Here is a 144,179-nt window from a genome sequence, read left to right as displayed (position 1 = left end):
TTCTATTTAAATTATTTATCCATATGAAGACAATGGTCTTTGAAAAACATTTTTGCTGTATATAGAACTTCATTAATTGGTCTGCTTCTTCGGTCTGCCTCTGCTATTAAAAGATGTTTTGTTTTAGAAATACCCTATGATTTTATTTGACCTTAAATTTTCATCTGTAAAACAACAGAGATCAGTTAATTGATCTTAAAAGCTCCTTCTAGCTCTACCATTTTATAATTTTATCACTGTGTAACAAAGATGTTGACATATGTATAAGTAAGATGATTCAGGCAATAATTTGCATAGGCTTTGGATACAGAGCAGTAGCTACAGTGGCAAAAAGACTTTCAAATTACAACAGAGCTGACTTTAAATAACTTGCCTATTAACTACATGTGTCCCCTTGTGCAAGTTACTTTAATTTTCTGAGATTCATTTTCTTCATCTTTAAATTGGCTAACACATGAGATGAAAGTTCTAAGAAGAAAATAAGTTAAATGTATATAAAACAACCCAGTTGGGCCACAGTAACTGTTAAGTCCTTTTCAAGCTCTAAATGATTGTGCCTTTTCAGTTACCAAATTGGTCTAGAATTTGAGTGCTGCAATTAAATATTGTAGTGACACTTGTGACAAGATTTGTGTTTAAGCTCTCAGGTGTGATTTTCCTATCGGACTGTGGTATATTCACCTTTAGAAAAATGCATGTAGATGTAACAGGTTATATGAGACATTTGGTAAAATATAAATATTAAGTATACATATGTTTACATACAAATATTTGTCTTTTGTCATCAGTACTTGTGCACAGATTTTGGGCTATTGTTTTATTTCATGTGTTAAACTTCATGGGTTATATAAGTTTACTATAGAAATGGTCCCCCCTTTTACATGACAGTAATTAACATGCTCCGAAGGTTACCATGTTCAATCTTTTGGTTTCACCTTCCCGAAATTGGAAACAGAATATTGTTTATAGAGGTCCTTCACTCCTAAAATTGCATTCTTGCATTTATCTTGGCCTTCAGGGAAAATGCAGGCACATGGATTGAATTTGGTAGAAGAGGACACACATTTTTAAATGTAATTTTTGTGTTAATGTAAATGCACCCTGAGGACCAAAGGCTGATCCACACTTTAAATCAATTAGAATGGGCAAATTTCAAATTCTAAATACCTCTTTGATTACGCATGGGGAAAAAGCCTTATTTAGTATAGGTTTTAAAATGTGCATCTTAAAACATTTTAAACAATAACTGTGTTAAAAAAAAACATACTCAAAAATTGTTAGTATTTTAATGATCTACATGGTATATCAAACTCCCCTAATTTTAAATAAATTTGACATTGGCTTATTTGAAATATATATATATATATATATATATATATACATATATATATATAAATTATTAAGCAAGACTAACATGATTAACCCTGCAATAGCTGCTCTAAAATATTTATATCAGCAGAGCATTAAGAGCAACTCAATAGTAATGAGGATGAATGAAAAACTTGAGTTTAGGGCTTCCCTGGTGGTGCAGTGGTTAAGAATCCGCCTGCCAATGTAGTGGACATGGGTTCGAGCCCTGGTCTAGGAAGATCCCACATGCCGCGGAGCGGCTAAGCCCAAGCGCCACAACTGCTGAAAGTGCACTCTAGAGCCCACGTGCCACAATTACTGAAGCCTGCGAGCCACAACTACTGAAGCCTGCGTGCCTAGAGCCCGTGCTCCACAACAAGAGAAGCCACCACAATGAGAAGCCCACGCAACACAACAAAGAGTAGCCCCGGTCGCTGCAACTAGAGAAAGCCCACGCGCATCAACAAAGACCCAATGCAGCCAAATACAAATAAATTAATTAAAAAAAAAACAAAACTTGAGTTTAGGAAATTATCTTTAATTCTTGAATTGATTTCATGAAAATCCTCTATCTCTAAAATAAATAGAGCAAGCAGTAAGTTAGTAAAATATTGTTTAACGTAGAAAGACAGGTGAAAATACTTACTTGTATCTGTTTCTTTGTACTATGTTCTATCCAGCCAACTTTGGCCCAGACATTTGAGTTTTTATAGCCATTCATCAAGAAGAATTTTATATATTTTGGTGTGTAGTTTGGATATCAGGAGATTTTCCTGGACTGAATAATTTTAAACTATAAATGTATTCTTAGTTTTGATCTTCTCTTTCTTCATCTCCATCATCAAAACTCATTTTAACATGTCTTGATATATATTGTTATATACAGAATAATACTATGTTGACAGAAAAAAACCTTTAGGCGTTTATAATCCTATGCAGCACTGATGCGTGCACAGCTATGCTGGATATAGAAAACTATCAGGGGATTTCACAATATACATAATATGTAATGGACAAGGGTCTCCACAGAGTTAAACAGAATGTTTGAGCTTGATCTGCCAGTGCTATCTAAAGAGAAACTGTCAATATGTGATATTCAGCTACAGAGGGATTTGTGATGACTTGCATTTATCGTTATTTGTGTTCTCTTTGGATTCATTGGCATTGCATTCTTTTTTCGGTGATTCTCAATGAAGCTGGTAGTATGCATGTGAGCAGTCCCAAAATTAAAAAAAAAAAAAAAGTCATGTTTGAGAATTCCTCTGTAATCAGTAATAGACTTTTTATAATATGAAATAAAACTGGTGTATAAATCTTGAAAATGACATCTGAAAAGAACCCAGATAGGCTGATGAAAAACAAATGGCATCTAATGTATTTTTCACATTGACTGTGGCAGTGATTTATTATGTTGTCTAAGATACTAAATATACATCATAAATCCCTGCAACAGAAGTCTTATTGTATTCATTCATCTCTTTTCATGAGCCAACATTTCCTCTTTTCATAAACTTCATTATATGAAAAGAATCATTATTTTTTAAATGCCATTTAAATCCAGTGATTTACATTGGATGTAAAACCCCAATGAGAGTTTTTTTAAAAAACTTTAGTAGAGAAGGTACCCAACTGCAAGTAAATGTTCCATTGAAATGATTTCCTCTCAGTGAGGAAGAAAAAACAAAGTAAAATGTATGGCAGGTCATTGTCCTAGTGTCAGATTCACTCTTGATGACACATGCACCTAACAGAAAGTCGAAAGAGAAAGAAAAATGAGTGTAAAATAACATGGAATATCTGTATATTATACTGTTTAAGTCCAGCAGTATGTTATTTTTGTATACATTCTAATGATAAATTTTATTAACACTTTTATTAGTGACCATACTGCTAATATTTCATTCATTTTTCAATGTTTCAAATATACTATTAAATAACATGAAAAACAAAAGCATTAATAAGCACAGAACACAGAGCTTAGGGCCATGAATTTATTACTGTATATCCACTTGTCTACTAATGAAAGAAAATAACTATTTATATCAGAGAAAATGTAAAACGTGTTTTTTGAGCTTAACTTGAGAATTATACATCCCAGGGAACTTGTTATGTAATGTATTTTTTCATGGGGATAACATTTTACAAGACAAGAACTAATTATCACTGAATTACTGGATTCAAGGTTGTCCAAAGTAGTGTCTGAACTTGTGTTTGAATCTTTTATCAAAGAGCATTGCCATCAGAAGTTTGCATCGTTTGTGCATTGTTGAATTAAGCTTTCTGCCAAAGAAGTGTGCTCAGCTTGTTGTGTGACTTTTAATATAATTTATGTTATTCTGCACAGTGAAAATGTTTATGGAACTTAAAAGCACTGCTTCTCTTAGATCTTATTTCAGATTTTATAATGACATTTTCAAATTTGAGAGTGGTCTTGATAACATGAGATATAGGAAAGAAAATGGGTTTGGAGTAGAAAGAAATATAAATTAAAATAAGGCAGCGTTAAAATAAGATGGATGGTTAGAACAAGAGTAGTGTGAAAAGAAATAGCTTACTAAAGAGTTTGGAAGGGTAATAAATTTGAGTTTGAATCCTGAATTCTAAATTTTGTATTAAAATATGTTATATTCAGATTTAATACCAGATTTTAGTATTCTTGCGATAACAGATATGAAAATCTAATTCTGAAATTAAACAAAATCAAAAATAGACTGCTGTTTATGGATTGATTTTTTATACAATTTTTAAAGGTTACTTTCCATTTACAGTTATTACAAAATGTTGTCTGGATTCCCCATATTGTACAATACATCTTTGAGCCTATCTTATACCCAATAGTTTGTGCCTTCCACCATCTCCTCACTCCTGTGTTGTCCCTTCTCCCCCTCCCCACTGGTAACCATTAGTTTATTCTTTATATCTGTGAGTCTGCTTCCTTTTTGTCATATTCACTTATTTTGTTGTATTTTTACAACAAAATAAGTTTGTTGTATTTTTTAGACTCCACATATGAGTGATATCATACAGTATTTGTCTTTCTCTGTCTGACTTATTTCACTTAGCATAATGCCCTCCAAGTCCATCCATGTTGCTGCAAATGATGGAATTTTGTTCTTTTTTATGGCTGAGTGGTATTCCATTGTGTATATATGTATATACCATGTCTTCTTTATCCATTCATCTGTTGATGGACACTTAGGTTGCTTCTCTATCTTGGCAATTGTAAATAATGCTGCTCTGAACATTGGGCTGCATGTATCTTTTCAAATTACTGTCTTTGTTTTTTTCAGATATATACCCAGGAATGGAATTGCTGGGTCATATGGTAGTTCTATTTTTAGTTTTTTGAGAAACCTCCATACTGTTTTCCACAGTGGTGCACCAATTTACATTGCCATCAACAGTGTATAAGGGTTCCCTTTTCTCCACTTCCTCACAAACATTTGTTATTTTTTAAGGATACCCATTCTGACAGGTGTGAGGCGATATCTCACTGTGGTTTTGATTTGCATTTCCCTGAGGATTAGTGATGTTGAGCATCTTTTCATGTTCCAGTTGTTCATCTGCATTTCCTTTTTGGGACAGTGTCTGTTCAGTTCTTCTGCCCATTTTTTAATCAGGTTGTCTGTTTTTTTGATGTTGAGTTGTATGAGCTGTTTATATATGTTGGATATTAGTATGGATTGATTCTTGAATGGAATATAAGTTTAAGAAGATTCCAGAACTGAAATAGAGTGCTAAGCTTCTACATGAAACTTGGCAGCAAGAGGCTAAACAAAGCAAATGGATTGTGAGTGAAAGTATACTTTATAGAAATATTTAAAATATTTTAAAAATATTTGTATCACTTCAATCTTGAGCATTTGTCTTGGAATATGTTTTCAAAAGTTTCCTCTCCAAGAACATTTGTGAGTCATATTTAACATATTTATGCTACTTATCTACGTTGTGTTGGCAATCATTTTGTTCCTTGGATTAGGAAATAGAGAATAATTTATATGTCATAGATGCTGATGTCAAGATGCTCACAATTGAAAAGGGAGAACAAATTGCATACATAATACAGTATAACAATATAACTACATTACTTAATGTCTATTTTATAAGTGAAAGATATCATGTAATTACAAGCTAGATTTCTAACTAGCTCTAATATCAATTGCATAAATCTATAGAGAATGCGCAGGTCAATTTGATAGAATATATTAACATGCAATGGATATTTGGTGAAAAAAATGTCTCAAAAGTTGGTGACGAGGAACTTTCATTGATTCCTGAAAGAAGTGTTGAAACAAAGATGTATTTTTAAAATAGAGTGAGAAAATCTTATGCGAAAAGATTTAGTACTATTACTGCAGTGACAAAGATTATGTGGCTTTAGACTGTGGAAATCAGTAGAAAGCAGAGTAATTAATAAATATATCTTTCAAACTTTAGACAAATAAGTACACTAAAAAGACACACAAAGCCTTCTTATCTAAAAAAAACTTCTTATACTTTCTTTACTCAGACCTGTATGAGCTGGTAAGAGTGACATTCAAACCTGACACTGAAACATGGAGTCTTGGACATACTACCTGGGTAAATTAGAGTCAAATACAGAAAGAAAGCTTATGCCAAAATACTGCTAGCTGAAAAGCACATAGTGTTTATTGTCATTGAAAGTACAAGTTCATCATTGGAGGTTGTTAGAAAATTTCTCTGTGTCAGGCTTAATTTCTCTTTTCTCTAGATACTCAAGTTTTTAAAATAATTTTTAGTGCTCTCAACCAATGAGTCAGGCAAAACAATTGTGAATATAACAATGGTTATAATATTGGGTATGTGTTCATACTCATATTTTTGTGTTTTGTGGGCTCTCTGGGCGTTACAAATTACTGTCTTAAAATTACATCCTTTAACAAATGTTGCAAAGCATTCTGTGAATCTGAATCTCAACCTAAAGTGGTTAGCTAATCTGCCTACAATTATGGTCGCCTGAGTTAAAGGACATATTGTCTCCCCAAGTAATATATAATTGCATCATACTAAAATTGGAACTCTGAAACTTCTTATTTCAAATTTGCAAACTTCTTAATCCATTCCTGTTATTTTCAAAAAACTGAAGCTCTTCATTTAATCTGAGAATTTAAGGTAAACTATCAAAAATAAATCATTTCCAGTTCTGTGAGATGGAAGACCTAGACGGCAAAATCTCGTTTTAGAAAACTACTCCTTACTCAGGAATGAGTTCCTATGCAACTATGCATCAGGCATTTTGCATCTTACTGCTCAGTAAAGGGTTAGGTTTCATTTTTCCCTTAACCAGGTCCTGGGCCATTCTTCCCTTCCCCAGCGATTCCCCCTTCCATTCCATACCTAAAATGCCATTTCTCTGAAATGGGCCCAAACGTTGTTTTTTTGGTTCAATGCGTCAGACACTTTACTTATGACATTTTATTTACTTTGGTAAATAAACACATTGTGCTCCCTAAGATTTAAATTGCAATGCTAATTTTGTTTATAACCTGGTTAAATAGTTCACGAGGCAATGCTAGTAATTAATTTTTTTTTCCTCTGGTAGTTTTTAAATATTTATGGTTCTTGTGCTCTGGCCCACCTTTTTATAAAAAAGCAGTATTTTACACAAAATGAAAATTAAACGTCGTTGAAAGTAAACTCCGTATTAGGCTGTGTACTTTTATTTGAGCCACTTACTGGCTTTTCATTGAGGGTTGACCTACCCTGATGCTGCACTGTTTAAATTATGTATTCATGGCAGCAATGTCCTCCAAAAGATCAATATAGACAGCTAACTTCTCATTTCTTTCTAGCCCATGCATACTACAGAACACAAATGTTATGATAAAAGCCATCCTAAGTAGAATGCTGGTGGGGGAAGAGAGAGGCAGTCAGACTGCCTCAGTAATCGTCTAAAAAGAAAATAATGTGATTTCAGTTAGGAGAATAATAGAATACTGCTCCACAATTCTTCTCCCGAAGAGCTAGAACATTCTACTGCAGAAGTATGTTTGGATGAAGCTGAAGAAACATATGTATATATTTCTTATTTTGTGTGTATACACACATATGTATAAATGGATGAATGCATGTTAAGGTTTCCAAGATACTGTGAACTCCTGATTAAGTGCTATAAACAGTTTGATGTTCTAAGTAATGGTGTAACCAGGATTAGAATACCATTCAAATGTTTTATGCTAGCCTATTGCATAATTTAGAATACAAGAAAAATAATAAATTTTAACCAGGGCTAATTCTTTAAATATAGAAATATGGCTGAATAGAGAATAAGCAAGGAAAAATATTTTCAATAAGAAGTTCAGGAGAGATGTCTAGATGCAGAACTCTTGTACATATACTGCTACTTATGTATGAATGACAGAGTAGATGATAGGTGATAGATAGATAGATAGATAGATACGTAAATGATGGATAGACAGACCTCAGTATTTTCCTTCAATATGAAAGAAAAAGGAAAGGAATTAGGCCATCTGCCCTGGCTTTTCCCACAAGACTAGACTGAAGGATGCCGGCAGTTTGGATCTCGTGAACTTTGAGCTTAGCCAACAGAAATGAAATGTCTCTTTCTCTCAGCTACTGTTCAAGACAATTATAGTCAGCCAGGTTTGGATCATGGTTTCTACCTTCAACCAGTTACTATGATTAGGAGGCAATCAACAGCACAGCTTCATTTCGGAATAAAATATTGGATTCAGAAGGAAGCAATTTGACACCCCCCCCCAAAAAAAAAAAAAATTGGGGGTGGTGGTGCTACTACTTTCCAGAAGAATAAAATGGTGCTGGGTATAAAAATAATTTATTCCTATTAGAATAAATTTTATTTATTTCCTATTAGGTATTTATTTATTTCCTATTAGGTATGTTAACCTAATAGGAAATCCACACTTCAGAAAACCAAAACCCTTAATTAATATTTAACTATCAACGGGGGCTTCCCTGGCGGTGCAGTAGTTGAGAGTCCGCCTGCCAATACAGGGGACACGGGTTCGTGCCCCGGTCTGGGAAGATCCCACATGCCACGGAGCGGCTGGGCCCGTGAGCCACGGCCGCTGAGCCTGCGCATCCGGAGCCTGTGCTCCGCAACGGGAGAGGCCACAACAGTGAGAGGCCCGCATACCGCAAAAAAAAAAAAAAAAAAAATTTAACTATCAAAACCTACTCACTTAAAGTAATATTCTCTTCATTAATACTGACTTCGATTTTCCAACTTTGTCTCTATTTATGTGCCTTTCTTTTTCTAGTCTTTCTTTCCCTTCTTTCTGATAGTCAACAATTATTTCTCATATGGCTTTGGTGATAAATATCATGACAGGTATAGAGCCCTGTGGTAGGCTGAGTAATGGCCTTCCAAAGATATCCACATCCTAATCCCTGAGACCTATGAATATGTTTATTACCGTATATGGCAAAAGGAATGTTACAGAGGTGATTGAGTTAAGGATCTTGAGATGAGGAGATTATCCAGATGAGCCCAGTGTAATCATCTGGGTTTTTGTCAGAGGGAGACAGAAGGGGTCAGTCAACAGTAAGAGTTGTGAGCATAAAAGAAAGAGTTGGAAGATGCCAGAAATGGGCCATGAGCCAGGGAATGCAGACAGTCTCTAGAAGCTGGGAAAGACAGGGAAACATCTTCTGAAGCCTCGAGAAGGAAGTGCCAGGCTAGCCCTTTGATTTTAGACTTTTGACCATCAGTACAGTGAGAGAAAAAAAATGTGTATAGGTTTAAGCCTCAGAACTGGTGGTTATTTGTTACAACAGGGACAGAAAATGAATACAAGTGTTGCCAAAGGAGAGTCAGGGAGACAGGATTTCTTTCTTGGCTCAATGGTTGGAGAGTGAACTGGAAAGAAAATTAGAATAGTACTTTGAATGGTTTAAAGGATTTTATTTGAAGTATATTGATGGGGTTGTATTCTTCTGTTCCTAAGACCTTAATAATCAAAGACTGATAATGTGCGATACTAGTTTTGAATGATGAGTGATATAACTTGGCTATCGGTAGGAATTCAGTACGTCACTTGAATGAATCAGTGCAGTAATGAATGCACACGTAAGAGTCTTGTCATAAACTAATAGAAGTACCTTGAAAATGGGAATCAGTACCATATATAGTGGAGGTCTTTGAATATTAGACTACAGAGCGCACTGTAAAGCACAAACAACTTCGAAGACAATGAAAGTAGGAGACTAGATAGCAAGACCCATTTACTTATCAAAATCACATATCTGAGTCTTAGTTTTCTGATTTGTGAACTGAGAAGATGGAACTAGTTGTTCTGTATGGCATTATTTCATATAAAGTAGAAAGATAATGAAGGCCCTTTGGGCATGGAACTAATTAAAAGGTTTCACTTATCTAATATTAGTGAAAGAATATGATTGAGAGTATTTCTCAGTCTTTAATGGGTATGTGATTTATCCTGATAGCTTAATAAATAGATTTTGAGTTAGTAAGTGTAGAGTGTGGCTCTGAGAGTCTGCATTTCTATCAAACTCCTAGGTTATGCTGAGAATTCTGTTTAAAATACAGATTATCAGGGTTTGCCTCTTTAGTGTCTATTTCATTGTCTGTCGTGAAAGCACTGAGCCTGCATTTTTTATAAGTGTTTCAGGACATTCTTACAGTCCCAAGAAGTTTGGAAATCATAGTACTAGGGTATGTAATCCATATATTTGACCTACTAATTACTAATCAGGCAAAATCGCTTTAAGAACACTGAAACATCTATTACCAGCATAGACATTAGGCAGTAACTGATCAGATTGTGTACGCTCTGAGAAAATATACTGAGCCTGCATTTTTTTTGTTTTCTTTGGGGTCTAAGGAGAAAAGTTAATTAAAGCTAGCAAAAAATGTGAGAGGAAAACTGTCAGGAGAAACAAAAGAATAACACAACTGAAGCAAATATAAGTTGCCACAGACTTTTAAATGATATTTTTGATTGAGATACTAAACTTTTGATTAAACATTTAGATTTGTGTTTTTGTGTATGTGCACGTGTGTGTACACACACACATGTACACACAAACCCTCAGTCCCAATGAATATTCTCAAACTTTTAAAATAAGGGACAAAAGCAAAAATATGCAACTAACTGTGTTTTATTTTTCTCGTATTTAGTCCTTACAAAATATATACTCATACTTACTGATTAATATAATGTAAGAAAAAAATAACTTTCAACAGAAAATAATTGGAATTCCACAGTGTTCTTTTATTTATTCTCTTAACAGCAATATCTGTTTTTCCTCTTCTTGGTTGTGGAAAGAATGTAAAATAGCCTGTGCTTAACACAAATCTTCAGGAAAAATGGATATTGTTTTATACCTCCAGGCTCATAACAGTGGAGGGAATGCTGAGTGAATGACTCATCCTTGGTTTAAAATGGCCTTTTCCTCTTCCTGGGAGTGATGATATGTGTTGCATGCTTAAGAGGATAAGTACTTAAAAGCACAGTTTTATTTGTGTCCATTATTTTAAAGTCTGTCTTCTTTTCTATTATAGGTTAAAATTGGAAACCTAAAGTGTAGTTTCGTTTGGCCTGGGATTTTTAATCCAGGAGTGGTATTTTGTAGATTAATCTATACTTTAAAAATATTTTAGGACCATGGCAGTGTCTCTTGAGTGCTTTACTTATATTAAAAACTAGCATAAAATATCATCCGTAAGAATAGGCAATTTCCTTTACTTACAGTTTGGTCTACTTCCAGATGTGTTAATGTCTTATATTATCAGTCCTGCTGTCCAAGTCATATCAGAATCACAAATGGGCACATACAGATAAATCATTTAAAGTAACTGCACCTAAGAACTCCTCTCCCTAGCACTAAAATACTAATGATGCCAAATATTACACTACTGTATTGACTTTCAGGTAAGATAACCACATTTTAAAATTTAATTATTCTTCATATTACCCCTAGCAACTTTGTAAGGAACAGTTGTTATTAGAGCTGCATTTAAACTGGAGAATACATGTCAAAAAGACTAAGTTTATCAGCATCTTTAGCAGAAACAGATATAACAGCATCTTAAACACCAGGTAGTGCCATGAACCAAATCATTCTGCCTTACGAAAAAGGAAACCCAGAAAATAATTTTATTTAGAGATATTAAAATGCACTAGAAAGTATCCTTGGAAGATAGTTTGCTTTTTGAATAATGAACATCACAAGACATTTTTTATGACACATTATCCTGGATGAAAGATCCCTGTAAACATAACAACAACCTTTCTATGACAATGGGTATCTTCGGGTTTTTTAGCAACTTGAGGATTAAGATGACAGGACATCTAAGAGTAATGAAGCATGATTGGAAAAGTAACAACTGTCATTCATATTAACCAGCATATAGGAATATACGGTCACTTTTGATATTAAGACAATGTTTATGATTTTGTCTGGGTTCAGCATTGATTGTAAAACAATCTGATATTTTATTTGATCTTCATGGCCACACAGTGGCCTTGTCTGACATTAGTGTTCTGTGAAAATGTTTATGTGAAACAGAACATAAAAGCTTAGCCGTGTCCACCTGACCAGGTTCTAACAAACCCAGGCCCCACCAATAGTGTCAGGATAGTTTCTGGCTGTCAGGGGCTACGCTTCTTTCTCACTTTTTTCAGTGATACATGTGCATTCCTGGAGTATATCCTATTTGTTCATGATGTATTATTCTTTTGTATACATCACTGCATTTCATTTGCTAATATGTTTTTTATTACCATTTATTTTCATGAGAATATTTGGATGGTAATTGGTTTTCTCATAATAATATCCTTGTCCAGTGTCAAAAGCAAGTTCTTATTGGCTTTACAGAATAAGTTGCAAACCATCCCCTATATTTTATCCTATTAAAGAATTCATGTAAGTTTATATTTACTTACATGTCCATAAAATGTGAAAGCATTCAAAAGTGAATCTACTGTTTTTTCTGGTTTATTTTGTGGGAATGTTTTATATCATACATTGATTTCTACTTTATATAAGATTGTCTTTATCTGTTTTTTCTTTGCTTTAATAATATTTCCCAGGGATTTGTTTGTATTATTATTAGTGTTAAATTATTGGTGTGATGATGTCTATAATATTCTATATATGTTTAATATTGCAGGGTCTGTAGTGGTGTCTATTTTCATTACATATTTTAGTAATTAGTTTTTGTCTCTGTTTTTCTAGATAAGCCATGCTATGAACAAATTGATTTTGTTAACACTTTTTAAATTGGCTCTGCTTGTTTTCTTTATTGTACATTTATTTTTTTATTCTTCTTTTCTTGTCTTTATTTTATTATTATTCTCATTACTTTGGGTTTGATTTATTGTTTTTTCCCTGCTTTATCAGATGGAAGAATAGATAATTTATTTTTAGCTTTTCTTTATTTCCTAATATGTACATTTAATGCCACAAATTTGTTTGTAATTTCTGCTTTAGCTAGAAAGATATCGAAATTTTAAACCTATATGGACCAAATAATTTTAATTTTCCAGTGTATTTAACTACCATTTGATCCAGCAGTTCCACTCCTTGGTATGTATCCAAAGAAAATAAAAACCCTAATTAGAAAAGATATATACACCCCTAGGTTCATTGCAGCATTATTACAGTAGTAAAGATATGGAAGCAAGCTAAGTGCTTGAATAAAGAAGATGTTATATATATATATTGGATATATCTCCTCAGACAAGAGAAATATAAGCAAAAATAAACAAGTGGAACTACACCAAACTAAAGAGGTTTTGAATGGGGATATTGCCAAATACTAAGCTCTGTAAGATCAATTATTTCCATTCAGCACTTTTAAACATTTCACATATTTAAACTTTTTTTTATTTTCATTTAAAAATTAGACCTCAATATATTTGTAAATCCTTTTAAGTTTGCATATCTTCATTTCTACCCAGTCTCCCATCCTTCGCCCTCTAATTTGGTTTTAAGAATTTGTCTTTTTTTTTTTTTTTTTAGCAAATGAAAGGCATATTAAGGTATACCTCAAGTTTTTGTGTTTTTTTTCTTTATACTTTTTCTTAGGTTTTCACAGAATTTACTGGGTCTATGAATGGATTTCTAATACATTTGAAAATTTTCTTAACCACCATCTGTTTATTGCTTTTGTAACAATCTCTCCTTTTTTTCTTTCTAGGCCACCAATTATACATATCTTTGGTCTTTGCCCATTAGTGTCTAACTTTTTATTTTTTCATTCTCTTCTGGGTGTGTGCTTTAATTTGGTAATTGTAGGTATCAGTGTACTTTCCTATTCACTAGTACTGTATTGTGCTATTGTCATCTTCTATTAAAACCTGCTAATGAGGTTTAATTGTGTGTGTGTGTGTGTGTGTGTGTGTGTGTGTGTGTGTGTATACACATAAATAAATTCAGTCCTATCATTACTATTTGAATAGGGTCTTTTTAAGTTTCAATCCTTTGAAATTCTTCATCCTTCTCTTTTTCTATCTTTGTTTTTATTTTCTTATACTTAATATTCAGAAATTTTAAAATCCTTTTTCAGATAATTCCAATATCTGGATTACCTGTGGGTCTGTTCTTTCTTTTTTTCTTGATTATTGGATATACAGTCCTTTGGTATTCATGTACATATTCTATCCATTGCCAGGCATTAGATATTTTTTAAAATGTGGTACACCAGAGGGCTCATCATGCCCTATTCTTGGGTGCAAGATGATAGATATACTCCATTCGAACAGGCTGTATTGGATAAAAAACTGGATAAAAGCCCCCATTAAGGCTCATTCTGTCTTCTACTCACCCTGGATTCCAGCATTTTAAAGAATGAGTCTGGTATAGTTACTAGGACCCCTTTATCTGATGGGTCATCATTTTATTGTTATTTTATACTACTGCAGAAACTTCTTCTCTGCTTCTCAGAAGCTTTTTCTGTAGATTTTTCCTCCCATCCCATGGAGTCCCAGTGTATGTCAGAAATTCAGAGGGGAAAGTGATCACGTGCTTGAGCCTCTCAGGTCTCCATCAGAAGCTCTCTGTATACCTTTATGCTTCTCAACAGCCCTCTGCCTGTTTTGAACTGTGCTTTGGAAAGAATCATCAGTCACTTGGCCGTGTTTGGAAATGGCACATATACCTGGGAGTAAAAACAGCTCCAGAAAGTCAGCTTCTTTCTCTGAGCTTCTTCCTCCTCTAGAATCTGAGCCACACTAGATCTTGTTAAGCAGCTCTCTGTTGTGTTTGAATAGATGCTTTCTATATGTTATCTGGCTTTTTTAGTTTTTCCAGGTGGGAACATTCATCTGTGGACAGATATTCCATCCCAATGAGAAGCAAAATGTATGTGATATTTTTTATTAAGTACTGACTATATGACAGACTCTAATTAGTGAAGGGTAGTTGCTATCCTACTATTTGCTACTAATCTGAGGGATTCTCACCTTCACTCTTCAGCTTTTGATTAAAGGCAAGAGCTCAGAGTAGTGTAATACAGGGAGTTTTTTCTTTATTTGTACTGTTTTTTGTTTTTTGGCTCTAAGTATCTCAGACACATGAATATATTCTTAAATACGATCACAGAATAATTTTTACTGAATATTGCAAATTTAATTTAGAATGGAGAATTTCTAATTAGGAAAATTCTGTAGTATGACTGTAATGTACAGCTGGTGTGGAGAAAATATAATAATGAAGATGGTGATGATTGTATTAATGATAAATTATTATTATTTTTACATCTTTATTAGAGTATAATTGCTTTACAATGGTGTGTTAGTTTCTGCTTTATAACAAAGTGAATCAGTTATACATATACATATGTTCCCATATCTCTTCACTCTTGCATCTCCCTCCCTCCCACCCTCCCTATCCCACCCCTCCAGGCGGTCGCAAAGCACCGAGCTGATCTCCCTGTGCTATGCAGCTGCTTCCCACTAGCTATCTACCTTACATTTGGTAGTGTATATATGTCCATGCCTCTCTCTCGCTTTGTCACAGCTTACCCTTCCCCCTCCCCATATCCTCAAGTCCATTCTCTAGTAGGTCTGTGTCGTTATTCCTGTCTTACCCCTAGGATCTTCATGACATTTTTTTTTCTTAAATTCCATATATATGTGTTAGCATACAGTATTTGTCTCTCTCTTTCTGACTTACTTCACTCTGTATGACAGACTCTAGGTCTATCCACCTCATTACAAATAGCTCAATTTCGTTTCTTTTTATGGCTGAGTAATATTCCATTGTATATATGTGCCACATCTTCTTTATCCATTCATCCAATGATGGATGAATGGTTGTTTCCATCTCCGGGCTATTGTAAATAGAGCTGCAATGAACATTTTGGTACATGACTCTTTTTGAATTATGGTTTTCTCAGGGTATATGCCCAGTAGTGGGATTGCTGGGTCATATGGTAGTTCTATTTGTAGTTTTTTAAAGAACCTCCATACTGTTCTCCATAGTGGCTGTACCAATTCACATTCCCACCAGCAGTGCAGGAGGGTTCCCTTTTCTCCACACCCTCTCCAACATTTATTGTTTCTAGATTTTTTGATGATGGCCATTCTGACTGGTGTGAATTATTGATATCTATAAAGTTCCAGGCACTGTGAATATTCTTCTTTTGGTATTATTTTAATTATTTTTCATATCATTCCTTTAAGATACATATGATTATAATTCACACTTTCAAATGATGGGACTAATATTTACAAAAATTAATGTACTTCCCATAAGGGATAGAATCATTAAATAGTGTATTTCAGATAGCACCCATGCACTAATTCCATGCACCTTTGACAGACTGTTCAAAAATAAATTCAGGAGTAGTTTCTAACCAAGGAAAGGGATGTTTTGTGTAACACATGTTCTATATTTCTAGAAACCTTTAATAAGGTGCCCAAGTTCAGCAGCTTTATTTTATCCGAAAGCTCCGTTTGTGTGTTCTTGAGCAGAAGCTAAATCCAGAGGAAAATGGTAAATGAATGAAGTACACTCTCCCCTCACAGATAGCAAAGTGCACATCCCAAGGAAGGAGATTTATGGAGGAAGAAGTCAAATTCATTTAACTAAATGTATACAAAATTTTGAGTAATATTCAGAACTTAACTATCATTCTGACTACATAATCACCAAAAATGCAAAGATGGTAAATCTAGGGATTTGAAGAATCCCAGAGCACTCTAACTTTGTACTAAACAACATGATCTAAACCACTTCCACTTCTGTTCCCTGTCAGTCAGTGTTTTGTGCTTTAGGGCAGAGGTACCTTAAATCATGTTATAGATGGTAAACCTAATGTAATAGAAACTTCCAAAACTTCACACAGTGTAAGGAACATTTTGTATCCATTCATTTGTCAGACCAAGACGCTTACATGAAACTCTTAACAATTATTTGGAATTTTTTGCCATATTTTTTCAAAAATTGTTTGATAACTTCTTACGTGTGAAAGGAATTAATTGGCAATTGCTATCATTTTAAAAAGTTACTAGTTATATTCTTACTATTTTTAAAGAAACCACTTCCCATGTAAGAATCATTTTTTTTATTAGCCTTGAAAATTATATTAAATAGCAATTTGAAGAAAAGGCATCTGAAAGTCTCCTCCCAGAATGTTTAATAAGACAAAATAATAATAATAAAAAAGAATTTGAAACATAATGCACAATTATCTAAATATGGAGAATTCCCTTATTTTTACAAAATCAAAAGTTTCCATTACTTCTGTTATTCACAAGAGATGTGAATGAATGCAAAGATTTTGCACATCTCACTTTTGACAGAGGTCAGGTCTACATTCCAGCCACAAGGCCCCAGGTCCTATTGAGAATGAAATGTGAGCACAGAAAGCTCATTCTTGTCTTATCTTGGGCAGCAGCTCTGCAGTTTTTCTGGTAGTTTGGATATTCTAAAGGATTATACTGAAGATGGGAATTTTCTCAGGTGGTTATTTGTTCTGTTTTCATCAGACACACTAATATACAAACCAGAAAAAGTTTAGAAGTATTGGTTTCCCTTATCAGCTAGTATCTCTATTTAGGACTTAGAGTAATGGTTTGCAGAAGTTTTCATTTGTGATAGAAAGAATTTTTCCATTTCTTTTGTAGTAAGCTACCTGCAATTTTCTTGTATTAGTTAAACTCAGTTTAATGGATTATGAAATAAAATACAGTTATTTCTTGGAAAAATAATTTCCTTTTTTTTCAAAACAGAGGCTGTATTGGTAATCCTCACTAGCTATCAGCAGCAATAACAGTCTTAGAAGGAAAGGTTTGTCCCAAAGAGCAAAACTTAGTATTAATAACAACAGCCAATAAAAGGTACAAAAGGCCCCAGAAAAAGCTATCATACTGCAGTATTGATAGTGGGAAAGCACATAATTGTCTCCTTGAAAGCCTTATCAGACCACATATATTAGCTCACATAAAACTGTCCAATTAGGTCAAGATCCAGAAAAGGAAACATTTTCTCAAAGGCATTTTGGTAGTTAAAATAAAGTCAGTAAAATAATGATCTTTACTCTTATTAACACTGTAACTCATAATCCTGATGACGAGAGAGTGTTTGCTCATAAAAGTAAGGCAAAATTATATTTAAATATTTTCTAAATTTTTTTCTTTTAAAAATTAGTTGATTTGTTTTATTATGATTATTTTTTCTGATAATCAGCTATGCAGTTTTTATTGCACGTTTTTTAGCATGAATATGAGTAAAATCCAAGTCTCAGAACATTCAAGACACACACAAATGTGGCACAAAAAATTCATTTTTTAAAGATGATTTTTATTAACAATACTCGTTCAGAGGCTCTGACATAGCATACAGAATTATTTTTTAAATAGTCAGGTAAAATAATTTTTTGCTTTAATTTGCGTTATATTAGGTGAATTTTGCATTGTGTGGAGCTCCCACTTACATCTTAGCCTAGCAGCAGCCTCTAAATCACTTTTTGTGCCTGTTAGCTGTGCACAAAAAAAGCATCATTTATGGCAGTGGGTGTGGGCATCTGGCTCTATTAAATCTGATGTATCATAGATGCACTTAACTTTTTGGAAATATTTTTCGGTGTAAAGCACATGAAGAAGATGCCTTTTCATTTAAAGGGGAAAAAAGTATCATGCTATTGGTTTAAAGTTCATATGTATGTGTAAATGCGTATGTATCATAAATACTTACAGACTTTGAGATGCTATGTTATGTATTTAAAATAGATTTTTGTTCTCCATTAAGAAATCATTATTGTGAAAATTTGTCTTAAAGAGTTTCTTTCTAACCATTCATAACAAAATTACTCATATTATCTTGTTTCAAAGATTTTATTCCTAGTTTTGTTTATGGTTACAAACATTCTTAATAATTTTAGAAAATAGCATATGACAAGATGTAAAGCATAGAAAAGAAAAAAAAATTTGTAATGACATATTTGAAGTGTTGAAATGATACATTTTATAGGAGATGTTATAATAGGCATCCATTTTTATGTATTTCTGAATATCCCAGATGAGGACTAAGTTGCAGGTAAAAAACAACAACATTACAGAAACAATTTATCAGCTTTTTACACTCCTAACCTACTTAGTGTTACTTAGATCGATCACTATGTTTATATTCAGGCTTTAAAACAGAAATTCTAAGACTAAAAACACAAGACATCTCATGATTCGTTCCCTACTTACAAGGCTCAGGCCCAGAGACACAGCTTTATAAACTTATTCTCCCTCCTCAATCAAGAAATAGTGGGGTCTAGGGAATATACATTTTTAGATCTGCTTTTGAATGTCTGATCTTTAGTGAAGATCCCATAGATCTTCCTTGGGAGGGAAACCTAAGAGTAAGGCCCGTCCCAGCAGCACTGAAGGAATTAATCAGACAATCCCATCATAATATCCTCAGCTCTCTAGCATAATACAGGGGTTTTATACTTATATTGATAATGTCACTTTAAGATTCAAGTGTAAGGCATTGACTGTTGGCCACATCCTTGTACAGGTTATCAACAAGGAAAGAATTCTGAAACAGATGATTAGTATGGAAACACTGTGTTCATTATGTCTTTGGACCTCTTCAGTATGTCTAAAAATTGCTACACTATACATTTAACTAGTGTTATAATTTCCTGACATAAGACCACTGATGTCTATATGATATTGCAAGTTGGTCATCGATTTATTTAGGGCGAGATGATTGAAATTTCTTTTGATAGGAGCTCAAAGAAAAGCATTAACAAAGAGCTGAACCTTTAGGTGGTAATACCAGTAGAACATAAATAATAATAGCAACATTAATTGAGAGGTTACTATACTAGGTATATCACATTCTGAGTCATTTAATCACCCCCAAAATTCCATAATGAAATAAGGACTGTAGCATCTCCATTTTAGATATAATGAAATCACAGATCATAAAATTTATGTTTCTAATAACCACATATCTAATAAAACAAGAAGTCAGGATTCAAACTCAGAAAGTCTGAGTTGGTAACTCACACCTTAAAATAATGACAAATAATTGAAGATAACAAAACAAGATTAAATAGCATCAGTGATCTGATACAGGTAATTATTTTATAGATCATAATAATTTATAACTTTTAAAAAAATTCTGTATGAAAATGATACAGTTGTGTCTGACAGACAAGGTTCATGCCACATAATTATGATACCCAAGTTGTATAATTTGTATACCCAAGTTGTTTACAGTGTATTCAGGAGAAAAGGTTTTATTCTGTTTCCAGAGGGATACTCAGGCAAGCCTCATGACTTTTCAGGTTACTTTTATGTAAACAAGAGTCTATATTCACTGTAAGTCATTAAATGATCTTTAATTTGATCATTAGACTGCCCACTCCTATACAACAGTGTCAACCTGTCCCTCATGAGTCACCTACGGTGGACAGGGATGCAGTCTCCTCTGTTCTCTTTCTAAGTATGGTTTTTGACCACATTGGAGAGTTAAGAGAAACACAAAAATTACATTTAGCAAGCACTATTTCTATCAATACATCCTCTTGCAGTACATGGGCCCAGAAGTGTTTAAATCTCTACCTTTGTGGGTGCTTTAATGGCTTTTTAGGAACTGTCCACTGCTGAAAACCTCTTAGCTGTATTTCACCTGAATGAATGATGCATTCAGCTCTGGTTAGTGGCTCCCCACCAAATTCTGCTCTCTTGCCCTGGCCTACTTCATCTAAACTGGGAAGTTAATGTCATTCAGGTCCCCAAATGAGCTGATATAATGCTTGTTCTCAGAAACATCTCAGCAGGATTGAGATCAATTAACCCATAGCAATAACTCCCTCATCAATATATCCTTTATTAGCTTTTCCCCAGTCTCGTCTCACTTCTCTAATTCCTCACTTTTGCTTCCTGGCATCATCAACCAACTAAATTACCTGCACCCAAGACCTTTTCTTAGAGCTTATTGGGAAGAAATTCCAAATGAAGACCAGTATCAATTGTCATTGATGTTATTATAAGTTCCTTGATAAGCATGGAAACAAGATATGAAAGTTATTACCACTACAAAATACATGATTAAAATAAATTCACAGAACTCTAGAAAAATTATTTGATTTAGATTAGAAAATCAGTTTATTCAGTGACTTGTCATAGTATAATACACTTACCTTTTAAGATTATTTTTCACCATATTTGGAATTGCTTCTCATGTTTGCCTTTTTTTTTTTTTTTTTTTTTTTCGGTATGCAGGCCTCTCACTGCTGTGGCCTCTCCCGTTGCGGAGCACACGCTCCGGACGCGCAGGCTCAGCGGCCATGGCTCACGGGCCCAGCCGCTCCGCGGCATATGGGATCTTCCCGGACCGGGGCACGAACCCGCGTCCCCTGCATCGGCAGGTGGACTCTTAACCACTGCGCCACCAGGGAAGCCCATGTTTGCCTTTTAAACATTAACGATAGTCACATTTTCACAATGTCCTTGTTTCAGAAAAATTAGGATTAATAATATGAAACAAAGACATTTGTTAATTTGGTGACTGAGAAATTTAAAACACAGTTAGTTATCTGGAATATTCCTTATGTAAGCACTTTAGTGATATAAATATTAAGTTGATAACATTGTCGGTATTGAATTTTCATTTTATTTAATCTGTTATTAGTATGCCCCATAAATTTACTTATCTCACATAAAAATTATAGTGAAATACATATACTTTTTAAAGTATAGTTAAATATATATGCTTTAAAACTTTGTTACCATGTAACTGCTTTGCTGTGTGATTTATGATTTACAAACTTGTCAATGAAAGAGAACAATTCAGTAAATCAGCTATCAAGATTAAATTGATCAAATTCTTTTGTTTTAATGGCTGATTTTAGAAAATTATCTCATTAAAACAATCTTTGCTCTACTTAATTATATGGCCCCAGACTGTTAGAGTTTTAAAGCTATATTTGCATAAACCTAACCATGGTTACCTATCAAATATTTTCCAAAAGCTTCTCAGTAATATTGCCTTTTATTTCCTTTTCTATGGGGATGCTGCAGAGGCATAATGCAGCCAATAAGAAATTATTTGTCAGCCAAACCACATTCCCGTCTAATTATGCCCACCTGGTACATGGGATCTCTACACATGTGCTGAGAGTGGTAAAATGAATGTGCTGTCTTTTTTAATGCAATCAACAGTGATATGGAAATGTGATTTTTTGCTTGATGCTAAGTTTTATTAAATGCAATGGAAAAACTAACAACAAGGTTTTCAAGGATCATAAGGAAGATAAAAACACAAAATATGGCAAAATCCTTCATAAAATTCACTAAGCATTCCAAATATTCAAAGACACATCTTTGGTATATAGAAAGAGACAAAATGCTAAATTCTCTCAAAAGGAAGTTTACAATTTTCTAACATGATATATGGTGACCTATTCAAGAAAATATATATATTTTGAAAAGGTTGCTTTCTTCAAATTTATTCACTTGATGAATAAAAAGCCCAATATTTTTCATCAGCATGCTGGATGTCAATTCCACTTTTTGCGTGGTCCATTATTTCACCTGAAAGCTGTTCAGCGGCACACAGACATCTGTGTTGTCCTGCCGACTGAGAGTCCAAGTGGTCTGGCAGGCATTCAAAATGATTAGCAATAGAAAACCTCATTTGGAAAAGAGAAACATTCATGGAGACTTGAGTTCAGTGACTTTCTTTTGTGTCCAAACTGCAGGGGGGCAAAGATCTTATTTTTAAGCATAAAAAGGGCACACCTTAAGAGAAAGTGTTGATAGTTTTGATGCATTCGTTAATGAGTACCGGCTCTCTTGTTCTCTCTTAAATGTTGACATCTGAAGAGCTCTGAAATATGACTAATAACAGTGCTTTGCAATCTTTCCCCTATTATCGCCCATATATTTTATGTCTTTAAATTTATTTTGTTATTTACTCAACATTTTTAAAGCCTATCTTGAAGGTTCTCAATTTTTTAACGTTGTTCAAATTTTCTAGTCACAGAATTGTCCCCAAACTCGTCAGACTTGCCAATTTAAGTTCTGATTACAGTCTGCAATTACGACTCAACTCTAAAAGTCGTCTCAGATTTCACTATGTGATATTCATTGATTCAGTCATTATCTATTATTTTATGATTTCTTCCAATGCATATTTTCTAAGCATGTAATTTCTGTAATGGTTTCCTGGCAGACTGCATTGTTCCAGGTATTCAGCATCACTTTCTCTGAGAGGATAATACATACCAATCATTCATCTCAAGCATCATCAGATGACTTGCTCTGGCCAGTGAAATGTGACACTTCTCACTACTGAACAGACACCTTAAGAGCCAGTACATTGTTGACAAGTTTTCTTTCTGCTTTAAGAAAATGCTCTATAGAGAACATCTCCATCAACCTGAGTCCTGAAAAAAACACAATGAAGAGTAAACCGAAATCACTATGGACATGTAGAGTGGATAAGAATAAATCTTTATTGTAAAGCAATGAAATTTAGAGTTGTTCCATACTTCAGTATAATGTAGTCTATTGTGTCTGAAACAGGACTCACTATTTTAGAGTTAACAGAGTCTGGGGAGTTTCTTTGGCAGGCAGGGTGATGTAGCAGAAAAAACAAACAAACTTGTATTTAAATCCTGACTCCATTTTTTGAAACTTATTTGGTCTTGTACAAATCATTTTATCCTGTGAGCCTCAGATTTTGTATCTGAGTAAAATTTATGATAACAAATATGTCAGTGGTTTGAGCAGAAAAATTGGTTTCATGCCCAGCCCCAGCTTTATTCATTTTAAAATGTAATTGCACAATTATTTTAGCTATTAGAAATTTCATACAGGAGAGGTCTAGTCTGTTGTGTGCCAGTTCAGCTAGAATATGGTAGACAGATTTTTTTCATCTTTACTTCATATTCCCTGTCCTATATACTTTATGAAAGGGATGACGTGTACTAAAAAGTCCTGGCTATTATTTGCACAGTATTGTAACTGTGACATCACACAAGTTATTGGCTTCTCACAGCAGAATCCTAGGACAAGGGATAGAAAGGCTGATTAAATTTAGTTATGGTGACAACCCCACTGGCACTCATCAACATTAAGTGAAATAGCAGTAAATTTAAAATGGAACAATGCAAAATAAAATTTTAAGAACAAAACTTTCTTCTTGAAAAGAAAGGAGAAATATACTGTTTTATCAAACAATGGTAATCTAGCAGATTTCAGTTCAGATTTCTTCCAGGAATGGTTATATCTGGTCTTTTTCTTATAGCATTTAACATACAAGATATATGAAAATAATGCCAACATTATTAGACAAGTAGGAAATATAAATGAATAAAGAAAAAGGGCATGGTAAATTGGATAATTAAAGCACTAGTTCAATGGAACTTCTGTTATTTAGTTCCAACAATGATTTCTGGTAGAAATTAAAAAATTCAGTGTCTCTAGATAGTCCCAATTTTTCAGAGTCAACCAGAAATCTGTATATTTACAGATTGGATTTTTTCTAAATATTTCCAAGAATTTAAATCTATGGAAGATATATTTCAGTAATGTCCATTAAACAAAACACTAGATATATCTTCAAGTGGACAGTTTATAATCATTAGTCTGTAGATTTATAATTACCGTTTAATGGAATTATATGGGAACATTTAATGCTAAAATAATAATTCTCTTCAAATGAGGCTTCAGTTGGGCTAGGAAAACAAAATAAAACAATAAAGTAAATTGACAAAGAAAAAAAAATTACAGATATCTAACATTACTTTCCAGTATATAGCAAGTCCACTATTTTTTCCCATTCTGTGATGTTAAAATCTTATCCAAGCTGTTATCATGTCTTCTCTGGGCTAATGTTTCTTAATCCTTTCTTTCTTGTTCACCCCAAATTTTTTCACAACAATCAGAAATATATTTATGCAGTATAAATCACTTTATGCTACCCTTTTCTCCAACCCTGCACTGACTGTTCTTTGCAAGTAGAATAAATATTAAAATAACTTCCTGTTGCATGAGAAGCCTTTTCTCTCCTGGTCCCTGGTTCACCCTGTGAACTTAAACCACGTATTATTCTTCTACTCTCACCTTTACTTTTTTTCTACTCCTAGAAAACATCACATCACAAAGTTTGCTAAGGACTTTGCCAAATTTTTGTAATGGGGCATTATCTCCCAGAGCTTAAAGTGGCTGATCACTGTTTATTATTGAGGTTCTGATTATTCAGAAAGATCTTAGCTGACCATCATATCAGAAGAAGCACTATAACATTAACTAGATTTGTTGTTTTCATACTTTGTCTTTATTCGGCCTTTTTTTGCTTTTTAAATTTTTTTTCGGTCTCCGTCCATAAGAATTTAAGCTCACAAGGAATTTTTTCTAATATTCACAGCTTTGTTCTAGATAGAAATATGTCTGAGAGGTGTGTGTGTGTGTGAGCGTGTGTGTGTGTGTGTGTGTGTGTGTGTGTGTGTGTGGTCTAAGCACTGAAAAAAATCTGGTTTCGATTAATGTGTCCTTCCATGTTGATGCCAGAATTAGATATGCAACATTCAGCGCTCAGTGTGAATTTCTTCACCCATTAATTGAAACTACTTGTTGAAAAACTGTGGTTTCTGCTCTCTTAGAATATTTCTCCTTCACCTTGCCTTACTTAATGTGTGGAAATTTATTTGATTTGGTGAGGTTTATTTTTTAATCTACTGATGCCTGATATTATGGAGAACTTGTGTATTGCCAAGAATGACAAAATACAAAGATCCAACTGAAAATACTTTGCTATTTGTTCTTGGGTATCATCTGCCTCACTATTTCAGAATATTTATAATTTTGCCCCACAATCCTGGCAACTATATTATAATCACTTGAGAAATTAAAAAAATAATAATGATGTTTATGATTTAGTTCAGAGATTCTGATAAAATTGGCTAGGATTTAGGGATTTAGCCTCTGTCTGCATTGGTACTTTATGAAAACTCACTCAGGTTTTTTTAGCCAGAATATGAGAACATGAAAACAAATGACCTGTTTGAAGAAAAGGTGAGGCCACTGTAGACAAATCTAGTGGAAGGAAGAGAGACCATGTTGATTCTTTTGATATTTTCAAATTAAGTAGTTAGAGGGAGGGAACATAGTATTGCAAAATATTGCTGTAAAATAAGAAATGTTTGAACCATAATAAGGATTCTTTTGTTTTCTTTAAAGTGCTCATTTGAATTAGAGACGGCCTATATCTTTTTTTTGTTGATGCTATTGTGAATCACTTAACACATAAAGTCTGTTTTCTTTTAAGTCAAGCCAGTCTTTATCTTCATAATTTTCAAGGTACTGTGCCTAAAATAAGCTCCAATTTCTTTCCTATTAGAGTACTTCTCCTCACTTTGGTTTCAGTTGATATGTAGGATTTATGTGATTTTACATGTTAGTGAAGACGATGTTTCTGGCAATTGAGTAAATTTGATTTTACCTTAGTGTAGTCCTAGCCCTCACCTGTCAGCTGTGTGTCTCATTTTAAATTTTTTAATTAATGAAGAGCTCATTATAATTTAAATATTAATATGTATTTAAGAAATATTCCCCTATGTTAGGAAGCTAGAAGACATGTTAAAGATTTCATTTTAATATGAAAATATTCAGTGTTTCACAGAAGAAAGAAAAAAGAAGTTAATGAAAAGAACTCTCTAAGCAACAGCACGCAATACCTAATGCATACAATACGATATGCAATACTATCCACCAAGTACATAAAAGAAATACTAAAGTGGTAGAAATTGTTTATTAGGACCTGTGCAAACTTCTAAATCCATCATAGCTTTATACATCATGATTATGGTTTCCTGTTGTAACATAATGAAACACCGTTTATACAAAGATGTGATTGGATACCAGATCTATTCTGAATAAAGTAGGAATGAGAGAAAAAGAGAATGTAAAACCAAAGGAACTGAATATATTGTTCCTCCCTCAATCATAAGAGACTAAACTTTTATCAATCCAGATAAACAATTTGTTCATTGACTCTTTGAACAAATGCTTAATAAGTTTTTGCTGTATGTGGTACAGATGTATCACACCCTTCTTGATTACCAATAGCAAACATACTAGAAAGCTAAGGCATAAAAATCAATCATTAGAATGCAGAGTAATACCAGCCATAAAATTGGTCCTATTATAAGAGTTTGGAGGTGGGAGAGATGTCTTGCAACTAAGGTAATCAGAAAACTATTAAGAGAAATTAATCTTTAAGGTGGCTTTTAAGATAAAAAAACAAGAACAACAAAAAATAAAACAGTATTTCAGATAAAGTAAATGCCAACTATGGTTGTACAAAACTGTGATTCGTGTTCAAGGCAGTGTTAACGCAGATCAACAGAGTTAGATCAATGTCTAGGAGTATAGGAAAATAAATATGTGTTGAATGAATTGACTAAATACATTAATCTGGAAAGTTATCAATAAATTGGGACCAATCTACTACGGCCATTAAAAGACAGACCTAAGAATTTGACCTTTATTCTGTAGAGAAGTATTTTAAGTGTTTTGAATATGGAAGTATCTCAATCATACAAATAATTTATGACTATCCAACTATAGGCTACGTGATAATTTCTAGGAGAACGGTATAATTAAGAAAGTATAAGGAGCCTAATGGAAAGAGTCTGTGTATGGTAAAGTGTATATCAAGGTTGTGGAAAGCAGAGAGGAGTACAGAAATGTTGTTTTTCTTCTTTGCGTGTAATGACAAATAGATTCTATAGCAGTGTAAATCCCTACGGTGTCATTATGGAGAAATCTAAAAAGACAAGAAAAAATTTTTAGAAAGCTACATTGCTTTACCTTATATTTTTTTAATATTTTAGATAAGACTAGTTGCATTAGTCACCCCCTCATTATGATGCCCACTTAGCCACTACCTAGGAAGAAGGAAAAAAATGTAACAACTCTATATCTGTATCTCAACAAATTCTTGAGATTTGGGGTAGAAATCTCAGGAATTAAGAACATTAAGAAGATATATTTGACACAAAAAATAAAGAATGATTTGTTAAGATATTCAGCAAGACTTAATCTTGAATTTTTTTTACCATCTGAATATTGATGTTCTTGATTACAATGGAAGGTAGCCAGACTAACAAAATCTACTAGTCTGGATATGTATTTTCACAAACATCTTATAATCTTCAGAACTTGACGAGTGATGATGTTTCTTGACATCAATTTCATTTTTCTATCCAATTGGCTGACAAAAGGCCATATTGCCAAATGGCTGGATTCACTGTGGACCACATGTATTTTGGCTCTGATTGCAGCTGAAAACTATGAAACCTAGACCTCATCTGCAAAGAATGCGATTTTCTAAGTTTGTTAGGAGCCAAACAGATTTAACTCTGTAAACGTCATCATCCCACGAAAACAGTGGGTAAGAGCACCCCTACAAAGCTGTGAGATGAAAAGGCAGAATTTCACTTTTAGAGAAGGGAATAAGTAAAGTCTTATAGGAAGAATTTATGGAAATGGCAACCCCCTTGATAAGTTCTCATTATGGCAGAGCCAGAGACCCTAAACAACTCAATACCTCAGAAAGGGTAATTAAAAAAAAAAAAAAAAACCTCTGTGATTACTATCACAGGCTTCAGAACCACGATCTGGGAGTGACTGAGTGCAGTGAAAATTTCTGTGATATTCTAGACAAAGAAGAAGGATATTGTAGCATTGATCACCAAAAAATGGATTTGAGTTCCCTAAAACTCTGGTACAGCTATTTCCCTATGAATATCTAAGTTATTCACATTATTTCCACCTACTTTTAAAGTTTTTCAACATATATATTTACGTAGTGTGATATGATTTCTACAAAGGAGTTCCCATGTATAGCATTACTTAAGATTCCTTTCCAAAAATTTATAGCAAAGCACCGACAGCAATGTATGAAATATCTCCTATACCCACTAATGTTGTCAGTGATGGCCCTGTAGTTTTAGATTTTGCCTGTATGATCAGTAAAAATATATCACTATTCTCTCATTTACAAGTTTCATTTATATGTTTTAATATTAATCATTTGGATTTTTCTCTTTAATGACATCTGCTCATATATTGTTAGCTAACTGATTTTCTATTTATCTTTTTCTGATCAATTTAAATAAATTGTTAATTAGTAAAAAGATCTAAGTGTAGGAGATGAAGCTGTAAAACTCCTAGAAGAAAACATTGCAGAAAAAACTTCATGACATTGGTCTTGACAATGATTTAATTGATATGACACCCAAAACACAGGCAACAAAAAGAAAAATAAAGTACAATTACATAAAGCTAAAAAAATTCTGCACAACAAAGGAAACAATCACCAGAGTGAAAAGGAAACCTATGGAATGGGAGAAGATATTTGCAAACCATATATGTCTGATAGAGGTTAATATTTTGAATATATAAAGAATTCCTACAACTCAATAGTAAACAAACAAACAAACAGAAAACACTAATAACCCTAAGGACCTGAAATAGGTATTTCTCCAAAGGATAAATGGCTAACATGTACATTAAAAAATGTTTGATGTCATCATGAAAATGCAAATAAAGCCACAAAGAGATATCACCTCACACCTTTCAGGATTACTATCATCAAAAAAACCCACAAAAGGTAACAAGTATAGTTGAGGATGTGGATTAATTGGAACACTTGCATACTGTTGGTAGGAATGCAAAATGGTGCAGTTGCTATGGGAAAAAATATGGAAGTTCCTCAAAAAATTTAAAATAGAACTATAATATTATCCAGCAGTCCCATTTCTGGGTATTTATCCCAATGAATAGAAATCAGTATCTCAAAGAGATATTAGCACTCTCATGATAATTGCATCACTATTCACAATAGCCAAGATGTGGAAACAAATGTCCATCAACAGATGAATGGACTAAAAAGGAAAACAAAACAAAACAAAACATGGTATGTATGTTATGTATATACAAACAATGGAATACTATTCAGCCTTTAAAAATACGAAAATTTTTTAATTTGCAACATGGATGAACCTATAAAACAGTATGCTAAGTGAAATAAGCCAGTTATCAAAAACAAATACTGTATGATTCCACTTATATGAGGTACCTAAAATAGTCAAACTCAAGGAGGCAGCATGCAGGATGGTGGTTACCAGGGTCTGGGTGGAAAGGAAAATGGAGAGTTACTCATCAACAGACACAGAGTTTCAGTTTAGCCAGATGAATAAGCTCTTGAGATCTGCTGTGCAACATTATACCTATAGTAAACAATAATGTACACTTAAAATTTTGTTGAGAGGGTAGATCTAATATTAAGTGTTCTTACCACAATAAAATAAAATTTTAGAAAAGAATCCAAAAATTTGAAGAAAAAAAAAGAAACTCTTTTTCAGATATATGTATACCTTCAATAGATATTTATGTAGCTCCTTCTTTGAGCTCAACATTTTTTGTAGTACTATACTTTATTTTGATTCATTGCTACATTCTCTTAGCTTATGTTTAAAATAACTTTTACAATAATAATACAATAATCAGAATAAGATTATTCTATAATTTTCTTTAGACTATATATCAGATTTTGACATTAAATTTATGCTAATTTCTTACATTGATGGAGAAATAATTTCATTTATTTTCTAGGACAATTTACATAATATTAGACTTACCAGTTCTTTAGAATGTAGATATCTTTTCATCTGACCTTAATGACATTTCAACTATAGATCTTTAATTACCTTTCTAATTGGTTCTGAGATCATTTTTCTATCAAAATTTCCACTCCTTCTGGATCACTTTTAGTAACTTGTATCTTTGTTTTGGTTCATCCATGACCTCTAGCTTTAAAAGTATCTTCAGTTCATTCTGTATTATTTTTTTACCCTGAGAATAATTATTTACCCTTGGAACAATTAATAAATGATAATCATGAAAATATTCAATACTATTTAATTCCTGGTGTTAATTGAATCACTGAAGAATGAACCATAAAAAGATTTTCAATTTGGAAAACTATGAGATGCTAAAAAGCACTAATTTCTGTTGTTGCCATCATCATTGATCTTGTTTTTCTCTTAGAGTATGTTTCAAAGTCATGACTAAATGTTCAAAGAAAGCATCTCATTTTTCAAATCACACTGTCTTGCTGTTAAGAGGATATGATTTTCTTTTCCTAGAAATAATTTGATATTTTACTTGCCTTCCAACATTGCACAAATAGAAACTTTCAAATATATAACCTTAGGATCTTTCAGGAGAAAATAAAAAATGGAACATGCTATTATTACTGAGTGCTGTTATTTTATCATTGTCATCAATACAATCATCCTTCAAATAAGAATAACTTCACATAAAAGTTTTCTTGATCATAATAGGCACTATTATTGCTTTGTAGTGATCTGTCTGTTGTGGAATATAGCTGATAATTATCACTCTGAAATAAAATGCCATTTCTTCACACATTATCTCCTTTGAAACCCTTTGGTGTGACAGAGCACAGTAAAATCATATTAAAGTGCTGATATTAAAATCATGCCATTTGTGAATTACACTGAAAAAAATACAGTTTTTTTACTTTGTTACTTCCCCAAAAGTATTCTCTTTACTTAGTGACTTTCTTGGTGCAATTTACTAGTAAGTTTCTTAAAATGGGAAATAACTGCCAAGAATAGTTGTCCAAAACATTTACATATTTTTAAACTTCTTTGACTTTTTATTTTTTTCAAGAATACTACTATTGTAACTTAAATATTAGAACACATTTAATAGTGTAGACTATCTTCCTTAACTAAAGCAGCTGTTAAGAATTTTATGTAGATAAATAATACACCAATTATATGAGTTTTTTTAAGACATTCATTCTGTTTGATGTTCACTTAGCACATATGTTCACTTAGTAAAATGAGGCCGTTAATCAGGTTTTTTTCAGTTCTCAAATTGTGTTATCTGTGACTTAGCTGGATTGGCAATCAGATGGTGAAAATCAAATAAAAGAATTTCATTAGATTATAAGGAAATAAAACAAGCAATGTAATTTAGGTGGGCTAAGCAAAATTTGGAAGAGAATGCCAACCAATGGGGTCAAATTCCTGTGGATCAAAAAGAATCTGTATGTTTGTATGCAAGTTAAGAGAGTAGAAAATAAAAACAATGTATATAAGCAAATAGAATTTCTAGGAGTAAAGGGGTCGGAAAGATAAGTGTAATTTTCTTCAAGGAAAGTGAAAAATAGCAAATTAAGAATAACAAAAATGAAAAGAACTAAGAGTTATAGAATACATATTCTGTGTCTGGCACTCTAAAAGTTTTATATGGGTTATCTAAATTTATCTTCAAAATAATCACAGTGTAGGTGATATCATCATACTCATGTAACAGTTGAGCAATCTAATACTTGCAATAGTGAGAGAATAGTTAATACATGTGACCAAACTCAATCTACCTCTAAATTGTAAACTTGTTTTTACATAATCAATCTCTGCCTACTTCAGTCATAATCTTAGTACCTGACGTTACTGCTGGTTTAGAATCTGCCAGGCATTATGCTATAGGGTTTAAATGCATTTTTATTCTGTCCTCATAGTCAAAGCTTTCATTATGTATTGTTATCCCCATTGTACAGATATGTGAGTTCCAAACAGAATTTTTACTTGCTCAGATTCACCTAATAAACAATTAACAGAGCCATAATCAGTGTGACATCACAGCTTTTTGTCATTCTTCAACAGAAATTATTTTGGGGGCTTCCCTGGTGGCGCAGTAGTTGAGAGTCCGCCTGCTGATGCAGGGGACACGGGTTCGTGCCCCAGTCCGGGAAGATCCCATGTGCCGTGGAGCGGCTGGGCCCATGAGCCATGGCCGCTGAGCCTGCGCGTCCGGAGCCTGTGCTCCGCAGCGGGAGAGGCCGCAACAGTGAGAGGCCCGCGTACCTCAAAACAAAAAAAAGAAATTATTTTTAATATGAAAGGATTTGAGTAGCAGGTCTGAAAGAAGAGCATAAAATAATGTGGATAATATGAAAGTGAATTATCTTTTAGTTTAACCATCTTTATCTATAAAATTAGAGTATTGTCTATTTCATGGCAACATTGACATAATGAAATGAGAAACTGTATATAAAATATTTAAACCTTCATAGGCATAGAGTAAATGTTAAATAAATATTTGTTTTCATTATTCTCACTAGCAACCATAAAACCAAAGTACCAAGTAACATTACAGGAAGAAGTCTTGAGAAAGAGAGAGAGAGAGAGAGAGAGAGAGAGAGAAAGGAAGGAAGGAAGGAAGGGAGAGAGAAAAAGAAAGAAAGAAAGAGAAAGAGGGAAAGGAAGGAAGGAAGGAAGGAGGAAAGAAGGATAGAAGGAAAGAAACCCATAGAGATGATTATTGACTGGTTTGTACACTTAGAACAACATATGAGGTAATGAAAATGTGAAAAATGTCTACCACAGTATTTGGCACATGGAAGGTACATAAAAAGTAATGCTTTATGAGAACTAAGCAATGGAACCTTCCAGGGGAGTAATACTCTTGTATTGAAGTATTAACTGGCCTATGCCTTGGTCAGGATTCTCTAGCATCCTCAGCACTCTCAGTTGTTTTTTTTTGCCAGCGCTCTGTTTTCAGTATATATGCCCAGGTCATGTTTCATCAGCTTAACTAGCTAGCTAGCTGGATGATAGATAAAGAAGGTGTGTGTGTGTGTGTGTGTGCGCGCGCGCGCACGCTGTGCATCTGTTTAGGTCTCTAGCACTCTAGCAATCAGTTCTTTCACTATTCAAAAATTGGTCATTTTATTCAAGGAAAGGCTTAACAGTCTTCCTAAGTAATATAAATTAAAAAAAAAAAAAGAAAGGGAAAAAAACCTTTGGAATAAAAGAACATTCATGAAAGAAAATAAATGTGGATGTGAAAACTAAAGGATAACCAGGCAATCCATAATTACAGAGAAATAATAAGACTGCCTAAGTACTGAGAGAGAATTATTTAAGCTAGAAATACAAAACAAAGGAAATATTTCTATCAGTGATGGAGTAACCCCTGAATAATTTACAGCTGCCTTTCTTTAGGGAAGGAAGTAATTATTTTCCAACCCATCAGCATAGATTATCAGGTTTGCGCATTTGTATAAAATTGCTTTACTGTATTTATTAGTATGATTTGTGATTTTGTTGCTATTCAGGGATTTTGTTATGATTTAAATGGCTTGCAGAAGGTCATTCTTTGGAGACGTCAGAATTCTAGTGAAAAAAATCTCTTCTAAGTTCCTAACGTGAGTTCCTCACAATGATTTTTGCATTTTACAACTATTATTATAATTCCACACTCATAAACCCAAAGATTAAAAATTTCCTTTTATCTTTATAGACTTCATAAGAATTTTTCAGGAGAAAATGTAGTAAAATTTGGTTAATGTTACTATAAATACGCAAGCCATTTTAAAATTTTATTTTAAAGAGAGATTTTCTGTTTCCATTAAGTTGATTTTAAATAAAGTCACAGGAACGTATTCATTCAGTAAGGATCATGGTTACAGAATATTTAGAACTTTACATCCATTCAGTAAGGATCATGGTTACAGAATATTTAAAACTTTATTTTATAGTGTTCAATTTCTCTGGAAGACTAACATTTAGAAATCATTTCATAAAATCACATACTACTTTTTTACTTTTATAATGTAGGATATGTGCTTTTTTATACCCCAAAATATGTATTCTTATTTTACTAGCATCAGAGTAACAAGCTTTGGGGGCAATGGCTTCTTTATCTGATGAATGAAAGTCATATAATTCATTTATCTTTATATGTAATTCAGAAATAGTTTCATCTAAAATTGTATATTCATTTTATTGTCATTTCATGGGTTCCAGAGTCCATTGACTCTGATGGCTGAATTTTGAATTTAAGTCTCAATTTGAAGTCTTTCAAATCCCTAATGATTTCATAGCACCATCACCATCAATCAATTCTGTTTTCTTTTATTGTTACTCATGTTCAAGTCATCATAAAATCACAGTCACTTGGCAAAGTAGGTAATGTGAAAGCTTGCATGATTGAAACCCATAATGGTCTAATCACTAGTTTGTATAAATACAACACTCTCAGTTATGTTTCTTAAACATTTATCATTTTAAAATTTACAAAATGTATTCGATCATTTGCCATAGCTCTCTGAACCAGAATGTTGAATTGTATAATATATCACACTGAACACAGAGTAAAAAATAACAAAATGTCAAGATCCGTTTACAATTTTGTTTAGTCACAAATTTTTCTTTTTTGCCTTTGATTCTTTCCTTTCTTAATATAAAACAGATTTGATTTAAACTGAAATCTACATTTCAGTCATATCCAATAACAAGTAATCTTCCAATCAGGAAAAAACTTCTTAACTGGCCCAAACAGCTCCTCCATAGTCCTAGGTCTAAGATTTTCCCCATTAGTTTCTAGATACATGGAGATTAGTAAAATGTCTTCTGCTCACCCTGTAAAGAAAAACATTAAGGCAGTGTTTTCCTCCATGTTTAGCTGGAAAGTAATTCTATGGTATACTTATACTTTTTACCAAAAAGACATTTGTTGGGAAAACAAATTTGAGGATACTTACTACTCTCATAAGCCCTATTATTGGGGTTTTCAGAGCTTTCATGTTTCTCAGGTGTATCGTAAATCTTTGAGAATACAGAAGTTCCTCATTTTATTTGAGCAAGTTTTTTAAAAAATTATTTTTATGGTGCATCTTTCTAAATATATGCTCTGTAGATGAAACAGGGGAGGAAGCTTTGGGAAAAGATATTCTAGAGCAAGACCATCTAAAGACAAAAAAATTCATTTCATGTTTACGTTCCATTTATACACATTTCTCTAAAAATATTACCATTCCTCTTTCTAATATTTTCTTCATTCTAGGGCCAGAATCATACATGCTAGACCCAGTTTGACTGTTTACAAAGATACAGCATGGTGTGCGTGACTGCAGCACCACGGTGCTCCTCTAATTCTCCACAGAGGCAAATCCTGATCCAGTGTTTTGAATGTCTCTATTTGGAGTGAGAGACCTGCCTGTAGAACCCAGGATCTTAGGATCTCACCCTTTATAACACTTTAAATTCCAATGAGATGGAAACAGAGATGATTTTTTGGGTGTACAATTGGAGTTAACATTTGGAATACTGGTATATGATAATTGCTGTGCCATAGTTACAGAACCTAGTTACTGCCGTGTTTCATTACTCACAGCAATCTTTGGCCTGTTTAAGGGATATCAGTTCAACAGGCCTGGCATATCTAATACAGATTGTCAGAGCTGCAGTCAGAAACAAAAAACAAACACACACAGAAAATACAATGTTTGCAGGAAACAGCATAGATCTAAAATTTAAACATTGTAATTGAGGTTGTGTTCATGGTGATTCATTTTTTAGTAGGCTTGCTTTTTTGCTTATATATTTTCATGATGTGGAATGTGTAATCAAATGCATAGATTGCATTTGTCCTAGGAAGATTCCCACTCAGGATAGATCCTCACCATTCTGTGGAGATAGGAGGAGACAGACCTTTCCAACAATCTATAGCTTCAATCTGGTAGCATATGCCCTGAACCCAGCAAAGCAACCAAGGACAAAGTATAGTCTAATGTGGAATTCAAGGAAGGATTAGAGAGGAAAATGAAAATACATGTGTTGAATTGTTGCAAAATCTTGATGGATGTTAGTAATAAACTCTGTGCATCTCTCTATTGTCAAACCCTCCTCCTGTGTACTTCATCCCATCTCACCTGGCCTTCTCAGGGATAATATTGTAGAAAATGTCTCCTTTAATTTTTGCATTATTAATCATCCCATCTATTTTATCATGCACAAAAAAGTAAATATATTATATTTATCATATTATGTTATATTATATATTATGTTAAAAATAAAGCCTTCTCAACCCACATTCCTCAACTGATAACAACTTTATTTTTCTTTTTCTCTTTACAATAAAACTAGTAAAAACAAATGGTCTGTATTATCTGTCTCTAATTCTTCTCCTCGATTCTCTCTTCTATAGACTTAAATTTGCCTGACCACCATTATCTACTAAATCTTCTCTTGTTGATCCATCCTTGATCCCATTGGTGCTTTAATATGATCCAATGACTGATTGGTTCTCCTCTTACTTGATCTGTCTTCATGAATTACCACAGGAGATCCTTTTTTTCTCCTTAAAACACTTCATCTTATTATATTCCAAAACCTGTGGTCTCTTGGTTTTCTCGTACATCAATTGCACTCTCCACTGGTGGTTCTTCGAGCATTTCTAAGCATTAGAGGGCCTCAGAGCTCAATTCTCACACCTCTTCTTTATCATTTACTCTCTAAATGTTCTACTCCAGTCTTATGAATCTAAAACACCAAATACACTGAAAACAAATTAACATCTTCAATGAAATCTTCTTCTTGAACTCCAGATTAATGTACCCACAATATAAATTCTCTGTCTGATAATTCCAAAATCTATGTCATATATGAGTCCGGGTCTGGTGCTTTTTTTTGTTGTTATTTCATCAGACTTTTTTCTTGACTTTTAGAATTTCTTAAAAAATTTGTTGAAAGCTAGGCATGATATGTACAGTAATAGGAACTGAGATATATAGTCCTTTAATGTGAGATTTTATGTTATTCTGGCTGGTGGTCGGGCGGTGCTTAATGCTTGCTGCAGCTGTAAGTGCCAGAGGCTTCAATTTCTTCTAATGTTCTTGTCTTGTTTTCTTCCCCCTTGTTGTATTTTGACTTCTCCAAGGATTCCTTCTTAAATAGAATTTATGCTTTGCACCTCTTTGAGCCACAATCCACTGTTAATATACTGGATACTGGAATCCTAATGATGTGGTAGTGAGGTTTCAGGGAGGAGAAGCTTTCTATAGTCCTATTCCCAGGTCTCAGTCTTTAATGGCCCTGTGTGTCTGGTTTGTGACCTTCCTAAGTATTTCTCACCATCATTTATGTAAGACAGGAAGGATAGAGGGGGATAAACGTCCTTCTCCCAAGTGGAAGAAAACTCTGCTAAAGTCTTTTCTCCTGGAGAGTAGGCTTTTGTTGTGGAGAAAGCTCTGGGCATATTTCACAATGGTTACTTTTCTCCTCCCTCTGCTAAAGCCAGAGGGGGACCTTTCTTGGCCCTTGTGAGAATCTGGTGGGGTATCCGGAGGTAAAAGTCATCAAATTTGTGTATAGCCTGGAAATATATGACCAGAGGAATTTCTCACTGTCACCCTAGATTCCACTCAGTCTTCAGTGATCCATTAAATTGTCATTTAAGTGTTCCTATTAGTTTATAGCTCCAAAAGCTTCTGCTCCAGGTAAGCAGATCTTAGCTGTGACCGTGTGGCTTTGCCTGTGTTTCCAGATTTGGAGGTGGGGTTTTGCCCTGTGACCTCGATTCTCTGATGAATCCAAGAAAAGTCATTTATTTTTAGTTCAGTCAACTTTTTTTTTATAGTAAGGACTGGAGTGATGACTTCCAACCTCTTTACATTTTGCATCTGCAACCGAAGTCCTATATCAACAATTTATTCACAAGTCCGCTTAAAATTCTAAATAACTTCTCAAAATCAACTGTCCAAACATTGTCTGATCTTTACCCACCTCTCTTCAACCTGCTTTTCTCCTAAGTCTTTCCCATGTCCTGAAATGGCATCTCCATCCTTACGTATGATCAGGCTCTGAGTCCTGGAAACCTTTTATTCCTCTCTGTCATAACCCATATACATTCCATGAGAAGACCTTGCTGATTTTATCACCTCCATTGTTACCTTTACCACCACCACCTTGGTCCAGGTATTTGTCATGATAACATGGATTATTGCAAGAGCATCATAACTGGCTTCCCTATTTTGTTCTTACCTTCTCATACTCCACTGTCAAAACGTTAGCAATAGTAGATCCTTCTCAGGCATGAGTACAATCTTGTCACTCACATTTTCAACATTCTACCTCTACCTCTCCTGTTGCTACCTTGAGTTACATCTCAGTGAATGATTTCTGTACTATTCTTGGAATTTGCCTATGCACATTCCTCCTTCAGGATCTTTCCATTTATTCTCTCTGCCCTACGTTATCTAGGATGCTTTTATTACTGGCTTCCCCACTGTGTCCAAATTATACCTTCACCTTAAGGCATTCCTTCACCAATGTATTTAAAACCATCTACCCTCAGGTTTAGCTTCCCTCATAACACCTATCACAGTCTTTAATTGTATGTGTTTATTTCTGTACGGTGTGTCTCCCCACTTTAGAGTATAGGATGGCTGAAAACAAGTGTATTTAACTATTTTGCAAACTGATGCATCACCAATACATTGAACACTGACTGAGATAATGTAGGTACTTAATATACATTTATTGAATAATTGACTAAATGTTAATCCACTCAAGTAACAATATTCTGGCTATCTTCGATCTATATTAGAATAACAAAAGCATACAGACCTAGTTATAGTTGTAGATATTTTTATATTTAAAACTTATAGTTAGTGCCTATTGTTAAATTTAGTGTGAAATTTTGACTTTTGTACAGGCTGTTAGAGGAGAGAGAGTGGAATAATGATGAATAAAACCTCAATGAGATGTAAGTGTCACTTATTATTTTCCTCCAATTCCTTTCTCCCCTGGTGTATATATTTAATACCAAACATTTTAGCAAATGGTCCCACTTGAAGTAAGTAACTACTATTTTCATGTACTCTGCAAATTCTTTTGTAACCTGGGTAAATACATTTGTTAAAAATATGGACTTCCTGGTAAATGTACAATTATTCTGCTTTAAACATGACCTCAAAATAATGAATGCTTGCTTTTCAATCATATTTTTCTCTATTTAATTATTTCTTCAAATTACATAGGCAGCTTCTCACATCCATAGAGTTTATACTTAGGCATTTAATCATGCACTTAAATCTCAGACTACTTAGTAATTAAAACTTTTCTAAGAACCTGCATTTCTAATATGTAACCACTTCTAAATTAAATTTATAATCAATTAATCATTTCTCTAATAGTAATGATCTTTATTATAATAATGTTTCTTTTCCTAATTTTCATAATCATGTTATAAGTAGCAGAAAATGTCACCACTTTTTAGAAGTTTGGGAGTGAAATAGGCCTCACTTCCGTTCCTTTCAGCTAGAAGAAGGTATTAAAGAATACCAACACATTCTTATATTTCTGAGCAATCCCTATAGTTCTTCCTCATGAAACATGGGATAGTGTTTCTTTTCCATCCAAGAAAAGAAGACATAAAACAAATGAAGTGTACAAAATATGGAGTAGTGAAAGAAATTCAAGCTATTGTTCAAGGCTGACTTGAGTAAAATGCCCACGTGTCTAATTATTAGACACAGAGTTGGAACAATTCCACTAACCTCTCTGAACACCATTTACGTCTCTGTAAATTACAAAAGCACTGTACCCCATGCTTATGTGTAAATGCATTTTATAGAAAATTTCAGCATTCCCATTTGGCCAAGGCACTATTTTTATTCATAGATAAGGTTCTGTATAGAAAGAGAGACTGATGATTTTTAGACCATTGCTGAAAATCTGTTTTCTTCTTTTTTGTAACAATTAATTAAGAATTCTATATGTAGTTGACAGGAAGAATAATGCAAGGTAAAGATCCACCTGTTTTGAAATGAAAACTGCAATAAAGTCCCCTTTAATTTATTGATATACATATACCTTTCTGACATAAATAATACTTTTTCTTTTGATGCGATTACTTTGATTACTGATGACATCATATAAAAACCTAAAAGATTTCAAACTACTTGTGGGCAATTGAAAATAAATAATTCCATAGAAATATATTTTACAATTATATATATATTTTTTGAATTTTAGTTATTTTTTTACACAGCATATTCTTATTAGTCATCAACTTTATACATGTCAGTGTATACATGTCAATCCCAATCGGCCAAGTCAGCACACCACCATCCCCACAGCTTTCCCCCCTTGGTGACCATACGTTTGTTCTCTACATCTGTGTCTTAACTTCTGCCCTTTAAACCGGTTCAGCTGTACCATTTTTCTAGGTTCCACATACATGCATTAATATACGATATTTGTTTTTCTCTTTCTGACTTACTTCACTCTGTATGACAGTCTCTAGATCCATCCACGTCTCAACAAATGACTCATTTTCGTTCCTTTTTATGGCTGAGTAATATTCCATTGTATATATGTACCACATCTTCTTTATCCATTTATCTGTCGATGGGCATTTAGGTTGCTTCCATGACCTGGCTACTGTAAATAGTGCTACAATGAGCATTGGAGTGCATGTGTCTTTTTGAATTATGGTTTTCTCTGGGTATATGCCCAGCAGTGGGATTGCTGGATCATATGGTAATTCTATTTTTAGTTTTTTTAAGGAACCTCCATACTGTTCTCCATAGTGGCTGTATCAATTTACATTCCCACCAACAGTGCAAGAGGGCTCCCTTTTCTCCACACCCTCTCCAACAGTTGTTGTTTGTAGATTTTCTGATGATGCTCATTCTAACTAGTGTGAGGTGATACCTCATTGTACTTTTGATTTGCATTTCTCTAATAATTACTGATGTTGAGCAACTTTTCATGTGCTTCTTGGCCATCTGTATATCTTCTTTGGAGAAATGTATATTTAGGTCTTCTGCCTGTTTTTGATTGGGTTGTTTGTTTCTTTAATATTGAGGTGTATGAGCTATTTATATATTTTGGAGATTAATCCTTTGTCCATTGATTCATTTGCAAATATTTTCTCCCGTTCTGAGAGTTGTCTTTTGGTCTTGTTTATGGTTTCCTTTGCTGTGCAAAAGCTTTTAAGTTTCATTAAGTCCCATTTGTTTATTTTTGTTTTTATTTCCATTTCTCTAGGAGGTAGATCAAAAAAGATCTTGCTGTGATTTATGTCAAAGAGTGTTCTTCTTATGTTTTCCTCTAAGAGTTTTATAGTGTCCAGTCTTACATTTAGGTCTCAAATCCATTTTGAGTTTATTTTTGTGTATGGTGTTAGGGAGTGTTCTAATTTCATTCCTTTAAATGTAGCTGTCCAGTTTTCCAAGCACCACTTATTGAAGAAACTGTCTTTTCTCCCTTGTATATCCTTGCCTCCTTTGTCATAGATTAGTTGACACTAGGTGCATGGGTTTATCTCTGGGCTTTCTATCTTGTTCCATTGATCTATGTTTCTGTTTTTGTGCCAGTACCATATTGTCTTGATTACTGTAGCTTTGTAGTATAGTCTGAAGTTAGGGAGTCTGATTCCTCCAGCTCCGTTTTTTTCCCTCAAGACTGCTTTGACTATTTGGGGTCTTTTGTGTCTCCGTACAAATTTTAAGCTTTTTTGTTCTAGTTCTGTAAAAAATACCATTGGTAATTTGATAGGGATTGCATTGAATCTGTAGATTGCTTTGGGTAGTATAGTCATTTTCACAATATTGATTCTTCCAATCCAAGAACATGGTATATCTCTCCATCTGTTGGTATCATCTTTAATTACTTTCATCAGTGTCTTATAGCTTTCTGCATATAGGTCTTTTGTCTCTCTAGGTAGTTTTATTCCTAGCTATTTTATTCTTTTTGTTGCAATGGTAAATGGGACTATTTCCTTAATTTCCCTTTCAGATTTTTCATCATACTGTATAGGAGTGCAAGAGATTTCTGTGCATTAATTTTGTATCCTGCAACTTTTCCAAATTCATTGATTAGCTCTAGTAGTTTTCTGGTGGCATTTTTAGGATTCTCTATGTATACTATCATGTCATCTGCAAAGAGTGACAATTTGACTTCTTCTTTTCCAATTTGTATCCCTTTTATTTCTTTTCTTCTCTGATTGCCATGGCTAGAACTTCCAAAACTATGTTGAATAATAGTGGTGAGAGTGGACATCCTTGTCTTGTTTCTGATCTTAGAGGAAATGCTTTCAATTTTTCACCATTGAGAATGATGTTTGCTGTGGCTTTGTCATATATGACCTTTATTATGTTGAGGTAGGTTCCCTCTATGCCCAGTTTCTGGAGAGTTTTTATCATAAACGGGTGTTGAATTTTATCAAAAGCTTTTTCTGCATCTCTTGAGATGATTATATGGTTTTTATTCTTCAATTTGTTAATATGGTATATCACACTGATTGATTTGCATATATTGAAGAATCCTTGCATCCCTGGGATAAATCCCACTTGATCGTGGTGTATGATCCTTTTAGTGAGTTGTTGGATTCTGTTTGCTAGTATTTTGTTGAGGATTTCTGCATCTATATTCATGAGTGATATTGGTCTGTAATTTTCTTTTTTTGTAGTATCTTGTCTGGTTTTGGTATCAGGGTGATTGTGGCCTCATAGAATGAGTTTGGGAGTGTTCCTTCCTCTGCAATTTTTTGGAAGAGTTTGAGAAGAATGGGTGTTAGCTCTTTTCTTAATGTTTGATAGAATTCACCTGTGAAGCCCTCTGGTCCTGGACTTTTGTTTGTGGAAGATTTTTAATCACAGTTTCAATTTCATTACTTGTGATTGGTCTGTTCATATTTTCTATTTCTTCCTGGTTCAGTCTTGGAAGGTTATACTTTTCTAAGAATTTGTCCATTTCTTCCACGTTGTCCAATTTATTGGCATAGAGTTGCTTGTAGTAGTCTCTTAGGATGCTCTGTATTTCTGTGTTGTCTGTTGTAACTTCTCCCTTTTCATTTCTAATTTTATTGATTTCAGTCCTCTCCCTTTTTTTCTTGATGAGTCTGGCTAATGGTTTATCAATTTTGTTTATCTTCTGAAAGAAACAGCTTTTAGTTTTATTGATCTTTGCTGTTGTTTTCTTTATTTCTATTTCATTTATTTCTGCTCTGATCTTTATGATTTCTTTCCTTCTGATAACTTTGGGTTTTGTTTGTTCTTCTTTCTCTAGTTCCTTTAGGTGTAAGGTTAGATTGTTTATTTGAGATGTTTCTTGTTTCTTGAGGTAGGCTTGTATAGCTATAACTTCCCTCTTAGAACTGCTTTTGCTGCATCCCATAGGTTTTGGATTGTCGTGTTTTCATTGTCATTTGTCTCTAGGTATTTTCTGTTTTCTTCAGTTATCCTTTGGTTATGTAGTAACATATTGTTTAGCGTCCATGTGTTTCTGTTTTTTACATATTTTCCCCTGTAATTCATTTCTGATCTCAGAGCGTTGTGGTCAGAAAAGATGCTTGATATGATTTCAATTTTCTTAAATTCACTGAGGCTTGCTTTGTGACCCAAGATGTGATCTATCCCGGAGAATGTTCCGTGCGCACTTGAGAAGAAAGTGTAATCTGCTGTTTTTGGATGGAATGTCCTATAAATATCAAATAAATCTATCTGGTCTATTGTGTCATTTAAAGCTTCTGTTTCCTTATTTATTTTCATTTTGGATGATCTGTCTATTGCTGTAAGTGAGGTGTTAAATTCCCCCACTATTATTGTGTTACTGTCAATTTCCTCTTTTATAGCTGTTAGCAGTTACCTTATGTGTTGAGATGCTCCTATGTTGGGTGCATATATATTTATAATTGTTATATCCTCTTCTTGGATTGATCCCTTGATCATTATGTGGTGTCCTTCCTTGTCTCTTATAACATTCTTTATTTTAAAAGCTATTTTATCTGTTATGAGTATTGCTACTCCAGCTTTCTTTTGATTTCCATTTGCATGGAATATCTTTTTTCCATCCCCTCACTTTCAATCTGTATGTGTCCCTGGGTCTGAAGTGGGTCTCTTGCAGACAGCATATATATGGGTCTTGTTGTTTTATCCATTCAGCAAGCCTGTGTCTTTTGGTTGGAGCATTTAATCTATTCACGTTTAAGGTAATTATCGATATGTATGTTCCTATGACCATTTTCTTAATTGTTTTGGGTTTCTTTTTGTAGGTCCTTTTCTTCTCTTGTGTTTCCCAGTTAGAGAAGTCCCTTTAGCATTTGTTGTAGAGCTGGTTTAGTGGTGCTGAATTCTCTTAGCTTTTGCTTGTCTGTAAAGCTTTTGATTTCTCCATCAAATCTGAATGAGATCCTTGCTGGGTAGAGTAATCTTGGTTGTAGGTTCTTTCCTTTCATCACTTAAGTATGTCATGGCACTCCCTTCTGGCTTGCAGAGTTTCATCTGAGAAATCAGCTGTTAACCTTATGGGAGTTCCCTTGTATGTTACTTGTCGTTTTTCCCTTGCTGCTATCAGTAATTTTTCTTTGTCTTTAATTTTTGCCAATTTGATTACTACGTGTCTCGACATGTTTCTCCTTGGGTTTATCCTGTATGGGACTTGCTGCGCTTCCTGGACTTGGGTGGCTATTTCCTTTCCCATATTACGGACGTTTTCGACTATAATCTCTTCAAATATTTTCTCGGGTCCTTTCTCTCTCTCTTATCCTTCTGGGACCCCTATAATGTGAATGTTGTTGCATTTAATGTTGTCCCAGAGGTCTCTTGAGCTGTCTTCATTTCTTCTCATTCTTTTTTCTTTATTCTGTTCTGCAGCAGGGAATTCCTGTCATTCTGTCTTCCAGGTCACTTATCCATTCTTCTGCCTCAGTTATTCTGCTATTGATTCCTTCTAGTGTAGTTTTCATTTCAGTTATTGTATTGTTCATCTCTGTTTGTTTGTTCTTTAATTCTTCTAGGTCTTTGTTAAACATTTCTTGCATCTTCTTGATCTTTGCCTCCATTCTTTTTCCGAGGTCCTGGATCATCTTCACTATCATTATTCTGAATTGTTTTTCTGGAAGGTTGCCTATCTCCACTTCATTTAGTTGTTTTTCTGGGGTTTTATCTCGTTCCTTCATGTGTTACATAGCCCTCTGCCTTTTCATCTTGTCTATCTTTCTGTGAATGTGGTTTTTGTTCCACAGTCTGAAGGATTGTAGTTCTTCTTGCTTCTGCTGTCTGCCCTCTGATGGATGAGGCTATCCTACAATTATATTTTAACCAGAAAAAAAGCAATTAAAAACATGTTATGAATAGCTTTCATAATTTCTGATCCAAATAAAACCCTAAATTACACAGCAACTTTCCTGTCTACATTATCTCTACTTGTATGCATGTCCTGAAGAAATACACAAGTGGCCTCCTTTTAAAAATATGAAAATAACATGATGTCTCCAACTTTCTAGACAGAACCTTAGAAAAATGTAATATATTTTTGATCATGTCCTCCAGGGTAGATTGATAGATAGGTATATAGATAGATAGAGGAGCTGAGAAAATATCTGAATAATTTGGCAGACTTTAATTTCTCTTAAATGTTTATTATAGCTGGTTTATAAGCACACATGGGTCAAGATTTCAATTTTTGGATATGTTTTGATCTGATGGACCAAACTGAATAAATGTTACATATGAATACATATGTATTCATAATTATATAATGAATTATATAATGTAGCATATGAAAGATTTGACAAACAAAATAGTATATTGTGTGGAAATAAGGAGAAGGGGAGAAGACTTAGCAACAGGGAAAAATACAAAAAAGGGAGCTTATTTTGTTAATTTTTTCTTTTGGTCCAGCTATCTTTCTAAGAAATATTACTTAATATTACCTATAAACATTTAAGTAGATTTAGGAAATAATACAAATTATATTTCCAGGTGAAAAATATTAATAGAAAACTCTTTAAAATTAAACATAATTTTAATGTATATTTATTGACATATAAATATATCTATTTTAATTGGAAATCATTAACTAATGACAGTAGTTACAAATGCTTTCCAAATACCGTTGACTTCATTTAGTCTTTTAGGTATCTACATTTGTTTTATCTCATTCATCATCACACATTTAAGATATTTTTTGTCTTGTAAACTATTTTATAATTATATATTTAATGATATTCTAATTATAGATGTATAATTTTAGAAAATTTAAGAACAAAATATGTAAGAATGAAGGATTAAATACTCATAATTTTTCCTAGAAAAATAATTGTTAACAAGATAAAATAGTTTTGCAGACATTTAGTGTGACTCCATTTCTTTCTCTAGCTGCTTGAATTTTATTTAAGTATACATATATAATATATTCAGTTATGGATATAGATATTTTATTACTTGAGAACTTGGAGATGATCTTCTCAGTCCATCAAACTACTTTGTTCTCCTTATAGCACATGTTAAACAGCAGAGAATCCCCTGGTCATTTTTAAGCAGTGGAGTGATATTATCTGATTCACATTTTTGTAAGATCTGTCCATCTGACCAACGAAAAATACACTGAAGGAGCCCATGCAGGCAAGAACAGAAACCAATAAGGAAGCAAATCGCATTAGATCAAGTGAGGCATCATTTTGCTTTAGACTGGCGTGTGACCCTTGACATCTTTTATTTGTCTGTCTCTGATGGTACTAGAGCTGATTCCAGAAACACTGATCATTTGTCCCTGTTGAATCAGCTACCACTTTCTTTATGGACAAAATCTCCAAGTGATGTTGGCAAAATTCTCAATGCATCTCACGTCAAAATTCAGATAGACTCCTCAAAACCTCTTATCAGAATTGATCAATACCCTACAAGTAAAAAAAGCCCTTCAAGGTGTAAAACCCATAATAGATTATAAGGCTTGAGGTCTCATTAGCCCCTGTACTAGTCCCTGTAACACTCTCATTTTACCTGTGAGAAAACCTAATAGCCAACAGTGGAGGTTTGTCCAGGGCATCCCAGCAGTAAACAACATTATTGTCCCTCGACCTTCTGTTGTTCCTAACCCTCATATGTTACTAACAGTCATTCACACTGGAAGTAAATTCTTTACTGTAATTGATTTATGCAGTGCATTCTTTAGTATTCCAGTTGATGAAGCTAGCCAATACCTTTTGCCTTCACTCAGGAAGAGAAATAATTCACCTGGACATAATGCCTCAGGGCTCAGGGCTTTATTGAGAGTCGTTTTTATTTCTCACAAATCCTGAAAGCTGATCTAGATGACGTAAAGTTTTCTTGTGGTCTACTTTGTGGCCATTTGTGGATAATTTGCTTCTTTGTTCTCCTTCTCAAGCCTCCTCACAGGAAGGCAGCATCCTCTTTCTAAAGTTTTTACCTTAACAGAACATAAGTTCACAAAAAAAAAAAAAAAATGCAGTTTGCCAAAACCAGGTTTGATATTTAGGGCATCTGATATCAGAACAAGGTCTAAACCAAGATCCAGGTAGACTTCATGGTGTCCGAAGTTTCTCAAAATCCCAAACTAAGGGCCGAACACAAGGTTTTGTTGGGCCAGTTGGTTATTGCTGAAATTGGATTCCAGTATTTTCTCTTATGGCCAAAACCTGTGTATGTTTTACTCAATAATAACAGCCTTGATCCAATTTTATGGGGAGGACCCAACGACATAGCCTTCAAGGCTTTAAAGGAGAGTTTGATAAACCCAATTGCATTTGGATATCCCAATTATCAGATTCTCTTTTGTATATAAAAAAGAAGGGAATGCCATTGGTGTCGTCACCTAAAAACACGGAGACCAACATGGACCCGTAGGTTGTTACAGCCAGCAACTGGACACTGTTGTATGGGGATATCCCCCCTTGCCTTAGAGCCATTACTACCACTGCCCTTTTGGTTAAGGCCACCAAAAAGAACATTGTGGAACTCCTTTAGCCATGTTTGCTTCTCTTGCAGTAGAAGCTCTCCTGAATCCTTATCACACTCAACATTTCTCAGCCAACCACCTCACTTCCTATGAAATCCTTTTGTTAACTGTGCCACACATAACTCTTTCAAGTTGTAATAATTTGAACCCAACTGCTCTTCTCCCCTTCATCACCGACAAAGTCCCTCATGTTTGTTTAATGTGATGGACCACCTCTTGACTCATTGAATTACAGAAAATTCTATTGGGTAACATAACTTTCTGCTGTTTAAGCTACTCAATCTGTGGTACTTTGTTATGGCATCCCTAGCAACCTAATACACATTCCATATAGCAATTCTTAACCCCATCAAACTTGATATTATCTCTCCCATCTTTGAATCTTGATACTCATGTCATGTCTTACCTTTATTATGGTAATTATAGTTATTTAAAATAAGCTGTGTTATCGACCTACAATTTAAAGAGATTTCACTTTCTATTTTCATAAGTAAAACAAAATATTAAATACATTAATTAGAAAGTTCTACTGCTTACAAATAGTAATTTTCAATCATTTTCACATACTAATAACATCAAGTTGCTCCTTTCAACTATGAATTTCATTCAACAGAAGTAACAATGTGCCATACTGGAGACTACTAAAATTAGACACGTTTTCTTTCCTGAAGGAGCTTAAAGCCTAGTTATTGGGTCAGACAGAGTAACCACTAGAGCCACCATTTTCTCTGTGTAGTGTTGAAGCACTTTGCCTTTGTCCTTAACCTATTTCTCCAAATTGTGAAATACCGAGAAAGAATCAATGAAAACATGAATCCCACTCGATGGCGCAACATACTTCCAGACAGACCTTTTGTCTTCCTAGAAGTGAGAAGTAAGCTGTACCATTGTTGGGTTAGTCTGCCACACAGACAAATGAGCTAATTTCTGAAACAAGACCTGAGAGCTACATATTTTATAATAATTCTATATTCATGTAAGTGAAGTTATTTAATCAGTTTGCCAAAAATGATTCAGGATGCCAGATCAAAATAATTCAATTCACCACATGACCAAACTGGAGTATGCTAATTTGCATACTCCAGGAAGATAATTATTTTTATATACAATTGAGGATGAATTTATGTTATTTAAAAAATCTTGGCAGATTTTTCAAAAGGTGGTTTGGTTCTATTTTTAAAAAAACAATATTCAACTGAGAGTTTTATATTCTGTCTTCTTAAATAATGAAGTCTTGAATTGTATGTTGAAATTAATGTTCAGAGAGAAAGAGATAACCTAATGAGTTATAGAAGGGGTTAGAAAAAGGTTGTAGCTAAATAATTTTTGTTTGGAATATGCTGACTTGTGTGTAATTAAAATCTCACCCATTGTATTCCATTAATCTAGTTTCTTGGATATAATTGTACTTATGATGATTTAACAGTATTTAATTATTACTTGTATATAAGACCTATACATTTGTTTGTTTTTACGCAATTAATCTGAAGTGAATTGGTGTTAGTGGTGATTTAAAAAAAAAAAATCTGTGTTTATAAATAAAATAAAAGCTTGCTGCTCTCCCAAATTATGGTACAGGCATAATCCTCAACAATAAACCCCACTGATTGAAAAAATTAATTTTGCTATTAAACATATTCTTATAAACATGCCATAAAATGGCATAAAAATAGAAAAATTACTTCAGGAAAATATGAATGTAAGCTTCTCTACTTGTGAAATAAGAGAGATAGAAAAGACAAACTAAAAAAATCATTGTTTAAAATCTTAAGATTCGCCAAGGTTAAAAAAAGAATACACACACACACACACACAACAGAATTTATAATATCACTCAAACTTTAATATAAAAATATTCTATGATTGTTTATAAGTACATGGAAACACAAAGCATTTCTCTGTTTAAATATATTAGAAACAATATTAAATATATATATTACTACATTTTAAGAATGGCAATTTTAGAAGTTTATTTCATCACTTTTTAAATTTTTATGATTTACTTTTCAAAGTATGTATGTTCCATAAAATTAAATAACCAGAAGAAGAATTTACAATAATATATTTTAGGAATTTGATAAATATGTATCATCTTAGCAAAAAAAAAAAAGTGACAAAGACACCCATTGTTTTTCATAATGTAGAATGGCATGTCTCTTGTAGTGAAACTATCGCTTATTTTGTGACTTGCCAAAATATTTTTTCTTCCCAATGTGTATAATTTAGTATCTCACCAAAAAGTAATTATAATCTGGTATACTATTGTGCACTAAAATAATAAAGGAACACTTTCAAAGAAATTGTTAAAGTGATAACTACAGTGTTGAGAGAGGACTATGACATTTCACACTGAACTCTTAAGGTGCTGTTATGTGAAGATGCCAATCCCCCTACCTTTCTCTTTTGAAATCATGTGCTGGAGATCATTTTTTCTTGTAACATAATCCCTAGATAGAAGTCAGTTGATGCTGATACAAAAAAGGACACATTTTAGCATTGTTGAAGGCTTATCTGAGCTCCATAAATCCTAGTGCTTCACCTGATGTCAAATCTCAGATGCGGTGTGTTTTATTGACCACAGTATGGTTTAAAGAGCAGTTGTGAAATGATTATTTAGTAGGTATGTGTGTAGCCTGGAAAAAAATACAGAACACAGTAACTTGATCATAAAATATTGCTGTCGATACTTTTGATATCCAGGGGCATAGAGAGGAGATTGTGTTTCAAAGAAGAGTAAGATTTTCGCATTGCAGCTGTTCTTAAGACCTAATATTCCACTATTTCTTGTCATCTCCTAAATGTAAATATATTGTAAAAATGTAAAGCCAAGTTGTAGAATTTAAGGCCACATAGATATATGGTTGAAAATTTCAAGGTTAAATGTAAACTTAATTTTCTTACATTAGTTGAATTTAAGGATTTTTTTAAATGGATTGAAATTAATTAAATTGTCAGGGGAATTCTTTCTTGTTTTTGAAAATAACTAATAGAAATAAACTATTTGGCCCTTTGGAGAAATTGTTTTCTGTGGCTAGCACCTACATGGGGTGAAAAAGAAGAGATTTATAAGATGCTTTTTAGAAATAGAGTTTTTACTTTGGGAACAGTTCCAGAAATTTCGAGAGCAAAAAAAAAAACCACAAAAGATAATAATAGCACTTTGAACACAATATTTTGGATAGTAAGATGATTTGTATTATATGTGTATATAATGAAATATAACTCATCTCTCACAGCCTTTTTAATTCCTTTATCATAAAACATCACTTTTTAATAATTAGTTGAATTTTAAAATATCTCTCTACCCAGACAGACCACAAATTTTTAAAAAACACCAAATATGTTTGTGTTGTTCATGCCATAATTTCGGAAACCAAGCAAAATATGTAATATAGAGTATGGACTCAATTCTTATTACTTTACAGGCACACCAATGAGTCTTAAATGCACTTCTTTCTAAGATAATTAGTTAATTTTTGAGTTAATAGAAGAAATACCAATTTCTTTAAAAAAAAGATAAACATAGTGTTATGAAAATTATTTTATTTGAAATACATGAGCAAAAGCAAGTGGAATATTTAAAAAATTATCAGAGCAGCAAACCTTTCACATATCTAGCTCTCTAAAGAGTAAATAACTTTGGACCTAATTTCAAGGGAATTTTTCATCCCTTAGTAATAAAATATTAAACAAACAGAAAAGTCATAGTGCAGAAAATAATTACAGTTTTCAAAGCATTTATCAATATCGTATATATGTGTGAGATTATTTTAGTTTTTCAGTGTTATGTTGTCTGAGTTGTTTATTTTTATAATATTTCTATTTTTTGTTGAACAAGCACTAATTTTTTTCTTGAGTATAGAGTGCCATCTAAATTCTTACATTATTTACACAGTTCCTGACAGTGAAATGAAAGAAATCAGCCTATTATTAATAAATATATTAATAATTATATTATTAATATTTTATATTATTGTTATTAAGAATAACATTTTCTAAAAGGACATAAATATGCTGTTTATCTATTGCCTTATCTCTATAGCTACCAAAAATGTTCTTTGGGAATTTATTCTGTTTTGTTTTGGGGACCAAAACCAACATTAAAATATGCAATGAAATTAGGAAAACAATAGCTTAGTACTTCTATTTTAAAATATTTGCACTATTTTACTATTGACCATAAAACACTAACTCCTGTTGTAGTTTACATTTTTCTTTGAATTTTTTTTGAAATATAATTTTAGTCTTGGTAATTTTTAAATTTTTTCTTCTCTGTCCATCTCAAGTTCTACTCATTATATTCAACTATGTTATTTTTCTTTTATTATTTTAACTTCCTATAGAAATATCTTATCACATATATATATACACACATATATATATTCAGTTTAAAATATGTATTGATTGATGTTTCATTCATTAAATATTATGAACCTATAGCATGAAAGATGTTGGACTAAGTTGAATATTTATATTGGTCTAATATCAATACTAGGTTGGATAGGGAATTTTTCCCCATGTCATTCACTCAGTATGAAACAGTTGCTAATTATTTGTTGAGCCCTTATGAAGTGTTTTGATAACTGAAGACACAGTAGTGAACATGACATGATATCACTAACCTCATGATATGTGTATGTGTAAGGTGCAGAAAGGAATTAAAAGCAGAGTAAAGAGATAGTGAAGGATGGCTAAAGTAGTTAGTTTAGATAAAGTGATCAGAGAACGCATTTGAGCAGAGATATGAAATAATAGATAAGTACATTTAAGTGGTAAGATGGTAAACTTAGTAAAGATTGATCTTTTAGATAGAATATGTAGCAAGCACAGAGGCCTGATTCTTATTTGAAAAACAACATTACAAATAGTTTTTAAAAGAAAATATCACCAATATTAATATTAAGTGGCACATCTATGAGTCTTTTTAACCTTGTCAGAAATCAAGGTTCTTGATTCTTTTATGTAAAACTATGCTTCTTAATCATTTTTTTATCAAAGATTCTTTTACAAATCCTATTTTATCATGGCCTTTCCTCTGTAGAGTGTCCATGTGTTCATTTATGCATTATTCTCCTTATAGTATGGAGGGGATATAGTCAAGACCCTGACTGCCAGACATAGTCACCAAGTTAGAAATTCCTTTTATTCAACTGAAGCAAAAAATGTTTTTAAGATTTTCCTTGTTTTTTGAAATATTTAGTTTTAAAACATACATGATAACAAATGCTACTCATATAATCTAAGGGTAAGTAGTCCTTTTAGTTTTTAGAGATCTTCAAATATTCTTGCATTTTATTGACACTACTGCCATATTCATTTACTCATGAACTTCTATATGCAGGCCTCTTTGTGATGTGCAAAGAAAAATGCAACACTGAAGTCAAGAGAAGCTTTCACAATAAGGAGTTTATATGCAGCTTCAGTGTATCTGTCACATTGAATATTATTATATTTCAGTGTGCTTAGCCTCAAATTTTCTAGGAGGGCTTTTTCTCCCAAATGGATTCACCATCCCATGACATGAACTTATAAAATATCAATAGAACAAAGTTTCTAGAGCTCTATCATCTTATAGATCTTTCTTTCACAAGTGCAAGTTTTACCGATTGCCAGATTTATATCCTTCTGTTCCCTCGTAAATGAGTCTAGAGGGAAATCTCTCAAAGCAATATCTTTTAGAGTTTCTCATTATTCTTTTATCAGGCATAAGAACTTAATTAATTAGATACATGTTAATGTGTATCATATTTAATGCACCATTCACTTATTCATATACACAGACATCCAGGAATGTTTGCTGTTTCTTTTGTCACACTATTCCATCTGAGTAGACTAATGGACAGATAATTGTCTGGAGAAGTTTTTGCATTTTTAACCAACATTTTTCATACATTATATGTATCAAGCATTGAGCTAGATTTGGGGAATATACTGATAAATATAAAATAATGAAATAGTTCACAGACCTTTGGAAATTGCAGTATATTTGTGAGATAGAGAAGAGCCCAAAGACTACTATACAAAGTATTATGGGAATAACAGGAATGGTATAATGGTTATCCTCCTCACTTCACATTTGACTAAGTATGTTTAATTAATGGGACTGCACTTGGAGTGCTAGACAAAAGGGAATTTCTTTGCCAAGCTTAGCCATACAGCTCTCCCACTGGGCATGTGATCCTCAGTCTCTCTCCATATCTACCACACAGCAGAATATTTGGAATTAGGTTCATAATCCAAAACGTGGAATATTTTATATAACTGCCTTTATATACGAAGAGTGGGGGCTACTCTTCGTTGCGGTGCACAGTCTTCTCTTGTTGTGCAGCATGGGCTCTAGGCGTATGGGCTTCAGTAGTTGTGGCACACGGGCTCTAGAGTGCAGGCTCAGTAGTTGTGGCGCATGGGCTTAGTTGCTCTGTGGCATGTGGGATCTTCCCGGACCAGGGCTAGAACCCGTGTCCCCTGCATTGGCAGGTGGATTCTTAACCACCATGCCACCAGGGAAGCCCTAATATAGGATTGTTCATCTGCATGCCAAACCATTTCCATGATGATTCACTCTGTCTTATTCTTGACTTATGAAGAAATTTCTGACATCAGCAGTGTTGTCTGCTGTTTTTTATTTATTTCCATTTAACTCTACATATATATAATACTAGATAAAATATATTCATTTCAGGGCTTCCCTGGTGGCACAGTGGTTGAGAGTCTGCCTGCTGATGCAGGGGACGCGGGTTCGTGCCCCGGTCCGGGAAGATCCCACATGCTGCGGAGCGGCTGGGCCCGTGAGCCATGGCTGCTGAGCCTGCGCATCCGGAGCCTGTGCTCCGCAACGGAAGAGGCCACAACAGAGAAAGGCCTGTGTACCGCAAAAAAAAAAAAAAAATATATATATATATATATATATATATATATATATATATATATATATATTCATTTCAAAAAGGGTTGTTAAAAATTTATAAGGTACTACATTAAGCATATAGAAGTGAAAATAGAACTGAACTGTAAACTAGATTCTAGATCGGAATCCTAAACTTGCCATTAATCAATGGTTTTTGACCTTTGTTACATTATTTACACTGTTTCCACATATATTACTAAAAGTATTGAGTTAAATAGAGTCTAAAGTCCAATGCCTTTCTAAAAATTTTGGCTTCTTTATATTCCAGGTTTAAAGTTAATATTTATTTGTATAGGTATCACAACAGTTTATACCTGCAATATTTACTTATTTGTGCTGATATAAGACTGTGTATGAACTGTAGTAGATGAGAAGGGAAGAAAAAAGAAACAATTGATTGCAAAACCAATTTGTTCATTCTGTGAGGGAGAAGTGCCTTAATTGTTGCTATCAGAAATACAATTCCAAATTGTCAATGGAGCACCCTTAGATCTAGTATCATATTTTTATTATACCTTTGGACTTTCTGGTAGACCAAAAACATCTTAAAGGCAGTTCGTGACTTATGAATAAAAGTTATTTTGGCTACTTAACAAATCTGTTTCATTCCTTGGAATCTGATATGTTGATTTTTATTGTTTTAATTATTTACTTAGAGATTCTCAAAAGATAGAAGTTTTTAAAAGCTGGACGAGGAGAATCTTAGGCCATCTGTGTTTGCTAATTGACTTTACCCAAAGAAAAATTTAACTTGTGTGTATCTCATGACCGGAGGTGGTTTAAAATTTGGAGCATAGCACCCTCCAAAGTTAGGCTTCTATCCTCCTGAAGAAATTGAGAGATGGGGCATTATCTGTCTTGTTGATGACATTACAATGCGATGGTTCCTGTGTGCTTCAGAAAGATATTCCTGGGTTGTAAAAACTTGCAAAAGGATTTTAAGAAGATTTACATCTCAAAGGATCAAAGTTTTCTTGAAGCAAATGCTCTAGAAAAAGGCAAGAGATGTGCTAAAGGTCAGGAAGAGGACTGTCTAAAGTTTAAGCTGAGGGGAAGTTTAAGATGTTCTTGGTCAATACCCATGGGCTTTCTGATATGGACTTAGAAATAGGGTCTTACCAGCTAATTTTCTCTAGCTCTTTCCTCAAATTTGCCATGTTTATATGTCAACTTAATAATATATTTGTTGATGGAATCATGTTTAACTTAGAACATGAAGATAAATGTGAATAGCTAAGCTATTTGATGACACACACTGACTTACTTTTCTGCCAGTATAATAATGAATAGCCTTTCAATGCATGCTTTTGTTACTAAATGACCACTTGTCATTGCATAAAATAACAAATCCTAGGGTAGTAGCTACTAAGCAGTGATTAAAGTGGCATAGTTCTTCTAGATTCTTTCAGAACTATCAGGTTCTTTGGGACTAATTATATTCAAAATGTCACCAAGACAAACTGAGTTTAAAAACACTGATTTGTTGCACCTAAAAAATCAGAATTCACATGGGGAATTTTAGAAAATTATCTTATTTAGCAATAATTATAGTTATACAAAATTAATAGACAGGTAGCTTTCAATTATAACAACTTCCAAAAGCAAATATTATTCATACTCCTTCATTATTTTACTATCTTGAGAGTATGTTTGGAAATTTTTAGAAGATATATTTTTAGGCTGTAAGCAAATAGACTACTAGTTATTTCTCCAACAAAAATGGTTGTATTCAGGATCATTACAGAATTACAATTCAGAGTCTTCAACCATGGCAAGCCACATGCAAGTCCCCACCGGGCATGGAGAGGGGAACTCTTTTGAAGAGAGGAAAAAGAAGTTGGGAGGGCTATGGTTTAAAAAAATAATAATAATACACTAGAGGAATTGAGAGTTTGATAAATAGTGGCTCTTCATTGGCTGAGCTGTGATAGTCTCCCATTGGCTGAGTTCTTGCCAGGCAAAAAGAGGAAGTCTTTCTCTTTCCTATTGGTCTCTGCTGTTGTCATAAGGCTTAAAATCTCTAAGCTCTCACTTCCGGCCTCCTGACTCAATTTAAATTAAGAATTCTGTTTATTATTTTTTATACTTTCCCCTTTTGATCAAGATCTTTCTCTGAAAGAATCACTGATCAGTAGTTAGGTTTTCAGATTTCAGTGGCTTTTTGGTCCTTAATGCCTGGAAGGACTTTTCCTGGTTGTAGTGTCCCATATCAGAGGGAAAGTGCACAGATTGGAAACCTATTAAGGTAACATCTGAATAACAAGGAGGGGAGGGGGAAAACCCTCAGACACTTTTTATCTAAAGTTCATATATTATCAAGATCACAGACATTGGGGATCATGTAAAGCATTATGTCAGCATGAAAGGTTTGGCAGACAAACTTCCAACAGGCCTGGTCCAGATATCTTGGAAAGGCTGTCTCATCAAATGTCATAGGCTTTAATTCTGGGAAATCTTTACTTTTGGGTCAGCAGATGATATGCAGGTCCAGTCAGCGTTTGGTTCTTTCTTTATGTGTGTCATGTGAATCCAAGAGTCTATTCCTTGGAGTTTGGTGCACAAAGGTTGGTTAGTAGTAGCTAATAGAGACCTTTCCAGTAAAGTTGAATAAGTTGGAGTTAACTCTTTCAACTGACAAAATCTTCAGGTTGCCAGGTGTGATGTTTAAGGTCTTCATGTCCCAAGAATGTACTGTGAAAAGGTTGCTCTACCAAAATACGGTTATTTTTAATAGAAGCCATTAGGCCTTTGTAATATTGGGGTATCTCTGTTTCTGTCTGTTGTGGGTCAAAGGAAGCAGGAGTCAAGTGCAATATCATCCTGGGTGAAAGTTTATGTGTTTCAAGTGGGGCGGATATGAAATTCAGAAGAACCAAAGGCAGTGCTTCTGCCGAAGGTATTAGGAAGGCCTCTACAAAATTTTGCCACTTGTGCCTTAATAATGCACTTGTGTGTTCCACTAAATCAGAGGATAGAGGGTGGCAAGTGCAGTGAAACTGTAAAACTGGCCAAACAATTCAGACTTGTTGAAGTGCCTGACCAGTAAAACGGGTTCCTCAATCACTGTGAAGTTTGATGGGAGTTCTTAATGTAGAGATAATCTTTTCCAAAAGGACTTTAGCTGTAGAAAAGGCAGTAGTTTGTCTGCAAGAAAGGCTTCAGTCCAGCGTGAAAACATTCAGAAGAAAACTAAAACATATTTATATCCATAAGATGAAGAAAGTTGTATGAAATCAAATTGCCAGACCTCAAATGGTCCATTATGCAATTTAAAATGTCCAGAAACAGTACAAATAGGCCTCCCTGGATTGTATTTTGGACAAGTGGGAAAATGCGGTAGGCACTTTTTGTGGTCTTGTTAATGTTTCCCCACCACTACTGATTCATGAATGCTATCATTTTATCAGTAGACCAATGGCTTAATGCATGCATAGTGGTGAGGGGTGGGAATTTTAATCTCTGGTAGGACTGAGTTATTATTTGGTTTCAGACAGAGATTCCCCTTTTTATCAAACCAACAAAAAAGTTTATGATGCCCTAGAGTCTTAATCATAGCTAAAGCACCAGGTAAACGTATTGCATCGAAAACTTCCTAAACATAGGGGCCATTTTTAATTTGATTTCTGCTGGAAATAAGGATGCCTCATTGCTTCCACAACATTGCAAAATCATGAGCTAGTCCAAAAGCATATTTACGTCAGTATAAATATTGGCAGTTTTGTCCTTGGATACAGTAAAAGCCCATGTAAGGGCATATATTCAGCCTGTTGGGTTGAAGTAGCCATGGGTAAAGATGCTGCCTCAACAACATCAAAAGGAGTTGCAATAGCAAACCCAGCACAATATTTATCATTGTCTCTTTTGAATAGAAACCATCAGTGAACCGTGAGAAGTCAGTGTTACCCAAAAGAATTATCTGCAGATTATCACTAGGAGTCAGAAAGTGATCCATCAGTGTTAGCAGCATGAGAAACTTTGTCATAGACAGAGGGGAGACGAGTAGCAGGGTTAAGATTATTACAACATATAAAAGAGTCATGAGGAGCAGTTAACAAAAGGACTTCATAGGAAGTGAGATGGCTGACTGAGAAATGTTGACTGTGATGAGAATTCAGGAGGGCTTCTACTGCATGAGTTGTAAAAAATGGTTAAAAGGGATCCCACAATGATTTTTTTGGTACCCTTAACCAAAGGGCAGTCTCCATAACAGCTCTAAAGGAAGAGGGGTATCCCTGTGCCACAGGATCCAGTTTCTGGCGATGTTACCCTATGGATGATGGTGTTCCCCATGTTTCTGCATGAGTACCTTAAGGGCATTCCCTTCCTTTTCATATACATGAGGGGAAAACAAAATCTGATAATTGGGATGTCCCAGGTGAGTGGGTTCATCAAAGCTCCTCTGAGGCCTGAAGACTATTCTTCCCATAACACTGGGTCAGTGTTGTTATTGTAAGTAAACATACAGAGATTTGGCCATAAGAGAGAAATTGGGAATTCAGCTTCAATGATTACCAACTAGCCCAAGAAAACCTTGCAGCTGGCTGTGGTTTGAGATTTGGGGAAACTTAAGACACAATGTAGTCAATCTGGATCTCAGTGTAGCTCCTGTTCTGATATCAGATGCCCTAAATATCAACCCTGGGTTTGGGCAAACTCCAATTTTTCTTTGGTGACCTTATGTTCCTTTAAGACTAAACACTTTAGCAATCAGATATTTTCTTCCAGTGAGGAGGCTTGAGAAAGATTTTAAAATCAACACGTAAAATAACTAGGAATAAACCTGCCTAAGGAAACAAAAGACCTTATGCAGAAAACTATAAGACAATGATGAAAGCAACTAAAGATGATACAAACAGATGGAGAGATATACCATGTTCTTGGATTGGAAGAATCAACACTGTGAAAATGACTATACTACCCAAAGCAATCTACAAGTTCAGTGCAATCCCTATCAAACTACCAATGGCATTTTTCACAGAACTAGAACAAAATATTTCACAATTTGTATGGAAACACAAAAGACCCCGAATAGCCAAAGCAATCCTGAGAAAGAAAAACGGAGCTGCAGGAATCAAGCTCCCTGACTTCAGACTATACTACAAAGCTACAGTAATCAAGACAGTATGGTACTGGCACACAAACAGAAATATAGATCAATGGAACAAGATAGAAAGCCCAGAGATAAACCCACGCACATATGGTCACCTTACGTTTGATAAAGGAGGCAAGAATATACAATGGAGAAAAGACAGCCTCTTCAACAAGTGGTGCTGGGAAAACTGGACAGATCCATGTAAAAGAATGAAATTAGAACACTCCTTAACACCATACACAAAAATAAAATGGATTCGAGACCTAAATGTAAGGCCAGACACTATCAAATTCTTAGAGGAAAACATAGGCTGAACACTCTATGACGTAAATCACAGCAAGATCTTTTTCGACCCACCTCCTAGAGAAATGGAAATAAAAACAAAAATAAACAAATGGGACCTAATGAAACTTAAAATCTTTTGCACAGCAAAGGAAACCATAAACAAGACGAAAAGACAACCCTCAGAATGGGAGAAAATATTTGCAAATGAAGCAACTGATAAAGGATTAATCTCCAAAATTTACAAGCAGCTCATACAGCTCAATATCAAAAAAACAAACAACCCAATCCAAAAATGGGCAGAAGACCTATATTGACATTTCTCCAAAGAAGATATACAGATTGCCAACAAACATACGAAAGAATGCTCAACATCACTAATCATTAGAGAAATTCAAATCAAAACTACAATGAGGTATAACCTCACACAAGTCACAATAGCCATCATCAAAAAATCTACAAACAATACATGCTGGAGAGGGTGTGGAGGAAAGGGAACCCTCTTGCACTGTTGGTGGGAATGTAAATTGATACAGCCACTATGGAGAAAAGTATGGAGGTTCCTTATAAAACTAAACATAGAACTACCATATGACCCAGGAATCCCACTACTGGGCATATGCCCGGAGAAAACCATAATTCAAAAAGTGTCATGTACCACAGTGTTCATTGCAGCTCTGTTTACAATAGCCAGGACATGGAAGCAACCTAAGTGTCCTTCGACAGAGAAATGCATAAAGAAGATGTGGCACATATATACAATGGAATATTACTCAGCCATAAAAAGAAATGAAATCGAGTTACTTGCAGTGAGGTGGATGGACCTAGAGTCTGTCATACAGAGTGAAGTAAGTCAGAAAGTGAAAAACAAATACCGTATGCTAAAACATATATATGGAATCTAAAAAAAAACACAAAAACAATGGTTCTGAAGAACGTAGGGCCAGGACAGGAATAAAGACGCAGACGTAGAGAATGGACTTGAGGACACAGGGAGGTGGAAGGGTTAGCTGGGACGAAGTGAGAGAGTGGCATGGACATATATACACTACCAAATGTAAAAATCAATAGCTAGTGGGAAGCAGCCACATAGCACAGGGAGATCAGCTCGGTGCTTTGTGACCACCTAGAGGGGTGGATAGGAGGGTGGGAGGGAGACACAAGAGGGAAGAGATATGGGGATATATGTATATGTATAGCTGATTCACTTTGTTATAAAGCAGAAACTAACACACCATTGTAAAGCAATTATACTCCAATAAAGATGTTAAAAAAAAATCAACACGTTTTCATATAGGCCTCAATAGCTGCTTTATCATTTCTATCTAAACTACTTGTATATACTACAATCCATTTTTACATAATGATGTACATTTTCTAGTAATATCATTTCCTTGTAAAAGATTGGATACCATAGGTGTGAAAATGTTATATAATTATTTTTATGTTTATTCCCTTGAACATCAGTAATTTTGTTTTCACACAATGAAGATATTACTTTGCCAATGTTAAATTCACAAATCAAAGTAAAATTACTTTGTGTTTTTTTCTATAAAGACAAGTGTATTCAGGTATAGAATTCATAGTCATCTCACCTCAAGTGTAAAATGGATTCTAGCATACATATAATAAGTAAGTTCAATTTTTTCGTCAATGATATATTTATAAATTAGAGGAAAAATACCAATTTGATGGCATCAATGCAATTTTTTATTTTCAAATTGAAAATCAGAAGAATATATTTTCCCCCATGAATATTCTAATTTTTTACTCAGTCATTAACATTAATGAAGTGACTAGTTTACTAATGTGTGAGGAGGTATTATCTAATATGTCTTACATTTAATAACAATACTGAACTTATTTTAAAAGAGCTTCTTCTTTCAACTTATTTATAACTTCTCTAAAATGTTTGATAATTTAATATCCTCATTTAAAAACTTCCCTTGGAATTTTTGGTAGACTATAACTATTTTATTGCGATAATAATAACCTCTGTATTTAGCACTATGCCTGCACATACAACATATTCATCAAATGAATATTGCATTACTAGATGAATGAATGGTAAACTGAGTTGCAGGTTGACATACAGTTAATCAAGATAAATTGAAAAAGTGATCTCCATATTTATAAGTTTTCCAAGATTTCCTTTTACCTTCTAGATCGAGTCACTGTTACACCTGAGGATATTTTCTACCCCTCTCCCCTTTTCCATGGTGTTTATAATAGCAAAACTCTTATTCAATTCACCTTATGACTTCCTCTCTGTAGATAAATTATTTAAATATTGACTGTATGACCCCATATGCTATAGAGTGTAAAATACACTGCAGTTTGAGAGTGAGACATTGAGTAGAGGAATGTAAAGATTAGGAATTTGGGGACCCCAGGCTAGGATAGTGGCATTGGATAAATTAAATCTAGGGATCTTGAGATTCTATAAGAAATAGAAAGAACATGCACCTTTTGATTGTGGTATATGACATTTTCTTATGGAAGGCTGAAAGTACTTTGCTGTTTTGTTGCTTCGTTTTGCTTTTCCAGTTAGAAGGCTAATTTCTGAAATTTATACAAACTAAATTTACAAAACTCTATGACACAGACAGTAAACACTTTTTGCTCTATTAATCCTATAATTGTTAGAATTTTCTAATTTTGTGTAAGCAAAAATAAAATTAAAAAATTCAACTAAAGTGGAACTTGATTCAAGTCATGGTCCAGACTTTGATGCAAAAGTGCTTAAATATCATCCATTTCTTTTAATATAAAGCTATTATTATGTCATAACATTATTTCGTTTTACTCTTTTTGAAGGTTGTATGGCTTTTAAAATTTACTATAAATTTATGGTCCATGTATTCTGAAGTTATTAAATAAATCTCAGATGCCACATATTTTGGGAAAATCTCTTCACAATATTAAGGCCCCACTTATTTGCACAAAATGCTTCCTATGTCCTGAATGCCTTATCTGTCACATAAGATTCAACTAAAGTATCATAATTCTGTAGTCATCCCTGCGTCTATTTGACTTTGAATCCCTTCTTTGTGAATCTGCTACTTCTAGTGAGGTACTCGTTGCATAGCACGTGCACAATATATGTTTTGTAATGATTAAATCGTTCTTTCTATTATTAGTCTAAGATAGCATTTGTGCACCAATATTCTTTCTAAAAATAGGGCATTATACTCCCATATTACTCACCTGCCATTAATGACATACAGACTGGGCAAGGGGTATCTGATGTTAGAAGTACAGTTTCTAAGCCAGACTCAAACAATGTCTATGAGATTTGGCATGGTCTATTTACTTCTTTGGTTTTGCAGTATTTTTTCTCTTATTTGTGCAAAACAAACAAAAAAATACATTGGACTAAATCATTGTTTCCAAACATGTTAAAAAAAATGTGCTATATAGTTTTGTGAGGTGTTAATGGGCATTATGCAAAAACTTCAAAAAACAATGTTTTGCCATCTAACATTATTGGAAAACACTGGATTGAATTAGTATAGACAGAGTTCTTAAGAAGGATAAAAGGCAGGCTACCTGGAGGTCTGATGTGTCTTAGTGTATAGCTAGCTCCGACTGCCAGACTTATGAATGAGGCCATCTCAGATCTTCTGACCCACCCAATCAGCTGCATGAGAAGAAACTAGAAGAGAAAGCAAAGAACCAGATCACAGATCATGAAAAATAATAAACTGTTATTGACTTAAGATATTAAATTTTGTGCCGCTTTGTCATATTACAATAGACAACCAAAACCATGATTCTTATTAAATGCTAAAGAATGTTGATTGAGTCTCTTACATATATCAACTTATTTTCTCCTCACAATAACCTTCAGTGGAAGTACTATTTTTTTTTTTTTTTGTGGTACGTGGGCCTCTCACTGTTGTGGCCTCTCCCGTTGAGGAGCACAGGCTCCGGACGCGCAGGTTCAGTGGCCATGGCTCATGGGCCCAGCTGCTCCGCGGCTTGTGGGATCTTCCCGGACCGGGGCACGAACTCGTGTCCCCTGCATCAGCAGGCGGACTCTCAACCACTGCGCCACCAGGGAAGCCCAGAAGTACTATTTTTTTATCCCCATTTCTACATGAGAAAATAAGGCACAATGAGCTTACAACTTGTCAATGATCATCAAATTAGTAAGTGATAGAACTTGGTTTCAAACTCAGTGAGTCTATCTCTAGGAATCTCTCTAAACCCCTACCAATTCTATTTCTATTAATATGAAAATTTTTATTTTATTTTCAAACTCTCATTTGGAAATCATATTGATTACAATCAGTATCACCTAAAAAATCAGATAGAATTGTTAATCAATATTCAAAAATTTGTTATTCTTTCAAATTCATCCAATTTAAATTTGGTTGCATTCTCAAATATAAATTTATTACAGTTATAGATAGGTATTTTCTACAAAGGTAAAATGCACTTTTAGTTATATACCAATAGAAAGATACATCTGAATGTACTTACCAGATTTTGTTGAAACAATTACCACATTCAGTAACCAAGAAATTCTTTTATTGACATTACAATATTTGGGGCTTGATCACATTACACATTCTGTTGTAGTTATTCAACTACTGCAGGTTGAATTAGAATAATGATGACCAGCAATTGAGTGCTTACTTATGTGCCAAGCTTTTGCTAAACACTTAACATGATATGTTGCTTCCTTTTAGCCCTTAGAACAACCCAAGGAGGTAGAGAAAATGACTATTCCTTTTAAACTATGAGGAAAGGGTTAGAAAGAAAGGGTTAAATTTGGTCAACAATTACACTTGCCAACAATTTAGTCTCAACCAAAGCTGGGAAAGAAATGATAAATTGTACTGTACACAGTTGTCTCATATATTGTTTATTTAAATATGAGCCTTAAAAGCAGTTTAGCTTAAGTAAAAACAAATCCTCCTGACATGCCTTTGAGCATTTTGAGGTTTAATGATGCCTAGAGCAGCAGTGTAATTAACAGTACCCATGATATAGAACAATGCTATGCTTTGTGCTATAAACAGAAGGCTTATGCCAGATTGCTTGTTAAGGTACACATGGTATCAGAGTACACCAGATGAAACAATCCCCCAGTACCCATGTAATGAGGTAAAGACATCTGTTACATAATTCTAGAACTTTGAATGTGAAGATTTAAAGTCTTTGTAATGGTATAGATGGAATTATCACCAACCCCAGGGACACTGTGACTAGAAATAGATCAGCCCCCAGCCATACTACACCAACGAAGAGATAAATTGTGTTTGCCTTCCACAACAAAAAAATAACACCCCCAAGATTAATGGTAAATCTTAACTACAAACAAGTATCACAATCTCAAGTGAAATATAAAGATTTCTTTCACCATGAATGCAGTACACATCAAGAGACATCAAAATGATTATAAAACACTAATTTGATGGATAATTTTTAAAAAGTAAGAGTCATATAAGAATCCTGTCTGCCTTCACTATCTCTAGAGAGACTTAAATGTGCAGCAGGTAAATGGATGTACCCATCCATGTCTAACTCACGAAGATGAGAGTCATTTTAGCGTATATTGTACAGCACGTTTCTGATAACGAATAGTAATCCCCCCATGTCTGTGGGGGTACACGCAAGGCCTCAGTGGATGCCTGAAACCACTGTATATACTGTGTTTTTTCTCTGCATACCTAGATATTATAAAGTTTATCTATGATAAAGTCTAATTATAAATTAAGCACAGTTAGAGATTATCCAAATTGCCAACATGACTACTTTTGTGCTGTGGGACCATTATTGAGTAAAATAAGGGTTATTTGAACACAAGCACTATGGACCACTGCAGTCAATCTGATGACCTAGATGGCTCCTGAGTGACTAATGGGGGGGATATACTAGACAAAGGGCTGATTCATATCATGGGCTGGACAGAATGGGATGCAGTGAGGTTTCATTATGCTTGTCCAAACAGCATTCAGTGTAAAACTTTTGAAATGCTTATTTCTGGAATTTTCCACTTAATATTTTCAGACTGCAATTGATTGTGTGTAACTAATACCATGGAAAGCAAAACTGCAGATAAGGGGGGACTTCTATAGTTCTATACTATACTAAGAATTATAAGACCATTTACCTATTGATATATTTGGCAGGAAAAATAAATGGGATGTGTGTATACACACACATATATAATTTCTTATATATATTATTTTATATATGTGTATATATATAATTTCCTGAGGGGGGGTGGGAAAAAAGAGAGAGAGTGATCAGATGCCTGCAATGTGAGTAGTGGGATACCTCATTGCTGAGAGCCAATTCTAGACCACTGCTAAGCATTTTATAGTTTGCAGCTTTATTGTGAGCTGGGGAAGACAGGGAAAAGCTTTCAGAAACTGATAAGTCCAGAGAATTCATCTCAAAACAGCCTCCCAAGGAAGAGAGAGAGGCAAGTGGGAGATGGCCTCAGAGCAACTCCTCCTGTCCTGGGAGGATCACACAGTCCTCTGTCAGGACTCAGAATAGGGGCTGTTCAAGCCTTTGCCGACCTGGCCTGTGGGTATGTGCGAGGCTGCCAGGATGCCATGATGGAACAGTTCCCTACAACCAGAGTTCCTGTGGTTTGAAGGGGGCCAAGAGTGTGTAAAAAATAAATACACAGAAACCTCAATTAAACAGAGTCTGGGGCTTCCCTGGTGGCGCAGTGGTTGAGAGTCCGCCTGCCGATGCAGGGGACGCAGGTTCGTGCCCTGGTCTGGGAATATGCCACATGCCGCTAAGCGGCTAGGCCCGTGAGTCATGGCCGCTGGGCCTGCGCGTCCGGAGCCTGTGCTCCACAACGGGAGAGGCCACAACAGTGACACGCCCGCGTACCGAAAAAAAAAAAAAAAAGTCTGGAGACCAGAAGGGGAGGTGTCATGCCCTGCCACCATCACAGAGCCCAACAGGAAGAAGAGGCCTCTTCTTTCCTGGCAGGGACTCAGCCAATAAAAAGTCATGGGCTCTTTGTTCCCTATAGCCTCCCAACTGACTTTTCCTCTCTGTAAAAGTGCTCTTCCCTGGCCCTGGGGGGACTTGCATATGGCTCACCATGGTTGCAGACTCTGAATTACAGTTCTCTGCTGATCCTGGAAAACCCCATCTTTGCTAGAGAACTATCTGGCGGTCTATTTGTTTCAGTTCAGCAAGTGCCTTCCAGCTTCTGTATCAGGTTGTCAAGCTGTGAGGCATAGAGAAAGAGGAGGAGTAGGGCCTTGAAATCTGTGGGCAGTCAAACATCAGAAATGGAATCTTTCTTTTTATTATATATGTACAAGGATTATATTTGGCTGGAGAGCACTGACAACCACCACTACGATTTGTTTGACTTCTTTACGAGCAGAAGCTCATTCGTCCAAGTCACTCAGTTATAAACTCCTATTGTTATATTCTAGGCTTTGTGATTATTAATAGCTGTAAAACCATAAAAATCTCAATTTCAAGCATCACACTGTAATTATCGCTTATCTTTCCAATTACTTTCCGCTTTATCTCTTTCCAGTACTTACACTCCCAACAATGTTTTGACTTCCTCAGAATCTCTAATTAATTGACTTTACCACTTTTTCCTATCTCTTAACCCATTTTTGCACTGTCCTTTACCAGGTAGAGTTCCTGCTTGTCCGCTTTGTATTCACTGCCTTTGGCCGTTTATGCACTGTCCTTGCCCCAGTTTCTCTGTTAAACACATTTGGTAAAACTTTAATACCGGTCAAACCTAAGCTCTCTGTTCTTCACCTTCCCCTGAGCCACTGAATGTGCACATATATAAAGGATAACCAATCCATACATGCAAAGAGTAACTGATCTCACTTGAATATGTATCTACAAAGTTTAAGCGATTCATACTTTCTTATTCTCCAAAAAACCTTTTTGCATGCCCTTGTCTCTTTTGAAACATCCAATCTTCTTCTACCTTCCTATTCTCAGCAGAAAATTCCCTTCCTCTTTTACTGAGACAAATTTAAGCACTTAGAAAAGTTTAATTTTCTAGTCATCAAATTTAGCAATATGACTGTATCTTGACCAATACTTTCTGACTACCCTCTTTTTGCCACAAAGTAACTGTTATTTCTTTCTGAAACCAGCCCTTTAAAACTGGATTCTGGATCCCCATTCTTCCTTACTCAAAGACTTTCTTCCTACAATCACTTCCTCTGTCTGGTATCATTAATTATCCTCTCTTTATTAACTCATTCCCATTAGGTTAAAAAAATGTTGTAATATCTCTCATTCTTAAAGGAGAAGAACAAAACATTTTCCTGATCCCACACGCCATTTATTTGTTTCTCCAACATTCACTGCTTCTTTAGAGCAAATACCCTTGGAATCATTGTTTTTACTTGCTGTCTCCCTATCTTACTTCTGACTCTCCCCACTACTCGTTCTATTACAAAATATTTCATATATTCAAAATAACAATGTATACGATATTTCATCAAATCTAAGATGCCAATGCTTTCCAACCCAAAACTACCAGGAACACACTTGTAGTTGACTAAATTAGACGAACACATACCATGGGAAAACACAGGGCATTTCAGTTAGAGGATGTTAGAAAAGTCTTATGAATGTCTGGGTTTTGGTTAGGTGACTTTGGGAAGGGTTTTGGGTAGTAGAGCTTTGCTGTGGATTGGATGCTATCGTGTATCAGGGATAATTCCAAGACTGAATATCTCAATCCTTCTTAGTAGACCAAGGCTGAAATAGCAAGTGATAAAAAAGCAGCAGTCATTAATACTAGTGAAGATAGGGGGACATTTGGTCACTTTTGTGGTTTGGAAAATATTCGTGTTTTGTATTGTGATCAGACATGATTGTGAGGTGGACTTGATTATTTTCTTGATCCCATGTGGTCACAGATATTGTCTTGTCTGATTTGATATTTATGTTCAAAAAGAGAACACAAAGACCAAGAGGTGACGGACAGGCTAGCTTCTGGCAACACCGAGGCATAGCTGACAATAGCAGGCTAACTCCTGGATGACACAGGTTGCCTTTCTCTTTCTCCGTGTGCTGTGTGAATGGATGTCACTTAATAAGATTACTGAAGTCATTGTGAGGAGGAACAGAATGAGCTGGATGAATTCTTCAAAAGAATGAGAATGGCAAGGAAGTTCGTATATTGATGCAAAAATGCATGTTTGGGATACTATGGTCTGATGCCATATGCTTCAGAGGAGCTGGAGTTTCTTGACAAAGGAGCCAGTAGAAATAAAATAGCAAGGAAAAGCAAAAGGACAATTTCCTCACCTCCAGGACTTCTGTAGAGTATGTGAGAGAGAGAGAGAGAGAAATAGACCTATTACTTGAGAAAGATAAGTGATGTCTTCAGGGAATTTGCCCTTTTTCCTTAATTGAAACAGCATCCCTTACACCTATTGGAGTCCATGTTACCTCACTTTGAAGAGTAAGACATAAGGGTGAATTATTGGAGAGCTCTCCTTCTCCTGGTCAAACAGGCAGACACAGGTGTTTGTACTCTCTTTTTCTTTATTAGTACCTTCAAATAGAGCCAGATGCTTTGACCTATGTCAGTCATCCTCCAACTAAGAGGCAAGGCAAAACATGAGGACAGGAAACCAGTATGCTGAGAACGGCAGGGCAGAAGTACAGAAATTGAACCCAAACTAGTAACTGTCTATACCTGGGCTTCAGTTTATGTCCATAAAAAAAATATTCATATTTGTTAAGCCACTTGACAGGAATGTACTCTTTACAGATAAAAGCAATCAGATGCAACTGAAACAAAAATATTCTGAAAATAAAATTGAAAACCGTAGAAACTTGCTTAGGTCAGACTGAAGATTCCAGATGATACAACAGAAACATTTGTCTGGGTGGTGGTTATTGAGTAAGACCAGACTAATGGAGGGGAATCCTGGTGGTGATGTACAACCTGGAGAGCTTTACCTACAGGTGGTGCCCAAGTGACCAATTGGTTCAGGGAAACATTAATTCTGACAATCTATGCTGGGGATTGGTTTCTTTCAAAGTTTTGAGTAGTGAAGGAGACAGTGATCTGATGGGTGAGTGGTGTGGGTATGGATTGAGGAAGGAGGTTGACCCAAAATAACTGGAGCTCTGCGGATCTCAATCAAGTCCTAATTTCAGCCTCCACCCAACTCTCCCTTTTTTTGTTGTTAATTTGCTTTAATGGTGAACAGAAGTTTTGTCTAGACACCATAGGCTAACAATTTTAAGTGACTTTTGTCCATCTCTATTATGCAAGCTGATTTTCTGACAGACATAATAATCTGAGTAATTAATTTTATGCCCAGTGAATTGTTAATCTCTTTATATTCTGTATAGAATACCTTAAAGTCTACAAAGCAAAATTGTGAATATACACAGAGAAAGAGACCATACTCTTTTATTGTTCCACATACCTATAACTTTGGAAGGATCTGTTTTACTGTAACCAAAATCCTTATATTCACTTCATGCCTAACTGGATAATTAAATACGTATAAGTTCTGAAATTTTGCTGAGGGAAAGGATAACATCTGTGTAAACTTTTTTATACTTTATTTTGAATGGATGAAACTATAAGAGCTACATCCCAATAAAAGGAAAGAAAAACAATCATGCTGTGCACTAAGCTTTCTCTGATTTATTATCAGTGTATACAGCCATTTTCATTTTCCTATATAATTATTCTATTATTAATTTTAACGAGACTAATAAAAACTCAATTTTTTTAATGTTTTCTTTTTAGCAATCTGACAATTAAAGTTCTTCTAATGTTTACTCACTTTTCTGCGTTTCTTCCTTAATTCACTCTTCAATTCTCCCTTAATTGCTTTCTTCATCCTTTTTGTCTACTATTTTACCTTCCTCCTTTTCTTTTCTCCACTCCCTTCCCCCTTTCTTCTCCTCCCTTTCTAGTCTTTTATTACCTTCTCTCCTGACATTTTTAAAAAATTGAGATATAATTGATACATAATACTGTATTTTATTTTATTTTTTTTTTTGCGGTACGCGGGCCTGTCACTGTTGTGGCCCCTTCCGTTGCGGAGCACAGGCTCCGGACACGCAGGCTCAGCGGCCATGGCTCACGGGCCCAGCCGCTCCGCGGCATGTGGGATCTTCCCGGACCGGGGCACGAACCCGTGTCCCCTGCATCGGCAGGTGGACTCTCAACCACTGCGCCACCAGGGAAGCCCTATAATACTGTATTTGTTTTAGGTGTTGTACACCATAATGATTGAATATATGTATATACTGTAAAATGATTACCACAGTAAGTTTAGTTAACACCCATCACCGTACATAGTTACATATTTCATGTGATAACTTTTAAGATGTATTCTCTTAGCAGCTTTCAGATATATAATATAGTATTATTAACTAGAGTCACCATGCTGTACGTTAGATCCTCAGGACTGATTTATCTTATAATCGGAAGTTTGTACCTTTTGACTACCTTCACCCATTACAGCTACCACCCACCCCTGTCTCTGGCAACAAACAATCTGTTCTCTGTATCTATGAGTATTAGTATCCTGATATTTAAAAAAGAATTTATGGTAATTTAGCATATTGTGTTTTATGTTGGTCCTAAAATGTAAAATAACTAGCTTCCAAATTTGATGTATAATATGATTACAAATTAATATTTGTTTGATCTCCAAAATTTAAATATATGAAGGTAGAAATATAGTTGACATACTTTTATATGTTTGTTTTAGAAATCTAAGAACTAACCATACAACTTATGCTGTAATTGTAATATAGCTTTTTATCTTATTTTTAAATTGAAGTATAGTTGATTTACGATGTTGTGTTAGTTTCTGGTGTACAGCAAAGTGATTCAAATATATAGCTATGGCTATAGCTATAGCCATAGATACAGATTATTTTTATATTCTTTTCCATTATAGTTTATTATGAGATATTGAAGATAAGACCTTGTTTTTATACATTTTATATATAGTAGTTTGTATCTGCTGATCCCAAACTTCTAATTTATCCCTCCCTCTAGCCTTTCCCCTTTGGTAATTATAAGTTTGTTTCCTATGTCTGTGAATCTGTCTCTGTTAAGTTCATTTGTATCATATTTTAGATTCTATATAAAAGTGATATCATATGGTATTTATCTTTCTCTGACTTACTTCACTTAGTATAATAATCTCTAGGTCCATCCATCTTGCTGCAAATGGCATTATTTCTTTTTTTTTAATGGCTGAGTAGTATTCCAGTGTGTGCGTGTGTGTGTGTGTGTGTGTGTATATATATATATATATACCACATCTTCTTTATCCATTGATCCATTGATGGACATTTAGGTTGCTTCCATTTCTTGACTGTTGTACATAGTGCTGCTAAGAATACTGGGGTGCATGCATCTTTTCAAATTAGAGTTTTCTCCAGATATATGCCCAGAAGTGGAATTGCTGAATCATAAGGTAACTCTATGTTAAGTTTTTTAAGGAACCTCCACATGGTTTTCCATAGTGACCGCACCAGTTTACATTCCCATCAACAGTGTAGGAGGGTTCCATTTTCTCCACACCCTCTGCAGCATTTATTATTTAATTCAAATAACTGCATATTATTCTGTATTTTATTCAGTAATCTTCTAAAAGTTTTTTTCAAGTTTGTAATTTTAGGATAATAACATACTAGCCTTAAAGATAACACATTTGTTTTCATGGGCATCCATTTTTAAGTAAGTAAAAAGATGCTCAAATTTTTAATTGTTGTTTAAAAATGCCAAATTCTGCTTGGAAAAAAGACTGATTTAATTCACTGCCATGTATACAAAATATAATTGTTTATGCCTTCAACAATGCTGAATATCATAAAATTTTGTTTCATTGACAATATGATGATTATAAGATTTTATTGACTTCCAGCAAGGTTAAGAATAATTTTATACATTTACTACTTCACTAAACTTCCTTTTCTGTGAAGTGCTTAGTTATATTTCTGCACCCTGATGTATTTTTCCTGATTTGCTTGTCTTGCTCTTATGAATTATTAGGATCTCTGTGCATATTTTTATATTACATTTTGGTAATACGTTCTCCAAGCCTGTAACCTATATTTTGAATTTGTTAATTCTTTTTGTATACTATTGCCATACAGATTTTAAAAAATAAATTTCAACACTGCAAAATGTATTCATTTTATCACAGTGACTGGTATCCCCACCACTAATACATAGATATAGGTATAGATTAGATTTTACCTTCATCTTGATCCTTTTATTTTTCATATTTAGCAATAGTATGATTGTTAATGATGTGGATTTAGAATCTGAGTGCCTCAGTTCAGACCCAACTCTCCCTCTTAGCAACTCTGTAATATTGGGCAAGATACTAATCTCTTTGTGAAGATAATAACACTCCCTATGATTTGAAGTAGTTGTGAAGATAAAATATGTTGTTTAAAGAAGTGTAGGACAATGACTGGCATACAGTAAATTCTTTATATGCCTTAGCCATTATTTAACTTATCAATTATTATCTTAGATATTTTATCTTTATTTGCCAAAAATCAATACCAAAAACATATTACGTATTTAAATACTTTTAGCTTATCAGTATTAAAATCATAGCTGTGATGGAAGTGTCTATCAAGGAAGTTTTTGTTTTGTTTTGTTTTTGTTTTTGTTTTGTTTTGCGGTACGCGGGCCTCTCACTGCTGTGGCCTCTCCCATTGCGGAGCACAGGCTCCGGACGCGCAGGCTCAGCGGCCATGGCTCACGGGCCCAGCCCCTCTGCGGCATGTGGGATCTTCTCGGACCGAGGCACAAACCCGCGTCCCCTGCATCGGCAGGCAGACTCTCAACCACTGCACCACCAAGGAAGCCCGATTATTTTTAATGTTAATGACATTTAAAATTTTTGAGTCAAAACTTCCAGTAATATTTTATAAAACTTCCTTGAGGGCTTCCCAGGTGGCGCAGTGGTTGAGAGTCCGCCTGCCGATGCAGGGGACATGGGTTCGTGCCCCGGTCCGGGAAGATCCCACATGCCACGGAGTGGCTAGGCCTGTGAGCCATGGCCACTGAGCCTGCGTGTCCAGAGCCTGTGCTCCACGAGGGGAGAGGCCACACCATTGAGAGGCCTGCATACCGCAAAAAAAAAAACCAAAAAAAACAAACAAAAAAACTTCCTTGAGGGCTTCCCTGGTGGCACAGTGGTTGAGAGTCTGCCTGCCGATGCAGGGGACGCGGGTTTGTGCCCCGGTCCGAGAAGATCCCACATGCCGCAGAGCGGCTGGGCCCGTGGGCCATGGCCGCTGAGCCTGCGCGTCCGGAGCCTGTGCTCCGCAACGGGAGAGGCCATAGCAGTGAGAGGCCTGCGTACCGCAAAAAAAAAAAAAAACGAAAAAAAAAAATAAATAATCGGCAAAATTATCTTTCTTCTACATCAATATAATTTATACTTTGAGAACTTATTTACCATAAAATAAAAATGATCAAATATTACATATAAGGCAAATATTTTTTAAGTTTTAGTAATGTACATTTCATGTATATACAACTTTTTTATACTATCAAAAATTTATTTCATGAGAAAAGTCCAAATATATTGCTGCTTTCCTAAGATTTTTTTCTGAATCATTGTTATAAGTATAATTGATCTTTCTTTTCCTTCTATTTGAATATATACCTGTTTTTCAGCAATGAGGTTTTACGGACCTTACAGAATAAATCAGTGCCTTTGGTTTATTGGATTTCTGTTGATCTGTAATAAATTACCACCAAGTTATTGTTGGAAAACAATTCCCATTTATTATGTCATGGTTTCTGTGATTCAGGAGTCCAAGTTTGGTCACTCACCTGCCTAGAATGCTGCTGTTGACCAAATCTGCAATCTCACCAGAGGTTTGAGTTCCTCTCCCAAGCTTATTAGAGCTCTTGGCAGAACTTAGTGTCTTGGGGTTATAGAACTGAGTCGTAATATTTTGGATGGCTGTCTATCAGGGACTATTTTCAGCTGCTAGAAGCTGCCCACAGATCCCTGTGCTGCCTTCCTCTCCACAACACGGTAGTTTGTGTCTTCAAGGTCAACAGGTGATAGCTGCTGCAGCTTCAAATCCTGTGACTTCTGCTTCTAACCCATTAGACAATTTTTAAAAGGACTCGCCTGATTAGGTCAAATTATAAGGCTTATCTAGGGCTTCTACAGCAAGGGATGTGGGGTCATCTTAAAATTCTGCCTGTGGCATTCATCTGTTTCTATCACCTGGAATATTCTGAATAGTTTAAATCTTCTCTATCCCTTTTATTTATATTGTCAAAATTACTGACATAAATTATTTTTAGTTTCAATTACTCTTAGTTTTTTCTTAATTTTTGTTGAATTCTACTGATCTAATCTACTGATGTCCTCATTCCTAGCATCGTTTATTTCTTCTTTGCTTTTTCAAATTTTGTTCAGTTTTGCCAGTGATATATTTATTTGCCTTTTCAAAGAGCCAGTGTTTCTTGTTGCTTATCACTCTAGTCCCCACTACTGAGACTCATTAGGTGCATTTTGCAGTTTTTTCATTTCATTCTTCCCATTCTTAACTTGTTTTTTGTCTTTCCCATTTTAATACATCATCCTGTCGCACCTCGCACCGTTGACTTTGTCAGGAGTTCAGCCAACCTGCAGACGACAGCTGAGCTGCCAGGTGTCAGAATCATAGATTAAAACAAGCCGCAAATGAAAGTAACAGTGAAGCCTGTACTTGCTTACTATGATAGTACAAGCAAGAGGCTAAACCAGAGAAAATGCCAGTTCCCTCTTGTCTACCTTCCCCACGGAATGGCATATCAGCCCAGTCCAAGATCAGGTGGATCAGTAAAGATGTGAGGGTCATCTCGCTGCCAAGGCAGCCCTGACAGACAGCTCCTGCAAGGGGATAAGAAGGGGGAAGGGGCCAAGAAAAATAGGGGGAGGGCTACGAGTGGAAAGGACTGAGCCCTAAGTCAGATTGGGGAAAAATGTCTTCAAGGTTTCCCCTCATTCCCCAACCCTCCACCCACAAGAAAGCCTTGGCCGAATCCCTGGAACAACACCTCGCAAAAGACCTCAGGTAAAGAGACCTAGGAACGAAGGTGTCCAGCTAGGAATGCAAATGTGTGTAAAAGCATGGCCTTATTCCTTGACTGCAACTCCCCTCAGAGACAGTAATGCACTGGCTGTGCCCCAAGTCTGGTGTGGGGAGAACAGCTGTCTCCTGTGAGGCCTGACAGGTATGGCTTTTGAAATTGCCTCTGGTTGGGCATGAAAAGTCAAACATAAGTTTTGGCCAAGAGACAGAGACCTCAGATTTACAGCTAACTTTTAATCCCCCGCTTCTTTTATTAGGCATATTAGTCAATTTTTGCCTATTTATTGAGTGCTTATTTTATTTTGATGATTTTTAAAAATTTTCTAGATTATCTATCTGGACGATTTCTAAGTATTCCTTTTCTACTTTTCATCACTATTAAAGGTGTATTCTTATTTTATGCATTCTATTCGTTCCTTAAGAAAAAAAGTTTAGTTTTATGATCCCCTCTCTAGGTTTTTCTATTATTTGAATTTACTTTGGTACAACTCTCTTTTGTGATTTCATCTACTGACTGAATCACATATTAGAGGATTTTCTAAGGTCTGTGTGTGAATGTGTGTGTTTAAGAGACCATCAGCCTGACTTGTAGGAGTCCTTCACAGAGATTTGTGGATGAAACGCTATGGAGTAATTTTGCATTTATTTCAGTCTGTGCTCTGTATTATTTGCTGATTCAAGACCATCTTTTGTGTCTATTTATTGACTGGAGTTTCAGTATACACGCACACTGCAAATTTTGTTACCCCACTTCTTCAGAATGGACTTCATAAATCTTGTGTGTTACTCAACCTATATCCTAAAATGGGCAACCTATTTCTAAAATTCATCTCAAGGCTAGTGAGTAGAAGTTTTCTAGTCTTAATTTATCAGTGATAGGCCTTTACCCTGACAGTTTTCTTTACTTTATATAGGGAATAACTTCCTGCTCCCCAGCCATTCACAGGCTTGCAATCTGAACATTTGCAACTATTCCTTATTCTGGATTCAGGCTACCGCCTTGTTTCGGACACCTGTGTCATTCTTCTTGCTCTTGAGCTCATCTGGGCTTTCTTCCTCCCAATTTATCTACTATTTATGTGTTTGGGCTACTAGTGTTTTTGTTCTGCCTCCATTAAGTATAAAGTTTTGGCAGAATTTATTTAAATTTTCCTTATTTGAAGTAGTCATCATTGTGTTTAGGATGGCTTGGAACTGAGAGAAAGTTATAGAAAATTATTTCAGTTCTCTATAACCTACTCACATATTTTGAGTAAATTAAGCCCCCAAAATAAACTAAGCACTTAAAAATTGTGGTCAGATGAAACAAAGCTGTTGAGAAATTCCCAATCTATAACTGCATCTACGTCTACATTTATACCTATATCATCAATATCTATATGCTTTTAGGAGTGGAAGGGTGGGAGATTTTGGTACTATATAACTAAAGATAGACTAGATTTTGCTGCAGTTATAAACAACACCAAAATCACTGTGTCATAAAATGAATAAAAGTTTATTTCTTATCCATGCGATGTGGCCAGTATGGATTTGGGAAGAATGCTTGTGGTTGTCCTTCAGAGATCTAGGGTGGTAGAGGCTCTGTCCCCCTGCATCCTAATATTACCACCTTGGCAGGGAGAAGGCATAACAGCAAATAGCGCAATGGCTTTTAAAGTTTTGCTCTGAACTAACAATCACCAATTCTGCAAGTTCTTCATTATCCAAAAATACCACATGCCTACACCTAACTTCAAAGGGGTAGGAAAATACAGTATTACCATGTATTCAGAAGTAGAACACGACTAACCTGATTTGGTTCATTTCTTTTTTTTTCCTGCTATAGTTCGACACCTCCTGGAATACCAACATGTTCCTTTCTGCTTAAGACAAATCTATTTTGTTTAGTCTTTTAACCAAAGCAGTAACGATGGAGGAAGTAACCTCCCACCCCTCCATCCCCCACCCCCAGTTAGAAAGACACATGTTTTGAACTCCTAGAACTTAGCCACTGCACTTTCTTGGTAAATAGATTTCCTTCTGAGTCATGCTAGCCCTGCTGAGCACTACTATATTTGTACAGAGATCTAAAAACCTTGATAAGGGCAGGGTAATAAATGGAAAAGTTTATAGTTAAGATCCCACAAGTCATAAGACTGTAATTCACAAGAATCTCCAATCTAACCTTTGTATAAGGTTAATGTGATGCCTTTTACATTTTGACAGGGGACTGAGGGTTCAATAATTCAGAGGCTCCACGGCTGGGTCAAACCAATGCGCTGTATCATCTTAACGTCTTATGTCACAACAATATCACTTTCCCTTTAACTTTGTGGCAGTGAAGGAAGCTGCTGGATTTTGTTTTGTTTGATTGTATAAAATTTGGGCAGTTTCCGGTACCGATAGCAATGGCTTCTCTATATCCTGTTTAATAATTTGATGTACTATAGTTTTCTTTTCTTTTTTTAAAACCAATTCTGACGCCAAATACTGGGAGAGATGATACAGAGACTTTCAGAGCTACATCTCTTTAGAGAGATGGAGCACACAGAATAAGAATAAAGTGGAAATGTTATTTTAAAAAAAAAGAAAGAGAACACGAATGCTTGTGTACAATCACTAAAGTCAAGTACAGGCTGAATAGGTTTTGTTTTTCCCTGAAATATTACTACCATGACTAGAACTTATCATAGACTTTATATGGTTGAATTAAGCAGGGGGATGCATTTTAAGCAGCTCACTTATATAGACATATTGTCTGGCATTAAGTGTGTAATATGAGTTGTGTTCTTCCAAATACATTTAGAAATAATGTTTCACTCAAGTAAAAAATGATAAACACTATTATTAGAATAAAAACTGATGTAGTCCCTGGGGGCAAAAATGTTGTTTAAAGTAAGTGTTACTGCTTAAAGGGTAAAAGGTAAATCAGAACTTAATAGTTTGTAATCAAAAAGCAGCATTATTGTAATAAAGAGCAACAGTTTAATAAACACCATTTCTAGTATAATAAAGTTACTTTTTATCCACTATTGCCTAAATTTAATGCTGCATCACACAGACCAAATAGCAAAAGCAGAATCATTTAGTGTAACAAATCATCTGCAGTACTACTATCATATCTGAGATATCCTGAATAAAAAATTACCCAACTGAGATATCTGCACTACTTCTTTGTCCGTGTGTTTGTAGAAAATATATTAGCTAGCCAGTGGTCTGGTTATTTCAAGGACAAATACAAGAAAGTCAATTCAGGAGTTAATATTTAATATTAAAGAAGACATAATTATGCGTTCATATTCTCTTCACTGACATATGCATCTCTCAATATGACTGTTTTTGTTTCCTGTTTTTATGTATTAGGGAAGGGTTATAAATTTTCCACCTGCAAATTTATTCTTAAAAGAAAAAACTTTACTGAGATATCATTGAGATACAGAAAGCTGTATACACTTAATATAAACAACATAATGAGCTCAGGAATAAGTGTACACCAATGAAACTGTCACCACAACCTATGCCATAAACATATCTATCACCTCCAAAAGTTTCTGTGCCCCCTCTTTATTACTACCATTATTTTTTGTAATAAGAACACTTTGTCATCAGATTTACCCTCTTAGAAAAAATTTAGTGTACAATACAGTATTGTTAACTGTAAGCTCTATGAGGTACAGTAGATTTCCAGAACTTATTCATCTTATGTAACTGAAATTTGTAGCCTTTGACTATAATACCTACCTGCTTTCTCCCCCCCACCAACCCCTCAGAACCACCATTCTACTCTCTGTTTCTGTAAGTTTGGCTAATTTAGACTTATCATATAAGTGGTATCATGTAGTATTTGTCCTTCTCTGTCTGGCTTATTTTATTTAGCATATTGTCCTCCAGACTAGTTAATCCTTGTTGTCACAAATAACAGGATTTCCTTATTTTTAAAGGCTGAATAATATTACATTGTATGTAAATACCACATTTTCTTTATTCATTCATCTGTCAATGATCATTTAGTTCCATAGTCTATGTCTTGGCTATTGTGAATAATGCTGCAGCTAAGTTGGAATGCAGCTATCTTTTCCATACACAGATTTCAGTTCATTTGTATATATTATGAGAAATGAGGTTGTTGGATCATATTGTAGTTCTATTTTTTAATTTTTGGAGAACTTTCATAGTGTTTTCCATAGTGACTGCACCAGTTTATATTCCCGCAAACAGTGTACAAGGGTCCCCCCTTTTCTCCACATCCTCACTAACACTTGTTAACTCTTGTCTTCTTGATAGGCAGGTGTGAGGTGATATCTCATCATGGTTTTTATTCACTTTTCCCTGATGATTATTAGTACTGTTGAGCATCTTTTCATGTACCTGTTGGCCATTTGGATGTCTTCTTTGGAAAAATAGATGTCAATTTTTTTTTTTTTTTTTTTTTTTTTTTTTTTGCTGTACTTGGGCCTCTCTCTGTTGTGGCCTCTCCCGTTGCGGAGCACAAGCTCTGGACGTGCAGGCTTAGCGGCTATGGCTCACGGGCCCAGCCGCTCCGCGGCATGTGGGATCTTCCCGGACCGGGGCACGAACCCATGTCCCCTGCATCGGCAGGCGGACTCTCAACCACTGCGCCACCAGGGAAGCCCCAGATGTCAATTTTTAAGCTGAATTGTTTTGTTGTTGCTGTAATTGAGTTGTATGAGTTCTTTATGTATTTTGTATATTAACCCCTTATCAGAGATATGATAAGGTATACAGACTGAGGAGGAGGAAATAAAACTCTTTGTCCACAGATGACATGATCATCTGTGCAGAAAATCCAAAAGAATCAACAACAAAAAATCTCTTGTAACTAATAAGCAGCTAAAGCAAGGTTGCAAGATACAAGGTTATTATACAAAAGTCAGTTGTTTTCCTATATACCAGCAAAGAACAAATGTAATTTGAAATTAAAAACACAACTTATGTTAGCACCCCAAAAATAAAATACTTAGGTATAAACCTAAAGATACATGTACAAGACCCATAGGAGGGAAACTACAAATGAGCAAAATCAAAGAACTAAATAAATGGAGAGTAATTCCATGTTTACAGATAGGAAGACTCAATATTGTCAAGATATCAGTTCTTTCCGACTTGATTTATAAGTATCATGAAATGCCAGTCAAAATCACAGCAAGTTATTTTGTGGGTATCAACAAACTTATTCTAAAGTTTATAGCAAGAGGCAAAGACCCAGAATAGCTACCACAATATTGAAGGATAAGGACAAAGTTGGATAACTTCCAGTACTCGACTTCAAGACTTACTATAAAGCTGTAGTAGCCAAGGTAGTGTGGTACTGGTGAAAGAGTAGACAAACAGAATAAGGGAACAGAATAGAGAGCCTACAAATAGACTCACATAAATGAAGTCAACTGATCTTCAGAAAAACAGTAGAAACAACACAAAAGCCAAGAAAAGCTCTTCAATAGGTCGTAATAGAGTTTACATGTATTTGTAGAATTGCCATACCACTGAACTGAAATTGTATTATAACAATGTGGAATTCATGACTTAGAAGTTAGTGTATAACATATCCAAAAAGCAGTATTTCTTATCACTGTCAGTTATTAATTACATAAATATTATCTCAAATCTACATACTCTGGTATCACAGTTTTTCTGAGACGTTTCTGTACTCTGAAAGCTAAATATTAAATATTATTTTCCCATTCAAATATTCATATAGAGTTTCTTGTAGATGATAATGAATGTCATAGTAACATGATTTAGTTTGTTCCAGTGTTTAGACCTGAAAATTATTTTCTTTTTTTCTTAATGACCTAAACATAAAATAAAAATTTTTTTAAAAGTTGCATAAACACCTGGACATCCACATGCAAAGAAAATAAATCTAGACACAGATTTTCCACCTTTCACAAAAATTAACTCAAAATGGATCACAGACCTAAATGAAAAATGCAAAACTATAAAACTCCTAGAACATAACCTAGGCGAAAATCTAGATGACCTTGGGTATAGTGATGGCTTTTTAGACACAGCGCCAAAGGCATGATTCATGAAAGAAATAATTGATGAGCTGGAATCTATTAAAATTAAAAGTTTCTTCTCTTAAACCCACACACATATGGTCACCTTATGTTTGATAAAGGAGGCAAGAGTATACAATGGAGAAAAGACAGCCTTTTCAACAAGTGGTGCTGGGAAAACTGGACAGCTACATGTAAAAGAATGAAATTAGAACACTCCCTAACACCATATACAAAGATAAACTCAAAATGGATTAAAGATCTAAATGTAAGGCCAGACACTATCAAACTCTTAGAGGAAAACATAGGCAGAACACTCTATGACATAAATCACAGCAAGATCCTTTTCGACCTACCTCCTAGAGAAATGGAAATAAAAACAAAAATAAACAAATGGGACCTAATGTAACTTAAAATCTTTTGCACAGCAAAGGAAACCATAAACAAGACGAAAAGACAACCCTCAGAATGGGAGAAAATATTTGCAAATGAAGCAACTGACAAAGGATTAATCTCCAAAATATACAAGCAGCTCATACAGCTCAATATCAAAAAAACAAACAACCCAATCCAAAAATAGGCAGAAGACCTAAATTGACATTTCTCCAAAGAAGATATACAGATTGCCAACAAACACATGAAAGAATGCTCAACATCATTAATCATTAGAGAAATGCAAATCAAAACTACAATGAGGTATCACTTCACACAAGTCACAATAGCCATCATCAAAAAATCTACAAACAATAAATGCTGGAGAGGGTGTGGAGGAAAGGGAACCCTCTTGCACTATTGGTGGGAATGTAAATTGATACAGCCACTATGGAGAAAAGTATGGAGGTTCCTTAAAAAACTAAAAATAGAGCTACTGTATGACCCAGCAATCCCACTACTGGGCATATATCCTGAGAAAACCATAAAGAGTCATGTACCACAATGTTCATTGCAGCTCTATTTACAATAGCCAGGACATGGAAGCAACCTAAGCGTCCATTGACAGATGAATGGATAAAGAAGATGTGGCACATATATACAATGGAATATTACTCAGCCATAAAAAGAAATGAAATTGAGTTGTTTGTAGTGAAATGGATGGACCTAGAGACTGTCATACAGAGTGAAGTAAGTCAGAAAGAGAAAAACAAATGCCGTATGCTAACACATATATATGGAATCTAAAAAAAAAAAAAAAAGAATGGTTCTGAAGAACCTAGGGTCAGGACAGGAATAAAGACGCAGATGTAGAGAATGGACTTAAGGATGGGGGAGGGGAAGGGTAAGCTGGGACGAAGTGAGAGAGTGGCATGGACATATATACACTACCAAATGTAAAATACATAGCTAGTGGGAAGCAGCCACATAGCACAGGGAGATCAGCTCGGTGCTTTGTGCCCACCTAAAGGGGTGGGATAGGGAAGGTGGGAGGGAGACACAAGAGGGAGGAGATATGGGGATATATATATGTGTATAGCTGATTCACTTTGTTATAAAGCAGAAACCAACACACCATTGTAAAGCAATTATACTCCAATAAAGATGGGGAAAAAAAGTTCCTTCTCTGCAAAAGTTAATATCAAGAGAATAAGAATGCACAGAATGGAAGAAAATATTTGCAAAAGACACATTTGGTAAAGAACTATTATGCACAATTTATGAAAGCACTTAAAACTCAACAATAGGAAAATAAACAATCCGATTGAAAATGAGCCAAAGATCTTAACAGACACCTCACCAAAAAAGATATACAGATGGAAAATAAGCAAGTAAAAAGACATTCCACATTATATGTCATTAGACAGATGAAAATAAAAACAACAATGAAATACCACTATACACCTATTAGAATGGCCAAAATCCAGAACACTGACAATAGCAAGTACTGGAGGGGATATGGAGCAACAGGAACTCTTTCTTTTTTTTATTTTTATTTTTATTGGAGTAAAAAGTCTTTACAATGTTGTGTTAGTTTCTACTGTACAGCAAAATTAATCAGTCATACATATACATATATGCCCTCTTTTTTGGATTTCCTTCCCATTTAGGTCACCATAGAGCTTTAAGCAGAGTTGCCTGTGCATTGCTGGTAGGAACGCAAGATGGTACGCTTCTTTGGCAGACAGTTTAGCAGTTTCTTACAAAACTGAACATAGTCTTACAATGTAATTCAGTAATTGTGCTCCTTGGTATTTACCCAAAAGAGTTGAAAACTTATGTCTACACAAAAAAACTAGCACATGAATGTTTATAGCAGCTTTATTCATACTCCAAAACTTAGAAGCAACCAAGATGTCCTTCAGTAGCTAAATGGATAAACGGTGGCACATCCAGACAATGAAGTATTATTCATTGCTAAAAATAAATGACCTATCAATCTATGAAAAGAGATGGAGGAATCTTAAATGCATTTTACTAAGTGGAAAAAAACAGTCCAAAAGGCTACACGGTGAAAATACTCTGTATGATACCATAATGATGGATACATATCATTATACATTTGTCCAAACACACAGAATGTGCAACACCAAGAATGAACCGCAATATAAACTGTAGACTTTGAGAAATTATGATATGTTAATATACGTTTATCAATTGTAACACATGTACCACTCTGGTTGGGGACGTTGATAATGGAGGAGGCTATGCATGTGTGGATGCAGGGGGTTCACAGGAAATCTTTGTAGTTTCTGCTCAATTTTGATGCAAACCTTAAAATGCTCTAAAAATAGTCTTAATAAATAAAAATTTTAAACTGTATATAATTTGTTGAAATGCTACTCAGCTTCTCAATTTGAATCCTAGGGTAAAACTGAATCCTAGGGGAAAATGGCCCAAATTCACCCACACATGCATACACACACACCCACACCCACACCCACACCCACCCACACACACACACACACACACACACACACACACACACACTCTCTCTGTTTTTTGTTTTGCATTTTTTTCTAAACTCACAGTCCTGGTCCATTATTATTCATTCCCTCTGAGGCTTTCTGTTGCGTTCCAGTTCTTTTCCAGCTTTTTCAGTTATTGTCAGCAGGAAAATTGGTACGAATTACCAACCTTAAGGAAACAGAATCACAGGATAAAATACTTTTGGTTCAGTACCAAAGGGCTGCTTTGTATATTGGATATTGTATATAGGAAGATTCAGAACTCAGTTAAAGTGATTTACAAACAGATTCAACTCTGCAGAATTAGTCCCGTAGAGAAAAAAGAATATACTTAGAGTAAAATTATTCAAACAAAAGGAAAATGGAGAAAGAGACATGGAGATCCAATGAAATGTTCTAACAAGTGGTGTAATTAGAATCTCAGAATGATAGGAGACAGAGAATGAGACAAAGCCATATTTAAAAGAGATAATGGATGAAAATAACATAATGATGCCAAAGTCCAATCCACTTGAAAAAAATAATTTGAATTCATGTGCTTCTAATATGATAGTCTCACAACATATAAATTTAAAAAGTTAAACTGAATAAAACAGTAAGCAAGTCCAAAGTCATAGTGGGAGATTTTAACACGCTCCTCCCCTTCTCCATTACCCTCTGAAACTACTGCCAAGAGACCTTAGAAGAATATGGTTTTCTTGGAGTTGCATAGATTACTGCTTTATTTTCAGCTGATCAGAGGCTGTTAGTAGCCCATGTTTGAAGTTTCTTTGTGATGCAGTCACTGTGTACTTGTAACAAACTCCATGTAGAATTTACAATTTCAAGAGTAAGATTTACCATGAAGCTAATAAAGCTTAAGTTTCAAGATCCCACACTTGCATGGTCTCCATCCAAGGATCTGAACCTAATTTTGTACTGATCATTTTGTAAAAAAACTGTCCTCCTAAAATTTATAATTCTTACTCCCTACAGAACTTATATCAACCTCTTACATAATGCAAGATCTGTGTAGACATATATTTTAATTCCCAAAACTCTTATATTGCATTTATGACATTCTGTAATCTTCTCATCTGTCTTCTATTAGCTTAATGGGGACTATGTTGAGTATATTTAAAAAAAAAAAAGAAGAGTCTTAGTAATGACTGGAAGATCCTTAATCTGATCTTGATCTCAGGTATTTAACATTGTCTAGCATAAAACACTTACTCAGAATTTCTTGAGTAAATTTTGCATCCACTGGCTCATCTTTGGTTAAGACCTAATTTTTACAGCCACATCTTAGAACTACTTCAGTTTGGGATGCAAACCTAGCTGACTTTTCAATCTTATAAAGTCTCAAATTAACATATTCGCTTGTAACTTAGATTACAGGATAAAGGAAGAAAAATGTTTCCTTCACAGAAGTAAACTCAAATCTATTTCAGTTTGTAAAAAGGGAGCTCATTTAGGTTTTGTTAAAGGAGCAGGAGGAAACCATATACACCAAAGTTCTGAGCTCTCTCCAATAGTGCCCCAGAACTAAGCTCAGTTAGCATGTATATGCTTTTCAAAGTATTGCAGATAATAGTTTTACCAAATATTTAGCCAGAGCATGATGGGCATTTAACTAATATTTTTAAATTAATGCATTTGTTAATGACCAATCCAAAACTTGGATCTACCGTCGTAATAGCAAAGGTCTTGTGTAGGTACAACTTAATCCTGAAAACTCTGGTCTTTCTTTACAATATTGTGATATTCTCATCTCTCATCTATTAGCGTAAAGGGACTATACCAAAGGAATTTTTTTTAAAGTGCTTTAGTTGTGAAGGGACATACGAATATCTTTCCATGTCATAAATGTCATGAATGAATGAAACACAAAAGTAGTATTTGAAAATAGAGCAGTCTGATTCCAAACTTTTCCATTTCTATTATAATGTATATCAGTGGTCCCCAACCTTTTTGGCACCAGGGACCAGTTTCCTGGAAGACAGTTTTTCCACGGACCTGGTTGGGGGGAAGGTTTTGGGATGATTCAAGTGCATTACATTTATTGTGCACTTTATTTTTATTATTACATTGTAACATATAATGAGATAATTATACAACTTACCATAATGCTGACAGGAGGCAGAGCTCAGGCGATAATGCAAGTGATGGGGAGTGGCTGTAAATACAGATGAAGCTTCGCTCGCCCACCCGCCACTCACCTGCTATGTGGCCCAGTTCCTAACAGGCCATAGACTGGTACTGGTCCATGGCCCAGAGTTAGGGGACCCCTGATGTATATGAACTGTTATCCGTTGTGACGGATAGTCTCACACTCTTCCAAAATGAGAAGTAAAGAATTCCTCAAGATTCTCTAGACAGAGTTATTTTAAAATATATATATGAATATATATTTCAATGTGTGTTTCATAAATAATGGAGAACATTTCAAGTACATTAATAAAAGTAGAAGTTAATATATTCAATACCCTTGTACCTATCATCAAACTTTTAAAATCTTAAAATTATGCCATATTTTTTTCTGCTTTTTTTGAGAAATAAAATACCACTAATGTATTTGAGACCCACTGTGATCAGCTCCCTGGTCCATTCCATTCCAGAGGTAACCATTATCATTAAATCAAGGTATATCATTCCTTTACATTTTTTTGTACTTTCACTATATATGCATCCATGTACAGGTTTTAATTTTTTGTAAATGGTATCAACATATATGTATTATTCTGGAACTTACTTTTTTTGACAATTTTTTGAGATTTATCTATATCCATCTATATAGTTCTAGTTTTCACTGCTGAATAAATCTCTTCTTTTAAATAAAACAACTTATTTATTCATCATTACAATTTTAGATTGTTTAAACATTTTCATTAAGACATACAATATTCCAGTGTATCTTTTTGTATAAGCTTTATCATACACAGGAGTTTCTCTGAGGTGTATACTTAGGAATAGAATTTAGGGTTATAGAGCATTTCTAAATGATTTTTCAAAAGTCACATTGCAAATTCTATTTGTAAAGTATTTGACAAATGCTTTTTTTAATTGAGTTATTACTGACATATAACATATTAGTTTCAGGTGTACAACACAATAGTTAAGTGTTTGACAAATATACTTCTCACTAAAATTGCATCTGATCCTTTTTTCTCCATATGCTGGCCAACATGCAAAATTATATCAGCATCAAAATATATGACATCTGACAGTTCTGCAATGTTATCTTCTTTTAACATGAATTTCCTTATTACAAGGTTGAACATCTTTTCATATATTTTATTTGCTATTGGGTTTATTCTTCTTAAAGTTTACAGTCATACTTTCTAAGCATTACTTTCCATTGGTTCTTTTACTTTATTTCATTTATTCAAATGTCCTTTATATATTCTAGATATTAATCATTTAAAATATTTATACATTTAAAATACTTTCTAATTTTATCTTGTCTATTTATCGTATAGGAAATTTTTTCAGTGGAAGTTTATAAGTAATGTAAAATGTGTTCAGTAAAATGTATTTGTATCTTCCTTTTTGGTGTACAACTTGTTGTGTTGTATGTATTTTAAGACCTCATCTCAAAAGCTGAACATTAAGCAGTGTTTCTTCTTCTTCTAAACCTGCCCCACTCTCCAAATACATCCCACATGTGTCCTTGAGCAGTGAAAAATTTCTTTAACGCATGTTGAAATGATTTGCAACTACTGGATCAAGATAATATAAACTCTGAATTACTCTGCCTTAAACAGATACATGATATGATAGAAATAAGAAAGAAAAAAAAAACAGGATTAAGCTCAAATACAAGATAATCATATTTGTGGACTAGAAATATGATAGAAAAACAAAATACTGAGCAGAGCTAAAGTGAATAAGGTAGTGGAGATTAAGGGATTGGTCCCTAAGAGAAAAGGGGGATTTAGCTTTAAACCCAAGCCTAACAACAAGGGCTGGGACTACCTCTACTATGGTTAACTAAACACTAAAGGGTGTTATAAACAGTTATTAATTTCAGATAATGTTTATACTCTCTCCTTGAGTTTAAGATAAAAGAATACAAGTAAACCTTCTAAAAGTCATCCCCTGGAATAATTTTGGATTTTTAAACGATGTTGTATTTAGAAACCAGCTGCTGAGTTTCCATGTAAATGCAACTTTATTGTCTGATCCACTCCTGTCACGCCTGATCAATAGGTATGGATGGGGCCTTCAAGCCTCGGACTATTTATTTCTAAGTATCAGCCTAATTTTCTGGCTTTTAAGTCCTCAGGAGGCACTTTTCTGAAAAAACGTTTAGCTCCCTAGTTTGACAAATGTTTTGTAATTTGGAATGCTAACCTCCTCAATGACTCCAACAGAGAGACTCCCTTCTTCATCCTTCCCAGTTCTAATCGCCACCACTTGTAATGAAAACCCCAATCAGTTTCATGTGATTGGTCTCGTTTTTAAGTAACTCCCAATTCTTCATTTACTTTTTAAATTAAATGTGGCTTGTAACACATGCAAAAATACGAACACATTTTAAGGTGGACATGACTACTCTGTTGCATATACTTGATTATAATTCTTTAGTGAGATAAAGTCTGATGCTTTGTTTTAGGGTGACGGGGAAAGCTTTATGGGGAATAGAAAAATAAAGTACAAATCATGTCAACCAATTCCTAAGGATTTTAAAAAATCCGAAAATTTTTCACTTAATTATTTCAAAAGTAAACTAATAAAAAAAACTATACATTTAATGTGCTTTAAAAAAATGCAATTAAGTTGAATTTATAGTGATTTGTTCATATAAAATGTATAAAGGTCTTGAGTATAATATAGTTTTATATTTCACTATGTACAGAACATAAAGTGTTTAAACCTGCTAAATACAACTAATTTATTTCATATGGTTATATATTTTGATGTTTCCTTCCTCCTTATTCTTCTAAAGAAACTCAGAAGAAGATAAATTTCATTTACAGCAGGTTATTGGAGTAAACAGAAATATAATTTACACAGTTCAGCAGTCAAGTATTAAAAGCACACAATATCATAATAATAAATTTCTTATATTAACTTGCCACTAAAATCTGAAAAACATGTTACAAGAAAGTATTGTTTAAGAATTGAAATAATTCCATGTTCTTTGGAATATATAACTGTCATTATTTACTATTTTGAACTTTTTTCAATACTGCAGCTTCTACTCACCCCACTACAAATAAAGTAAAAATTGAAAGGCATAGAAAATTCAAATGCTGTCATAAGTCATAAAATAAAAACTTAGGAAAAATATGGCCAAGAATAAATAAGAAGTAGTCATTTTCCTTTTATTTGTTAATATTATATGTCAATGCTACTATTTCTGAGATTATTCCCTTCTCAAAGGAATCCATTTTGATAAAACCTAAATTCTAAAGATTATGCTTTCACATGATTGATAAAAAATTGTGGTAGACATAATAATATGCCCCCCTCCTGATGTCCATGTCCTAATTACCAGACCATGCTGAGATTTCTGTCATTATAGATTAGTTTGTGTTGTTAGAATTTTACATTCATGACATCTTACAACACAGACTCCTTTTTATATGGCTTCTTTCACTCAACAGTACCATTTTGAGATTTATCTGTGTCATTACATGCATCAATAGTACTTTCATTTACATTGCTGAGCAGTATTCCAAAGTATGGGTATGCCACAATTTGTTCATCCATTCACCTCTTTATGGACATTTGATTTATGTCCATATTTTGGCTATAACAAGAAGTCAGTTGCAAATATTTATATACAGGTCTTTGCACGGACATATGCTTTCATTTCTGTTGTATAAATACCTAAGAAAGAAATGGCTGGACTATATGCTAGATGTATATATAATTTTTTTAATAATCTGTCAAAGTGATTTCTAAAGCATTGCACCATTGTACATCCCCACAAGCAGTGTGTGAGTTCAGGTTTCTCACATCCTTGCCAACACTTGGTATGATCAGATTTTTTATTTTTAATTTTGAGCTATTTTAACAGTTATATAGTGATATCTTATTGTATTCCTAATTTGCATTAATTTAAATGATTTTGAATATATTTTTATGGTCTTGTTTATACACACAGATATACAGATATTAGATGATTTTATATATATATATATACACACTTTACTAAATTAGTAAAATATCTGTCCAAATTGTTTGCCTTTGCCAATTTATTTTTAAATGGTTTGGGTTTCTATTAATGACTTTTGCAATTTCTTTATAAATCTTTTTACAAAGCCTTTGTTACTTACATGATTTGTAAATACTTTCTCCCAATCTGTACCTTGTCTTTTCATTCTATTAATAGGTATCTAAAGAGCAAAAGTTTTCATTTTTATGAAGTCTACTTTATCAAAATTTTTCTCTTATGGATCATCATTTTGGTGGTGTATGTTAAAATAAGAAGTTTTTGCTTAAACAAATAACTTCAAGATTTTTTTTTCCTATGTTTTCTTCTAGAAGTTTTATAAATTTTGGTTTTGCATTTAGCTCTATGATTCATTTGGCTTAAAAAGGTGTAAACAGAGCTTTTCATTCAGGAGTTATTGATGATGTATATGAAGAAATTACCAGAAATCAGGGGAAGAGCAGCAAAAACAATTAGTGTAGACAATACCTGCAGATCACACAGGCCATGAGAATGCAGTTTCCATCAGACAAAATGGAAAACCCCATGATTCAGAGGGATTGGTTGTAGTACTCAGAGGATCTTGCTTCAGTAGTGGGTGATAATTAGTCTTAGATTAAATGCTGCTCTAGTCACATCTCACAGATCTTAAAAGCAAGTTCTTAAAGCATAAAATATATGTCCCAGTATTTTATCTGCATCCTAGAAAAAAGTTAAAGGATATTCATAGGAACACAAAAATATTCAGCAGTCTAAAAGGTAAAAATCACAATGTATAGCATCCAGTTGAAAATTATCAGGCATATAAAGAAGTAGGAAAATATAACCCATGATGGGGAGAAAAATCAATCAAAACTATCTGACTTGAAATTAATATAAAGTTGTATATCAATTATATCTCAATTTTAAAAAGAACTATCAAAGAACTGGCACAGATGTTAGAATTATCAAGTATAAAATTAAAAGTTATTATAAACATATTCCGTATGTTCAGAAAACTAGAGGTAAGACTGAACATGTTAAACGGAGACATGAAAAATATAAACACTCAAATTGGAAGCATGGAGGTTAAAAGCCATAATTTCAGAGGTGAAAAATATACTATATAAGATTGAAAATAGATTATAGATTACAGAAGATATAATTAGTGAACTAGAAGACATAACAATATAAACTGTGCAAATAAATCAAAGACCTGATTACCAACATCTAGTATCCTTGTGTCCCAAAAACAGTGGTCAAAACATCATGTGATATGGATGGCTATCCAGGCCACCCCAGGAAATGAGCCACGCTATATTTTCTTTCACTTCTGGGCTTTGGCAAATTATCTGGGCATTTGTTCGGGCCTTTGGTAAGCCTTAGACCGTATATAACACAAGCTTCCAGGCTTCCCTGGTGGCGCAGTGGTTGAGAGTCCCACTGCCATGCAGGGAACACGAGTTTGTGCCCCGGTCTAGGAAGATCCCACATGCCACGGAGTGGCTGGGCCCGTGAGCCATGGTCGCTGAGCCTGCGCTCCGCAATGGGAGAGGCCACAACACTGAGAGGCCCGTGTACAGCACAAAAAAAAACAAAAAAAAAAACAAGCTCCCCAATGGAGAGAATTGTAAAAAATTGCCTTCTGGATCCATGATAAGATGGCCCATGGAATTTCAGGCAGTATTCTAAATTGAGGTTCCAGGCAAGCCTACCACTCATTCTGAAGAAACCAAAACATGATGACAAAGCTTCCCCACCAGCTAGATCCTGCTCAAGATGAAAACTACTGCCTAACAGGCCAGGGGGTTCTTGGCAAATAGATTATATTGAGCCTCTCATTTCATCCAGAAATTTCCACCAGATTTTGACTGCAGTTGACCCTTTGGGTTTGGCTTAGTGATCTGAATATGTTCCATTTATTCAGGACATATTATTCAGGCCCTGCAAGACCATATCTGTTTCCTGTGTAGGTTTCCTGAGGGCATTGCATCTGACAATGGCCCCAGATTTTCAACCAGAGCTCTGTATCAATGGGCTCAATCATGGGCATATGACAGACTCTCCAGGTTCCATACACCATCTAAGCTCACCCCAGCTGATAAAAAATTAACAAGTTTGATTTAATAAAAATTATGGGACATTGCATCACCAAACTGGAGAATACATTCCATTTTCATGAGCATTTGGGTCACTTATGAAAAATAATAATGATCTAGTCCCCCCCAAATTTTTAAAATGTTAAGTGTTATACATGCCACATTTTTATCACCATGCAATTAAATTAGAATAAATTATTTTAAAATAACTTGAAAATTATGTACATATAGATTTAAAATTATTTTTAAACAACTAACCACTTAAAAATCTCGTAGGATAGAAATATTTCGAACCAATACAGTTTTACACACACACACACATATATATTTACACACATATACAAATATTTCAGCTGAAACAGTAGTTAAAAGGTACATTTAAATTTGAAGTGGCATAAAAGAAAACAAAAATGGCTGTAACTAAAGGAGCCAAAATTTAATTTAGGAAGTTAGAAAAAAGAACAGCAGAATAAAACCAAAAACCGTACAGTAATGGAAATAATAACAGTAAGAGCTGAAAATCATAGCAAAATAATTAAATAAGAGAGAGGAGCAAGCAAATTAAAAAGTGGTTCCCAAAACATTAATTAAATTGACAAATCTTTGTCAAGATTAATAAGGAATACAAAGATAGAAGGCTTAAATAACAATATTAGAATTGTGGAATAGAATATCCGTGGAAGCTGCAGAGATTAAACTGCAATAAGATAATAATATTAAAAAAGAAACCTTTATGACAATAAACTTGAAATTTTAGAGGAAAAATATAATACAGTATATTTAATTTATCATTATATATATATTACCTACACATACTCTAAAATAGAGAACATGACTATTAAAATATCTTTAATGCAAATTAAAATCTTCACACTAAGAAAATATTAGGCTGAGATACTAGTAAGATTGTTTCAAATAAATCTTAATACCAATCATATATAAATTCCTGCAGGGGATAGCAGGTTAGCAATAGGAACAACCCCAAACAAAAATGATATGAGGAAAGAAAGTTACAGGATAATCTCATTCACAGATATAGATGCTAGAATCCTAAACTATTTAAAATACTAGCAAATTGAGTACAGAAATACATTTTGAAAAAAGATGCTATATCATTATCAGTTTCCAGGAGCAATAGTGTTCCACAGCTTGTTCCCCACCACCACCATGAGAGGAATAATGTAAATATCTTGAAATCTAGCATTTTAGTATTGCTAAAGGGAAATCTACTTCTATATTCTAGCCCAAAAGTTATTGGTAGAACCACTCCAAGGCAAATGTCACACTTTTTTTTTTTTTACTGATTATTTAATATCCTTAAAAAGATTCTTCAATTTAAATACACCCAAACTATACTCATCAAACAATCACCAAAATAATACCTTGGTTATTGTCTTGACTGGAATGTTCCTCTAATCTGAGTCATTGGAATATCTCCTTCAGGATAAACAAATTAAAATTTTCATTTGTAATAAATATTATCTAATTAAATTTATATGTAAGCAAGTCAGTTTTACTATCATTGTTATATGCAATAATGACCTTAACATCATACATGTTAAACTAATTATATATTCCTCTTGTACTTCAATTTAAAACAAATATATTAAGTTATAATTTTGAACATGGTGTTCAGATTGCACCTATAATCACATTACATACTACCAGTGGTATGCATAATATTTTCTATGGTGACTGTGCTGAATCTTTACCTCTTGTTATTGTTTCCTTGGCTTTGACCCAGATCTCCTCTCTTCTCTGCAGAGTCACAGTCAATGGTACTGTGACCCTCAAGGTGCTGCACTACATTCATCGTATTTCCCTGTCACATCACAATCTCTTTGGAATGTGCATATTTTACCCCTCAGCCTTAAACAAAGTTATTTTATGATTTTTTTCAATTTTCTCATACTCCACCATTCGTAGGGTTAGGTGATAGAATTGGTATATTTCTTATTTTCTACTTCTTTTCCCAAACTATTAAATGCACCTCTCTTGGAGAAAAACAAAACAAAAGGAAAAACAAACTCAACCCCACTGATACATTTTTATTTGCACAATTGCCTTTGCCTTTCTAGTATCTAATCAGACTTTAAAGGTTTCTGAGTATGATTTATTTTATTGGCTGCTTTTCTGTCTCCTGCCAGCATCCTTGAGGAGTTCAACATCAGTGTGAGAAATATATATATATTGGGTTAGCCAAAAAGTTCGTTTGGGTTTTCATGCCATCTTACAGAAAAACCCGAACATTTTGACCAACCCAATATATTGGGTTTTAATCTCAAATGACCTTTTCTTCCCCTCACTCAGCCACTCACCCTAAACTTCTACTCTAAATCTTGTCAAAACAAAACGCTGATAAACTACTGGAAACTGACAAAAGCCTAATTATTCACAATTATTAGATGTCTTTTTGTAGTAACTCTTCAGTTGTAAGCAGTATGTGAAGGTTATTAGTCTCCCTACGACCAGATGGTACACTATAATAAGAGCAAGTCTCAGAATGAATTCTGCAATACCAGGAAATGTTATTACCATTTAGGCACAAAAATAATCATAAAAAGATTCTGGAGGCTCAACGAATTCCCAGTGCTGTGTCCTTCTATGCTCTCCGATAAAACGCTGAAGAGTTCTTTGAGTCACATGCAACAATATTCTAGCAGCAGAATTAGCGGCCCTTCTAATCAGTGCCAGACAGTACAGAATCTATAGGATTAAAGGCCTACGGACCTATTTCTATGAGATTTCTAGTTTCTCGTATTTTGTAAAAGCATGGAAGTGTCTTTATGACAGTTTTACTGATCTGCACATGTCAATTATTACTCATGTTACAAGTGAAAAATCCTTATGAATATCTATTACACTAATAAATCCCTGGTATAGATGGCAGTAAGTATAACTAAAGTATTTTCAATCATTATATCTTGAGAACAAACTTTTTATTTTAGGTTTGGAATGTTAAATAACCACAAAGGAAGGGCGTATATAAAAATGTGCAAATTCAAATAATATCTAAAAGAGGAAGCATAAGCCCAAGGATTAAGGCGTCAATAGATAGTGTGATTAAAATGCTGGATACTATTAATAGAGCTGTAACTGTGTTGCTATTTTTAGTATGGATTATTATTGTTTCTTAAGGCATAAGTGTTGATTGGTTTATCCCAGTGCAATTACTTTTGTATAAGTAGGGTTTCCCATAATTCATAATCTAAACCCAGGCACTCTTGAAGGTAAAAGGGGACAATAACAAGATAGTCTCTGGGGACAATGTACTTAATGTTATCCCAAACAAACTGAGATGTATGGTCATCCTATTACCTATAGTGCACGATTTTACAAAACATGCAGTTTCTCAAGAACACCATCTTTGTTCTAGTAGAAGTATTTGTACAAGCTATCACCAACACACTGACAAGCTAACCTGTTGGGGTGAAGTCTGTTGACCGTAAAAATCTCTCCTCTTCTCCCTGGAAACACAGACAAACCTATATTTCCCAGGTTTCAGTTAGTTGTGATAAGATGACTGATTTTTAATCAATGGAATGTCAACAAAAATAATGTGTGTTCTCTCTAAGCCTGTCCTTTTTCCTCTTCTGGCTGATTTTGGCAATCCAGCAATGATCCGGTGATCCAAAGTGGCTTTATATTGAAGATGCACAGTGGTCCACAACTTGGGACCCAGAATGACTGTGGAAATATGCTTTTTTCCTCCCACTAACTACCTTGAGCTGTAATTCTCTTTTTAGTTTTCACTGTATCCCTTTACTTGTCTTTATTATTACCACTGATATCATATTCTCTATATATGAGAAACTACTCTGCTGATTTTGAGATTTCTTTTATTACCAGCAATTGAATCCTGTGGAACACTTACCTCACTATGTGACAGTATAAGAATTGCTAAATCCTACAAACCTGGATAATTTTACCCCTAAGAGTGCAAAACAGTGGTAGAGTGAGTAAATGGAATTAGTCAAGTGGAGAGGTATTTTTGCGGTACGCGGGCCTCTCACTGCTGTGGCCTCTCCCGTTGCGAAGCACAGGCTCCGGACGCGCAGGCTCAGCGGCCATGGCTCACGGGCCCAGCTGCTCCGCGGCATGTGGGATCCTCCCGGACCGGGGCACGAACCCGTGTCCCCTGCATCGGCAGGCGGACTCTTAACCACTGCGCCACCAGGGAAGCCCTGGAGAGGTATTTTTGATGGAGCAGTTGCAGTAGTTCTCTTTGATGGGCTGATATTTGAGTAGATAGTTGAATCGTATGAAATAACAAGCCGTGCAAAGCTGGCAGGAAGAGTTTTACATGACTTTGCTAATACCACAGAACTCAATTCCTTGCAACTTACGCAGGTTGCCAAGAACACTCAGGGAACAGATCCAACCATAAAGATTTAGAGGTGTGGGCGTAGCAAAACCCTATCAGCTGTACTGTTGGAGAGGGGCTATAAAGGCATTTTACTGGTATTTCATTTAAGTACTGTTATATACAAGTGTCTCTATTACTTCTTATCATCTGCAGTAATACATCTTTATAAGTATAATTGAATAAAGTGCCACTACCCATATATTCCCTGCCTAGTTAATGACTCTAATACTAATTGAAAAGCTTCTGTCATGTCATAACTCTATCAATAAATCTATGTATTTAGAGTATCTCATTGTTTTGACCTGGTGCCATTTTACCAACAGGCAATAAAAAAAGTGTAGGAATAATATCTTGCAGAGCAAACCTTCCTGCTGCTTATGCATACATATTTTCAGATCTAGGAAAGCAGTACTTTTAAAGCCTTTTCCTTTAACCTTGGAGAACTGGATTTTATTGCTCTTAATTAATATAATATTTCTTGATAAGTACATCGCAAGACCATCTGTAACTTGTCCATGTGAACATTTTATTTTCCTTTTGGTCATTGACCTTCTGTTATACAATATGATTTTAGTTACATTTGGAAGGTTTTTTTAAAAAATCCTTAATAGCAATTTTAGCAATTGCTAGTCTAAAGACCTTTATGCTATTCACTCCTTCCATCTCTAATATGATTTTCATAGTTTGTACCCTGCTCTCAACATTTAACTGCAAATCCAGGTAAGGGCAGAGAGAGTTCAGGTTTGAAAACTTAGTAGTTTTTATTCTGACATTTAAGCTGATTCCACTTATATGTAGCACACATAAGCTTTCTTGCAGAGTGAGGCAAGTGTTGCATAGAATTCACAGAATTCTATTTTAAAGCTGGTTCTCTTATTATAGCCTAATACAAGATGGAAGTAACACTATGTCTAGCTTACTAAGTATGTATTTGATGTCAAGGAGAGTGCTTTTAATGAGGATTGAGTAGTGACCATAATTGATATGTGACATCTGATCTCATGGAGATTAGCCAAGAAAGGAGTGGAAAGACAGGTAGCCATTAGATAATTAATTATACAATGATCATTTAGTAACTATTGTGTTTAAACTTAGTAACTAATTTGATAGGATCAATTTTTTTTAAAGAAAACATATTTTTGTGAGAGAAAATAATAGGGAGTCTTCATATAGCCTGGAATATAACACATTATGTCTCTGGGAAAGTTACTGTATGTTGACGTCTGATAGGTGAGTGAGTATCAGTAGGAAAATGAGGTGAGCAGGGGAAACCAGTTAGTATCTCAGGTAAAGGAAGAGTATGGTCAATGATGCTAAATCAGAAAAGCATTTGATATTTGAAACATGGAGAAAAGGTGGATATGTCTGGGGCTTAAGGGGTGAAAAGGAGATTGGCAAGAAATCAGACTGGAGTCAGAGTCAATGGACAGATTATACAGAGTTTATAAAAGGGTGTAGGATACAGATTTTACTCTGCACAATGGAAAGAAACTGACAGTGTTCAAGCATGGTGTAGTGTGATAAGACTTGCTACTGAAGGAGATGATTCTGGCTGCTGATGGAGAAGAGTTCAGAGAAGAGCAATAAGATTAGGTGCGTCGGTTGGGGTGAAAGGCATTAGAAAGCCGTGGCAGCATTTGAGACAAAAAGCTGATGGCTCTAGTTTAGACGCATTAGCCAAAGTGATGGTGGGAAAATTTTCCTGGATTAGAGATCTGTTTAGTACTTAAAATCAGTAAGATTCTGATGGAAGGAGAAGGAGGCAGTGTTGTAAACTCTGAAGGTGCTGAGGACCAGATGGAAGGGATAGGCTAATACAGATCACCCTAACGTCTCTGCTTAAAATTCTTCTTTGGGTTTCCATTGCCACAATGGAGGCATGTTGATATAGTGATCAAAAGAACAAGTACTCTAGGGCTTCCCTGGTGGCGCAGTGGTTGGGAGTCCGCCTACCGATGCAGGGGACACGGGTTTGTGCCCCGGTCCGGGAAGATCCCACATGCCACAGAGCGGCTGGGCCCGTGAGCCATGGCCGCTGACCCTGTGCGTCCGGAGCCTGTGCTCTGCAACGGGAGAGGCCACAACAGTGAGAGGCCCGCGTACCGCAAAAAAAAAAAAAAAAAAAGAACAAGTACTCTAATTTGGACTCCTGTATTTTCAAATTCCAGCCCTCCTACTTAGAGGCCCTGCCATTTTAAACAATCCTAACTCCATTTGGTTTCTTATTCTTTAAATTGTGATAATATTTGTATGTTTCTTGGAGTAGTAGTATATGGATCAGTGGCACAACGTAGAAACATAAACGTTTATAAAATAATTGGCCCCTAGTAAGTGTACAGTGAATGTTAGCTATCAAATTCAACTTTATTATTAGAGCCTACCAGGCTCTGCTGATCCCTGCTCATCTCTCCAAGATCACCTAGTGGCACTCTCTCCCGTGCACCTGGCACTCCAGGGACACTTTCATTTTCTTTTGCATTCTGTAATCAGTTCTGCCTCAGAGCCTGCTTTGCAGGATGCCAGGAATTAATTCTCTTCTGCTCCCACCGGTTACCTAGTTAATATTTACCCATCCTTCAGGTTTCAGTTCAAATGTCAAATTCCTCATAAGAATATTCCCTAATTCCAAATCTAGGAAAGTTCCCTCTCTTATAGCCCTCAGAACTTTACAACTATTAGAAATAGTGAAGTATTATTTATGAGTTGATGTGATCAATGCCCAGCATCTTCTACCAGATTGCAAATATGTGAAGGCACAGAGCATAGCGTTTAACAAAGAGTCTTTCCAGAGCACCTAGTTCATTGTTGGCAACATAGTACAAACTAAACAGATATTTATTGGATGAATTAATTGCCACTGATTAAATAATAAATGAAAAATAAACTTGTTCAGAGTTAAAGACTGTAAGTTCAGTTTTGGATACACTGAGTTTGAGAGCTCTATGGACTAGTTCAGTGAATGTTTTATTTTTCCATTCTAAAATCACTTTGATAATGGAAAAAAAGGGGGGGGCAAAGGATACTAGACTTTCTCTGAGTCGGTGGGCATAAATGCTCTCCAAGAAGGTAGGGTTTTTAGTATTATTGAATTCTTAAGAAATAAGGTAGAAACCCTCAAAGAGATAAGAGAGATATATGAGAGATAAAAACACCCTGGAGGTAATCACATTAACCAGAATGTTTGTCTCTATTAATAGAGTCTTTGTTTATTAGGATGGTGAGCATATATTAAATGAGCAGACATTGTTTCATTCAGAATAATTTAGAATTAAATTACCAAATGGCCTAAAAGTTTCAACTTTATAAACAATCTTTTGTATTGAGAAAGATCCTGTGGCTATTTGATATTTGATACAGTTGCAATATTTAATAGAATGTGGCATACAAGGTGTTTCTATTTGAAAGTGATATGATGAATTCTTGAAAAAGCTCATGTTCTTCAAAATCAGGTACTGAAATTAGTGAGTTAAAACAATGAGTGAAATTAATGGGAAAACAGAGACATCGATGCAAAATCAATGTAGTTTTTAAACCAGAGCCCTTAAAAAGTAATCACCAGAGAGTAACCTAGAGCTATGTTAAATCTCCACTGACACGAGTGCCCTGAACCACAGATTTTAGGTCACCTATAAGGGATTCCAGGTGAACTGCTAAGAGCAAATACCCACTCCAGACTCAGGGTGTAATTTTCTGGAAAGGAAATTCTAGTGCTCATCCTTGCTCTCTCTTTTTTTTTTTTCTTCTTAAAATTGAACTGAAATGTTCCCTGATGTCAGTGCGGCAGCAAGGTTGATGAATCAGCTTTTTCTGCTGAAGTTTATAATTGTATCACGTGGATATCATTACCCTATTTATCAATCACTTATGAACTAATTTTCATTATAGAAATACCTATTGTTCCAGAACAGACTCTATTGGAAAATAGGTTCCAGCAATGGATAAGCCTTGGTTTCATAATCAAGATTTCAGTTTCCTTATTAAATAAATAATGTTAGAGTCTTCTAATATAAAAATGATGTGGCTACTGAAAAGAACATGGCATATCTATGTGTGCTAATGTGGAAAGATTCCCAAGTTAAAATAAAGGGGGAGCATCAGCTTTTCCTTCAAGTGAATACATAATGGACCAAAATAAAGATGAATTTTAGAAATGGAGTGTGTGTGCTTTTTTTCTGACTGTAATAGGATGAGAGGTCTCATTGCCTAATTGTTGGAAAGGTAGCCACCTGTACACTTCAGGAAGCCACTCGAGGTAGACTTCTCAAGTTCTGTCTATGCTGTTTTTCTTGTTCTTCCCCGTAGTTCTTTCCATTTTTATCTCATCCTCACCAAGTATACTTTTATTTCCCATTTCCAGCAACTTACCTTCTCTCCCCCATTAGATGTGTTCAACTTCCGTTGTATGGACAATACACCTGTTTGGTTTTAGGAACACAAAAAGAACAGCCTCAGTCTTGAATAGAGACCTCATTATTTCTTCTTGCTTTTCCTCAATTCCCTGTCTCATCATAGGAGTAGATTTCACTCTATTCTCAAAATATATTTACCCCCTTTAAAAAAAAAATCTTTAATTCGGAAGCTACTAATTAAAAGATTACGGGTGATCTTGGTTTGTGTAACTGTCCTAGAATTCTATAATGCATCTTAAAAAGCACCACGCCATCACAGCAGTGTGTTGTTTCCCAATATAAGAAAACAAACAGCTGTATCCCTGAGAATTCTCCTTGCCTAATCATGAGAGTAATGGAGTGGATAGCAATGGGAGGAGAAAATAAGGCTACACTGGCTTATCTCTCAGGATTATTGTGTAAATACATGGGAAAATTTCTCCAAAATATTGTTCTTGCCTTGAAAATGCATGCTTGCATTTATTCAATTAGTCAATCAGTCAACAAGTGTTTATTTAGGGCCAACTGTTTGGCGGGTCCAATATCAAATGCTAGTTTTAGTGGTGAATGGAGCTGACAAAATCTTTGCCCTCAAGGAGCTAACATATTATTGGAGGAGTTTCATGCTGAATTTATTTTATCTTTAATATGTATGTCTTAAGCCACTTTGCATACATTAATTTAAAATACCATTGTATAATAAAATGATAATGTCCATGAGAATGTTTTATTTTATCATGATCTCACCACTTTTTTAACTTTTTATGTGAAATAATTTTAGACTTAAGGAAAGTTGCAGGAAGTGGACAGAAAGTACTCTTTATTCAGCTTCCCTTAATGTTAACATCTTCCATAACCATATAAAGGTTATTGAAAGAAGGAAAGTAACATTGATATAATACTATTAATTAGGCTACTGACTTTTTCCTGGTCTTCTATGACCTTGGCACTTTTGAAGAGTACTGATTAGTCTTTTTACCCCTCAATTTGGTTTTGTCTGATGTTTTCTCATGAGGAGATTGATGTTAGTATTTTTTTGCAAGAATATTATGGAATATTGTGGAATTCTTGTAAAATATTCCATGGTATTCTTGCAAATTTTCATCATATTCTTGCCAAAAAAACAGTTTCTCAATGAATGTCAGGGGTCCCGTTATGTCGTTATATTTTATTACTGGTTATATTGACTTTGAATATTTGTATAAAGTAGTGTCTCTCAAGTTTCTCCACTATAAAATTCCTATTTTTCTCTTTTAAATAAGTAACTATTTTACATGGAGATAATTTGAGTGAATGTAAATGTCTTCTTTCTCCTGATATATTTACCCACTAATTTTAGCATTCATTGGTGGTCTTATCTGAAATAATTACTTTGAAACTGTGTTGAATAATTCCATTTTTAGGAACACTTTTTAGTCTGGTTTACTTAGGGTTTTTTTCTCATTCAGTCCTATGTTCTGGTATGCCTGGAATTTGGTGATTGGTTGCCAGACAATTAGATGAAAAACTAATATCTCTGAATGATATTAATTTTACTCAGAGAAAATTTAATTTTCTTCTGAAACAGGAAAAGTGTATGCAAATCTTGTGATCTCTCCAAACATTCCAAAAATTCAAGACTACATTTTCAGTCCTTGTGAGAGGATACTTGTTTCTTTTATTCCCCTTTCTTCTACAGTTTGACTTTCATATGTGTCCACTGAATGCAGGGTTATTTACTAGGTCCCTTCTCCTTGTTAAATGTTAATGTCCGATTTTTGCCTATACTGTAACTTTCAAACTGCCAGACTCTGCTTAGCCTTTAGTCTTCTAGGAAATGCTTTATGTTTGAAACGTTCCACCTGTTACCCCATGCATCTGGGACTTAGAAAATCGGCACATTTCTTCATAGAAAATTGCACAGACAATATTAGACTTAGTTCTGTGTGATTCTTTTTTTCTTCCTTATATTAAACTTTTATTTGCTACTTATTTAGTAGCTCTGAAAACAAATTATTGTCTCGTTTGGCCAGTGAGTCTTTTGCAAACACTACTGCAGAGCAGTCTACTATAATCCTGGAATCAGAATTGTAGAACTCATATTAAAAGGTTTTCCTTTACTTCAAAAACTTAATCCCTCAAGTCCTAGCTCTGTTGGTTGCTTTCTGATTCTTTTAGAGAACTACTTGGTTTCTTTTGTCCAGCTTTTACAGGTGGCCTCAGCAGACAGTTTTGTCTGATACAATCTACTCCATTCTGGCCAGGAGTAGAACCCTAAGCATGTCATTCTGAATTGTTTGGGGGCTGATGGTTAAGATTCTGAAGTATTTAGCTATTATTATTGTTGCTGTCATCAATACTATTATCATCTTAACATACGTGAGTTCATCTGTATGTGTGAAATTTAGAGTAGAAGTTGACGTTTTATTAAATAAACTTTTTGTTTTGCTTTGTTTGTTTGTATTTTCTCAGTGCAACCTCTCTTGGTTTTTCCTGAGATCAATAAAATCATTTTGCAAATACAGAGGTTGCAGAGGCCTAATGGTACATAAATCATGTCAACATAAACTGAAAATATTGGCTTTAATCTTGCTATCTCAACACATTTTTTTCTACTTCATTTGGATTTTATCTTTACTTCAACCTTGATTCTTGCATTCGTCAAAGATCACCTACTTTAGATCTCATCTAATTAGTTTAACAATGTCAGTTACTATGAACAAAAACTATCATTCAAATTGTACTCACTATCATACATAGATGACAATTTTATATGTAATTTGTGGTGAAACTCTATGTGGAAAATTCATCAGTCAATTGAAGAGTAAAGGTTGTTATTGCAATAATAATATGAGTACAATAATTACTTTAAATTATGAAGTCCACTGATTGAATATTTAAAAAATAAAAGCAACTTAAATATAGTTAAGTATATAGTAAAAATTTTTTGACAATTAATACAGTTATTAAAGATCCTATATTACCTAGATATATTTAGAAAGGGAACTTTCTTTATGCTAATTAAAGATAATAATTTATGTAGTAAGAAAAGACAGACTAATACATTACAATTGTTTTGGGGTAATAACATGCCCATTATTGTATAAAATAACTTCAAAATGATAATTAAATTGCTGGATATATTGGGATAATAAACCCTGAGGCTTTCAAGAAAAAGTTTATTTTGGAACAATTAAAAGTAGAATATTAAGACTTACAGACATAGAAAACAATCTTATGATTACCAAAGGAGAAAGGGGGGGCGAGGGATAAATTAGGAGTTTGGGAATAACATATACACACTACTATCTATAAAATAGATAAACAACAAGGACCTATTGTATAGCACAGGGAACTTATTCAGTTCTGAAGATATTCAGATACTGAAGATATTCAGTATCTTGCAATAACCTATAAAGGAAAAGAATCTGATAAAGTATATATATCTTTATAAACATATAGATATATTTAAATCACTTTGCTGTATACCTGAAACTAGCACAACATTGTAAATCAACTATACTTCAAATTAAAAAAAGTAGAATGTTAATTTTGCCATCTCAAATTTCAGGACCACCAAAAATTCCAAAATCATATAGAGCTTTTTTATAAGACAAATCTTCAGTCTAGATTTTAAAAAATAAAAAAGCAATATAATTTAACTATCATTGAATAAAAAGAATTAGGATTTACTGTTATCTATTAGAGATGCATTATTTAATGTTGATTTTTAAATTTAGAGTTAGCTTTGCCTAAATATTTATTTATTTGTTTTAATTTTAAAAATTTATTTTGATATAAGTATAGATCCATATGTGATTGTAAAATGTAATACAGAGAGATCCTGTATACTGTTGACCCTGTGTATGTAACAATATGTAACCTATTGAAAAACTATATAGTAAGACATCACAATCAGGATATTTACACTAATACAGTCAAGGTATAGAACATTTCCATCATTCCTCATTTGCTGTTTTATAGCCACGATCACTTTCAACCTCATCCCCATCCTGTTCTTAACTCCTGGCAACCACTAATCTGTTCTGCATTTCTACAGTTTTGTCATTTCAAGAATATTATATAAATGAAATCATATAATATGTAATCTTTTGGGATTGGCTTTATTCCATCAGCATGATTCTCTGTAGATTCATCCAGGTTGTTGTGTATATCAATAGTTTGTTCCTATTTATTGTTAAGTAGTATTCCATGGTATAGATGCATCATAGTTTGTTTAATCTTTCACCTGTAAAAAAGATATCTGGATTGTTTCTAGTTTCAGGTTGTTACAAATAAAGGAGCTATAAATATTTGTGTACAGGCTTTTATGTGAACGTAATTTTTTATTTCTCTGAGATAAATGTCCAGGAGTACAACTGCCGGATTGTATGGTAATTACATGTTTAATTGTTTAAGAAACTGCTGAACCAATTTCCAGTGTGACTGTACCACTTTTCATTCCTAACAGTGATGTATGAGTGATAACATTTCTCCACATTTTTCCTGATATTTGGTGTTTTCACTGTTTTTTTTTTATTTTAACCATTTCGATAGGTGCATAGTGATATCTAATTGTGATTTTAATTTGCACTTCCCTAATGACTAATGACCTAGAACATCATTCTATGTGCTTATTTGCCATCTGTAAATCGTCTTTGCTGAAACGCCTCCATATGTCTTTTGCCTATTTTCTAATTGAATTATTTGTTTTTCCATTTGTTTATTTCTGCTGAGTTTTGAGTTTTTATACATACTAGAACATATAATTCTTATTTATTTTTTCCCTTCCAGATTTATTGAGATATTATTGACATATAACACTATATAAATTTAAAGTGTACAACATGATGATTTGATATACTTATATATTACAAAATAATTACCACAATAAGAATAGAACCATCATATGATCTAGCAATTTCATATATACAAAGGGTCTTGAAGAGATATCTACATTCTCATGTTCATTGCAGTGTTATTCACAATAGCTAAGATATGGAAACTACCTAAGTGTCCATCTATTGATAAATGTTTAAAGAAGATGTGGTATACATACATATATATATATAGAGAGAGATATAGATATAGATGTATGTATATATATACAATGGAATATTATTCAGCCACGAAAAAAAGGAAATCCTGCCATTTGCGATGATGTGAATGGAATTCGAGGACATTATGTTAAGTGAATTAAGTCAGACAGAGAAAAACAAATGCTATACAATATCACTTATCTGTGGAATCTAAAAAAAGTGAAACTCCTAGAAACAATAGACTTGTGGTTTTCAGGGGCTGGGGAGTGAGGGTAATGGGGAAATGTTGTCAAAGGGTACAAGCTTCCAGTTATAAGATGAATAAATTCTGGAGATCTAATACACAGATAATCTCTATGGTGATTATAGTTAACAACACTGTATTACATACTTGAAAGTTGCTAAGAGAGTAGTTCTTAAATGTTCTCACACAAAAAAGCTAATTATGTTTGGTGATAGAGATGTTAACTAACCCTACTGGTATATTAATTTTGTAATATGTAAGTGAGCATTTATTTTTAATGCTTAGACTTTTGATATTTAACCAAAACGTGCTATTGCATCACCTCTAAAAAGATATGACTAACCCACCACGGGAACATTGTAAAACTATTGAGAAGGAGAATGATCACTGCTATCTGTCCACCAAGTCCTATCTTCTTTCTTATCAATCTATGTTATAATGCTGTATGCATAGCTATAGCACTTTCAAAATGCCATGCTTGGGGGCAAACATTTTCTATCCAAGAGTCACATTGCACTATGCTATATGTATTTTTAATTCAATAAAATCATCAGAGTTCCTTGTATATACTTTTGTGAAGTGTTCTATGAGGTGCTTTTCAGAGAATAAGGCACATTACCAAAAAGTCGTTCAATATCTGTATATAACATGTGCTACTTTCCTCACAAGTAGAAAATCAGCAATAAAACCCTGCAGACTTGATTTGGCATACATGCAGCAAGAATGTGTACATATACCCACAGCTTTAGCATTGTATTATTTAAATAAAAAATTTAACTTTTGATATTAAATCTAGGCAGTCCTCTGCTTGTGGATTTCCAATTTCAGTATTCAGCAAAATGAAGAATAATGGAATATGTTAAAATATTTGGATTACATTATCACATGTTAATTTGAAAAGAATCCTTTAAAGCATGTGCCAGATTTTTGGTATATCTTAAGCAAGACTTTGAAACTCAGGAAAGGACTCAAGAAAAAATACAATGGTTTGATTAGGTGTTTCATCTTTTAATATATTCATTCCCTGTTACTTGAGTACATTTACATAGAACTCATTATACTCTACTGCAAGAGCAGACAAGAAATAGATGAAAAGAAATGAGTAGTACAGATAAATTTAGACTACTTTGTAGCAAGATATTTATTACTATATATTTTATCTCAGTCAATTTTTCAAAGTAAACCTTTGATGCACAACAGTTTATCACTAGTGTTGTATTGATTTCAAGGCAGAAATCCAACCTGTATGTTCCTGTCGAGAATCACATTAGACTTAACAAGTGGAGACAGTTATTTGTTTTTCCACCTGACAAATTATCTCCTAACCTATGGAGCTATTGGAAAATTCTGCCTTCCTTAAGATGATGATAAGGGTGATGTGAAAAAACAAACCAACCAATAAAACAAAGTTACCCTGGAAACCTGGCCCAGAGAATACAGAATTTAGCCTGATCTTTTATTTTCCATGGCATTGCAGCATTTGTCTTACCCTTGAAATTGACCATCAGTGGAGTCTTTAGAAACACTGCTAGTGAACCATGAACCATTTTGTAAAGAAGAGTTTAAATTCAGAATGAAACTGAAAAAAAGTATTTGTGTCTAAGTGTGAGCAATGTTAAAATGAAATTAAGAAGTTTGCTGCTTCAAACATTCCTCAGTTTTTAAAAGATTTTGAAAGTTAATATCTTTTCTTTTTTTTTTCTTTTTTTTTTTGTGGTACGCGGGCTTCTCACTGTTGTGGCCTCTCCCATTGTGGAGCACAGGCTCCAGACGCACAGGCTCAGCGGCCATGGCTCACGGGCCCAGCCGCTCCACGGCATGTGGGATTTTCCCGGACCGGGGCACGAACCCGTGTCCGCTGCATCGGCAGGCAGACTCTCAACCACTGCGCAACCAGGGAAGCCCCAATATCTTTTCTTTTTATTTAATTCTTTCCCAGTCTCCACCTTCTTATCTGTCTCTTCTTTCAAAAAAAATATATTTATTTCCAGCAAACTTTTCTTCTAAGCCTAATTTTAATAGTTTTATTGATGTATAATTGATACACAAAAAAACTGCACATATTTAATGTGTAAAATTTGATGAGTTTGGACATAATGCAAACAAACACCCATGATACCATCACCACAATAGGCATATCCAACACCTTACAAAGTTTCCTTGTATTCCTCCCTTCCTTCCTTCTTCCCTTCCTTCCTTTAGAAGTAAGAACCTCTTAACAATTTTTGCAATGCACAGTAACAGATCATTAACTATAGATACCATGTTGTACAGCAGGTCTTTAGAATTTATTCATCTAGCATAATTGAAACCTTATATCCATTGAAAAGCAGTTTCTCATTTCTCCCACCCCCATCTCCCCAATCCCTGGCAATTCCTATTTTAGTCTCTGCTTCTAAGAGTTTGACTATTTTAGATACCTCATATATGTGAAATCGTACAGTATTTGTTCTCTGATTGGCTTATTTCACTTAGTCCTCCAGGTTCATCCATGTTGTCTCAAATAGCAGGATTTTCTTTTTTAAGGATAAATAATATTACATTGTATGGTTATGTCCATATCTTGCCTATTGTGAATAATGTTGCAGTGAACATGGAGTGCAGATACCTCTTCAGACCCTAATTTCAATTCTTTAGGAAATATACCCAGAAGTAGGATTTCTGGATCATATGGTAGTTCTATTTTTAATATTTTTGAGGAAACCCTAGGCTATTTTGTTCATAGTTGCTGAGCTTTTTACATTCCTACCAACAGTGCACAAGGCTTTCAATTCTTTACATCCTTGCCAACACTTGTGCACAGGAAACTACAAAATATGGATGAAAGAAATAAAGGAAGACACAAATAAGTGGAAAGAGATCCTGTATTCATGGATTGGAAGACTTAATATTGCTAAAATGTTCACAATACCCAAATCCATCTACAAATTCAATGATATCCCCATTAAAACCCAAGGGCCATTTTTTTCCAAAAATAGAAAACAATCCTAAACTTCATATGGAATCGCAAAAGGCACAGAATATTCAATGCAATCTCAAGAAAGAAGAACAAAACGTCCAGGCATCACACATCCAGATTTCAAAATATATTATAAAACTACAATAATTAAAACAGTATGGTACTGGCCTAAAGATACATACAGACCAAGTAAATAGAAAAGAGGGCCCAGAAATAAATACATGAGAATAGAGTCAATTGATCTTCAACAAGGGTGCCAAAAATGCACAATGAGCAAAAGATAGCCTCTTAAACAAATGGTTGGGAAAACTAGATATCCACATGCAAAAGAATGAAATTTGATACGTATGTTATACCATACGCAAAATAAACTCAAAATGGATTAAAAACAACTATATGACATGGAACTGTGAAAACCTACAAGAATACATAGAAGTAAAGCTCCTTCACTTTAGTCTTAGAAATTACTTTTAAAATATGACAACAAAAACATAAGCGACAAAAGCAAAAATAGACAAGTGGCACTACATCAAACTAAAAAGCTTCTGCACAACATAGGAGGCAACCTACTGAATGAGAAAAAATATTTGTAAACCATATATGTGATAAGAGGTTAATTCCCCCTAAATATAAAATACTCACATGACTCAAAAGGAAATAAATAAATAACCCAATTAAAAATGGGTACAGGACTTGAACAGGCATTTCTCACAGAATACATACAAATGGCCAACAGGTATATTATCAGTGAAATGTGACTCAAAACTACAGTGAGAGGGGGGACCTTCAAGATGGCAGAGGAGTAAGATGTGGAGATCACCTTCCTCCCCACAAATACATAAAAAATACAGCTACATGTGGAACAACTCCTACAGAACACTTACTGAATGCTGGCAGAAGACCACCGACGTCCCAAAAGTCAAGAAACTCCCCACATACCTGGGTAGGGCAAAGGGCAAAAGAAAAAACAGAGACAAAAGGATAGGGATGGGACCTGCCCCTCTGGGAGGGAGCTGTGAAGGAGGAAAGGTTTCCACACACTAGGAAGACCCTTCACTGGTGAAAACTGGGGGTGGGTGGGGAGGAAGCTTCAGAGCCATGGAAGAGAGCACAGCAACAGGGATGCAGAGGGCAAAGTGGAGAGATTCCCGCACAGAGGATCGGTGCCAACCAGCACTCACCAGGCTGAGAGGCTTGACTGCTCACCCGCCGGGGCGGGCAGGGCTGGGAGCTGAGGCTTGGGCTTCAGTCGAATGCAGGGAGAGGACTGCTTGTGTGCCACAGCTAGCCGGGAGGGAGTCCGGGAAAAAGTCTGGACCTGCCGAAGAGGCAAGAGACAATTATTTTGGGGTGCGCGATGAGAGGAGAATCAGACCACCACTTAAACGAGCTTCAGAGATGGGCGGGAGCCACGGTTATCAGCACAGACACGAAAGACAGGCATGAAACGCTAACGCTGCTGCTACAACCACCAAGAATCCTGTGTGCAAGCACAGGTCACTCTCCACACCTCCCCTCCCGGGAGCCTGTGCAGCCTGCCACTGCCAGGGTCCCGTGATCCAGGAACAACTTCCCCGGGAGAACGCACAGTGGGCCTCAGGCTGGTGCAGCGTCACGCTGGCCTCTGCCACCACAGGCTCACCCCGCATTCCATACCCCTCCCTCCCGCCGGCCTGAGTGAGCTAGAGTCCCCTAATCAGTCGCTTCTTTAACCCCCTCCTGTCTGAGTGAAGAACAAACACCCTCAGATACCTACATGCAGAGGCGGGGCCAAATCCAAAACTGAACCCCAGGAGCTGTGCGAACAAAGAAGAGAAAGGGAAATCTCTCCCAGCAGCCTCAGGAGCAGTGGATTAAATCTCCACAATCAACTTGATGTACCCTGTATCTGTGGCATACCTAAGTAGACAACAAATCATCCCAAAACTGAGCTGGTGGACTTTGGGAGCAACTGTAGACTTGGGGGTTGCTGTATGCGACTGACTAGTGTCTGATTTACATGCTTATCTTAGTTTAGCTTTCAGCGCTTGTTTTCATTGGTGGATTTCTTTATCGCTTTGATTGCTCTCCTTTATTTTCTTTTTTTATTACTTTTTAATTTTTTATTTTAATAATTTAAAATTTTTTTCATTTTAATAACTTTAGTTTTTCTTCCTTTCTTTCTTTCCTTCCTTCCTTCTTTCTTTCTTTTCTTTTTCCTTTCCTTTCCTTTCTTTTCCTTTTCTTTTCTTTTCTTTTCTGTTCTTTTCTTTTCTTTCCTCCCTTTTCTTCTGAGCTGTGTGGCTGACAGACTCTTGGTGCTCTGGCCAGGTCTCTGGCCTGAGCCTCTGAGGTGGGAGAGCCAAATTCAGAGCATGGGACCACCAGAGACTTCCTGGGCCCTCGTAATATCAATCAGCAAGAACTCTCCCAGAGATATCCATCTCAATGCTAATACCCAGCTCCACTCAACAACCAGCAAGCTTCAGTGCTGGACACCCCATGCCAAACAACTAGCAAGACAGGAACACAACTCCATCCATTAGCAGAGAGGAAGCCTAAAATCATAAAAATTTCACAGACACCCCAAAACACATCACCGGACACGGTCCTGCCAACCAGAAAGACAAGATCCAGCCTCATCCACCAGAACATAGGCACCAGTCCCCTCCACCAGGAAGCCTACACAACCCACTGAACCAACCTTACCCACTGGGGGCAGACACTAAAAACAATGGGAACTACAAACCTGCAGCCTGGGAAAAGGGGACCACAAACACAGTAAGTTAAGCAAAATGAGAAGACAGAGAAATACACAGCAGATAAAGGAGCAAGGTAAAAACCCACCAGACCAAACAAATTAAGAATAAAAGGCAGTCTACCTACAAAAGAATTCGGAGAAATAATAGTAAAGATGATCCAAAATCTTGGAAATAGAATGGAGAAAATACAAGGCATGTTTAACAAGGACCTAGAAGGATTAAAGAGGAATCAAACAATGATGAACAACACAATAAATGGAATTTAAAACTCTCTACAAGGAACCAATAGGAGAATAACTGAGGCAGAAGAATGGGTAAGTGACCTGGAAGAGAATATAGTGGAAATAACTACCACAGAACAGAATAAAGAAAACAGAATGAAAATAGAGGACAGCCTCAGAGACCTCTGAGACAACATTGAATGCACCAACATTCGAATTATAGGGGTCCTAAAACAAGAAGAGAAAAAGAAAGGGACTGAGAAAACATTTGAGGAGATTGTAGTAGAAAACTTCCCTAATATGAGAAAGGAAATAGTCAATCAAGTCCAAGAAGCACAGAGAGTCCCATACAAGATAAATCGAAGGAGAAACACACCAAGACACATGTTAATTAAACTATCAAAAATTAAATACAAAGAAAAAATATTAAAAGTAGCAAGGGAAAATAAACAAATAACATACAATGGAATCCCCATAAGGTTAACAGCTGCTCTTTCAGCAAAAACTCTGCAAGCCAGAAGGCTGTGGCAGGACATATTTAAAGTGATGAAGGGGAAAAAACTTACAACCAAGATTACTCTACCCAGCAAGGATCTCAATCATATTCAACGGAGAAGGTAAAACCTTTACAGACAAGCAAAAGCTAAGAGAATTCAGCACTACCAAACCAGCTTTACAACAAATGCTAAAGGAACTTCTCTGGCAGGAAACACAAGAGAATAAAAAGACCCACAAAAACAAACCCAAAACAATTAAGAAAATGGTAATAGGAACATACATATTGATAACTACCTTAAATGTAAATGAATTAAATGCTCCAACCAAAAGATATAGAGTGGATGAATGGATACATAAACAAGACCCATATATATGCTGTCTACAAGAGACCGACTTCAGACCTAGGGACACATACAGACTGAAAGTGAGGGGATGGAAAAAGATATTCCATGCAAATGGAAATCAAAAGAAAGCTGGGTTAGCAATTCTCATATCAGATAAAATAGACTTTAAAATAAAGACTATTACAAGAGACAAAGAAGGACACTACATAATGATCAAGGGATCAATCCAAGAAGAAGGTATAACAATTGTTAATATTTATGCACCCAACATAGGAGCACCTCAATACATAAGGCAAATGCTAACAGCCATAAAAGGGGAAATCGACAGTAACACAATACTATTAGGGGACTTTAACACCCCACTTTCACCAACGGACAGATCATTCAAAATGAGACTAAATAAGGAAACACAACCTTTAAACGACACATTAAACAATAGGGTTTTAATTAATATTTATAGGACATTCCATCCAAAAATAACAGAATACACTTTCTTCTCAAGTGCTCAAGGAATATTCTCCAGGATAGGTCATATCTTGGGTCAGAAATCAAGCCTTGGTAAATTTAAGAAAACTGAAATCATATCAAGCAACTTTTCCGACAACAATGCTATGAGACTAAATATCAGTTACAGGAAAAAATACGTAAAAAATACAAACATATGGAGGCTAAACAATATGCCACTAAATAACCAAGAGATCACTGAAGAAATCAAAAAATACCTAGAAGCAAATGACAATGAAAACACAACAACCCAAAACTTATGGGATACAGCAAAAGCCGTTCTAAGAGGGAAGTTTATAGCAATACAATCCTACCTCAAGAAACAAGAAATATCTCAAATAAACAACATAACCTTACACCTAAAGCAATTAGACAAAGAAGAACAAAAAGCCCCAAAGTTAGCAGAAGGAAAGAAATCATAAAGATCAGATCAGAAATAAATGAAAAACAAATGAAGGAAATGATAGAAAAGATCAATAAAACTAAAAGCTGGTTCTTTGAGAAGGTAAACAAATTGATAAACCATTAGCCAGACTCATCAAGAGAAAAAGGGAGAAGACTCAAATCAACAGAATTAGAAATGAAAAAGGAGAAGTAACAACTGACACTGCAGAAATCAAAGGATCATGAGAGATTACTACAAGTAACTATATGCCAATAAAACGGACAACCTGGAAGAAATGGACAAATTCTTAGAAAAGCACAGCCTTCCGAGACTGAACCAGAAATAAATAGAAAATATAAACAGACAAACCACAAGTAATGAAATTAAAACTGTGATTAAAAATCTTCCAACAAACAAAAGCCCAAGAGCAGATGGCTTCACAGGCAAATTCTATCAAACATTTAGAGAAGAGCTATCACCTATCCTTCTCAAACTCTTCCAAAATATAGCAGAGGGAGGAACACTCCCAAACTCATTCTACAAGGCCACCATCAACAGAAATAGATGTCACAAAAAAAAGAAAACTGCAGGCCAATATCACTGATGAAGATAGATGCAAAAACCGTGAACAAAATACTGGCAAACAGAATCCAACAGCACATTAAAAGGATCATACCATGATCAAGTAGGGTTTATCCCTGGAATACAAAGATTCTTCAGTATATGCAAATCAATCAATGTGATACACCATATTAATAAATTGAAAGATAAAAACCATATGATAATCTCAATAGATTCAGAAAAAGCTTTTGACAAAATTCAACACCCATTTATGATAAAAACTCTCCAAAAGTAGGCATGGGGGAACTTACCTGAACATAATAAAGGCCATGTATGACAAATCCACAGCCAACATCTTTCTCAATGGTGAAAAACTGAAACCATTTCCTCTAAGATCAGGAACAAGACAAGGTTGCCCACTCTCACCCCTATTACTCAAACATAGTTTTGGAAGTTTTAGCCATGGCAATCAGAGAAGAAAAAGAAATAAAAGAAATCCAAATCGGAAAAGAAGTAAAACTGTCACTTTTTGCAGATGACATGATACTGTACATAGAGAATCCTAAAGATGCTACCACAAAACTACTAGAGCTAAACAATGAATTTGGTAGCATAGCAGGATACAAAATTAATGCACAGAAATCTCTTGCATTCCTATACACTAATGATGAAAAATCTGAAAGAGAAATTAAGGAAACACTCCCATTTCACATTGCAACAAAAAGAATAAAACACCTGGTAATATACCTACCTAAGGAGACAAAACACCTGTATGCAGAAAACTATAAGACACTGATGAAAGAAATTAAAGATGATACAAATAGATGGAGAGATATACCATGTTCTTGGATTGGAAGAATCAACATTGTGAAAATGACTATACTACCCAAAGCAATCTACAAGTTCAGTGCAATCCCTATCACACTACCAATGGCATTTTTCACAGAACTAGAACAAAAAATACCACAATTTGTATGGAAACACAAAAGACCCCAGATGGCCAAAGCAATCTTGAGAAAGAAAAACGGAGCTAGAAGAATCTAGCTCCCTGACTTCAGACTATACTACAAAGTTACAGTAATCAAGACAGTATGGTACTGGCACAAAAACAGAAATATAGATCAATGGAACAGAATAGAAATCCCAGAGATAAACCCACACACATATGGTCACCTTATGTTTGATGAAGTAAGTAAGAATATACAGTGGGGAAAAGACAGCCTCTTCAATAAGTGGTGCTGGGAAAACTGGACAGCTACATGTAAAAGAATGAACTTAGAACACTCCCTAACACCATACACAAAAATAAACTCAAAATGGATTAAAGACCTAAATGCAAGACCAGACAATATAAAACTCTTAGAGGAAAACGTAGGCTTAACACTCTATGACATAAATCACAGCAAGATCCTTTTTGACCCACCTCCTAGAGAAAGGGAAGTAAAAACAAAAATAAACAAATGCTACCTAAAGAAACTTAAAAGGTTTTGCACAGCAAAGAAACCATAAACAAGACGAAAAGTCAACCCTCAAAATGGGAGAAAATATTTGAAAACGAAGCTACTGACAAAGGATTAATCTCCAAAATATACAAGCAGCTCATGCAGCTCAATATCAAAAAAACAAACAACCCAATCCAAAAATGGGCAGGAGACCTAAATAGACATTTGTCCAAAGAAGATATACAGTTTTCCAACAAACACATGAAAGGATGCTCTACATCACTAATCATTAGAGAAATGTAAATCAAAACTACAATGAGGTATAACCTCACACAAGTCACAATAGCCATCATCAAAAAATCTACAAACAATAAATGCTGGAGAGGGTGTGGAGAAAAGGGAACCCTCTTGCACTGTTGGTGGGAATGTAAATTGATACAGCCACTATGGAGAATAGTATGGAGGTTCCTTAAAAAACTAAAAATAGAAATACCATACAACCCAGCAATCCCACTACTGGGCATATACCCTGAGAAAACCATAATTCAAAAAGAGTCAGGTACCACAATGTTCATTGCAGCTCTATTTACAATAGCCAGGACATGGAAGCAACCTAAATGTCCATCAACAGATGAATGGATAAAGAAGATGTGGCACATATATACAATGGAATATTACTCAGCCATAAAAGGCAACGAAATTGAGTTATCTGTAGTGAGGTGGATGGACCTAGAGTGTGTCATACAGAGTGAAGTAAGTCAGAAAGAGAAAAATAAATACCGTATGCTAACACACATATATGGGATCTTGAAAAAAAAAAAGTCATGAAGAACCTAGGGGCAGGACAGGAATAAAGACACAGACGTAGAGAATGGATTGAGGACATGGGGAGGGGGATGTGTAAGCTGGGATGAATTGAGAGAGTAGCACTGACATATATACACTACCAAATATAAAATAGTGGGAAGCAGCCACATAGCACAGGGAGATCAGCTCCATGCTCTGTGACCACCTAGAGGGGTGGGAGGGATACGCAAGAGGGAGGGGATATGGGGATATAGGTATACGTATAGCTGATTCACTTTGTTATACAGCAGCAACCAACACAACAAGGTAAATCAATTATATTCCAATAAAGATGTTTAAAAAAAAGAAAAAAAAGAATATATATTCTGCTGCTATTAGGTGGAATGTCCTGTACATATCTGTGAGGTCTACTTGGTTTGTTGAATGCTATTTCTTCTATTTTATATTTAGTTTTTTTAGCCATTGTTAAATGATGTATACCAGAGTCTTAAACTGTTATTGTTTGTCTATTTCTCTCTTCAATTCTGTCAGATTTTGCTTCTTGTATTTTGGAGCCTTGTTGTTTTATGCATGTATGTTTATAATCAACATTTTTATCATTATCAAATGTCTCTAGTAACAAAAAAAAGAAAACAAAAAAACTACAGTGAGGTACCACCTCACACCTGTTAGGATGGGTATTATCGAAAATGAAAAAGATAACCTAATTTCTTGTCATTCAAACTTTTATTTATATCAGTATGAACTTATATATATTTATTTTTTATCTTGAATTGTGACTCAGTGGCACACTATTTTGCTACTCAAATTGTTCCAGCTCTAGTCATTGGGAACTTTTTTGGGTTAAGTTAACTCTGGATCCTGTTATTGGAGAAGGGTATTTAGAAAACAAGATCTGAGTGTTAGGTGTGTTCTTTCCTAATTTGGTTACTGCTTCTAGATTTCCCAGTAGACAGATCTCAGAAATATATGTATATCCCAACTTATTATATATATTATCTCTAATTACTTCTGTATCAATCAGTAAATTTGTATCTGTATATATTTTAAGCTAAACATGATGTTTGTTTGATTTACATGATTCTAATTTAGTACAACAGGGCTTTTTCTAGCTTTCCTCCTTACATAACAATGTCTTCCTCAGAAACCTCGTTCCTACTATCATTTACCCTTTACTTATTTGTTCAATCCCAGCATACAAGTAAAGCAGATTCACTTTTTCTTTTTGGATTTTTATGTGAATATTTTTCTCATATCCATAATGTTGAATTAAAATATTTTTATTATGATGGTGCTTAAATATCCATAAACCTATTACTGGATATAAAGTGCCCATTATTATAACTTCTATCCAATTATAAAACCAAAGTTTAAGTATCTACAAACTCTATTATAAAACCGCTGATATTTAAATAAAAATGATTGTTTAAACATAATAGATGATGTGTTTATCACTTAAAATAAATAACCTCTTTAAGGTGTGTATGATACTGATTGTTCTATGCTGTTTTTTTTTTTTTTTAACTTGCCAAATACATGACCATATCCCTTATGTTACCTTATATTAACACTCCATCCTTTTTTAGCTAACTTCCTGTGAAAGTTTATATAGACTTTTAACAGGGATGTTATTGGGCCGTGAGATGTACTGAATATACTTCTGATCTTTTTTCATTAGGCTGTTACAGTTAAGTAATACCATTTTGGGCCCAAGCTATTATAAACAGAAACACCTATTTAATCATTGAAGCCTCAGGGGTTTTTTTGTTTTTGTTTTGTCTTGGGTATAACAATAGCCTCTAGGTCTCTGCTACTCAAAGTGTGGTTCACAGACCCACAACACACACATTAAGCATCATGAACATCATCTGGGGTTTCTTAGAAATGCAGAACTTTGCATCTCACTCCAGAATGACTGAATCATAATTTTCCAATTAACAACATCCGGTTTTCATATGCAGATCAAATTTTCATATGCAGATCAAATATGCAGATCATATGCAGTGTTTCATATGCAGATCAAATTTTGAGAAGCACTGTTCTATAAGGCCCACATGGTAATGACAGTCCAGACTCTTTGTATAATTGACCTTGCTTTTCAAGTAAAAGTTCAAAATTTAAAAAAAAACTTGCTCAAAAAGTCAAACATCAATGCGTGTTAAGAACCATGCCCCACAAATTTAGATTGATATGTTGCCTAGAGACTATAATAAAAGGCTCGTAACTGGGCCTCTTAGTAACTGCCTCAGAACATCATGGACCTTCATTTTTTCTAGATATTTTGAAGTTTCTTTTAGAATATTAATTTTTAGTTTCTGTATCTTATTCATCTATTTTTCATATATAAATACATTCTAGCTACCATATGTAGGAGTTCACTGAAAATTGTTTACTTTACAAGTGCCCTTAATTATATGTTGCAACATTATGGTTTGAAATTTATTCTGTGAAATAGCTTTTTAATTTTTTCCTAAATGCTTTTGTTTATAAGCCTTTATAGTGAATAATAGATTAATATGAGGAAAAAAGAACCTGGGAGAGGCTAAGCTGATCGACATAAACAAAAAAAGGAGATCAACTTTTTTTGGTAGAGAAAATATAAAGTGTGAAATTTAGTGGGAGGGAAAAGCAATAAGGGAAGGCAGAGAGAGAAAGAGCCCTGGGAGCACATTTAGCAAAGAGGGAAGGGGTTTGATGATGAAGCTGCCGTGGAAAGTGTGACTTAGGAAGAGCAGTATCTAAAACAGGTTTTTAAGAAATATTGCTGTTGGTTGTGTGAAATAATTCACTTCCACCCCATCTCCTTTAGAGGCATTCCTTAGAAACCTTGATTCTTTTTTCAAAATTTTATTTAGATGTATATCATTGATATAATAATTAGTAAGAAAGAAAATCCAGCTCATGATGGTACACAGAATTGGAAAGTATTGATAACTTCATCTTCAGAGAAATACTGCAAATTAAGGCTTAATAACCTCCTTTTACAGAGAAAAAATTCAAATGCTTTAAAAAAACTGAAGGTTTAATAGCATGTCCCCACCCACCTGTCTTTAATGAGAAAAAGCCTAGGTTTTTCAGACCCCAAAACTAACATCAATTCCACCATTGGATAGCAACCATTGGCAACATCCTAGACTCTCTTGGAAGCCGGTAAGCAGGAATATCAGCGCCCTAACCAAGAAACTGAAGTACAGTCTCAGCAGGGGATGCCAGGGTTAAGAATCTGTACACCATGCTGCTAAAAGCCATGTTTGGCATTAATCCCAACCAGTTAGAATTAAATTAATATTTTCTAACAGTAATATAGATTTCTTCTAGTAGCCACCTTTTCTGTGAGGGTCCCCGAACACAGAGATAACTGAGAGTCACTTGTATTAATCTCAACCATACAGCAGTCAAAACAAACTCAGAACTGTGTCAATGTGGTCTTACGACAAAGTATTTAATGAGTTCAAAGAAAATGAGTTTTCTTTACTTTATAATTACCCCACTACCTCCTCCAACCCACCCAACACTCAACCTCACCGAAGATTTAAAAAGAGGAGGTAAATTAAGATCCTCAAATGACAGTAACCTGGCAAACCAAATTATAAAAAAAAAAGAGATCCTTTGAGAAACAAATCTTCACCAACGTATATCTTGGATAGAAATTCAAAATAAACAAACATGTATTTTAGACCTGGGAGAAATAAAACAAAAATGTATGTCTTTCCTTGGGCATTTGAAAACAGAATAAAATATCTTGTAAAAGCAGTATAGTTTAAAAGTTTTGAGATATGTGTGTACAGTTTCTGGTTTTAATTTTACTACTAGTAGAACAAAGGCCAAGTCACAGAACTTCTGAGCATCAGAGTGTCTTTTACTCTAAATTGGGAATAGTAAAGTTTGTATGATCTATGTTATAGAGTGTTGAGAGAATAGAATATTTTTATACACAAAATATTTTCTAAACTGTAATATGCGATCTATTACATTTAATCCACCACTATAAGGAAAAAAAAGATGAATATCTGTTGTAATATTTTCTACACTACAGTTTTTAGCATGACCTTAAAAACAGGCATCATTTCTGAGTTTTTTAAAAAATATTTTTGGAACTTTTTTGATTTGTGTCCATATCAAAAATATTAAATATGTGAATTACATCAGTAATTAGTTCTTTATATTACACTGCATATTTTAATAGATCAATGATGATCTAGAAAATTATAGAAAATAGAGAAAGGAAAAATTGCATAATTTTAGGAACTAATAACATGTAATTTACACCACTTAATTAGAGTTTAGCCAATAACAATAGTCACACCTGGAGGCAAATTAAAATTTGGTGTCTTTAATTGTGCTCTTGCAAGTTTCTGCCACTTCTTTTTCTGTTTTCCACCTGGTTGGAATTCCATTGCCAAAAGACAATCTAACCTTTAACTTGTTACCAGGAGAATTTACTGAGCATATTTATGTAGAATTCAAATGCGACCAGAGAGAAGGGTAAATTATCTGAGGTGGGCTTGAAGGTAAACAGCTGTCGGTGAACTATGAATCATCTCAAAGGAACATTAGCTAAACTCATTTTAAAAGGGAAAATTGTTTTGCATGTTGAAAGGAATAACCGCAAGGACCTTGCACTCACTCTTAATTTGCCATCTAACTCATAGCTTCCTTGGGGAAGCAATATGAGAAGCTGTTTTTGTTTGTTTATTTATTTATATATCTATTTTTAAATAAGTTTTCTATTTTCTGGATACTAAAATGAATATCTGAGGAAAACTGAAACGTCCTTCCTTACAGAAAGGTAGAAAAACATCAACACCCCTATTCTGTGGCTAAATACCGACCTAGGTTTAAGTGCTTAAAACTGCTCTGCTGGTTTGGTTTTGTTTGTTTTTTGTTTTTCAAAGTGAAATCTTCCTGAAAATTTAGGTTACTATGGATGACACATTATTTTATATTTTAAAAATCAATATTCTTTTATATTTTAAAAGTCAGTTGTGTCCGTGCTAATGTAACCAGTGAATTGGCCTTCCCTTTCTTTTGTTCTTTTTTTGAATCCATGGAGTATGAGATAATCTGATTCACTCAGATGGATAGTTTGAACCAGAAATGTTTTCCTAACATTATGTCCTATACTTTTAAAACACAATTTATTTAAGCAGAAATGGCAGGAGAAATTTTATTCTGATGCCTGTAACAAAAACAAAACAACATCAGGCAGTTAATCCAGCTGCAGAACCTGAAGACTCCAGTGGGTTACACATTTATACATGATGTATTTAACTATGCGTGTTTGTTATTGATGCTTTAAAATATTTCAAATTAAATTGAATTAGAATCAAACATTATGGCATTGAAGCATTTCTGAGGAAACCTAAGCTTTCACAAAACACATTTGCAAATTTGTGTCTTAATGATTTAAGAGTTAGCAATTTAAACAGCTGTGAATAGAGGTTATTTAAATAATTCATTTATGAAAATGCAGTGTGAAATTATACTAAAACATAGAGTTTAATTAAGAAAAAGATATGTCAAGAGTAAGGTGTTTTGATAGTTTAGAACTTACTAATCACCTTTCTATTTGCCTCTCAGTTTTTGGTTGTTCTTTTACTTTCACTCCATTATTTGTAATATACTCTTTCATAATCTTCACTGTCCTTGTCACTATGTATTTCTACTATTGTACTCCTCTTTTAGTATTTGTTTTTGTTTTTGTTTTTGTTTTGCGGTATGCGGGCCTCTCACTGTTGTGGCCTCTCCCGTTGCGGAGCACAGGCTCCGGACGCGCAGGCTCAGCGGCCATGTCTCACGGGCCCAGCCACTCCGCGGCATGGGGGATCTTCCTGGACCGGGGCACGAACCCGTGTTCCCTGCATCAGCAGGCGAACTCTCAACCACTGCGCCACCAGGGAAGCCCTATTGTACTCCTCTTTGTAATTCTTCCACATTCTACCCTTTACTTATTTTCTGAAGCTGTGTTTTCTTGTATAGCTTTTCTAATGCTCGTTACCACTCATCTTCTCTAATATTATTTTTCTTAAAATGTAGCAACGAATTATGAACATATTGTTCACATATTACCTGCACATAATGGAAGAAATTTTATCTTACTGAGGTATGGGGAAGTCATTCTGACTTATCCAGGATTTAGCTCTACTTTATGCTAACTTTATGCTAACTAACCCTGCCTTACGGCATGTGAAACATGCTTTGTACATCTGCTTTAGTCATTAAAAGAAATAATGCATTTAAAAATCAAAATGGAGTAACTGTAGATCAGGAATCTAAAATGAAGCCATATGGCCACTGTAGATGTGATTTCAGACACATTCCTTCTTCACTGAGAACGTCAATTTTCTGAACTGTATCAAACTCAAGGACACCACCAGCCGTTCTGAAAACAACATTGAGTGTGACTCAATATTATTCTCATTTGAGAAATGAACAACAAAATTGAAGGTTTGGCTCTCAGCTGTCAAAGTGAATCATTGTTTAACAGATGTATTTTATTTAAAAATCTTAGAATTCCACAATCTGTTTAATTTGTGGGAAATGCCATTAGCGGGTTGTGTTTGGTATGGAAGCAGGTGGATGTGGCCTAGGGAGAGCTGTATTGCTGCCAGGGAGCAAGCATCAGAAGCAAAGGCATGGGAGCCGTACAAGACTCATGGCCCTGTTTTCAGTGTTCCACACTGTAGGGAAAAGAAGCAAAAGTCTAGAGGTAAATACCCTTCAGTGAGCTTCTGTGACACTTGCATTAGCAAATATTGATACTAAGAAATGGGATGAAAACAGGTGGAACTGCACTCTAGACCTTCACTGGAGATTTTTAAGAAAAGAAACAGTCGAAGTTTCAGAGCGCGATTCAAATGTTCTTTACTTGTAAACTTGCGTGGTGGCATTATGCCTCCCTTAAATGGTTCAATTTATCTTTCTGATACAAATACTGATATTAATAGTAGTGAAAACAGTCAATACTCTGTACATGAGCTTTGCTTCACAGAGTGTATGGCCTTATACTTGTGGCAACTTGGTGTTAATGAATATTTCGTAGTAAAAAGTAATTATCAGTGAGGCTTTCTTTTCTTTCTGTGTTTTTTTTTTTTGTGGGGAGGGGGAGGTGGGTAAGAAGAGGAGGGTGGAGTAGAGCAGAATATTCTATAATATCTTGTAGTGTATTCAGTTTTTACATTTTTAAATTTTAAGCATAAAAATATAAAACTTTAGAGTATGTGCTTTGAGATTGTTTTGGTGTCCCTAAGTGATAACTCAAAAGTTTGGAGACATTTTTGTTTAAACAGAGGGATATCTTAACTAGGATTTGTTTGAAAACCATTGAATGCAAAGAGAGGAAGATAACTTAAGTTTCAAGACATGTGACAACTTCAATAACAACAACAGAAAAAATATTGTCTTTCAAAGTACTAACATGGATAGATTATGTCCTGACTCCAGTAGTTTAGAGAGTGAGGGAATCATTGATGTATTTTTCTTAAATATTATCATGAAAATCATTTTATAGGTGACACAAGAAAAATTCTAATGAAAATCCAGGGAGTCAATGGCAGTGATTTTTGTTCTTTTCCCAAATTAATTCTATCTTCAGAAGATCAAGGTATAGAACCAGCATTCAGGAGGTCCAAAGTCACCATTATTATATAGTTCACTTGTTTCTTATTTTTCTCTTTTATAGAAACTTTTGCAGTGAAAATCATTACTTATATGACTAATCATATGAATACATAAAACATGTCATAGGGCTTCCCTGGTGGCGCAGTGGTTAAGAATCCACCTGCCAATGCAGGGGACGTGGGTTCGAGCCCTGTTCGAACATGTGGGAAGATCCCACGTGCTGTGGAGCAACTAAGTCCGTGCGCCACAACTACTGAGCCCACGAGCCACAACTACTGAGCCCATGTACCACAACTACTGAAGCCTGTGTGCCTAGAGCCCATGCTCCACAACAAGAGAAGCCACCGCAATAAGACCGCGCACCACAATGAAGAGTAGCCCCCGCTCACCACGACTTGCCCGCGTGGCAACAAAGACCCAATGTACCCAAAAATAAATAAATTAAATAAATTTATTTAAGAAAAGAAAGAAAAAAACATTTCATTTATATATAATACTTTCTTCATTGATATAGAAAAAATATTTTTTTCTTAATATTTTTCTTTCTTTGTTGCTTTGGATGAAGCATCCAAGGAGGTAGATGTGATGCAGTAAGGAAATTGAATTTAGAATAATTTGGAGCTCTGATCCCTGTGGATAAGCTGTATTAGTAAATTATAAAATGAGAACATAAAACCTGAATTCATTTCACACAGTAAATTAGCTTTCCCAAAGTTCTGTGTGGTAGATTATTTTCCAAAAATGCCCATCTTCTCTGTATTCACAGCTGTATTAGTTATCTATTAGTTACCTTATTGCTGTGTAACAAATTACCCCAAAACTTAACAACCTAAAACAACACACATTATGTTACATATTTTCTCCAATTCAGGAGCCTATGAGCAGTTTATCTGTACAGTTATAGCTCATGGTCTCTCCTAAGTCTGCAGTTGAGATGTTGGCTGGAGCTGCTATTTCTGAAGACTTGACTTGTTTGGGGGATATTTTCCCTAGAATTTCTGGCCAGACAAATCAGATCCACACCACACGGGCCCCTCCATAGATCTGCTCACACACAACAGCTGGCTTCCCCCCAGAGCATATAAGAACAAGAGTAAGACAGTCACCACACTGTCTTTTCAGATTTAGTCTCAAAAGTAGCATACCACCATTTTTGCCATATTCTATTTGTCACACAGATCAACTCTGACACAATGTGAGAGGAGGATACACAAAGACACATACCAAGAGGCAGGAATCACTGAAGGATGATTACCATGATTTTTTTTGCAATAAGACTTTTCAGCTTTTTGCATCAAGAATTAGTTTATTTCCCTATCCCTCATTTCTGAGCTCTGCTTTTAATTTTCTTTGATGAAGAGAATGCAGCGTAAGAGATGCTTTATCAATTTCAAGCCTAGACATCGTGAAACCTTGTATGCTTTGATTCACTGTCTCAGAAATCAGCCATCACCATGTGAAGCCTGAGCTACCTTAATTAACATTAAGAGATGGTGTGGAAGAAAGTCCAGTTGTCCCAGTGGCCCCAGATATGAGACCCAGTCAATACCTTCAGAGCTACCTACCCAATCTGCAGCTCATCAAAGGCACATGAGTAAGCCCAGGCAAAACTCAAAGAACTAGAGAGCTTACCCATAGATCAGTAAGCAATAGTAATTGATTGTTATTTTATGCCACTAAAGTTTGGGTGGTGTGTTACACAGCAGTTGATACCTGGATAATGTGGGCTGTATCTTGTACCAGAAAATTATTAGAATGCACATATAAATATCTAGAGAAAAGCTAAAATTTTCCAGTTACATAATTAACTTTTATGTTATTAATTTTCCAAATAACAGAGATGTCTATTTGCTTGACTTTGTTGCTTATTTATCAGTGATCACTCAGCCCCCTGCCTACCTATCTGTGCTCTGCTCTGTAATTCTGAGCACGGGAGTAGTGAACGATATTTGAAAGTGAGGCCTAGTCCTCCTTTGCCACCTGGACTAGCTAAATATTGCCAGTAGGGGGCAGTAGATGGAGATCAGAAGACAGAAGGAGAGGAGAAGCTATAGTTCTTCCTCTTTTCCCTCTCAGTTTTCCTTCTTTGGGTGCCAAATGGTGGCATCCTCAGAGGTTGATGAATCATGGATAGTGACCATAGATTGTGATAAACTTAGTCATTGGTGATTCCAGATGCAAATGCCAGTCATCATAACACCAAGTACCTGGTCATAGTTTTCGATATCTATTTAGAAGGCACCAGAAGTAACTTGCTCTTACTAACAGAGACAAAAGTCTAACTTCACTCTTTTGTGTAAGAGCTATGTCATCGCTATTGCTCCTTGCCATAGTGCCGTCTCCCTGATATCCAATAAACTATTATTGTGGTTCACTTCGTTGAGGACACAACGTGGAACTGATGATCAGGAATCAACAAAATCAAAGATCCCTTACTAAGACATATGCATGCAGTAAGCTGGAAAATAAACCCATGAAATGGGTAAAGCCTTCAATACCAATGAAGTGTTTAGGGGTTCAGTTGTCTGTGGCATGTCAGAAAATCCACTCGAAAGTAAAAAACATGTTTCTGTATTTTGAAATTCTTACATCCAAGAAATGGGCCCAATGCATGGTGAGCATATCGAATATGGGGACAGCACATGTAACATTTGGTGTATTTCTCTGACCTATTTACTGAGGAGCGGATAAGGCTCATTTTTCAGTGAAGCCTAAAGCAAAAGTATGCTGTGCAACATGTCCAGACTTTTCTTCCAATTAGCCTTATGACCAAGTAGATCCAGTGATACCTGGAGTGTCTGTTGTAAAACAGGATACTGTATAGAGTGATTCTCAAGCCCCATTCAAAGAATTATAGTGCGATCCCTTAGGGTTTGGGGTAAAGCAGTGCTTATTTTTCTGGATAATTATTCTTCTCTGAGAGGAAGCTTCCCGTTCCTGTCCCTTTCCCAGTTGTCAGGAGTCTGGCTTCTGCCGAGAAACAGCTCATTTGGGGTTACCATTGACTAGTGTAGAGTGTAGGTTACTGAGGCAGGAATGCTTTTACCGGGGGAAACACAGGCTCCGTTGAATTGGAACCAAAGACTGGAACCTTATAATTTGGGGCTTCTCATGCCACAGAGCCTATATGCAAAGAAGTAGATAACTGTATTAGATGGGATGACTGATTCCAACATCAAAGGGATCTTTTGGGGTTGCTGACACACAAGGGGAGCAGGGAGAACTATGTCTGAAACTCAGGAAGTTTTCTAGGGCACCTCTTAGTACTTTCATGGTCAGCAGTATGACAACAGGAAGAATACTGCAACCCAACAAAGGCAGAGCTGCTTTGAAACCCAAACCATTTGGAAATAAAATTTTGGCTACTTTATCTGATAAAGAACCCTGACCAGTTCAGGTGCTGGATGAGAACAAAGAAAATATGGGATTTTCTAGTGGAAGAAGGAGGAAGTTATGATAAACTCTAACTTCATGACCTTTCACACAAGGTCAGTATGTGTATTTTTTTCTTTCATGATTGATCAATCTCTATCTATCTACATTTTTAACTTCTTTTTTATTTCTTTATGATTCTAGACTAGTAGTAGTGGTTAATTCCAAAATTTAGTCCTCAGTTTATGGAATATGCAAAAATGGGATTATGATTAAACTGAAAGAAGAATTAACAACACCTAAAAATGAATATGGTGGCCGTTGTTTCTCCCATTTTTGGAGAAAGAATAAGAGATTCTTTGCTTTCAGTAACATTCTGCTAGTCAGAAACAGCCCACCCTTCTGTCATATAATTTAGGATTCTGAATTCCAAAATTCCTTTGTCAGTTGTCTTATAGGAATCACAGGAGAAACAGTATTTTTTCCTATTGCACTCTAGCTATATTCCTACTTCTGGATATTTCTCTAATGTGGTCTACCTCCAAGCTTCCAACTCAGGCCTAAATGGCCTCTTCTCCACACACTCACGGATAAAGTGGGAATTCCTCAGTGAACCCATCTCCTGAAGAGGAGGTGCTCCGTCCACTCTCCTAGATAATGGAACCCCACCTCCTCTGCTTTTTCCCCAGCCCTAGGAATGGTCACGCTTCCTGAATCTTTGATCTGAAGAATACCTCTCTCTTTCTTTGTTTGCCTTTTTACCCTATTGACACCTATATGTCAGTTCTTTTTATTAAATCATGTTATTGTAAATCACTTAATATGGTTTATGTTGAGTTTTTATTGTCATTGTTTCTTTGTTTGTTTTGTACAGGTGACAAGATTGTTACAGTTTTAATTTCCATGGTAATGAATATTGCAATTTTTAGCAGAGCATATGGTTACCCAAAATAAAGTTCTCAAATCCCAGTCTTCCTTAAAGCTATGTTTAATCATATGACTAAATTATGGTCCATCAGAGCTGAGTATAGGTGATAAGATATCCTTAAGAGAAGGGAAAGCTTTCCTTTCCCTTTCTCTCCTTATTTTAGCTGGAATGTGAACATGAGGTAAAGCCATTCTGAGCCTTGTGGAAAAAGGGAAGCATTTCAGGAATATAGAGATGCAAGGAAAAGATAGAAGGAGACTGAGCCTCTGATTCATCATGGGGTAGAGCTGCCTTGCATGCTTGGGTTTGCACAAGAGGGAGAAATAGTACCTTGCTTAAGCCAATGTTATTGTAGGTGTCTGACACAAACATCCACATGAACAGCCAATAAATACATCTACATAGTATATTTTAGTTCTCCTAAACTATTAATAGCAATACAATGTTTAAGTCATGTAATAATATGAATTACTTAACATCTTAGCTAAATTAAAACAATTAGTCAGTTTCCATTCTCTCTCTCTATTCACCAAAATTTGGATTACTGCTGCTGAATGCAATATGGACCAAGTAGGATTTTCTCCTTTTCTACACGCTACTACTTGCAATAATCTTGTCTCAAGTAAGATAAAACAGTAAGTTGACCGCAATAAGCCACAGGTACGTGTGTGTGTGTGTGTGTGTGTGTGTGTGTGTGTGTGTGTGTCTGTAAAAGAGAGGGAAAAAGAGAAATAGAAGGAAACTCCCTATTGTAAATTATTAATAAATAATGAACAAAGTAATGACCTGCTTATTTTCAGTATTATTACTAAAGATGAAGAAATCTTCCATTTGAATATCATAAAATTCATAAATGATTTTTTTACACATAAGACCATTTGTAAAACCTAAATGTGTAGAATTAGTTAGTGGTTCTCAGTGATAAATTCAAATTCTTTTACCATGTAGTCGTTTATGTATTTCAGTCTTTTTTCCTCAGTGTCATGGTAATTCTTTTCTATATAAGAAAAGCTTTGAAATGTGTTCTTATGAAGATCATGGTACAACATGTACTAACCAATTAAAAACAGGAAATGTTATTTTCAGTGGCATTAATGACCAGAATTAAAATAGAACAAAACAAAAATATTAACACTCTAGGTCAAGTCTCCATGATTAATGACAGGGGACAGAACTAATATAATGGTCACAATATGAAGATTTCTGGACATAAATTTACAATATATGAGAATGTTTTTAAGTATGAAAATATTTTAAAATACTACCTGCATGCTCTTTAAACATTGATTTTTAAAAACTGATTGTATATGTTTTTCCTAAATTATCAAGGGTTGAAACATTTGTTCATATGTCATCAGTAGTAGTATTGCCTGGGAGATGTAATTTTTGTGTATCACAAGATTTAAAAGAAAGCTGAAAATGATGCTAACTTGTAAAGGATAAAATAAAAAGTACTCAGGAGAAATAAACTAAATGATTTATTAGCACATACAGAACTACACTCTTCTGTGGGTTTTTGGGGGGTTGTTTTTGGTATTTCACTTTTAAGTATAAGACATACTCAAACATGGTTTCCTCACTAGGCTCACCATTAATGGTGCTGATTCAGCTCTTGCTAATGAGAATTATAAGCCTGTTTATTAGGTTGTTGTATTAAGTCCAGCTAGTGTCATTGCATTTACTGCACGGAAAGTAATAAGAATGAGGGTTTTTATCTTTTTATTTCTATAGAAGTAGAGCTTCTACTTCAGAATGGAACTACATTGATTTCAAATACCTTTTTCTCAATTTTCTTCTCTTAACAGACTTCAGTGGCAAACAAACTAGTCAATTTCTAGAAAATAGATTCTGAAAAAAATATGCAGATGTGGGTTGTAGTATAATTCAGTAAGAGTAGACAGAGCCTGGGATAAGTAGCTCTAGCTTCAGAAGATCAGCTTCAAGAGTGTGACCAAACAAGTGAATACAGCAGCAGGCAGACTGATTTATGTAACACAATAGTTCATCTCCACAAGTGTGAAAAAGAGACTAGATCCCAGTAATCAATCTGCATCAGCAGGTTAGGATTGAAAATTTAGAACCTGGTTATGAACTACTAGCTACAGCTAAAAGATTTGTAGATAAGCTACACTGCTATCAGAGGAGATGTCAGACATCAGAGTCATAATGAGAGCCCACTTGAACAAGTAAGCTCACGCAGGCAAAGCAGTGGCTGTCTGCTGGCAACCAGATCATATGTTCACACTTTTCCCTTCATTTAGAAATACTCTTACTAATGGCCCAGGTAACTTTCTATTATGAAAACCAGAGGAGACCCTAGAGTTTCCGAAAAGGAAAAGCATCACAAGGCAGAAATTCAGGAGGTGAAAAATACATTTGCAAACTCAACTTGAAACAGTAAAAGCCCCAACAGGTGGGGATTAAGTTAATATATCCCTAATTAAAAATCATGCTAAAAAAAAAAAAAATCATGCTTCTCAGAATTAAAATGCATGTTTGATTTTCTGACAATTCTTATGTTTTCCTAAGTCACTATTTTTTTTCCTATGATCCAAAAGCCTTGTTCAATGAGCCATTTGAGGAATCCGTAGGAGATTTTTCTCTCTTAAATTCTCTTTTCAATTAAGTAACTTTTTAACTTGTAGAACCTCAAATCAAAAGCACCTATGCATTTAATAACTCATGATATTTACCAATACCTTTATTGTAGTGCCACTGTATAATAGACAATCTAGTAATATACCTTTTTTCTTTTTTATTTATATTATTTTTTAATTTGGAGTATAGTTGCTTTACAATGTTGTATTAGTTTCTACTATACAGCAAAGTGAATCAGTTATACATATATCCACTCTTTTTTAGATTTCCTTCTCATTTAGGTTGCCACAGAGCATTGAGTAGAGTCCCCTGTGCTGTACAGTAGGTTCTCATTAGTTATCTATTTTATACATAGTATTGTATATAAGTCAATCCCAATCTCCCAGTTCATCCCACCCCCTCCCCCTTTGGTATCCATAAGTTTTTTCTCTACATATGTGTCTCTATTTCTGCTTTGCAAATAAGTTCACCTGTACCATTTTTCTAGATTCCACATATAAACGACATTATACGATATTTGTTTTTCTCTTTCTGACTTACTTCACTCTGTATGACAGTCTCTAGGTCTATCCACATCTCTGCAAATGTCACTATTACTATATTTTCTAGTAATATACTTTTCTGTATCATTAAATATTCTGATGAATATTTCTTTAAAATATAGGCATTTGCTATTTAATTTCCTGTGAATAAAAATATGACATGTAATCTTCAGCTAAGTATAACAGGCTTGAGGGCTATCAGGTAAGCACTACTGCTTTTGTCTCTGTCTTAGCATAAGTTATTTGCAACAGACTTTAAGATGTAGATTTGATGCAGAAATGTACTAGGGTTTATCTCCAATCTTCGGAAGTGCATGCATTTTTTTAAAGGCTTCTAATGTCTTTCAACTTTTCGCCCATCTGGTCCTATTAACATGTGGTAATTTAGATAGTGGAAAATGTGACGTTCTGAAGAAAGCCTAGAGGACAAAAAAGGTAACGTTGCCCTGCGGGAGGGCTATGAATGCATACTATTGTACATCCCATGAGAACTTAAGTTGCTTAACCTCCTCCTGATAGCAATAGAAAACAATGCTCATTGGCCACAGATGGTATATGTGAAGCCATGTTAATGTGTTCTAGCAAAGATACTTTAAATTGCATGGTAGTCGCAAGGGGATTGCTTCTTTGTTGAGCTGTGGTTGTCCACTGTCATCTATCAGGATGATAGGAGTATTGCTAAAAGGAAAACAACAACAACAACCAAATCCCCAAAAATACAACCAAAATAACCAGGGTGAGATTATTAAAGGCATTGCACGAAATCAAGATTTAGAAAGGGATTGTAGACAGGGAAAACAATATGTACAAAGCATGGAGGTGAAGAATTAATATGATGTAGCTCAGAGTGGATGGAGTCTATGATTCTGGACATGAGAAGTGGTAAGTTTCCAAGTTCAAGGTGTATACAAGAGCATAAAGGGCTTCAAATGACACATAAAGGTCTTTATTCAGTTTTGTATAGTGAACAAGGAATAGGAATGGTTGTATTTACCATTGGTTGTAATTACCAACTGTGAGGTTGTGTTTAACCTCACCAAGAGGCTGGTATTATTAGAATGGCATTTTAGAAAGATTGATGTGGTAGCAGTGGAAATTGTGACAAGGAGAAGATGGCAAAATTTGATTAGAAAAAAAGTGTAATAGCCCAAGTAAAAGATGACTAAGGCCTGTCTTAAAGTAATACAATGTAGGATGTACTTGAAGATGTTTATTGAAAAGGTACACATTTTTAGCTATAAAAGAATAAGTCCTGGGCTTCCCTGGTGGCGCAGTGGTTGAGGGTCCGCCTGCTGATGCAGGGGACACGGATTTGTGCCCCGGTCCGGGAAGATCCCACATGCTACGGAGCAGCTGGGCCTGTGAGCCATGGCCGCTGAGCCTGCGCGTCCGGAGCCTGTGCTCCGCAACGGGAGAGGCCACAGCAGTGAGAGGCAAGCATACAGCAAAGAAAAAAAAAAAAAAAAAGAACAAGTTCTGAGGCTCTAATGTACAACATAGTGACTATAGTTAATAATATGATATTATATACATGAGAGTTGCTGAGAATATCTTTTAAGTATTTTCACCACACACATGCCCACACAAAAAGAGTTAAGTATGTGAGGTGATAAATGTGTCAATTATCTTGATGTTGGAAATCATTCTATGACTTATATGCATACCAAATCATCACACAGTAACTTTAAATATACACAGTTATATTTGTCAATTACTCCTCAATAAAGTTAAAAAAATACCCTTAATAGAAGAGTTTTAGAAATTGATGAGCTATTTAAGAGATGGGAAATGCTATGACTTGACTAAGAGATTAAGGGGAGGAATTAGCCATGATCAGAAGAAAAGGCAGTGTTTCTTTGGTGACAAAGGAAAAGAAGAATGGATGAAAATTGATATTAATTTTGTATTTTCAACAGTTTTAAGTATATATAGATGTATGTATACACATATGTACGTATGTTTTTATCAACACATGAGGACCTGTTGCAGTGAGAACTAAGAATAGGAGCTAAAATATGAGACACTTTAAAAAAAAAATCTTGTCAATGGGCTTTGGAATGCAAAACTTATCATGCCTTTAAGAATTTTATAACTGATCTATATTAGTAACTTGCAGTTTCATAATTCTAAACAGCTATCATCCTGCAATACCATTAATAAAAATAAACTATAAGAATTTTTATAGTATTAAGGTGAGAAAATATCTTTTTTATTGAGGTATAGTTGACATATAACACTGTATTAGTTTCAGGTGTGCAACATAATGATTTGATATTTGTATATATTGTGAAATGATCACCATGATAAATCTAGTTAATGTCCATCACTATATGAGAAAAGAGATTTATAAGCAACAATATTTTATGTTACTGTATTGCAGCCACAATAGTTAGATGTGTCTTTTATAATAAAATTGTTCAGAAAAATTAGTGAAAACACATCAAGTGATCTTAGAACTGACCAATGTGTTGGCCACTAGCTACGTGTCCATTTAGCATTTGTAAGGTGGCTAGCTCAAACTGAGTTGTACTATTAAGTATGAAATATGTGCTAGATTTTGAATATGTAATAGGAAAAATACTAAAACAACTCAATAATTTTTATATTGATTAAATTTTGAAATAATATTCTGGATATAATTGGGTTAAGTATATTGTTAAAATTAACTTTTTTCTGTTTATGTTTGTCAATATGGCCACTAGAAAAGTTCATATTGCATAGGTGGCTCACAGTATATTTTTATTAACCGGCACTACTCTAGAATATAATGAAAGTCATTTAAGGATTATTTAAATTACCAACTGTCTTCTAATTTTTTATGTGTTGAGAGTTTCACTTAAAGAATGTTAATAAGCCCTTTAGGAAATACACTGTGTTCTTAAGTCTATTTCTCTTCACTCTTTTCCCTATGATTAAACTCTTAAATCTTTCTAGTAACTTTTGTTTTCTGTTTTTACTTAAGTGGCACACTTGTTGAAAGTTTTTTTTTTTTGCGGTACGCGGGCCTCTCACTGTTGTGGCCTCTCCTGTTGTGGAGCACAGGCTCCGGACGCGAAGGCTCAGCGGCCATGGCTCACAGGCCATGGCTCACGGGCCCATGTGGGATCTTCCCAGACCGGGGCATGAACCCGTGTCCCATGCATCGGCAGGCGGACTCTCAACCACTGTGCCACCAGGGAAGCCCGGGTTTTGTTTTTTTAATTGATCCAGATATTCTATGTCTTTTTTTTTTTTTTTGATTGGATAATTCAATCCATTTACATTTAGAGTAATCATGGTTAGGAAAGGACTTACTAATGACATTTTATTAGTTGTTTTCTGGATGTTTCTAGTATCTCTGCTCCTTTCTCTTTTAATCTCTTCTTTTGTGATTTGATGATCTTCTGGAGTGATATGCTTTGATTCCTTTCTTTATCTTTCATGTATCTAGTAGAGGTGTTTGTTTTGTTCTTATCATGAGGCTTATATAAATCATCTTATAGTCTTTTTTAAGCTGATAACAACTTAACTTTGAGCACACACAAAAACCGTACATTTTTACACCTTCCTCATTTTATTGTTTTAATGTCACTATTTACATATTTTCATTCTGTGTATCCATTAACAATTCATTGTAGTTATAGTTTTTAGTACTCTGACCTTTTAACCTTTATGCTAGTGTTGTGACTTACCCACTACCATTGTAATATTAGAGCATTTTAACTTAACTATGTATTTCCTTTTAACAGTGTTTTATACTTTCATATGTTTTCAAGTTACCTATTAATGTACTTTCATTTCAGCTTGAAGAACTCTCTTTAATATTTCTTATATTTGACATTTAATAGCCGAGGTGCTAGATTTGTGGACAGGCTCCCTCCAGGGAGTAGCTAGAGACTTGATTTTACAACTGGAGCAAGCTGGGAGGAGACAGTTGGTGCTGTGCCTACCAGCTTTATCAGGCTCCTGGGAGGATCCCAGTCATCTCCCAGATGCAGGCTGATCAGAAGCTGGAACCTCAGGCTAGGAAAATACACAGTCAGATTCCTTCCAGGGAGAAGCTAGGAGATAGGCATTTTTGCCCGCTCCTTCTGCACTGAGCCAGTGGAATAATGCTGCAGGAAGTTTTCTCCTTGAACATGGGTTTGAAACTGCTTTCTTGGCTTAATGATCCTATGGAACTCAAGAATGCTGAGTCCCGTTGCCTATCAGAGCTAGTGATTTGGGGTCCTGTCCCTTGGATGGCAGCTGCAAAATCTGGGGTACTATATGTATGGTACAAACCTGTCACTCCTCAGGGAGGATCTAAAAGTTGAGGGTTCCCTCCCGATTGTAAGGTTCTCTGCCTGGGTGAAGTTTATGGAAAGAGTGTATCTCAGTCTTTCCTACCTGTTCCAATGCAGGTATGTTCACAGTTGCCCAATGTGTAGGAGTTACTTAAATATTTTCTGTATTTCTCTCAGAGGGAATTGAGCCATGTGTAGCTGTATATTTGGTACATCTGTGGGAGGAGGGAAATTCAGGAGCCTCCTTGGTGACTTCCTGAAGGCACCTGGTTTTAAGTTGAAAGAGGTGGAATAAGAATTGTTATCTCCTCTGTTCCTATCAGAGCATGGGATATATAGTGTGAGACATTGATAGTTTGCACTGGAAAGCATAAAACAAAGTCATATCTCTGACTGAGAATGAGCCTTTAATAAAGGTTCAGAAATACAAAATATATTCTATGCATAATTAGGGATACATTTTTTTTCCTTTTTAATTGGAAGGAAGGTTCCAGAGACCATAAAAGCATAAAATTCTTTGCTATTCAGAGACATTGAATGGAAGTTATTTTTCAGTGTCTTTTAGCCTAATGGCCTGCTTCTTTTTTCACTTAGCGCCACTGAAGCTTGAGATATTTTAAATATATTTCCTGGCTGGCTTTAAATCGAGATATGCTGATGAGAAACCTTGGTCCATTAGAAGGCTCTAGCAGTTTCTGATGTTACTAAGCCTCTTATGGTGTTCTAGCCCCGGGAGAAGGTGCTTCCTTGGAAGTTCCAACACTCTCAGTAAGAACACCTTCACTAGTCCATAGAACTGAAAACTCCGAATTTAATTCCCTACTACTCTTAATTCCCTACTACTACTTCTAATGCTGCATTAAGCACAGGAAAGATGTTGCCCTTTCTTCATACATGCTTACATTTCTAGATGAAAGATTAATGGTATGATGTAACTCTTTTTTTCTCCATTTTCTTTCATATATGAATTCTCTATATAAACATATATGATTCACATACATGTAGCTATCCACATACGTGTAAAATGTATTTTTAAACAACACATTTTTTAAATTAAAATGATGGATAATTCTAGGAAAGTGATTTTTGGGAGATGAGCATGCACTTCTTTTAAATACCATCTGTACATGCTAAGAAAATTAAGGAATGAGACCTTTGTAGAATAAGATTTCAGAAGATGGAGACTGAGGGACAAAGCTAAAAACCCACTATGTAGTGAGTTGTATGAACTGGCAGGAAACCGGAAGCTTTTTTTCTTTTCCAAACTCCACATTTCTCTTTCTGTTCTATCATTCTTAAGGTACTTTCTCATACTCTGTACTCAGCCTTACAAGCCATTCACAATCTTTCTAAATATCTATTTAAGGCCATGGACTTGGTGTGAAAGTGGTCACTTTCATCTGAGGACTTTTTAGAGAACAGATTTTAAATAAAGGTGTGAGCTGTAGTTTCATCCCATGGAGCAGTCCATCATAGTGACATTAAGTTAAAATGATAAAGAAAAGGTTCTGTTTTTTTCTTCAAAGCAGTGGTCACAAATTTATGACACTGTGAAAATATTGTCTGTATCCACAAGTCACATACCTTGCTTCCACAGGGTAGAAATTTAGGACAAAGGACTACTATGCATGGTTGGTGATGTTAGTTATAATTTTTTTAAACAAGATATAAAATAAGAAATGAAGGAAAATGGTGGTAGCATCAATATTGAACATGCAAGTAGAAGAGAAAACTATGGTAAAAATGGTTATACAGAAGAAAACATTTAAATGTATTAAAAACTAAAGCATCTTTACACCAATAATTAAAATGATTCATTTTTATAAGAATTGAGAAAAATAAATATATACTAACTACTTTCATTGTTATTTCCTTGATTCATTTATAACTGATTTTTATGCTAAATATCACATAGTTCTGAGATAATATCCCTGTGATTCATGTTCAGTGAACAATTAAGGCTGACCTTTCAGACATCAGGTCTTTTTTAGTCTTCTTTATTAATATTTTCAGATTCCATACCATCATTTTATATTTCACTAAAATTTTCCCCAGAAGGATTTTGAGCCTGGCTAAAAATAAAGAAAAAAATAAAGAAGAGAAGGGGTGGAGAAGAGTTATAGAGAAAGCATATTAAGAAGAATGAACAACAAAGAGTTAATTATAATACATGATGCCTTTGAGATCTGAGAATTAGGAGCCCCACAAATCCAGGCACTTTAATACTATACCTACATATCTCTAATTATAGTTTTGCCTCCAGTTGGAGATTATCAGAAATCTCAGGTATTAGTTTTCTATAAAAATAACATTTCATTTTTGGCCAAGAATTAAAATATAGGAAATTTTCAATGAACAATAAATGTAGTGATGGTTTCTTAAGAAACCTTTGCAGAACATGAACGCAATGAAGCAATTTGTATGCAGTTATTAAATATGCCCTCATCTTCTGATCTTTCCTATTATAATTAGTAATTACATTTCTTTCAATAAAACCCCGTAGGAGATGCATTTTTAACATTCAATCAAGGAGTTAAGTAAACTAATTCCATTTAGTGGTGGATTTTTTTCTATATTCACTTACTCTTCACATCATCATGAGTTTCATGTGTATTAGTAATAAAATTATGATAAAATAACAAATTAACCCTCATTTTCTAGCAAATGTTTCTATTTTTAATTTTTAAAAAAGCCCCTAGGGTTTCCGCGGTGGCGCAGTGGTTGAGAGTCCGCCTGCCAATGCAGGGGACATGGGTTTGTGCCCCGGTCCGGGAAGATCCCACATGCCACGGAGCGGCTGGGCCCGTGAGCCATGGCCGCTGAGCCTGCGCGTCCGGAGCCTGTGCTCTGCAACGGGAGAGGACACAGCAGTGAGAGGCCTGGGTACCGCAAAAAAAACAAAACAAAAGCCCCTAATGCTAATTAATCAAGGGACATCATTTATCTTTTAAATTTAGCATACATTTACATACCTGTGTAACATACCTATGTTAAGCTTGCCTGGATCTTTGTCTTATTAATACCAAGTAGAATGTTCTCCCAGCCTCAAAGTTATTACTGTCTCGAATAAGGACTTATGCATGTGATTACTTAAAGTGTTTTATTAACTGAAAATAGATGTATGCACGTGATGATTAGTAAATAAAAAAAAATAGTCCATTTATTTAGAGAAAGTAGTGAAGGTCTTATTGAAGAGATTAAAATGGCATTGAGTTTTCAAAGATGAACAGGTGTTAATGGAAAAGAGAGTTTGGGATGATGTGGAAGATTGTAGATGTAGTTCAGGAAGAAGGGAAATTAAAATGTGAGATTCAGAAGTTTGCAATAGCTTGCTGTTTTCCAGAACTGCATGCAATTTCATCATTCTTTACAATGAGACCTTTCAGTGAGGATTAGGGAAGGGGTGACTACTGAGAATCCTTAAGAGATAAGCAGAGAATCAGATAAAGTGGAAGGAATTTTTATACAAGTTGAAGGAATGTTCACTTTATTTTATAGATAAAGAAAAGTCAATGTTGGATATTATGCAAAGAAATTACATCACCCTAATTTTTATATTTATATTATATTTTTATATTTATAAATATATTTTATATTAATGATATATTTAGTATTCAAAAAATTTATTTTCATCTGTAGGGGTTGTTTTTAATTTGTTCATTTTTAGTGTTCTGATCTTTAATATTGACCTTGAGTCTAAGTTTTATTGTCCCAACTAAGAGAAGACACAAATTAACCAGAGAAAATAAAGAAACCAATTAAATAAATAGATTCTTTTCAAAAAGCATAAAAGAAATCATAGATTTAAAGTCAATGTGTTGCATTAAAAGAACCAGGCTTTCTGAAAGGGAAAAGATTTTTGAAATCTGAAAATCAGAGTACGCCAGATGTACTCTGCTTAGTGCTTCATATCACATGTGACTTGGTAAAGAAAATGAAGAATAATTTAACAGATACTTTTATTTTTCTCCTGGCTACTTGGAGGGGAGATATCATAAAGACGTGACAGGAAAATCTTTAGAGTGGGAGAGATGTATGATGAAATACATCCTTGTTTGATGCTAAGAGTCAGAATGTTAAAAGAAGGTAGAATGTAGAAATTCCATACATGTTTAGAGTGATCTCAGAGCACGAGAACACTTGTGATTCATTTCTCACAGTGTAGTCTTTGTATACTTTAAGCCTCCTGGAGAAGAAGTTGTGCATCCATTATGGTGCCTGAGAAAAGACGTAGCAACTGCTCAGTATACTGAAAGATTTGAGAAGGCCCCCAGATAGTCTTATAAATCCCTGTGTGGCAGAATGCAAGGAAAATAACCAAAATCTTAAAAATGGATTCATTAAAAAAAAAAAAGGCAGATTGTTACCAAGTCCAAGCTTGTTCTGCTTACTGCATGACAGGCCAATAAATTGGGAGACAGGTGTTGAGGCAAGGAATAACGACTTTTTTGGAAAGCCAAGAGTCCGAGAAGATGTCAGACTAATGTCCTAGAGAACCATCTTATCGGGGTCTGGATGCTAGTTTCTTTAGTAGAACAAAGAAGGGATGTGAGGAGGTAAAGTAAAACAGCCATAAGTTGTTACAAATGTAAGTTGTTACAAATATCTACTGGTTTCTGCCACACAGGAGGAGATGTGTTAATTTCTTCTTTCCTGCAGCCATTCACAGATGGGCTGGGTCAGAATGTTTCCTGTGAGCTGAACAAAGGTATTTTAGTTTTACATTGGGGGGGGGCAATGTTCTTGGAGATGGGCCATTATATTTACCTTAAGCTCTAGGCAACATCCCTTTAGTGATTAACTTGTAGCAAAAGCAATAGAATACAAAGGTTAAAGTAAAGAAACAGATCTGATTTGGAGTCAGATTTGTTATTCCCTATTACAAGAAGTGTATGAACTACTTTTGTCATTATTTTTATTTCCTTGATAGACACATTACATATATATTTCTCTAATTCTCTGTTTATCTAAACAAACAAAATGAAAAAAAAACTCTCCTGAGAAACACTTTGTTAATTTATTGATTTCCTAGACTTCTGTATTGTATCATTTATATTTTGATCTATTCCAGGGTTTCTCAGGGTGTGGGGGATGCCCATATCAGATTTAGAATCCAAACTCTAAAACTGGAGCATACCAAAACTGTGAGCACGCTAAATATGAGACTCCTGTATTATGCTTGTACCCTAGAGGGTGGCTTTACTTGGCCTAGATTGGTAGGATCTGAGTGATTTTTAGGAGGAATGGATTCCATTTGTCTATGGAGATAAGAATCCCCCAAGTTAAGTTCTTGAGATTTCCAAATATTAGATCAACTGCTATTAATAGTAAAACAAACAAACAAATGTCACAAAGTTCTACCCTATGGATGTCAACAGAAACAACAAATGTCAGATTAAATATCAACATTTGAGTTATGAGGTAGAGTACAAGATTTAAATATATATTTAATATTTAAAGAAACAAATCTCTGAGCAAAAAATGAATAAATAGAGCTGTCTAAAAGGACAGGTTGATGTGAAAAAACATCCAAAACTGTATTTCAGAAATGATAAAATAGGCATATAGGAATTAAAAACTCAATAAGTGGATCAAACAGAAATTTTGGAAGTGGTAGAGAGAGAATAAGTGAACTAAAAATTAGACCTGAAGAAATTACTAGAATATAAACAGCAGGTAGAAAATATAAAAAGTTAAGAGAAATAACAGGTAAAATAAGAAAACCCAGTATATGTTAAGCAGAGACAGTAAGGGGAAAAAATAGGAAAAAAAATTTTTTAAAACAATATTCAATAGAAATGATTGCATTTTTTGCAAAGTTGCTAAAAATATATATATCCACAGATATAGGGGAAAAAATACTGTGTAAAAGAAGGAGGTCAAAAATGAAAGGAAATCCAGAACTTGACTTATTGTAAAAAAAAAAATACCAAAGAAAAAAATGTTAAAATCAGCCAGAGGGAAAATTATTGAATTTATCAAAGATTTTTTAAACAGCAACAATGTAAGTCAGACAAGAGTAGAATAACATCTTCAAAATACTAAGAGAAAATAAACTAAATCATTTAACCAACAAATGCTATGTTTTGAAAATAAAAGTTAAATAAAGACTTATTTAAATGAACATTAAGGAACTTCCCTGGTGGTCCAGCGGTTAAGACTCTGCACTCCCAATGCAGGGGAACCGGGGTTCAACCCTGGTCAGGGAACTAGATCCCACATGCGGCAACTAAGAGTTCACATGCCACAACTAAAGATCCTGCATGCAGCAATGACGATCCTGCATGTGGCAACGAAGATCCCACATGCCACAACTAAAGACCCGGCACAGTCAAATAAATAATTTTTTTTTTTAAATGAACATTACAATGCAAGTTGGGAGGTGTATGTTTAAATAAAAATATTATCGTTTCTTTGTAAATTTGAAATGGGATATACTAATGAAGCAGTTTTGTGTGTGTGTGTGTGAAGTTTTAAAATA

The sequence above is a fragment of the Aethalodelphis obliquidens genome, unplaced genomic scaffold, assembly GCF_003676395.1.
Source record: "Aethalodelphis obliquidens isolate GAN/ISIS:26980383/991018 unplaced genomic scaffold, ASM367639v1 scaffold6, whole genome shotgun sequence".
Taxonomy (NCBI): domain Eukaryota; kingdom Metazoa; phylum Chordata; class Mammalia; order Artiodactyla; family Delphinidae; genus Aethalodelphis; species Aethalodelphis obliquidens.
The sequence above is the reverse complement of the archived record's forward strand: the minus strand, read 5'-3'. Positions refer to the sequence as shown.